Source organism: Nicotiana tabacum, chromosome 23, assembly GCF_000715075.1.
Source record: "Nicotiana tabacum cultivar K326 chromosome 23, ASM71507v2, whole genome shotgun sequence".
Lineage (NCBI taxonomy): Eukaryota > Viridiplantae > Streptophyta > Magnoliopsida > Solanales > Solanaceae > Nicotiana > Nicotiana tabacum.
Genome location: NC_134102.1, coordinates 143,599,710 through 143,743,888, shown reverse-complemented (window position 1 = coordinate 143,743,888; position 144,179 = coordinate 143,599,710). Strand labels below are relative to the sequence as shown.

The 144,179-nt window shown below is 36.4% G+C and overlaps 8 protein-coding genes across 14 annotated transcripts; 5 read left to right on the top strand and 3 right to left on the bottom strand.

The window, feature by feature from the left end:
- Nucleotides 1-5,505: 5,505 nt before the first annotated feature.
- LOC107798264 (embryogenesis-associated protein EMB8) lies at nucleotides 5,506-13,233 on the bottom strand. 2 transcript variants are annotated; one of them, XM_016621236.2, is made up of 8 exons: nucleotides 12,791-13,232; nucleotides 12,302-12,430; nucleotides 9,924-10,055; nucleotides 8,150-8,292; nucleotides 7,976-8,073; nucleotides 7,798-7,892; nucleotides 6,466-6,519; nucleotides 5,506-6,025 (listed from the first exon to the last, which is right to left on the bottom strand). In XM_016621236.2, exons 1-8 carry the CDS (start codon nucleotides 13,172-13,174, stop codon nucleotides 5,807-5,809), a joined length of 1,254 nt encoding a protein of 417 aa, XP_016476722.1. In that variant the 5' UTR covers nucleotides 13,175-13,232; the 3' UTR covers nucleotides 5,506-5,806. The 2 variants fall into 2 exon arrangements, with proteins under 2 accessions (XP_016476722.1, XP_075102206.1); XM_075246105.1 differs by lacking the exon at nucleotides 6,466-6,519 and having other exon boundaries at nucleotides 12,791-13,233.
- Nucleotides 13,234-18,667: 5,434 nt separating this feature from the next.
- On the top strand, nucleotides 18,668-28,699 carry LOC107798254 (protein HLB1). The gene is made up of 14 exons (XM_016621228.2): nucleotides 18,668-19,300; nucleotides 20,831-20,950; nucleotides 22,064-22,133; nucleotides 22,344-22,457; nucleotides 23,075-23,158; nucleotides 24,166-24,216; nucleotides 24,708-24,737; nucleotides 24,894-24,956; nucleotides 25,099-25,164; nucleotides 25,324-25,452; nucleotides 25,917-25,952; nucleotides 26,028-26,147; nucleotides 26,901-27,086; nucleotides 28,321-28,699. Exons 1-14 carry the CDS (start codon nucleotides 18,807-18,809, stop codon nucleotides 28,429-28,431), a joined length of 1,674 nt encoding a protein of 557 aa, XP_016476714.1. The 5' UTR covers nucleotides 18,668-18,806; the 3' UTR covers nucleotides 28,432-28,699.
- A 373-nt stretch (nucleotides 28,700-29,072) lies between these two features.
- On the bottom strand, nucleotides 29,073-32,646 carry LOC107798232 (metal-nicotianamine transporter YSL1). The gene is given in 9 exon segments (XM_075246177.1): nucleotides 29,073-29,688; nucleotides 29,691-30,215; nucleotides 30,314-30,428; nucleotides 30,525-30,714; nucleotides 30,963-31,097; nucleotides 31,178-31,272; nucleotides 31,360-31,532; nucleotides 31,637-32,024; nucleotides 32,575-32,646. Coding segments are annotated over 9 exon segments (2,079 nt in total). The 5' UTR covers nucleotides 32,632-32,646; the 3' UTR covers nucleotides 29,073-29,287.
- A 21,850-nt stretch (nucleotides 32,647-54,496) lies between these two features.
- LOC107820763 (uncharacterized) lies at nucleotides 54,497-55,597 on the top strand. Its single transcript, XM_016647105.2, has one exon. It carries the CDS (start codon nucleotides 54,673-54,675, stop codon nucleotides 55,450-55,452), a length of 780 nt encoding a protein of 259 aa, XP_016502591.1. The 5' UTR covers nucleotides 54,497-54,672; the 3' UTR covers nucleotides 55,453-55,597.
- Nucleotides 55,598-57,687: 2,090 nt separating this feature from the next.
- LOC107820762 (uncharacterized) lies at nucleotides 57,688-76,389 on the top strand. Of its 6 annotated transcripts, none has more exons than XR_012705869.1 (24): nucleotides 57,688-58,221; nucleotides 61,935-62,189; nucleotides 62,274-62,398; nucleotides 62,487-62,531; nucleotides 63,196-63,277; nucleotides 63,377-63,445; nucleotides 63,582-63,752; nucleotides 63,836-63,901; nucleotides 64,734-64,802; nucleotides 64,912-64,983; nucleotides 65,113-65,174; nucleotides 66,130-66,408; nucleotides 66,989-67,122; nucleotides 67,245-67,339; nucleotides 67,406-67,444; nucleotides 67,532-67,591; nucleotides 67,755-67,856; nucleotides 68,006-68,057; nucleotides 68,166-68,218; nucleotides 69,940-70,004; nucleotides 70,102-70,153; nucleotides 75,714-75,826; nucleotides 75,922-76,018; nucleotides 76,103-76,389. XR_012705869.1 is itself a non-coding variant. In XM_075246102.1 (23 exons), the coding sequence occupies exons 1-22, from the start codon at nucleotides 58,054-58,056 to the stop codon at nucleotides 75,780-75,782; spliced, it is 2,184 nt and encodes a 727-aa protein (XP_075102203.1). In that variant the 5' UTR covers nucleotides 57,688-58,053; the 3' UTR covers nucleotides 75,783-75,826; nucleotides 75,922-76,389. The 6 variants fall into 6 exon arrangements, 3 of the variants coding, with proteins under 3 accessions (XP_075102203.1, XP_075102204.1, XP_075102205.1); XR_012705870.1 differs by having other exon boundaries at nucleotides 75,904-76,018; XR_012705871.1 differs by lacking the exon at nucleotides 67,406-67,444.
- A 1,401-nt stretch (nucleotides 76,390-77,790) lies between these two features.
- LOC107820761 (uncharacterized) lies at nucleotides 77,791-82,448 on the top strand. The gene is made up of 6 exons (XM_016647103.2): nucleotides 77,791-78,084; nucleotides 78,202-78,405; nucleotides 78,741-78,820; nucleotides 81,478-81,553; nucleotides 81,633-81,743; nucleotides 81,834-82,448. The coding sequence occupies exons 1-6, from the start codon at nucleotides 77,962-77,964 to the stop codon at nucleotides 81,978-81,980; spliced, it is 741 nt and encodes a 246-aa protein (XP_016502589.1). The 5' UTR covers nucleotides 77,791-77,961; the 3' UTR covers nucleotides 81,981-82,448.
- Nucleotides 82,449-83,296: 848 nt separating this feature from the next.
- Nucleotides 83,297-90,521, top strand: LOC107820760 (uncharacterized). Its single transcript, XM_075246361.1, has 6 exons — nucleotides 83,297-83,659; nucleotides 84,426-84,726; nucleotides 85,362-85,520; nucleotides 89,066-89,361; nucleotides 89,943-90,056; nucleotides 90,197-90,521. Exons 1-6 carry the CDS (start codon nucleotides 83,453-83,455, stop codon nucleotides 90,206-90,208), a joined length of 1,089 nt encoding a protein of 362 aa, XP_075102462.1. The 5' UTR covers nucleotides 83,297-83,452; the 3' UTR covers nucleotides 90,209-90,521.
- Nucleotides 90,522-90,640: 119 nt separating this feature from the next.
- LOC107765704 (uncharacterized) lies at nucleotides 90,641-93,135 on the bottom strand. Its single transcript, XM_016584379.2, has 3 exons — nucleotides 92,611-93,135; nucleotides 91,228-91,582; nucleotides 90,641-90,940 (listed from the first exon to the last, which is right to left on the bottom strand). The coding sequence occupies exons 1-3, from the start codon at nucleotides 93,007-93,009 to the stop codon at nucleotides 90,738-90,740; spliced, it is 957 nt and encodes a 318-aa protein (XP_016439865.1). The 5' UTR covers nucleotides 93,010-93,135; the 3' UTR covers nucleotides 90,641-90,737.
- Nucleotides 93,136-144,179: the final 51,044 nt, after the last annotated feature.

Below are 144,179 nucleotides of genomic sequence, written 5' to 3'. Positions count from 1 at the left end.
GGTCGACACGAAATGACGATGGATTTATTAGCGAACGGAATGAAGTCTTTAGGTCTGAAAGCGCGTGTTACACTCTTTTATTCTCCGACCGATTTTGTCCCAAATGGGTTTTTCGGCGAGGTTTTAACGAGGCAACAATGAAACGTGCTAACTTAGAATCACGCCCAATTATGAATCAGCACCTAAGATCAATTCAACAATATCCGAGGTTCCTTTGCAATCAACCTTGAATAATGGGGGGCTACCCTCGGATATGCACTATCTTCAAACATTAACTCTAGCAAAAAAACTACTTCATAAAGGGAGGGTCTCGATAGACAGGATTTATTGTAAGGGCCAAATAGTCAAAACGAGTTGTGCCCACATAGATCGTTCGAACCCTGACGTAAAACATGTACGCATGTATGATTGTCTCGATCGAGAATAAAGAGAAGTACTTTTCTTGCAATCATCTTATGTTTTAAAAATATTTCCTCTTTACACCTCAAAGAGCTTCGTACTTCCGAAAATAACAAGCCCAAGGGCAATACATAACTGGAATGCGAATGACCACCCCCTCACTCGGGGACTGTCGTCCGACTCAAACAGCCTTAGTCATCGGACCTCGGGAGTAAAAGACCTAATAGGCAACTCCCCAATTTCTAAAAGTCACGACCACCCCACTCAGCGACTATTATCTCGGGCAAGCCCGGATAAAACCGAAAAATAACCCAATGGGTAGCTCCCGAACTAAAAGGCTATGGCCAATTTAACACGATTCGGAGATGTCCGAAATCTTTAACAAAAATAGGCTTTCGAAAAAGAGAAAATTCCTTCACAACCAGTTCTAAAGGCTACCCTCGACAGAAGTCTCAAACTTAAGATGTTTTCGGGGAAACATTTTGGTAACATCGAAATCCAATAATACCTTAACCCAAAAAGGCAGTAAAGGCAAGGTTTGTTCGAACCCTCGAACACAACCTTATTTCATACTAAAGCATTTTCAACCTTTGTAAATACAAATGACAAAGCAAAGAAAAAATATGAGAGCCGAAAGGGAAAGAAAAACCTTATATTTATATACAATAGTTTTTTACAAAGGCCAAATCGGCCTAATACAAAAATTTACAACGGCCTCCGAAAAAATGCAAAAGATAAATAAAAAATCCTAAGTGGCTTGGTCTTCATCGGAGGTTGTATCTCCATCCTCGGGATTTTCTCCATCTTCAGATTCACTTGAGCTCTCGGAGTCTTCTCAAGGAAGGCCAGCCTACTGGCCCCGGCTTACTCTGATTTGGCATTTTCGATCTCAGTCGTAATATCGAAACCCTAGGCATGAACTCCCTCGAGGGCTTCCCTTCGAGCTTGCCATTTTGCATGATCTACTATGCCCTTGGCCTTGGCCTGGATGACCTCGATGTCGATCCTAAACTGGGCCACTTTGGCATCATCTTTTGTGTTGGCCACGGTCACCTCAGATCTGGCCACGGCCACCTCAGACCTGGCCACTTCAAGTTCGTTGGCCAAACTTGCCTTATCATAAACAGCTAAATCCAACCGAGACTGAAGCTCCTTGATCTTCTCGACTTGCACTGAGGCCTTCTCTTTCTCGGTCACCAAGGATCTAAGGTAGCTAGCAATCCCCATGGGGGGAGAGAAAATCCGGGCATCCTCCGTGACACAAAGCACTATATTCCACTTGCGGCCAGGGTTAACACTCGAGGTCGGGAATCGGTTCACCAGTTTTGGGCTCGATGAAGACTTGATAGCACCCCGATGATGGTACTTTCTTCGGTACCGGTAAACCACCAAATTCGGTGACATCTTCTGAAGCAGCGGACTCGAACCTATCCAAAAAGCCATGGATATCAGTCGCCCCATGAATACCCTCATAAGAGCGACCTTCCAACATATTGGCCTCACGGATCATAGCATCCAAAATCTGAGGGGATCCGGAAATATCGACCATCCCGAGCTTGTCCCTTGAGACATCTTCTGCTGCCCGAGAAGCCTCGCCACGGTCTCTCTCGACCATCTCAGCTTGCGACGGAGTGGCCTCAACTCTTCCTGGTTCAGGAACTTCGGCCAAAGCTCCCCCATCAACCTCCTCCAGTTCAGAGGACTTTTGTATCGAAACACCAGCCTGTACACGGGCCACTAGTGTAGGATTATTTTCCTCTTCTTCTTCTTCGGACCCATCCCTTAATCGGCGGATTAAGTCCGAAGGCATAGCATTAGTGTCCCCATTGGGCTTGCCAGACTTCCATGGCGGCTTTTTCTTTTTTGAGCCCGGGGAACTCGAATCCCTTTTTCTCTTTTTTTTTCCTTGGCCTGCTTCGGAGCAGGTGGTTGGGGAAGGACTTGTTCGTTGCCAGATGGGGTCTCATTGCAACATCCTTCCCGAGACCTACAAAGGAAAAAAGATGAGTAAGTTCGAGAAAGAAACCCAAACGATAACCGTTCTAAGAGAGAAACTTACCGTGGTTGCGCGGACCTCCCATCGACCCTTTGATAACTCCATCTAAGTACGCTCGGAGTATGGTTTCTACGACACCAGGCCCTTGACCCATTGCTTGAGTTCCGGAATCGGTTCTGGCATATGGTCCACAGCTGCAACATCGAAAACATAAATGAAGAAATAAGACAGGAAGTAAAACACCAAATAAAAATATTCAAGGCGAAGTACTACTTACGATTCATATTCCATTTTTCAAGAAACGGCATGTCTTCAGCAAATAAAAGCATTCAAGGCGAAGTACTACTTCTGAAGAAGAAGTAAGAGTAGAAAGATCTTTGAGTGTAAAAAAAATTGAATGGGAAAAGCTATGGTTCTTATAGGTTGCTAGCGACGGTTCAGAACCGGTAGTGGCCGACCAGCAACTAATAAGCATTAAATGCCTTGGTAACTGGACCGATGGGACGTTTCGTCGCATACGTCATAATCTGGCTCGTCGCTGACATCATTACCCATCGAGTCGGAGTTCGAAAATTCATATCGCTTCTCGCCATCTTCTTTTCGAGAAACGAGGGGACTATCTGTATACTGTCAAAATCGAGTTTCCTCTTTGTATGACTAATCGAGACTGGAATATAATTGGACAAGGTTCGAACTCATGTAATATCGAACCATGATGCGAAGTTAGATTGTCGAGCTCGTGACCTAGAGACCGATCAAGATCGAGATCGGCCAAGATCGAGCGAAAAAGAGACCGATCGAGACCGAGATCGGCTAAGATCGAGACCAAGCAAAATAAAGATCGAGCGAGACCAAGGAAAGTTTATCAAGCCAAAAAACAGAAAGCCAGAATATCCGCAATTGGGCGAGAATCACGGCGAAAATCCCGGCGCATATCAAAGAGAGGCCAATTAATTAATCTATCATGAGATTCCTTACTGTATTTAGAATTATATTAAGAATAGGACTTTCTTACTATATAAAGGGGGTCTGATTATTTTGTAAGGAAGAGGACATTTGACACAATACAAAGCAATACACTGCCCTCTTTCAGCCTTCAATATTTTGTTACTTTGTTCATATATTAGCAGAATCTTCACTTGGTTCGAGGGTGACCTAACTCGAGGGTCGAGGCTAACTGATCTGTTTGGTTTGCATTTATTTCTTTTACAGTTAATTTCGATATTAATTTATATATTTTTTCAATTTGTGCCAAGTTATATCACGTATCCTTAGAGCCGTGTATAAATTCAATTGTTATCTGTTTTTCGAATAAACAAGTACTTTTTACCATTTTCACCTAAGAACACAAGAGTAAAGGAGTAAATGAGCTCACTCTATGTATTCGTGATCCTTCCACTGGTGTGTGTGTTGTTTTGGGGGGAGTGGGGTGGGGGGAGGGGGAAAGGGGAAATAGAAAAACTGAAAGAAAAGTGAGAAAAATAAATAAGCATGGATAAGTTCTAATGAATTAGCCGGAGGATTACAATAGGATGTGGATTTCCTTATCATGGCCAAGTCATCTACTTTATAAAAGGATACACTTCCAAATAAGAAGGAAATCTAAGAATCATGGAACACGTTATCCTTATAGCTTGGAACAAAGAAAAAAAATACAATACAAAAAAAGACAAAACGGAACAAGGAAAAAAAAAATACAACACATAAAAAGACAAAACAAATGGGGAAGTAGTACAAAGAAGATGAACTAGAGCTAGAAAAATGGGCACATGCTATTCTGAATTTTGCAAGTGCTAAGGTTTTGTCTGTATTGTGAAGTTTTCTACCCCACTTGGATAAGCATATAACAAATTGACAAATTAACACCTAAAAGAATCAACTACCTCTACAAGTGCTTCCCACTTCCCTCCATTCCTAATCAGCCATCTTTATCTCTTCATAAATGATCCCTCTAATCATCATTAATTATCCACTATCCCACCACTAAATGAGTTTTCACAGTTCTTAGATTGAGAATCTTATAGAATATACTAGCACAAATTTGAGACTAGTTAGTAGTTATAAATGACTCCACGTTGGATTTTTCTGAAATGTGGGTTGAACTTGATCATATTGTCATCTCTATATATTTGGATGATTGAAATGCTTCTAGCTAAAAATAGAATTTCTCGACTAAGGTCATTTAGTATCTTTATAGTTGGATGATTAAATTACTTAAACCTCAAAATAGAATTCCTCGCTACACTGTTAAAGTCGACAAATAACGTCATCTCAAGGGAACAACGCAGTGACCTTAAAGGCCACTATTCGAACAATAGCATCAGTAGTTGGAATACTGAAGAAATAACTATTGTCTAGTTGTACATTCTTTTACTCTCTGTTAATTATGAATATCGTTTTTCAAGAATAATAAGCTTTTTAGCATTAAAGTGGAGGAGAGTGAGTTCCATAATCTCCCGAGCTTTACCTGTATCTTTGATTATCTCTCTATATAGCAACATTGTAACAATTAGGCTTTGGAGTTATTCCATCTATTAAAGAGCAAGATAAATCGAACATTCACGCTAGAACCAGACATATATTAACGTAATTGTACAATGTGAAGGAAAAACGTACACACACACATACATCGTGTGCATGTATAACAATGTTATAGTATCAATAACAATGTTGTCAAAAGCGGAAAGCTGAGTTTTAGTATAAAAAAAATGTGAAATGAAGAAAATAAATAAATATATATGTAATTCAAGAAAAAAAAATAACAAAATCACTTATTATTACTTCTTATTGTAGTTTGGTATGCGAGACTACGTGCGCTTCCTGAGCTTTGCTGAGTTTCATGGTTTAAGCGCGCCTTAAATGAGCCTTTGAAGCTGAGAATTGAGCACAACATAGATCTTCTTTATATAGGGTAGTAAAAAGGGCAGCCCGGTGCATTAAGCTCCCGTTATGTGTGGGTCCGGGGAAGAGCCGGACCATAAGAGTCTATTGTACGCAGCCTTACCCTGCATTTCTGCAAGAGGCTGTTTCCACGGCTCGAACCCGTGACCTCCCGGACCATATAGGGTAGTATTTATATAAATTCTACTGTCTCAACTTCTGCAGAGTCGTGGAGCCAACACCATTAACATTTAAATCCACCAATTCGTAGCCGTTTAGGAAGAGAATTTTCCACACCAAACAATACTTGTGGCTTAATCAATTCTTGGATGTGTGGAGAATAATCAAAGAATTGGCTACATGTTGCATAGCAAGAATATCAAGACCTCATCAAAATTTGATGACTTATGATACACCCTTATAGCTTATTTTTGCTAACCTTCAATGTACATACGCTACTGTCTCATCAAACACCGACTGTCAGTGAACAATATCAACATGACGGAATAGTTGAATTTCGCACCTTGTTGCTTATACTTCAAGGTGTTGGAATCTGTCTGTAACGCTGCTGTTCATAGTCTCCAGATCATTAGCACATGCAGCAGAAGCAGATTTACAATGTTCTATATGCTCCAAGAAGTCCATCACATGTGGATCGGTCCATGGACATCCCCGTGGCGCTTCGGAACCTGCCACCCATCCAAGATGGCCTCCTTTTGGGGTTACAATCAACAAACAGTTTGAGTTCTCCTGAGGGAACAACAAAAAGATTAGCGGCAATCTACGCCTTCAAGCACAAAATACGCTGTGCATGCATTCATACAGTTGAGGGTTGAGCCTCCTCTACTGGTCTCAAGGCTCAAATATCACGTGATAAAGTTCTTTATGCCAACAGGATAATGGCACTAAAACATTAATTACTTGGTAAAGGAACTTCAATTTAGGGTTTTAAACCCAAAATCAACTTATATTAGGAATACAATTGTTTTAAGAGATGATTGGTACAGGACTTCTTTAACATCCTAGGATCAAATGGACAATGCTAAGACTTTCACAAACAACAGAATGAGAAACTTGCAAGAAGAACAACAAACAAAAATAGTTTGGCAGAATAGCATATGCACATCCATAAACAATGAGAAAATATCAACAAATAAAATGGGATACGAGAATGAAGAACAGTGCGCTACCTCAATATCTTTACGAGGGATTCCTCTGGATGGAGCAATTGGATCATTTGCAGCCTCCACAAATAAACAGGAGCAAGTTAACTTCACATTTTTGTCTTAGTTAACACTTGCAGAATCCTAACAAGCATATCAAAAGAACTGGAGTGCTTTCATCTCCACCTTTTCCTTCCAGTCCCCACAACTTTTTCTTTTAATCAAAAGAATAACCTAACACTTATGAGATTCTACTGAAGTTATTTGATATCTACTACCAACACCTGGTCTTTTCTATTATTAAGTTTTGATAACAATATATACCATACTGACCAGAAATGAAGATCCACAGAGAACTGTGGAGAAAACTGTAGCGAAATTTCAAATTGCAAATATATAACATCTAAACCATTCATGATTTATTCTTAAGATTATCAGTGAAGATAGAAAAGCTACCACCTGAGATTCAAAAAGGCAAAACGCATTGTATTAATGAGATGGCATCACTTGTCGTACTTTTGACAGAGGACTGAATAGGATTAGTCCTTTTTATATAGGTTGAGCAAGATGAATTATACATAGTTAATCCCTCTGATTTCCCCTCATTTCTTTCTTTTGTTTCCTCCTTTTTTGGGAGAAGAGATGGAATATTGCTCTCTTGATCACAAAGAGATTAAAGATTATGCCATTGCAACCTCTAAACCAACTTGTCTCCGTGTCCAATAAAGATCCGGAAAGTCAAATTTGTCAAAATATGATTATCTATACTATATATCTTAGGGAGAGCAATAGTAGTTAGTGCAATGCTTTTTTCCTGAAACTGGTCCAATTGAGTTGAATAAAAATCCTTCACATTTTATTAAGTGAAGTAATTCTTGATATTCAAAAGAAAAGGGTGAAATGCCCTTAGATAACTAACCAACTCGCATAAAGCTCATCCGCAATGTTGGAAAGCATCCTACAACAGATAACTACAAGGGTGTATTGTCTAAAGGAAACACAACGCATAATATTTATTCTCTCTCAAGTTTCAGCTTTTTTTGCATGGAATTTTAATATGATATGATATGATGTTCAGATTTTGCCAAAGGATGAGTGTGCTGACCATGATCCTAGACATAAAAATGGCATCTGAAGTACAATAAAAAACAAACAAAAAGGACATTGGATATGTAATATTTGGACTTTCTATATTTATTAGGAGGAGATATGTAATATGACTGGTGGAAGTGTTGCTATCTTGTTGTAACTGTTTCACTACCATCTTGGTACCAGATTAATAGAAGACTTCACTTAATCAAAAAAAAAATAACAAACAAAAAAAGGACATTGGATAATTTTTGGCTAAAACAAGCTTACCTGGATACAAAGCAGAGGTGTACGGACGTTTATAATGGAATTTGAGCTGCTTGAATTAGAATAGTAATCATCCACAGACTTGAATCCAAATGAAACTGCAAAATTCAAAAGCAATAACTTATAAGTTGAGATGCAATGATATACAACTTATTTCTTTCCTGCATACAAGTATAAACACCTCGTGTCAGTCCATCATCAAATTCTCTGACAGTTTTGGCATTGGCAGCTAATGATATATTAAATTCGCCTTCCATATCTTCAAACAGTAGAGCATGCCTATAATCAACAGATCCAGTTAAAAGAGGTATAAGGTACCGCGAGGAAAAAGGGAAAAACTGAATTACACAGCTACTTTTTGAAAATTTTGCGGAGAGAATTTGCTAGAGCTCTGTCATAAACATTGTTAAAGCCCTTATGGAAATCTTCGTCTGCTATGACCAAATTGAAAGGATTGCACAAGGAAACAGCACCGGAGAGAAGGCAAGAATGGGACTCCTGCAAAGGAACGATAAAATATGAAAGATGGGCAATATATGGAGTCATTCCTTTAATTATTAAGAGTTAAGGGACTTATCATTCAAAGGGAAGTAGACTATAAATTCTATTTTATTTGTTGGAATTGAATTTGAATAAAGAATTAATAGAAGATGAAATTGAAAGGTAAACAGAGACCAAAATAACAACTCCAGGGAATGCCCACATACGCATGACAATCAGTTGGGTGCCCCCATCTTTATTGTGTCTAATTAAATTGGCAATAGATGCATCATTAAACAAACAAATATTAGAGAACAGAATCCTTAACTAAGAGTTCAAGCACTGCATCCACTCCGACTTTATTTTCATCATTTGCCTATAGATTGAAATGAAATTGGTTTATTACAGAATAAAAGTTTATTGTCTTTGATAATACAAATAGTGCAAGTGTGCAACTGATGGGCAATATTGTTTTAGGACATACAGCAGCTGGTACTCAACTTGTTTTCCTCAAAAGTTGTTCAAATTTGATCTTCAGAACAAAAGGCACAATGTTGATCCAGGACAAACAAATGGAGACAGCAGTGCTAAATCACCTAAGGTAATGGAGACAGCAGTGCTAAATCACCTAAGGTAGCTGATTATATAACCAGCTAAAGAGATTACATCATAACATTTTATTATTTCAAAAACACGCACAAGTATGATTTATTGCCTACTTCTCTCCTGCAGATGTTGCCTGTAGGGTGACTCAGAGATAACTTTCAATATGATAATTAAAAAAAAATAGCTAATAAGGAATTAAAAAGAATTGAAAAGGAAAAACCATTCCAGTTCAATGAGTGCTCCTTTATTTGAGAGGGTAATACATGCTACCAAAACACCGCCTTCTAGTTAGTTTTCTTAAACAGCAAGATTGACTTCTTTATGTTGACTAAAATCAGGATTCAACGGAATCATCTCAATAACTTGGCGACAGAGCTGATATTTGGGCAGATCAAATATCATTTGAACTGTCGAACTACTCAAAATGCATGGAGAAGATACAAGGATTTTGGGTGTCCAGACAGACAAGAGACATGAAGAATCGTCGTGAGGAAAATAAGCCATATCGGTGAAAACATAGAACACCATTACTAAGCACCCAAGGGTGTGGCCTAGCATCAATGAAGTGGTTGAAAACCTTGGAGACCAGGGTCAAATGCTGGCATGTACCAGCGTTTGAAAAATAAAAAATAATAAGAGACCGCCATTACTAGATGGATCTGGATGGTCTTATTATCCAAAAGCTTAAAAAACCCAATTCCACTGACAAACACCCAGACATACTGAACCACCAGAAATAGTTGAGAAAAAGAAGACTGGAAAACATCTGAACATTTTTCCTAAATATGCTCTATGATGTTGTTATGCTAGCATCAACACACAGAGTCTTCACCTTTTCTCAACAAACTGTATGATGTTAGCCAGATTACTAATACTCAGCAGAAGTACAGTACTAAATTAAAATATGCCAACAAGTTCACCATATCATCATACCAGAATTAAATTCTCTAAAACAGCTCGTATGTAGATGCATGGTAGATCAGTAGAAGGCCAAAATGGAGGAGGAATACTGATAAGCGCACAAATTGAATTAACTGAGTTACCTGTCCCAAATAGCGAACTAGAATATTTGCTCCAAGAGACCAACCTATTGCATATAAATTTGCCTCTGGATAGCGATTGCTGACATGTGCCACCACTTCATATATATCACCAAGAAATGAAGCTGAATAGAACTGCATGAATTAGCTCATCAATAAAGACGAACAGAAAAATTTTAACATGTCAAAGATGATTGGATTTTGACATTACCTTAAAGATGAAGGATAATTTTTTGAAATAATATGTTGCACCCTAATTAGGTTGATTCATGACCAGTTGTATCTTTCATCTCAACAGATTGTCAAGCTAAAAAAATCTAGAATACTTTTGACCAGTACCATTTGAGAAATAAAGCAGATCATGTTTGGGAATAATGGAGTTAATTATCTGAATATTCAAAAAGTTCAATGAGGAGCTATAATGATAAGCAGACTTTAGAAAGTCTACTATACACACCAAGAACTCTGGAGTACATAACTCATTCTAATGCCTAAAATGGCAATAGATATTTTCTACTTTGCCTAGGTGTCCACTAAAATTGTTGAGCTTCAACATAAAGCTATACCTGAGACTCTAGTATAAGCCAGATTGTGAGTTTGAACATGCATAGATGGAGAAAAATGTCCAGACTGTTATCATCTCTTTGCTTCTTCCCCTCCCCTATCCCTGAAACCTACTCTAATTTCCTGAAAAAATATCTGCATTGAAATCTTAAATTTCTAAAGGAGCTTCAATGTATCCTTGAAGGTCTGATCAATCATAAGTTCTTGCCTTCTTGGACAATCACGTCCTTTTTGTTTAAATTATATAACCATCATGGCATGCATCCACTGCCTATAATTAGATTTCAACTGGGCGAAGATATCTAGAATTTAAATGGACACCAGATTGTAAAGATCTTCGCATGAAGTTCTTGGACAACTTTTGAGAACTATTATTCAGGAAACTTCATGCTCAACTTACCCATTCTTCTCAACTAATTGAAGCTTGCATTTTGTTTCCCCTGTTATACAGGTAAAGTATTGAAGTAAGAAAAGGGACAAATCCTCCTTAGTTGAACTTGTTGAGCTATAGGGTAGACTGAAACCTTTGTTTGACCATTATTCTACTTGTTTTCGTTCACTCTGCGTTAAACCGTTTTTGATATCTCTTGGTGAAAGAGACTGGATCATGTCAAGCAAGGGGAACCAACATATCTTTGAAGAAAATATTTCAAGCCCTTCTAAAGTGGAAAATCCAAGTGAAAGAGTATTAGCATAAAAAAAATATAATCAACTTAAACGAGATTAATTTGAAGATTAATTTGAAAATTAATCCAATGCACGGAGAAACTTATACTTGGGTCATAAAGATCATTCTTTTAGCAAGCATAAGAAAATCTGATCAAACAAAAGGCATCAATGCCCTGATGCCAGAAAAGGAAAAAAGAGCAAAAAGGGCAATCATATAGATAATCGTTCTACTCGTTAGCTTTCTCCAGAAACTTCTGCTTTTCTTCTTCAGTCATGAAAGCAGCGAGGGGAAAAGACTTTCCAATTCCGACAGGAGTCTTGAAGTAAACTTTATTCTGAGAAGGATCCTCAATGCTCATCTCAACTATTGGCACCCACAGAAATAGCTGCTTACTCTTAATTCCAGTCATTTTCTTCATCCTGTTTTTCTCCACGTAGGCAGTGACCTCGGTTGCATAGCTAACTAGAGTTTTTGTTGCGACGAAGTAATGCTCATATGGAGCCTTTTGTTTCATCCACACAAATCCGGTTTCACGAACATAACCACATTCTTCAAGGTCTTTAAGAGGAAGGATGCCCTTGGGAAATCCCAACTCTTTCAGGAGCTCAAGAGAATTGCTATAGCACTCTTCGGCTCCATATACAATTTCTGCTCCTGCGCGCTCATCTTGGCATGATTTTTTATCACTGGCCATTTTGAAGTGGTATAAGATCAGAAAGCTGTGTTTTGTAAGGCAGCAGTTTAGGTTATGGTATAGTGCTTAAATATACACAAAGCAGGAAGGACAGAGAAAGGAAAGAGCAAAGTTGTTGGCTGGAAATTGCTCAGAAGGGATCAAGTTGATAGTGTTGTTTGCCTAACCAGTTGACCAAAAAAATTCCAAAAGACTTGAGTCAATGGACAGCACAAAAGCAATCAACTGTCCACAACAAACACTTCAAGCTGCCAATTCCCATCAGCCACATTAACTAAACCATATCATTTTCTTTCCTTAACCAAAAAGTCTGAATAACAGATACAAACATTGGCCAAACTCCACCATAAATCACATCAAAACTAATACTATCAGCAGGGAGGAAATTAAAGACCAAATCTTTATTGATATATCAATCAACCAAAGTAATTAAAGACCAAAATGAGAGAGTACCTGGGGAGTAGTGACAGGACTATCTCCACAGCCTCTGCTATTGAACACCACGACTCTCCAACCTTTACTTCTAGCTCTCATCAGCATATGCCTCACGTATGAGTCATCGCTTCCCCCAGTCAGACCTGGCTGCAATTACCCCCATTAGTACACTTCCAATTCTATATGCACACACTTACTTTTAGCATCAAGAATCCGTAAGCAGTGGGTGCAAATGTAGTACACTTTCCTTTTTAATATGTTGTTTAAAAAAGAATGACATATTTCTATATTTAGAAACAATTTAACTAAAAAATTCGCATTTTAAGCTTAATGACATGATTTATGGATAGAGTATAATTCACAAGCTTTTAAAGTACATATATGGCACAAACAAAACTCTACTCATGTGCACCAGCGGTTTCGAATTTTGTATATATGTTTAATTTTTTGAAAATTTTTAATCGCATATATAGGTTGTGCCCAATGAGCAATAGAAAAAAGACGCACAAGCAAAATGAGCAGCGGAGAATCGGCAGGTAAACGGCGATCGTCGCCGGAGACCCAATCGAGAGCGACGGAGCCATCATCCTTAGTCCGAAGACACTCTCGTCGGAGACGAACGTCAGGAACCAACCTAAAAAAAGCTGCAAAAATAGTCTCTATATGTCGATTCGAAGCGACGATAGGATAAGAATTATACGGATTATCAAGTGATTTAAATGCAGGAAGGAACTTGTCTCGAGCTCCGCCGATGACTTCCAATGATGGATGAGGAATTTTGGCGGCTGACATTGTGGTGACGTGGAAGGGAGGAGAGGAATTAGAGATGAATTTGAGGTGGCGGAAGGAGGAGGAGGAATGGGTGGCTGAGCCTAAGGTGGCTCTAGCCATTGGTTGGTGGGAACTGTATGTCCCCACTGATCGTTGCTTTTTCAATTTTGTAGAGAAGTAACTCGTATAAATTTATACGAGGTATGTAGTAAGTGAAATCGGCTTGTTAATTTTCAAAAACCGCCTATTAATTTCTTATAGCTATCATGTACATAATTATTTACTATAGCTACTATTTATTTATTACGATAGTGTATTCATTCTATTCACGTTGCTATATTTATGAATACAACAGCAAAAAGCGCCTAAAAATCAAGGTAGTCCATCTGTACGTGCATGTATTCACACGTATTCGCGCCATGTGTTCATGAATACAGCAACAAAAAGTGCCTAAAATAAGGGCAGTCCAGCTGTACGCATTCACGCTGTTATATTCATGAATACAATAGTTAAAGCGCCTAAAATCAGGGCAGCTTAGCTGTACGCACATGTATTCACATGTATTCGCGCTATGTATTCATGAATACACCAAAAAGCGCCTAAAATCAGGGCAGTCCAGTTGTACGCGCATGTATTCACATATATTCGCGCTGCTATATTCATGAATACATCAGTGAAAAATGCCTAAAATCAAGACAGTTCAGCTGTATGCGCATGTATTCACATGTATTCGCGCCATGTATTCATGAATACAGTAACGACAATCACCTTAAAAATAGGTATGTCCAGTTGTCTAAGAGGGAGGAAAACATAAATAGCGTATTCCATGCCTTATTTTATGCATGCAATAGTAGTATATACTATAAATACTTATTTTGCTATAAAATATAAAAGGTAACTCTAGAAAATAATATTTTAAAATAATTTTGATTTATAATAAATAGGGTGTATACTTTTGCTATAGGAGTTAAAATTTCCTTCTTTTTTTTTGTATTTTTACTTTCCTATACTACATATGAAACTTTATTACCCCTAATCAAGTTTTAACTTAAATATATGGACATATACAATTTACCAATTATATACAATTAGTATTAATGAGTATCCATTTATATTAGAAATTGAACAGGGAAATATTTATTTCTCATCCTTGTTCTTTCTCCTGCTCTTTCTCTTTGTCTCTCTCTCTCTCACTCTATCCCTCATTCTATGTTCTTTCCCCAATTTTTGAATTACAAGAAAATACACGTGACTTTACACCATAACAAAAAAAATAATCCATATTTTTAAATTTTACCCGACCTAGCCCATATTGTACATAATTTGAAAGTACTAACAAATTCAAAATCTGTGTTCTTGCAACCATTGCTTCTAAAAGCTATGGAGTTAAATTTGTGTTATCATAACAATTGCTTTTACTCTCTCTTTTTCTCACATATTCTACATATGCTTCAAGGGGCCGTATATTGTCTGCTTCCCCCATGTGTCACCTGGTTGGAATGTAAGAAAATTAAAGAGTAGAAGTCCACTATTGAAGGCCGTTCAAAGCTTTGCTTTCGAATATATGATTTTTTGAGTTTGTTAGTTTGTTTGGATTGGGTGTTGTTCCAATTGATTGAAAATATCAAAAGGAGTTCAAAATTTAAATTTGAAGTGATTTGAAGTAGATTTGAGCAATATTTGAGCTAAATTTCAGAAAAGACGCAAGGAAGAAGACGAAATCAGTTTTTTTGTATAATTATGTATAATTTTGTATAATAGTCTATATGAGTGTATAAACACATCTTATACACTATTATACTATTTTATACATCTTTATACAAGCGTCTGTAGATGAAGTTTTTCCACATTTTTCAGTTTGCAATTCTTGTTCAAAACCAGTCCAAATCTCCATTAAATGACTTCAAATTTTATATACAACCTCTTATACTATTTCTAACAAGTCTAAATAACGTCCACTTCAAATTTCTCACAAAATTAAATTCGAAATTTAAACCCACATATTTAAGCCTGTTAAAAATCTAATTTTCACCACTCAAGTGGATTTAGTTTGTTGAACTAATATTTGAGTCACAGTTACTGATTCGAAAATTAACTTAAAAGCTTGAGCAATCTTTTTAAAAAATTAAATAGTAATTTCGAGAACCTATTGGAGTTGGATGTTGAATCTTAGCCTATTATTTTTGGGCTAGTTGGTTTTAAATTAAAATGTGGGCTATAAAATTAAAAAGTAGGGAGTTCAGTTGTTCTTATGTGAAATTTTTCTTTTTTTCTTCCTATGGTGTTCTCTACTTTTTATCCTTTCATGTTAAATATATTTTTAATGGAATTCATCAATGGATTTTAATCGTTTTACTGTAGAGTTTTAACTTAACAATTTTCTTTCATGTTGCACAATTGGTGTTCAAATTAAAATTGTCAATCAATAAATTTTAAAAGTGTTTGACTCTCCACCATTGACAACTATTAAAAGGCTTTGAAACTTTGAATTCGAATTTGGATTTTTAAAAACTATTATTTGTTTGGATTGGGTGTTGTTGCAAATAATTGAGAATATTATCTGGAGTTTATATCTCAATTTTGAGGGTATCTGATGAAGATTATACTTGATTTTGAATGAATTTCAGATTGAAACTCGAAAAAGAAGAAGAAGAAGAAGAAGAAGAAGAAGAAGAAGAAGAACACATGACATACAATATACTTACGAAATTATAGTAAAGTTGTATTATAATTGTATGTAAATTGTATTATGTTGTAGTTATATATATTTTTTTATTTGAATGTTGTATGAAAGTTAAAAAATAATTATATAATATATGAATCGTTGTATAAAATTTGTATTTAAGTTATCTAACCTATTTTTTTTTACATAAAGTTGTTGATATATATCAAAATTGTATTAAGAGAGAAAGTTTTGATTGAAATTTTAGAGAAGAAGAAGCACACATCACATATAAAATATATACAAATCACATACAAAATACATACAAAGGACATATTGTATAAAATTTGTATGAAAATTATAATAAAGTTGTGCGATGTTGTAATTGTATTTAACTGGATAGAAATGATGTATGAAAGTTATAAATAAGTTGTATACTATAAAATTAATTGTATAAATTTTATTTTTAGTATGTATGTTGTTGTAGATATTCAAATTTGCATTAAATTTGTACAAAATCAACAACCTCTCCATGTTGTGATGGAATCGGAAACATGTACTTCGAAGATAATGCTGGTGCAATTGTGAACTCTAAGGGCGAAATGAAAGGATCTGCAATTACAGGGCCAATTGGAAAAAAGTATGATGATATGTGGCCTAGGATTGCAAGCGCTGTTAATGCTATCATGTAGGAGAGCCTTTGAGTAGTTTGAGATTCTCGTTTTAATGGTTGATTTACGTTTTTGGATATCAGATTGCTGTCTTGTTAAGAGTTACCAAGTATTAGTTTTGGAAATTCTTTTTTAGCTAGAGATAGAAATGGAAAAGCAGTCATTTTGCTGGATAAGCAGGGTTCTGTATTTATTTATTTTTATTTTTTATTTTTGAAAAAATAAATCAGTCATAGATAGGGGATGAGAAGAAATATAACTACACCATTAAATTTTCATAGGAACACATGGCATCATTCAAGTTGTGTATTGAAACCTTGAAACCTACTAGAGCATTAAGTAATGGAGGTAATCTCAACCCAAAAATTGGAGAGGAGCCGTGTCCTTCTTATTGAAAGAGGAGGGGAGAGAAAATAGGAAAATGATATAACTAAATCCCCTAATTTAAGGCACTATTAATGGATTGTATATAATTTGTAAGTAATCATTATTTAGAACAGGTGATATATAAAATTATGACAATTTTGGTAAATAAGTTTCAAATTATTAGGCCGAAACCAGCCCAACTAGCTTTTTCTTCCTTGTTTTTCTTTGAGCTTTTTAACTTGGACGCTAAAAACTTTATTTTGCAAATGATATTAAAATTATTTTTGGCATAGTACGACAACATGCCCACATAATTAGCAGAAAAATCCCTATTTATAGATATTGGCATTAGATGGCCAATAAATGTATATCACAATAATAATATGTATATCAAAATGTATATCACAAACTTTATTTTCTTCTTTGTCTATATCAAAATATATATTAAAATTTTATTTTCCTTCTCTGTATATCTTAAAATAAAAATTATAAAAATAGTTATTTAAAATTTATTGTTGTCTCTTTATCAATGCATATCACGGTAAAAATAATTATATTTTTGTATATCCAAGTGTATAACACATCAAATAATATGTATACCAAAATATATATCACAAGTTTATTTTCTTTCTTTGTGTATATCAAAATATATATATCAGGATTTTTTCTTCTTCTTTGTATATCAAAAATGTATTTTTTTTCCTTTGTATATCCAGTGTATCACACATAAGTTCTTGTGGATATATACATATATATATGTGCTAGAAATACATTGATATATAAGATGAGAATTAGAACTATTTTTAATTAAAAAATAAAAAAGTGGACAGAAAAAAGAATGAGGATGAATTCACCCATCAACACCGAGAATTGGCCCTGTGACAAATAACACAAGAAAATTCACAAGAAAATATCTATTTTCAAATTAGTTGGAGGAACTTTATATTCGTTCAATTTGGGTTGTACTGGAGATACGAGAAATCAAATGGGTTCACATTAGGATTGTGTCTATCATGAAAGTGTCAATCGATCCCTTTACTATCCGCAAAAGCATTCGCTCTCCGCTTCTCCTCATCTCCATGAACCCATAATATTTCTGAAAAATGTATCAACCATTACAACTTTCCAAATATCATCAAAGAACACGTGCCATTCCAAAGAAGAAAATTTGTTAGATTGTAGAAGAAGAAAAAAAGAAAAGATTGGAGAAGAAATATGGGGAGAGAGAAGAAAAAATAATGGGAAAGAGAATAAATAAGAAATTGGGGTTATTTAGAATTTGGCTATATAATGCTAATTTGTTGGGGTTACCTTTGCCAAACCTAATATAGGGCTAAAATATTGCCAATTCTCTTTATGTGTTATCATGCCATGCCGTTTTTTCAAATTAATATTAGGTGAGTAATTAAATCGTACGATATGCTGAAAATAAAATTATAAATAAAATTAATCTTTTGATACTCTAATGAATAGTATCTTGCTAATATGTGAAATAAATAGGAAGATAATAAATAAATAAATAAATAAATATTATAAGAGCCAAAAACAATACTAAACTGAAATCATATCTACTCATTGTTCAAAATTTCAAGTGATATGATGCCCATGTGATACTTTGTCTAATAGAAATATTTCAAAATAATAACATTCTTATAATATAAAAAAATATAAATTATTTACTACTTTTAAAAAATTTAAAATGTTATCACATGTTTTCTATCAAATTAACTGTTTAAAAAAAAAACATTCTTGTTTTAATATCGATAGGCATTTACCAAAAAGTTATGGGTAAAATTGAATTATGCTTCAAGATTCATTTGCCAATTACTCCATATATAATTCCCCTCCCTCTAAAGTATTATAAACTAGTTTTAAACCTCAAAAGTCTCCAGTTTTGCTGATTTTTCCCAACCATTATTTGGTTTATGATTTACTAGTCCTTACAGGTTGATTCAAAAACAATTCCGTCACATGTACTTCGCCATTAGCTCGTTGCTTCACACTCAAACATTACTTTCGCCATTGCTAGCTCCTCCCTCTCTCCTTCATCACCATGTCCTCAACCGCCGATCAACCGGAATTGCAAAAAGAAGCAGAAGCTCCGGCCACCGTGACAGATCCCGGAGACACCGCGATCCGGCCGGAGGAATCACCATCAACCGGCGCGGTAGATCCGAAGCTTGATATATCCGAAGAAATTGCTAACGAATCAGGAGAGGTACAATCGAGTGTTGCAGAGGCCTCGAAATCTGACGAGAAATTGGCGAAATCTAATGAGGCGAGTGATTCAGATCCCAATGTGAGTGATGTACAATTGAACAATGCAGAGGCGTCCAAATTGGTCGAATCGAATGAGATGAGTGATTCAAATGCGAAGGTAGATGAGCTAAAGGATGATACAGTTGAATCGGAGAGCAATTCGAAGCAGCTAAAAAAAGATGAAGGTAGCCGAACATTTACAATGAGAGAGTTGTTGGATGAATTGAAGAATGGCGATGCTAATGATGATTCTGAAGCGGAAAGACGCGAAGGCGATACTCCTCACAGGTAAAAAAATCTTTACAATGACGGTTTATATAACATAAACTCTTAAAGAAAAATATATCGTTAATGTGCTAGATTGAATCAGCGATCAGGTGATTCTATATTAAAACTGCATTATTGAATGTATAGTGTAGTCTTCCAAGTTAACTATAGTTGACAGAAAAGCAATGAAGTTCATGCAGTTGAATTAAATGATCATGAATGAAGATAAATGGAACAGGAAGAAAACTTGACTAGAAACTAATTGAATAAGAGACAGTAAAAGCGGGATCTTGATTGTAAAATATACTGGTCTAAGGAAACTGTAGTTGATGCAAAAGCGACAGAATTAGGTGGTTGGATGAAATGATCATGAATAAAGATAAATGAAACAGGAAGAAAATTGACTAGAAAACTAGCTAATTGAAGAGGATGATAGCTGGTCGATAGTAAAAGTGAGTTCTTCATTGTAAAACATACTCTTCCTAGTTAACTGCAGTTGATGCAAAAGCAAAAAAGTTCAGGTCGGTGGATGAAATGATCATGAACGAAGATAAATGAAATATAAATAAAATTTGACCAAAAAAAATGAACAAGATTGAAGAAGATTATGGCTGGTCAGCAGTAAAAGTGCATTCTTGAATGTAAAATGTACTCATCTAATTAGCAAACACAAAAGCAAGAAAGCATGCACAGTTGTTGAAAATAACCACGAATGAAGGTAAATGAAGCATGAACATTAATTGACTAGAAAATGGACAAGGTTGAAGAAGATGATGGTTGGTCTATGAGTTATGACCATACCAGCATCTGAAGGTACCACACTCTGCCACCTTCTTGTCTTGACCACTGATATTGTCTCGCCCAGTTTCTTCCACAAAAGTACACATAAAGAAACACAAAAGTAATATGTTTAAAGCACAAAATGAATTTAAAGTATTTCGGCTTGCTTGATGGCATAGTTATGGGTTCAGAGCAGAAGGATTCTCCTCGTGTAATTCATGCTTCAAAGTTAGTTGAGGCTTCTGTTTTGATCCTCGAGAATAGACTCATAGATCACCCTCTTAGATTAAGAGTTAGGTATGTGTATATGTAACATCTCATATCCATTTAATATGATTTTGCACACTAGAAACATACAGTTTTTTTTTTTTTTTTTTTTTTTTTTGTTATTTCAGTAAATTAAAACAAGATGCTGTTAATATCAATCTCCCAAATCTGAATCTGAAATTAAGAGGGATAGTCGGACTATTTAAGGGATAAATGAACAAGCTGAGTTTCTCTAGTGATGTAATATTTGAATGCATTTCGTGCTTTAACTGTGTAATGACTTTATTTATCCATTATCAATTATCAAAAAAATGAGTTTTGATCTCTGCTTGTTATTTTTGAATCACTTCTACAACCATAAATTACTTCATCTTGACCTCAATACCTCAATACGTCTAACTTTCATTTTCCTATTTACTTGTGATAAATTACTTCAGCTTGACCTCAATACCTCAATACGTCTAACTTTCATTTTCCTATTTACTTGTGAATTTCATTCTCCAGTCAACAGAGCAATCAGCAGCAGACAGACAGTAATGCTGCCTTGGAGTTGATTAACAGCGTCACAGGTGCTGACGAGGAGGGTCGATCTCGCCAACGGATTCTAACATATGCTGCCCGGAGGTAAATCTAATATTAGCACCATTTTAGTTAGGGAGTGACACATCTTAATTGGGTCTAGGTTGTGACATTCCAATTTCCAATTTCATGACAAGTTTTATGGTTTGTAATCTAGAGGTTTTCAGACAATTAACTTTCTACAAGGAGTCGGAGTTCGCCTTTTAATTTATTTGATAGGTTATGATTTTATCGAGATATCTCCAGCACTAAGTGGGTGCTGGAGACGTACATTACAAACGGCAAAACTCTACAAATCCTGCAAATGAAAGTGGAAGTCTAACATGGTATCAACTTCATTTACAATCACCCTGCTAAGCCAAAATGCTAACACAAAACCATTTGTATCTAACTATTCCTTTTTTTCTTCAGAATATTAATGATTTCTTTCCCCGTAAATCACCCACCATAGAATTGCAGTAGGTTATCCAAATTTCGAACTTTACGAATAAATCCATCGTGTCCTTGGTATGGTCCATTTCACCTCAAATATGTTCAATAGCATGCTCCGGTACTGATTGATTAGTTTACAGTGAATGAAAAGATGATTTGCATATTCATATTCCTCGCACAAAACACATCTATTATAGATGTATAATCTCCTCCTCTGCAGGTTGTGCTGGGTTAGCCAAGCCTCCTTAACCACCAAGTTAAACATACCACTCTATAGGGGGTTGTTTTCCAGGATTTTCCTACATGGTGATCAGGACGTGAGATAGTACCTTTATAGAGTAGTTTGTTACTGAATTTGAAAGAGTATTCACTGTCTGCTCTGCGTAAGATGGTTTATCTCAAAAAAGAATTAATTGAATACTTTGAAATGTTCCGCTAGGACCCCTAAATGAACAGCTATTTTATGGAAGAAAAAGAAACCTTGAAGTGTGAAACAACTGTTTCAATTTCTATTCCATGTCATGATAGCTCAAAAGAAAAGAAAACTATTCATGTCATGTTGAGAATTGATTGTTTGTCAATGTGGGATTTCTCGGCGATTTTGTTTGTTTCCTCTTTTTGGTCTGGTTAGTGCATTTGTGCACAACTCTAAACTGCATAGCAATTTCTCCCATATTAAGCTTTGATATTTCATGAATGCCTATCTGAGTTCTGATCTTTGTGCAGGTATGCTAGTGCACTAGAGCGAAATCCAGAAGATTATGATGCGCTTTATAATTGGGCACTGGTTCTTCAGGTAATTTGGTTCCTCAGTTTTTTTGGACTGATTGTTTTTGTAATTTTTTTATTTTTTTGTTTGTCAATAGCATCCTCGGAATTACCTAAAGAAAAGGAAAAAGAATGTAAGAAAGAGAAACCCCATTATCTTCATATCAAAAGGATCTGAATCTCCTTTTATAGAGATTACTCGTAGTTTGACAATTCGTAGTTTTGATTTTTCATGCAGGAAAGTGCAGACAATGTAAACCCAGATTCCACTTCACCTTCAAAAGATGATTTGCTGGAAGAGGCGTGCAAGAAGTATGAGGAGGCAACCCGTCTTTGTCCTACGCTCAATGATGTATGTATTCAAAACCATATAATAGTCTCCCTTTTTTTTAACAATTCATATATTTAACTTGTGTATATGTAAAGTAGTCCGGGTTACATTGTGATATTAAACGGAGTAAGATTTAACTGCAAGATCAACAACAACAACAACAACAAACCCAAAGTAATCCCACAAGTGAGATTTAACTGCAAGATCAGAATACTTTATATGAAAGTCACTATTCAGTGGCCTATGTTATGATCTCTCACTATTGTTATATGTATTAGCTTTCCATCTGATGATTTGTTTTTCGATATATCCTTTTCATTATTCTCCAGCGGCAAACCCCACAACGTTGTACCAAATTGCAAATTCAATACTGTATTGTCCACTTCCATTGAAGTGAATCCTTTGGCATTGAGTTGCAGGAGCAATTAGTAGTGCTTGTAGAAGTTCCTATCCCTAATATCGAATACACACAACAGACACATTCACTTATATATCAATATATAGTCAAAGCATTATAACACGTTAAGGAAGAGAGGGTAGTTGGTAGAGAGGGGTTAGTCTGAACATGGGTCTGTCGTGTTTCATCCATGTCTTATTCCTATTTATCTCAGGCCATTTCTTGTTCCTATTTATCTCAGGCTTACTATAACTGGGCCATTGCAATATCTGATCGAGCGAAAATCCGGGGTCGTACAAAAGAAGCTGAAGAACTTTGGAAGCAGGTTAGCGTTAGCTCTATTATGTTATTTGCTCTCGTTGCCTCAGGAGCGAAAAGAGTGTTCTCTTTAGTCCTAAAAGATGAGAGACATCTTTCCTCTTCTTCGTTTCTATATTCTGTCAGTAGATGCACAACCTTAGCAAGAACCATGGTTGAAGATATGAGAAGTTATTCTGAATTATTGTCACACTGGAACAGTCGCTTTGGTATCATCTTGAATTTGATGTGCTTTTGGAGCTTACTTATTCTGCCTTATTATTTCTTTGTTACCTAATTGAGGAACTGTTTGGTAACTAGAAACTCTTTCCTGTTTTAAGTTTCAGAATGTTGAAAATAGAATTCAATATATGGTGTTGTAATTGTTTCTGTTTTACACACATGTTCAAGTGCACACCCAAACACAAAAAAGAAAGATAAAGTGTGTTTTTGTTTTATTTGATCCTTAACCCCCAACATTCTCTCGCACCTTTACCCCTCATCCGCAATACTACCCCTCCCACCTGCTCTCCAACCCCAACCCACTTTTCTTCTCCGCACCCCTCCATTATCCTTTCTTCATTCTTTTTCCTCTTCATCTGTTGCTGTCGCCTCTCTATCCTCCAACCCCGTTTGACACCATTCCTTCCCCCTTTCCCCCACCTCTGCACTACCTTTCACGGCTCACTACCATGTTCGTCCTTTTCTTCTTTCCAACTTTGTTCAAAAGCTGCTTTTGTTCCTGCCAAGGTTCATTTATTTGGTCCTGAAGACCTCTTATAATGAAACATGTCTTATTTACATTTTTCTAGAAACTTAATACAAACACATTATTTTTGTTTTTATCTTTAGCTGAAATAAGCACAAACGTTTCTGTTAATGAGTCCTAAGTTAATGATATCTAGTTGGCAAACTTATGATGCAAAGCTTGTGTTGTTCTCTTCTTTCTCCTTCAGCTTATAAGCTTTGCTGTTTAATTGATTTCAAGTAAGCTCAACCTTATTCGAAAAACTTTCTTGTTCTTTAAATTCTCAGGCAACAAAGAACTATGAAAAAGCTGTCCAGCTCAACTGGAACAGTCCACAGGTAATTTCTAAGCTAGCTTAACTTATGCTAATAGTGGCCATTTGTTCCCTTTTTGTTTCTTTCCAACCCCTGCCTTTTCTTTTGAATGCTAATTTTTGTGAAGTCTGTATTATCACAAAGAAAAACCTAAGGTATCCTTTTGATTTTTCCTTCTTCTGTTAGTAGCCTTATTATTTCTTTAGGTATACCAGTTACCAGTTTATCATATAACTCTATCTAAAGGATGCATTTGTACTCTGTTTTTATATCAACATACCAGCTAATTGATCTCCTATTGTTCTGAAGTGATTAGGTGGTTTTTTATGTTGAACAATTTTCTATATGTTACGCTTGCTGAATTTTCTGGTTATGCAGACTTTGCTTGTTCATTTCATATGAATTTTGCTGCTTTTCTCCTGAAATGTGTTATTTTGCTTTATAATGATATACTCTTGATCTCTTGTCCGTAAGAGTTTTTTCCCTACTCTAATTCCTTTTAACTGTCATTCCAGGCATTGAACAACTGGGGACTTGCCCTGCAGGTACCTGTACTTGAGAAAAATCCTCTTGCTGGACAAGCTTTTCCAGACTTAAGATATTGACTTAGCGTAGATTATTTCAGTATAGTTCCTGAATTTGCTCTTTATTTCAGTTTGCCAGATTGAAAGCTGACCTTATGCTTTTTGAAATGCATTCAGGAACTCAGTGCAATTGTTCCTGCCAGAGAAAAGCTGACAATTGTCAAAACGGCAATTAGTAAGGTACTGGTGTTATTTGATGACAGATCCTAAATGTGAAGAATAAGCTGCAAAATCATTTTAGGTCCAGTAGTTTGGTAGAGTCCTAAAAGGCACTGTGTATCTGATTTTTGTTCATGCTCTCACTTTTTCTTATGAATTGCAGTTTCGTGCAGCGATCCAACTGCAATTTGATTTCCATAGGGCAATCTACAACCTTGGAACTGTTCTGGTAGGTTTAACATATCTGCTCTCTGGCTTCTGTACTTGGAGAGTGATGATCATTTCCAACTACCTCCCTCCTATTCAAGTGAAAAATGAAATAAATTAAGCAATGTGAAAGGACAAAGTGGAATGATGATAACCTTCTTTTTGCATCACTCTGTTGCAGTATGGATTAGCAGAAGACATGTCAAGAACAGGGGGAGCTGTTAACGCTAAAGAGATTTCTCCTAATGAGTTGTACAGCCAGTCTGCGATTTACATTGCCGCTGCACATGCACTGAAACCAAATTACTCGGTATATCGTTTCTGTCTGAAATATATGATTTTAGTACCACAATGCTACCATTTTATCTCCATCATAATTCTGTTTGTATAACTAAGGTGTCAATTTGTTGTGATGAAAAGGAAAGGAGTGGAATGGAAACATTGGGTAAAGTTAGAAATGCATTATATTTCTAATCCTTGCCTTTTCTTCCTATTTCTTCAAACTAATCTACCCGTGACACAGTAACTGTTGGTGTTGGTGTCATTATCACTTATTGTTAACTCTACAGTCTAGTTTGACTAGCTGTATCAAAAGAGAGTAATAACTCTTTACCCTGGTGATACACATTGCAAGTGAAGGGAATTCAAGATTTTGATCATTATTATGCTCGCTTGTGAAGGAAAATTGTCATCAGGAAGCCAGTGGCTATTCTTCTGCTTTAACTTGTTAAGCAGTTCCCATTGTCCTCATTTCAGTTTGTTGCTTTTATGCAGGTTTATACAAGTGCCTTGAAGCTTGTGCGATCTATGGTATGTATTTTGCTAGAATCCTGGGTATATAAGTTATCATGCAATGAAGTTCTAAAAGCACTTATCTATTTCCAGCTACCTCTACCCTACCTAAAGGTTGGATATCTAACTGCACCACCTGCTGGTAATCCGCTTGCACCACACAGTGACTGGAAGCGTTGTCAGTTTGTTTTGAATCACGAAGGACTTCAACAGGTAATGAAAGTCCATGCCTCAGTTTGTTACCAATAAATACACAATGTTTTTATGGGAGACGAGCATTGTTGTTTTCTTTCTTCACGGACAATTTAGAAATCTAGTTCCATATGAAACCTGTCTTGCATTCAAAATTCGTGCTATGAGGTTTCAGCATAATTATAATAGCATAACTAAACTACTGTGGAAAAGTATCAGTAGATCACATGGTAGAACCTGACTATTGCTAATCATTATTTACATGATCTCTTTGAACTTCTATCCTTGCATATCACTTGTGTTAGCGTACCATGTCACAGGTTTGTGACTATTTTGGTTTTTCTATTTTTCCCTTGTTATAAAGTTCTAATTTCTCACTTGAATTGGAGAATGCTTTATTTCCCTAAAGGGCAGCCCGGTGCACTAAGCTCCTGCTATGCGCGGGGTCTGGGGAAGGGCCGGACCACGAGGGTCTATTGTACACAGCCTTACGCTGCATTTCTGCAAGAGGTTGTTTCCACGGCTCGAACCTGTGCCCTCCTGGTCACATGGCAGCAACTTTACCAGCTGCGCCAAGGTTGACCTTTATTTCCCTAGAGGTCAACCTTAAATTCATTTGATGTGCACGGAGTGGTGTTTTCTTCTTTTAGATCTGTCAAGTAGATGACAGGAAATTATTGCCTTCTAGAAGGATCTGAATGTTGTTCTTGCACGTTTGATTTGATACATAGTTGTTAGTTTCTTTACTAGTAATTCCTTTTCCTACTTGGACAGATCAGTAAAGTTGATCAACGCCACATGTCAAGAAGCCTTTCATCAAATTCAGCAGATACGAGTCCTAATAGACAAGCAATTAAAGTTGATGTGCCTGATATCGTCTCTGTATCAGCATGTTCCGATCTTACATTACCACCTGGTGCAGGCCTCTGCATTGATACGATTCATGGACCAGTTTACATGGTAATTCTTGATGCTTTCTCAGCTTATGTTTTCCCCTTCTGATGTTTCCTGGGGCTAATTCTGATAGTTAATTGAGCTCATGGATGAAATCTGCCTAAGAGAACTATACAGTTAGATTACAAAATTTTCTGTTGCTGGTAATCAGTGTCTAATCCAGTCCTCTGCGAACCAATAAATTGGAGACAGAAGTATATACGTTTCCTAATTATTTGAAGGGCAGTCATATTCTCTGACAACATGGGCCAAGACATTGAAAATTATAAGTTATCTAAGTATTAATTTAAAATTAATTTAACTATAGTTGTAATTTGTCAAGAAAAGCTAATATTTTCTCTGTAGGATGTTTTGAAGGCTTCCTTTAGCAAATGATTGTGATTTTTAAAAAGTCATTGCTCCCTTTGGGCCCATGCTTTCATAATAACTTTTGCCTATGTGTTAGGGTTTGTATGGATACTTATTAACATCAAACCCGGGCCCACTCTTTAGTCTTTACTGTCCTTGACCTGTTTGCTGTGGTGATCCACTTACTTTCTTCATCTTGTACAGCAAATTGGCTTAGATACATATACTTTTCGACAAGAGTTGGATTTTATGCAAGCAATCTACCTCCACTTTTGATCATGTCAAATCTACCTTCTCTCTTTCTCTCTCTCTCTCTCACACACACAAAAAAACACACATAGGCCTACTTTGGTAACACCTGATAAGACTGCATTTGGGTGTCTTCAGATATTACCTAATATTTGAACAGACCTGTTTATCATATCTTTATCTCACACTTTGCCCACTCAATTATCTTTCCTCTCCGAGCCTCTAGATTTAGAGATTATCAGCTATGTATACGACTTGTTCTCAGGTTCTTACAAAGATGCTACAGTAATTTGAATAACTTAAACTACCGTCACATATGGTGCTAGATGTAGCATATTTAATTAGTCCGGAAAACAAACAAAAAAGGGTTCAAGATGTGAACATGAACATTTGTGTGCAGGTTGCCATTCTTATTCATGGAAACATTTGCTCGTTAATTTTATGTTGTCCATGATTTTTCCCCTCGTAGGAATGGGTGAGGGTGGGGAAATGTAGTTTTGAATATTAAATATGTTCATTTTAAGATCAATCTTTTGACGGGAAACACTTTTTTAGTCTTACATTCTCCCGTTTTGGACTTCAGCATTTTACATTCCCTGATAAGTCTCCTTTTTATAATGTCTGACATTGTTTTATTTCTCAGATCGCAGATTCATGGGAATCTTTGGACTGGTGGCTTGATGCGATTCGTTTGGTTTACACAATAGGTGCAAGGAGCAAGAGTGATGTTTTGGCAGGCATCATCACTTCATAAGCTTTTTGCCTGTGATTATATGATCAACATCGAGGGTGGTATTCCTGCTAGAGAAGCCTGATTTATTAGCCTCTGGAGTCTGCAGCTAATGTACACTTGTATATTAATTCAATTTTTCTCATGAAATGAGGTTCATTGACGTTTTTCTTTTAAGCGGATGTACGTCATAGGATTACAAATATTTGGGCTCGTACTGATGTTTCATAGATGTGGATTAGGAAGAAACTTTGTCAAATTTATACTTAGAGGCTTCTTATAGTTTGGCTAACGGGTTCCATCGTCTATTGAGTTGATTCGCTCATTCAAATTGAAAGAGGAAATGCTGCATAGCTAAATTAGTTATGCATTTGGTAATGATTTAAGATATATTCAGACATTGTAAACGAGATTGATCAAAGCAAGTTACCATTTTTCAGGCTATTCGTGATGCTGTTTATTATAGACTGTTACTATAATTGACCTTTACTTAGTCTGATATAGAAGAAGAAAACACAGCAACAACAAAAACAACAAACCCAGTAGTTTATGACCCAACCGCACCCCACGTCTCTTTCTAGGGTCTCATTCTCCTCTCTTCTCCCTAAAGAAACGAAGGATTTGGACGATTCAAGATTGAAAAGTGATAGAAGGACAAACAAGAGTAGCAAATATTTCGCACAGGATATCGGCGAGAAATTTATTATTGTAAATGCCACCCGTTCTCATTGTAAATTTCAATCTGTGACGTACAACTTTGTCATTTCCTAGACTAAGAATGCAGAAAAACCAAATGAAACGAGCTGTAGGTGACCTCAAAATCCTCTCCTGTAAATTAAGTACACCAGTTTTTTATGGACCAGTTGTACAATCAAGTTCTTTAAGAAGCCAAAAATTTCATGCAAATGGGAGGAGTTACTCTGGCCAAAGCAAGGATAGATGCAGGAAGAATCCATAAACCTTCTCCACAGATCAAACCAGAAGCAACTGCTGGAACCATCACCTTAGCCTTCTTAGAGTTAAGTTTATGCCACACAAATACAACCAAACTTCCTATGCACATATCAATACCAAAATATCCACCAATTAGAAAGGGCACCGCCATCGCCATAGGCAGTGGCATCCATTTCCCTATCTTCTCTGGAGAAAGATCTTTCACCAAATTTATTGCAACAGCAAATGCAAAGAAGCCATAACACAGCTGCAAACAGTGGTGAGGCAAAGCCGAGACACCTTGAACACTAATAATCGCCATATTTCGATAAATCAATGCATAAGGGCCTTGAATTCACCATTGGGGTTGCCAATATCAAAGGCATTGTAGAACAAGAAGAAGCTTAGTGGCCCAATCACACAGCCTAAGGCTGTGCCAATAGCCTGGCTGAGAAACATAGTTTTTGGAGATGTCAAAGTTAAGTGCCCTGTCTTAAAATCTTGCATCAGAATGCAAGAAACGTTAGCCACTGACTTGATCAAACCACAACCAGCTAAACCAGCAATAACACCATGTTCTTTACCAGCCAATGCAGCCATCATAAAAAGTCCAACTTTTCCATAGTTATAGGCCATGTTTATATCAGTCAAACCAGAACCATACGCGTTGCAGAAAGCTAAAGATGGAGCAAAAAGATAGGCTATGATAACCCAATACCATTTGATCTCATGGAAAATTAATGGAATCATAATCACAGCAAGAGTTCCCAAGGCTAAATACCCTACACCTCCAAACCACATTGGAATGCTTTCTCTAAGAAAGGCTTCATCATATTTTACATCCCCTGAGTTCTTGTTCTGTCTTACCCCAGCTGCTGAGATATTAAGAAACTAAACCAAGTCATATACCTAATCCTCATATAACAATTGTAGTTAATCTGGACATGTGATAATTTTTCCTTTTAAAGTTTACCTGGACTTAGATTTTTGCGTTTGAACCTCTCATGAACACTGCCTAGTGTGAAGTACATTATCTTGACAAAATTGTAAAGGCCGTCGCCAAGTAGGAGGGCAATGGAGATGAAGACCTAGAACGCAAGAAATATAGTACTAGAATAAAAATCCGTATAAATTTAGATTTTAATTAAGTACAAATAGGAGAAAAAGAAAGGAAATTAATTAACCTTGTAACCGTTAAGGCTTTTCATACTGGATTCAGGTATATCAGCAGGGAACCATTCTCCTTTAAGTTTTGCAATGAGAGGCCACATTACACCCCATGAAAGAACAGCTCCAAGAAGCAATGATATGTTCACTATATGTGGACATATCATTCCAGTTCCCACATAAGTCAAGCTAAAATCAAAATAAAATCTACAAAAAAAAAAAAACAGCAGATAATATATGTTAGTCCATGATCATATGATTAAATCAAAAAACAACAACAACAATAATCCCAGTATATTCCCACAAGTGGGATCTGGGGAGGGTAATGTGTACGCATGCCTTACCCTACCTAGTGAAGGTAGACAAGCTGTTTCCAACAGACCCTCGCCTCAGAAAGTTGAGAAAAAAAAAGAGGATATTAAATCAAAAAAACAAAAACAGAAAAGAAGACCTACGTTTGTTTCCAGGCTTTCAATCCAAAAGTAGGAAACTGTTGAAATCCACAATCCTCTTTGCCAGTATAAAACCACTGAAAGAAAGCCCATGAAAAACTATAGCTAAAAAACTTGAGGAAACTCTTCACTTGCTTTCTGCAAAGGAATCAAGAACTTTATTATGGCATTATTAAGAATTAAAAATTACTAAGAAGGAAGATTTTAAGTAGTTTTACCTAGCTAGCTTATCACTCTTCCCATGAAAACCATTAATAAGAACTGCAGTAGCCATTCCAGTTGGAAATGTCAACTTATAATCCACTATCAACACCTATGTATAAGAACACCATTTAGAACAATGGCCTCAAATTTCTATAAATTCAAATTTGAAAAAAAAACTCTTAAGAATTTAAAGTACCTTTCGAAGAGGAACCAATACGAAAAGGCCAATAAAACAAACTACTAGAAGATAGCCAATCATCCAACCAATCTCAAGTTTTTTGTAACTGTTTGATGTATTTCCCATAGTACCAACACCCGCTAACTCATAAGTTTTCTTGTCCATTCCCAACAAATAAGATCCTAATCCACCTGAAAATTCCACTGTATTTAGTATCATAATCACAAAAATGATACTCCTACTAGCAAAGAATTTCAAGAAATACATAATTAAAACAATACATTGAGTACATTACCTCCAAGAGCAATGCTGTAACATGCAACAGAACATGTTTGTATCATGGTATTTTCCTGTCTAGTAAAAGGAACAGAGACAAAACCAAGCATTTTAAGAATCTTGGTCCATGTCTGAATAAAAATATAGGCAAGAAGAGCAGCTGAGACATTCAGATTAGGATTAATTCCAGTTGTGAGGTTCATTTTCATTTGTATAACACTGTAAATGCATCCAATTATCGTACTAGCAATGATTCCTCGTAACGTGATCTGTTTAGTCCAAGGTTGAATTCTCATCGTACTCTCGGATAATTGTTCCTCCTCCTCCTCCCCCTCATGTTCTTCTACAGCCAAATCGCGAACTTGCTCTAGTTCTCTATTGTTATTCATGTCTTCTGATGGAACAATCTGCATCAGTTTAGATTTTTCTAGTTAAAAAAAATGACACAATTTATTTAAACATAGTAAATTTTGCACTAATTAAGATATTTAAATAGATTGAGAAAAGACCTTGAGGAATAGCTAGCTAGCTGAAATGTTAGTTAGCTTCAATGGTGGAAGTTAGAGATAAAATAATAACTACTACGTAAAAAGTGAATAAAGTAGAGCTACTAATAATTCTTGGGAATTAATGCTTACCAAAAAAGATATCAGACTGAAAGAATGAAACTTTTTTATAGTGAAAAATTCCAACAATGTGTTCTATCTACAAGTTTACTTCCTTTTCGATCTGGTCCCAGATTTGAGAATGAGTTCTCTCAAACTCAATCTTAAATAGTATTACTATTACTCCAACATTTTCGAGATTGTGCATTAGTTTAATATTTACTCACAAAAATCTCCATACTGTGAGTTGTCTAATTTTATACATTAATTTAATTTCTCATAGTACTAAGAAAGAAAATTATAGATATTTATGTACACACACAAACACACATAAAGAAAGAAAAATAACAACCATATATGGAGGGAGAGTATCTTGCTGGCATGCACACCTTATCATTGACCTCTCCATTACAATTGAGTTTAATTTTTGTGCACCGAAGTATATAAATATTATTATCATGTTAAATTAACCTATAACAATAAGAAATTCGTTATAACAATGCTAAAATCTTTTTATACTTTCAATATATATGACTTAAATCCATAAGGATAATGCACTAGTAGAGGAGGTTCTTCCATCATAAAGTCATTCCACTTTTGGCATTTTATGTCTCTTTCTTCCTTTTTTTATAATTGGAATCTACAAATTAAATGATTCAGACCCCTTGTAATAAATAGACACCAACCTTTGTAGTTGTGGTAGCTTATTAGCGACGGGTTTAACTGAATTTAATATTTTTAATACTTAACAATTAAAGGATCTGGCTATGTCATTGTCAGAAGTGAAGCTATGTAGAGCCATAGATGTTCAATTGAATCTCTTTCGTCAAAAAATTATGCTTCGTAAATAGAGTAGCGATGGTATTTTATTACTATATATAAACAGTTGAATTTCTTTGACATAAAGGATGATTGTATTGTAGTGGTAAAGGATGTTTAAAATCTGTTATAAGTCAAATTTAAATCTCAAGTATTACGTTTAAGTATTTTTTTGAATCGCCTTACATAAATTTCTAGTTTCGGCATTGACGTGTGTCTTTAACATTGGCTCTGCCACTGGCGCGTGTGTCTTCCATATTTTTGTTTGAAAAATTCGTTTTATTAGCAAGTACTTTTCAGAAAGGCTATATTCGGATGAAGAAAATTTTATTATGATGATATTTCTTTTTCCGAATATTATGAGAGTTGGACAAGGCAGTTACACCAAAAAAAAGATGAATAAGAGACGTGGACACGGACATATGGAGAATTCCTTCATCTTTATTTGATTGGCTAAAATGGTCAAAGAGATTCTTCCTGTTGGTTGCCTTGATAACTATTTCTCGCTATTATATTCTACATAATATGTATTAAATATTTACAAATAGAAAAAAAAATTGTTTCCCGTGTTCAATTTATAATTTTAAAACGCCCTAAAATGATTGAAACTATTAAGATTCACTTAAATAAATAAACTTAAATTTGATATATTGTTTTCTCTATCAAACAAAATTTTCAAGTCGTAGTCAATAATTGAATAGTTCTACGTAAAATGAATGAAACAGTATTAATACTTTAAAAATACCATGCCACTTGGACAAATTGGAATCACATGCACAAGAAAAAAAGAAAAAAAAAAAGGTAAAGGGTTACAGACTTACAGTTAGGTTTTAGTGAGAAAATCATAACATTTTGCCACTTGAAAGTCAAAAACAAAAGAGTAAAACGTCACACAATATCTAAAACGTCACTAGACTACTAGGGAGAACCAAGTTCAGCCTAGCTAATAAGCAGAATACTAACACTAGTTTTAAAATAGCCATACTTCATTTTAATATATATACTGGTGAATGAGAAAAATAACTGCGATATAAAAAAATCTTGCCTTGTTTTGACTGATATTCAAACAATTGGGATATAAATATCTAGGTATGGCCCCAAATTGGACTTTTTGTACTTGGCAATTTGATTAATAGAACAGGATCCAAAACTTTATTTAGTGAAATAGTAACAATATTTAAACCATTATTTAGGAAACATGTAGCTGAAAATTAGGCATAAGCAAGAGAGGAAGACGTGGAGACAGACACCTAGCCACTTAATCATTCTCCTTTCTTCACTAACAATTATTGCTTTTTAATTCCAAATTAATTGGGTTCCGTACTAATCCTCTGTGTCCATTTCGTTCTGTTCAGTTTCTTTAATATTCCGACGATCCACTATAGTTTAATATAATTTTTATGCTAGCTGGTTGTCACCTTACTATAATGCCCAATGATATACACAGAATATGTGCAAGCGGCATCCTGTCTATTATCATAAATCAACTTATTTGTTAGTTTGAGTATGCGGTTGTAAATGTTCTAAGATTTTACTTCTTATCTTAAATTGATGTTTAGTCTATAAACCGTATATTAACTGAATAATACACCTTATAGAAGATGCGAGAAACGAGACTTAGATGATTTGAACATGTGAGGAGGAGGAATGCAGACACTCCGGTCAGAAGGGGTGAGAGGTTGATATTGGAGGGTCTAACGAAAGGTAGAGTAGGCCGAAAAAGGAATTGGAGAGAAGTGAATAGGTAAGACATGACGCAACTTCAGCTGACCGAGGACATTACCCTTGATAGTAAGGTTTGAAGATCGAGGATTATGGTACTAGGTTAGTTAGTTTAGTGCTCTCCTTATCATACCAGTAGTATTAGTACGTACTTTCGTATTTTGTTGGTATTAGATATCGTTTCTTTCATTTCGATCATCTTACTATCTGATTGTTATTTATGCTGCTTTCACATGGTTTCTCGTTGTTACGCTTCTTATTTTTCTCTTTATTAATGTGATGCTTATACTTTTCTGAGCCGAGAGTATATTGAAAATAACTCCTCTATCTGCACAAGGTAAGGGTAAGACTGCATATATACTATTCTTCCAAGATCTCACTACGTTGGATTATAATGGATTTTTTGTTGTTGGAGAATGGTGTCTTCTCGCTGATATATAGTAATATTTTTTAAAGTTAGGAATGACTGGTTTGCAATGCTCGCAAAGGTAGAGTTTCTTTCTTCACTTGTTCTTTCTTTACTTTTTCCATTTTAAATCTCGTTCCAAGTGTCAAGTAGCTTCCAAATGGTAGTTAAATTAAATTATGGGTTTGTTTATTTGTGCCTACCTCCACTGCCATTAGGATCAAAATCACCTTGGAACAAACAAGAATAAATAATTGAAATTTCAGAAAGATGGTACACAAACCAAGTGAAATGCAGTTAAGATTGTACTTCGAGTCAATGGTTGCTGAAGTTATGGGCATGGACATGGCGCCGTATGAGCAGCGTAGAAATATCATACCCTAAACAGTCTAACGTTACATCGCTTCGTGAAATTTTTTACTAAATATATATATATAAATAATATGAATATAAATATAAAAAATAACTGTGCTTGTATTATAATGATTTATTCATTATAAAAAATAACGGTGCTTGTCACTATGAAAAATCGTGCTGCATTGTATATGAGCAAATGTCATATGGATAATCAAGAAAACAATGTGGAACCCCACATGAAAGTTCAATAATGGATATGAACTGCTGAACATGCCTAGGAAACTCCTAGAATTTCATATATTGATGGTTCTGCTTTGCATGCTATCCGCATAAGCGGAATGAATAAGATTTAGGGTTAACAAACTTCGAATTAGCACAAAGCGCAGGACTTGGAGTCAAGCTGCTGACTATGGGGAGTTGGAGGAGTAGTGGGGACGCAAGCACTATGTGAACCATGACTTACGCAATGCATTAGGGAAGCCGCGAGAGAGGTATTAGGGGTCTCAAAGGATTACTCTGATGGTCACAAGGGAGACTGGTGGTGAAATAGATAGGTGCAAGGAAAAGTGAAAACCAAGAAAGCGGCGTATCTGAAGCTTGTGGAAAGTATAGACAAGGAGGAGAAGAGGGCAAATAGGGAGCAATATAAGTTGGCTAAGAAAGAGGCAAAGCTAGCAGTCACGGCGGCTAAGACTACATCTTTTAGTCGTTTGTATGAGGAACTCTGTCACGACCCAAAATCCAACTAGTCGTGATGGCACCTAACCCAACCCGCTAGGTAAGCCAATTAGCAACAATAATCCAATTCATTAAGATCTACTAAGAAATGAAATGATAATATAACTGAACTTCTATACAAAGAATTCCCAAGGACTGGTAGTACAAATCATGAGCTTCTAAAATTTAGAGTTTGCAAAGCTGGAATGAAATAAATACATTATCTGTTTGAAATATACATGAACACTTTAATAATTCTAAAGCTACCAAGAACAAGAGGCAGCTATGACCAGAACGCAGGTACGTCTGCTTTTATATGGCTTTTCGGTGCTGTCCTTTCTTGTCTATATTTTCATTAATATGTTGTTTATGCTTTCCTGAGTCGTGAGTCTATTAGAAACAACCTTTCTATCCTCAAAAGGTAGGGGTAAGGTCTACGTGCATACTACCCTTCTCAGACCCCAAGGTGTGAGATATTACTGGGTATGTTGTTGTAGTTGTAAACTTAGAATTAGTATTGTTTATTAAACATATATAAAAGGGCAGCCCGATGCACTAAGTTCCCACTATGCGCGGGATCCGGGGAAGGGTCGGACCACAAGGGTCTATTGTACGCAGTCTTACCCTGCATTTCTGCAAAAGATTATTTTCACGGCTCGAACGCGTGACTTCCTGATCGCATGACAACAACTTTACCAGTTACACCAAGACTCTCCTTCAACACATATATGAGTATCAAATAAACATATAGTATTCGATCTAACTGTGTCAATTTGTTAAATGAGAGAAAATTAATTGAACACATCCTTATTGCGTATAGAGGTTGAGCACAAAGTTATTCTCATAATTTCTACAATGACTTGTATGGTTAAAAGGAAAAAATATATATAGAAGAATATATAAAGGTGGAAAATAAAGAAGGAACGAAAATAAAAGATATTTATTTGGGTTTTGAACTTGCATCAGTGTCATCAATGTCTACCTTAGAAATCGAATAGAAACAAAAAAACGAATATGATATATAGTTGATTGATTGGTAAGAGATGCAAACATAGCCACTTGATGGATGCTTCCAAATCTGATAGGGACAATGTTGCTCTTTTAAGTCGATGGTTTATATCAATTTGCAAATATAGATAACATTTTCCCCCAAACAGTTCTTCACCATCGTTTACCTCCCATCATATTTCCTATATTATTTTTCTTTTTCTTTGTTTCCTTCGTTTGAGTAGGTGAAGACACTGATCAAAATATTCTTCGTTCCAATTTATACGACAATTTTTCGTTTCGTGGCGTTTCAAAATAATTGATATTATTCTTATAATGATATTACTCCTATTACAACTTTCACAATTCTATTAGATTTAGAGACTAAAATTTCCAGAAAACTTTCCTCTTCTCTGTATTGATAACGCACTGTACATCCTCTTTATACAAGTTTGTAATGTAAATTCAATAAATGAAAAAGAAAATTATATTTATACTTGTCATATTCTTATTCAATAAAATCTAACTATACTAACAAACTGTATTCTCTCCTACATGCCAAAGAATTGATCACGCGTAGGCATCTTCTAGAATTATTCTTTTCTGATTGCTGGCCAAGGAAGTATTTGGAGTGTCATGATTTAATCCATCAATGTTGTGTTTGAAGGCCACGATCTGTCCACGTGTTCCTTTGTTTGTCTAAGAAGATCAAGTTTGACCAAACCATATTTTAGAGTTAGGCTTCACTTTACTCTTTGTATTCGATATACATGAAGCCTCACATGACCCCTCTTTCTTCTTCATCTTTAATCCTCTGTTATGTGACTCCATAGCTTGATTGCTTTTATGTAATCCATTCTGAGAATCAATATCATCATGATTCTCAACACCCCCCTCAAGTTGGAGGGGAAGGAACTGATACCCAACTTGCAAAGAATAGATCTGTGGGAAGGTCCAGCTAGAGATTTGGTAAAGAGATCTGCCAGTTGCAAGGTCGATGGAACATAGGAAAGAGAAATCAGCCCTGAGAGAAACTGTTGGCGCACAAAATGGCAGTCCAACTCGACATACTTTGTGCGTTCGTGAAAAACGAGATTTCGAGCTATGTGAATGGCTGCTTGACTGTCGGAGTGCAAAGGAATCGGTAAACATGGAGAAAGAGATAGATCCTCAAGCAAGCAAGTCAACCAAGTCAACTCAGCAGTGACTTTCCTCATCAATCTATATTCATCCTCGGCGGAGGAAAGTGAGATGGATGGTTGTTTCTTTGACTTCCACGAGATAGGAGAGCCGCCTAAACTGATGTAGAAACCACTGATGGATTGTCTAGAATCTGGGCATGAGGCCCAATCCGCATCACAGTAAGCAATTAAGGAGAAATATTGTGAGCCATTCAAAAACAAACCTTGTCTCGGATCAAGGCGTAGATAGCTCAAAACTCGAAGAGCAGCAGAGAAATGTCCCACACAAGGTCTTTGCATGAACTGACTTAAAATCAGAACAACAAAAGAAAGATCAGGCCTTGTGTGGGTAAGATAGTTTAATTTTCCAACGAACCTTCGATAGATGATGGGATCAGTTAGTGGAGGACCTGAATCAGCAGATAACTTGGAATAAGGATCAAGAGGGGAGTAAGCTGAAGGCAGTTTATTGCAATCAAATTCTGCCAGCAAGTCTAAGGTAAATTTCCTTTGACTTACTATAATGCTATTGATTTCGCGCAAAATCTCCATCCCCAGAAAGTAATGTAATTCCCCTAGGTCCTTGATTCGAAATTCAGCATGTAAGAAAGCTTTTTAATTCTGATAGTTCTGTAGGATTGTTACCTGTGAGTAGGATGTCGTCCATATATACTACCACAATAGAAATAAGATCACATATCTTCTTAAAAAATAATGAGTAATCATTGAGTGAAGAAGAATAACCTTTAAAACTCAAGGCTCCAGCAAGTCCGGCATACCACTGCCTAGATGCCTTCTTTAAGCCGTATAGAGATTTTCTTAATTTGCACACAAGATTGGGACTAGAAGGTATGAGACCTGCAGGGAACTTCATATAAACTTCTTCCTGTAGATCACCATGTAGAAAGGCATTGCTAATATCTAACTGTGTAATGCTCCAGTCTCTTTTGACTGCAATAGCCAACAAACACCGGATTGTGGTCATTTTGACCACTGGTGAGAAGGTCTCATTGTAATTAATTCCTTCTCTCTGAATATCCCCTCTAATCACCAACTGGCCTTCAATCTCTCAATTGTCCCATCTGCATTATGCTTTACCTTGTATACCCATTTACAAGGCAAAGCCTTCCTCCCCTTTGGTAAAGGCACTACTTCCCATGTTTGATTTGTTTGTAAAGCCTCAATTTCTGAATCCATTGCTTTCTTTCATCCTGGATGAAGTGATGCTTGAGTAAACCTAGTGGGCTCAGTCACAATAGCAATAGACTTCAGCAATTGTTGATTCTGAAATGATAAGGCAGTAAAGGAAAAACTGGAAGGTTGTGAGAGTTGTGTGAAACAGGCAGAGGATACATCTGTGAGGTAAATATTGTTGCAAACATAGTCTTTTAGATGTTCAGGGAATTTAGTCACTCTTTCTGATTTTCTAATTGGTAAAAGAGAATTAGGAACTGGACTACTAAAAGGATGGTGAGAAGTTGAGCTAGGACTATGAGAAGGTGAGCTATGTTGAGAAAGTGGGCTGAGTTGAGCAGGGGAAGAGGTAAGCAGTGAACTAGGAGAAGATTGGTTAATGTCTTGTGGCTCATTAACAAGTGATGTTGGTAAGTGAAGAGTCTTGTCATTGGGAATAATTGTGTCAGGTAGAGTAGGAAAGATAGGCTGAGGTGTTGGTGCTTAATTGTGAAAAGGGAAATTAGTTTCATGGAACTGTACATCTCTAGACACCACAATCTTTCTGTTGTCTAGTTCCAAAAGCTTGTACCCTTTCTATCTGGGAGGGTACCCTAAAAACACACATGCCTTAGCTCTTGGTTCAAACTTGCCCCTGCTTTGTGTTAAAGTAGATACATAACATAGGCATCCAAAAGTCCTCAAATCTGTATAATCATGGAGTTCTCCAAAAATCACCTCATATGGTGTCTTTCCTTTAAGTACTCTAGAAGGAATCCTATTAATCAGATGTGTTGCTGTTAGCACACATTCTCCCCAGTAGGATGTAGGTAGCTTTGACTGAAATATTAAGGCCCTTGCTATTTCTAGCAAATGCCTGTGTTTTCTTTCAACCACCCCATTTTGTTGAAGGGTGGCAACACAGGATATTTGGTGCAGTATGCCTTGAGAGGTCAAGTATTCAGAATGTACATAATCTTTCCCTAATTCCATTGCATTATCTGACCTGATTACCTTTACCTTTACATCAAACTGTCTTTCAACCATCTTCAAAAAAATGTTGTAAGACATTGAATGCATTACTTTTTGCAGTCAACAAGTATGTCCATGTTGCCCCACTGAAGTCATCAAATATAGTCAAAAAGTATTTGTATTCATTATAAGTAGAAACTTTGTAACGTCCCCAAGTATCTATGTGGATTAGTTCAAATATTCGTTTTGTTGAAGTATGACTTATTGGAAAAGGTTTTCGAGTTTGCCTTGCCCAAGGACATACATCACAGGAATAGTTTGAATTAGGAAGAAAAGAAATAGTACTGATATTTTTTATTGCATGAAAAGGCAAATGTCCCAACTTATTGTGCCATAACATTACATCGGATACTAATTTAGCAGAAGAAACTGAAACTGAATTATGCTCTTTTGACAATAGAGAAACATTTGATTGAAAGAAATTCCTAGACTGGGTACTACATGGCCTAAGCAAATATAGTCCTTCTTTGACTTCACCAAAAGCTTAAGGTCTCTTCATTAAAGAGCCCTACAAGAGACATTCAGTATGAGTAAGAAGTACTGAACGTTTAAACTGGTATGTGAGTTTGTGAACAGATAATAGGTTGAACTTGAAACAAGGAACATGTAGCATATTTTCTAGGACAAGATCTGAAAAAATAGGTACACTACCTGAATGAGTAACTTTGACCTGATATGAATTAGGAAGATTAACAATAAGAGGCATAGGGAGTGGAGTTAAAGACTTAAAATTTTTAGGATCATAACACATATGTTCTGAAGCACCTGAATCTATGATCCAGATATTAGTATTATAAAAGGGAAAATTAGAAACTAAGTTATTGAAAGCAATACCAAATTGCAGCATTTGCACTGATATCTACTCCAATTCCTGTTGAGGTGTCCTGATGAACCTTGACCTGCTTGAGCAAATTTATAAGCTGAGAAAACTGATCCTTGGACAGGTTCTGTGTTAAATTAACTTCATCAATCTCCATTGGTTGTGGCTCCTCATCTAATGTTGTTGCATTTCCCCTTATTGGTCCCTGAAATTTCTTGTTCTTGTTGAACTTGTAATCAGAAGGATATCCCACAAGTTTGTAGTAATCTCCTATCACATGGTTTGTCATTTTGCAATAAGTGCAAAATTGCTTTGGTTTCTTTCCTTTGTAGTTAGGGTTCTCTACACTCTGTGTGTAGTTCCCTGAATTTCCTGTAAACTTCTGTGCTGATTGCACTTGGCTTCCATTTGTTATAGAGTATCCTTGGATTTCTATCATAAAAGATGAACCCCCTGAGGAAAGTTGATTGTAAACAGGGGTTTCCCTCTGATTCTCATCCTACAATAATAGTGAGTAAGCATGGTTAACAGTAGGAAGTGGCTTAATCATCAAGATGTTACTCCTAGCCTGAGCATAGGTCTCATTCAACCCCATAAGAAATTGAATGAACCTCTCGTCCTCCAAAGATTTGGCTAACTTCTTCTTTCCTCCACACACACATGCACAACTACAGTTTGTATGAGTATTAAGAGAATCAAGTTCATCCCATAACTTCTTAATTTTTGTGTAATAGCATGCAATATTATTAGTTCCCTGCACTAAATCATTTAATTCCTTTTGCAGATGGAATAACTTAGTACCATTTGACTGTCCAAATCTCTCTTTAAGATCAGTCCATAGATCTAAGGCTGTTTTGGAATAAATAACATATTCAGCTATCTCTTTTCCCAGAGAGTTCAACCATCAAGATGTCACTATGTCATTGCATCGATTCCACTGTTGGAAATCCTTAGAGGTGACTGCTGGTGCTAAGCAAGTCCCATTGATAAAACCCAATTTGTTTTTGGCTGACAAGGCTATGAGGACAGATCTACGTCAAGCCTGATATCCTTTGCCATCAAAATGGAAATTCACCAGGTTCATATCTGGTGCATCAGATGAATGCAGAAAATAAGCATGGTTGGAGTCATACTGAGCTCCAATTCCAGCTGTTGTTGCTGCAACTTCAGTGTTATCCGGCATGGTTTTGTTATAAGTATCGAAGGAAGGAAGAAGGAAGAACAAAGGAGATTCAAATTTGAAGATGAACGAGAAGCTTTCAAGGCTCTGATACCATATTAGATTTAGAGACTAAAATTTCCGAAAACTTTCTTCTTCTCTGTATTGATAACGCACTGTACATCCTCTTTATACAAGTTTGTAATGTAAATTCAATAAATAAAAAAAGAAAATTATATTTACACTTGTCTTATTCTTATTCAATAAAATCTAACTATACTAACAAACTATATTCTCTCCCACATTCCAAAGAATTGATCACGTGTAGGCATCTTCTAGAATTATTCTTTTCTGATTGCTGGCCAAGAAAGTATTTGGAGGGTCGTGATTTAATCCATCAATGTTGTGTTTGAAGGCCACGATCTGTCCACGTGTTCCTTTGTTTGTCTGAGAAGACCAAGTTTGACCAAACCATATTTTAGAGTTAGGCTTCACTTTACTCTTTGTATTCGATATACACGAAGCCTCACACGACCCCTATTTCTTCTTCATCTTCAATCCTCTGCTATGTGACTCCATAGCTTGATTGCTTTTATGTAATCCATTCTGAGAATCAATATCATCATGATTCTCAACAAATTCTTACTTAAATTTATTTAATTATTTAAAATGTAATGTATATGAGATGGGTCTCATGTTCTCGTGAGAATATAGAAATTCCTAGTAGAAAGCACTTTAGCTTTTAATGAAAGAAAACAACTAATTAGTGAGATGTCACCACCAAGGTTTATCTTGAAATGGATAGGATCCCTCCTGTTAACCAAAGATCTTTGTCTTAACTTTAGGTATAGAAAAAATTCTAGTAGGGAACGTCTTGCTTTAATGGGCCTTACCTAGCGAACATCCGAATTAATCGGGGCTCCAATGTAGGTACCAAATACTAGGTGGGAATCGTACGTAAAAAAAAATGCTAGTTTAGTGTTTTGTGGGAAACCCCAAAAACAAAAATCAGAGGTGTTAGGTTTCCTTGAGAATAGAAAAATTTCTTGTGTAACACTAGACGAATTTGAATTAATCGGACTAGTAGATTCTAAATACCACATTAACAATATGATCTACTAAACATGCACACTTAAGCATACTAGATCAGTATATACTTCGATAAATCTGTATCATGGCTTTCTTTTTTCCTATCCACTGTTAATTACTGTACAAACGCTGTATAATTTTGTCCCTAAAGAAAGATCAAACTATAATTCTAGACCTTAGAAAAGATTAATGAAAATTGATAAAAAGAATATATTAAAGAGGAAAGCAAGTAGGACTTTCGTATATCCCCTGATGATATTGTCCTAGCTAGTCATGTGACAAGTATATCTAATTAACAATTTGGTTGTGATTCCGTTTATTCCAAGTATTGGTAATTAATGTCTTTGTAACGAATAATTATCTTATCTCACACATATTCGATAGCCTAAATTGACTAAAGTAAGAATCATAGCTAGGCTTGTTTTTCTTGCCATTTAGTGACATTGCTTTTATATTTCAATCTATACCCCAAAAAATATAATTGTATTATAACATAATAGTAGGCTAGTAGCATCGAAGATATTTAAATTTCAGGAGAAATTTTCGTCATCCGAATCTTGATAAAAATATTAGAATTAATCAGCTCATCCTCGCGCGGATCAATAGAAAATCATAAATTAACATTGTGAAAATACTTTATTTTAACGTACGTCTTATCAAAATGGACATATTTAAAATTTTAAAGAGATGTCAGCCCCAATCCATCCCTCGTGAACTTTTAGGTGGAAAGCAAGTAATAGCCTAATTAAAGATACTGCAAAGCCACTGCAATCTCAAAGCGAAAAGGTAAAAAGATAATTAGAGGTGTAAGTTAGTTAACATAGGAACCTTGAACCGATGGATAATCCAGTTAAGTATTAATTAATACTCCTTCCGTTCACTTTTACTTGACACATTTTGACTTTTCACGCCTCTTAACAAATAATAAATGAAGTGCATAATTTACCATGATACCCGTATTAATTAATGCATATTTTATTGGATTTGAGAAAATGATTTGAAATGAGTGATAAATATTGTGGGTATAACAAGAAAAAAAAATTATCTTCTCTTGATATACGTAAAGTGACAAGTAAAAATAAAAAATTATTTTTAATATACCTGTCAAGTAAAAGTGAACGGAGGGAGTGCATGATAATTTCTTAATGATCCCAATAAAAGAATAACCGGAGATATTAATTAGAGCTTAATGAGTATTTTGTAGGTAGAATAAAGTTTGGTATTCTTTTGATATTCAATAGGGATGATATTAACATTTAACGGCAATATATAGAAGTCAACTTTACAGATGCCATATTGGTATTGGGAGACAAAATCCCCCCACCCCTCCAATACATCCATAAAAAGTGGCATCCCAACTTCATTTTTATATGTCCAATTTCTCGCATATAGCCAAAAGAAAATTGTAACTAAAACTTAATTTTAAAAAGTCAACAAAAATCTTACAAATCGTACCTGTAATTCATTAACAAAAATTAATTCAACTTGCATCTTGAGTCCTGGAAATCAATTATATGCACTACGAACTAAATATTTTGCAAGTTACTTCAACCACTAGCGACTCTTACTTAGGAATTCAATTTTTGGTTTAATTTTATAAGGAAACAAGAGATAAACCTTATTAGATAATTGTCAACAACACGATTGTATAATATTTTAAGATTATTTGCAAAAGAAAATTCTTTTCATTTCCTTCACATACAAGGGTAGTTCTGTGCAACAAATGAAATGTTAAGCAATATACCTCCTTGATATTTCATGTAAGCAATATCATTTTATTATCCTCTGGTCGTTCTTATATATATATGTAATAATTTAATACCGTCAGTCCACCGGTACAACAACAATAACAATAACAATAACAATATATGCATTTGTGATCCTACAAGTAGAATTTAGGAAGGATGTGGTGTACGCAGATCTTACTCCTACCTTGTGAGAGGTAAAAAGACTATTTCCTATAGATTCTCGGTTCAAAAAAAATATTTTCAAAACATGTTTGAAAAATACAAGAGTAAAATAGTTGCAAAAGGTAATTACTATGATAGAAATCCATTTTTTGTCCACATTTCTACCATTTCCAGTCAAAAGAGTCATTTTTTTCCCCAAAAATTAACCAAAAAGGTCAAGGCTTCTCTACCTTCATAATATTGAGGTAAGGTTTGCGTACACATTATTTTTCCCAAACCTCACTCGTGGATTGTTGTTGTTGTTAACCAAAAAGGTCAAGGATTAAAGGTAATTAGGAGTAAATTCTAGGACTCAATGATCCATGGAAGAAAGATGGACCAATATACACTTTGAAATAGGACCAGATGTTCTATGCCATTCACTATTACAAACAGGCCCGGAATGCTACTGTCCAATTGCCCAAATTTGCAGTTTGTCTATAAATTGGCAAATCGGACATAGAAACGTCACCAGATAGCCACTCTAAAGGGCTGCTATTTAGAAATTATTCAGTACGTCCTGAATTTTAGTTTTTCAGGACATTTTTGTCCTGAAGTTAAGAATTTTAGTTTAAAACTTCAGGACAAATTAAGTACTGGCTAATCTCTAATCACTAAATAGCATCCTTGAGAATGACTATATGTACACTTGCCCCCAAATCGGACGCAAGACGTCAAAATTGATAGAAAATCAATGAAAGCTGTAGGAACACTAGGAGCAAAGACAGAGTCTTTTTTTCTGTTCTTTTTTATTTTTTTTGTAGAAAGGAGCAAAGAAAATTACTACCATCTAACTATGTTGAATTAATTTTAACTAGAGCCGTCAAAATGGGTTTGACTCGAGAGGCCAGCCCAACCCAGCCTGCTATTTGGGTAGAGTTGGGCTAGATTTTTTTTAGTCCATTTAAAACTGAGACTTATATAAGCCCGGCCCAAGTCAGCACGCTAGCCCTTGAGACTTGACCGAGGCTAGGCCTGGGCCGGCCCGTGGGCCAACAATTAATTAACTATTAAATATTTAATATTTTAAAAAAGTAAAAACTACAAAAACTATTAATTATAATCCTCATTCCCCAATCATATATTGCTCATTTACCCTTTCATATCAACTAGAATTTAGATTTTTGACATGCATGTAATATGACAAAATTATTTTTTCTTTTGCTTAATTAATAACGAATTCGAAAAGTTTTGGGTGGCCAATAATAATCTTTTTTCAAAAAAAAATATTACTTTAAGTGGCCAATGATCAGTTTGGATTACTTTAATATATTATTAATATTTAAACTACTTCAGTATAGAAAAAAATCAATTTTAAATACAAAAAAAATAAAAAAAAATTGACCACTAGCAATTTCAGGAATTTTAAAATTCTTATGGATTATAATGATAAAATCAGCAAATTATGTTAATCCTAAATTAAAAAACCTCAGTATATAAAGTTATTTAAGCAATCTCTGAATTTGAGAAAAATGAAAGAAAAGTATTAAGAAAATATTCATGTAACTTTAAAAAAGAAGAGCTCGAGATATAGAGAATTTGCATTTCAATTACGAGATTCCTCGTCAAATATCAACCTTTTTGTACGCTCTAAACAAACAGAAGTTGTTTACATCACTAATCGACTATGTCACAAAAAAATATTTAAGGATTTAAAAAAAAAAATCTAAAAAAAATTAAAGGGCCGACCCGCCCTAGCCCGCGATCCTCTTAGGATTGGGTTGGGCTGACCATTTTAAGGCCCATTCATATGGCAGGCCGGCCCGTCCTATTCCACCAAAGTTAAAAGCCCATGAGGCTTGGGCTGGGCTGGCCCGTTTTGATAGCTCTAATTTTAACATTAGCGAAGCACTTGTAATGAGGGTCTCACAGGAACAAATTTAGGGGTTAACATTAGAACATTGAGACGTATTAAATACAACTTCTTGTTGCGATTAAGCAAAACATGTAATAAAACAATAAAGAAGAATATTGCAAAGAAAGAGAGAGAATTCTTATTGTTTTTGGGATGAATTACAATGAAATAGAACCCCTCTATTTATAGAGAAAAAGTGACTTAGCCACCAAGTAACAACCCTAAAATCTCTCTAAAATATAGACATTCACCATAAATAAAATATTATTTATAACACTCCCCCTTGAATGTCTATTCAATAAATAATGTGTCTCGTTAAAACCTTAATTAAAATAAAACCAAGTGGAAAAAAATTCTAGTGAAGGAAAAATAGTACACATATCTAACAATACGTCTTTTGGTTGCCTCGTTAAAAACTTTGCAAGGAAAACGCAGTGGGATAAAACCTTGTAAGGGAAAAAGAGTACAACGCGTATTAACTCCCTCTGATGAGATTATCAATTCACATCCTTGAGCCTCCACATTCCAATCTTGTGCACCATCTTCAAAAGATCATTGGTAGAGATTTGATTAAACAAATCAGTCATATTAACTTGAATGAATATATTGTACCTTGAAATTATCATTCTTGATAGATATATAATTACTTCATATAATGTCGCGGAGTGACTTTTTTAATATCTCCATAGTGGCAAAAAAGTTCGCTATCACATTATCATGCTTATAGTTATAGCAATATACATTTGTGCACAAATTGCACTTAGGATGTGGTACTTCAGGACCAAGAATTATATATGCTTTAAGCGATTTAAATCTTTCAGAGATTGTCATATAAGCCATATAAATAGAGTTCAGATGCATATCAAGTTTTCATGTCACGCTAGACATATAAGATAGATAAAAGTGATTGCACACTCTGTTGACTTTATACTTTCAAGTGTTTGAACTACATGTCCAAAACTATGTGTACTTTATATGAAACCAATTCTATTCGAATTGTTTCTTCAAACTTAAGATCCTCATATATATTTAACGTTATCATAGACGTAATCGACGAACATTTTATATCGGTTCTAACAATATTTTTTTTCTTCATAAAGACATGACATATAGATCTCTTCATTCATATTTTCAGGTACCTAAACCTCTCCTGAATTTTATGAAATGTTATGTCATGTGATCTTCTAGATCACTTGCCACTCTATTATGATCATTTTGATCATTTGCTCATCTTCTTTATCAAGAATTTTACTTGAAATCAATTTGTCTATACGCATTAAGCGTACCATAGTCTTTGTCCTTCTATGACTTATTCTAATAGGAGCATTTGTAGTGAGAATATAGTTACTTTCTTTGGGTCAGCAAATGCGTCTGGCATGCTTTGCAATATATTGCAGATGAATTATCTTTTTATGAACTTCAAATTCATATTATCTTATTCGAGGATCTAGATGTACAAATGATAATTCATTCCACGTAACTTTTTCTCAATCATTTATCTTGTCTCCTCCTCATGTTAGAAAAACTAACTTGCTTCCACAACTTTGGATCCACCTTTGTGCGTTATGGTGTTAATCAGAAGATACACTGCACATCAATAATAATAAGATGGAATTATTTGGTTCATGAGCCTAAACCACCTATGAGGGAAGAATGTAATATACTTTCGTATATAACGTATATCAACTAATATAAGTAATTTGTTCTCATAAGTAATAGTTTAGATATTAAATGGGGGCACTTAGTAAATTATTTTGCTAAACCAACTGTGATGTAAACCAACTTATCAAAATGAACTGTCTTGAATTGAAAATCTGGAAATTATGCTCTAAATTAAATTATTGAGCAGTTACTTCGCAAACACCATGTTGCAGGTTAATAATAATCGCACATGTAACCATCTCATACATGCATCTTGTGTGGTATACATGGTAGGTGAATGTGCCCATATTCACCTTTGATAAATTTCAAAATTCAAGGGATTCAATCCCAATTTTAGTTGGTATAATAATCGCGAGAACAAGCAAAACAAGAGAATTGATAAATAATCTTCTTCAACACTTACCCATTTTAATTCTCATTTATTTTGCGCATCTAAATCAAGATTGCTCAATAGGCCATGCTTTATAAAATTATCTGTATTAGTAAATTTCATGTTTACATCATGACAGTCATGCGCAATTATTAATTAAACTTTCAGTTTACTGCGGCATGGGTTTTATATCAATAAGCATCCAGTTTACTGTGTCATACAATTCCGTCATATTTTTTATTTGTGTAATACAAATCGGGCAATAAAGCGGGTAGTATTCATATATACATATTACCCCACTACAGTTGTAGTAATATAAAGATATTAAATCTTCATTATTTATATTCTCAATATAACCATCCGCTTTCGCGAATACTTTAGAAACTCAATAAGTTTCTTTGAGACTTACTACGACACAAAATAGTATAATTGGCACTTCTAGAGCTCTCAATTAATTTTGTACTACCACGTATTCATCAACATCTATATGGTGAATAAACTTTTAAGGAGAAAGTTATACCATTATGGTTATGGTCAAAATTATATGCAAGATTTGTTTCTTGCATTACTGTTATCTTTTAATAATCATATTGCTAAAATATTTTGGCTCTACAATAGGTACGTGACCAATGACCATTCATGCCATAATAATGAAACTATTTTCATAGTTCATCTAAAACCTCTTTATAGAGATTAGTGTGGTTTATCAACTACCACTAGCACATTAATATTCTTCCAAGAATGAATATGTATTCATAAATCAGATGTTGTCACATTCACATCATGAATGGACCATAATTATCTATATGTGCTTTACAAAATCTCATGTCAAATCGATGACAAATATTACTTTTACATAGTGAATGGTTATTTTGAGAATTCTTAATATTCTCATTATCACAATAATGACGATTATAATTTCGTCTATTGCCACGTCCACATCCATTGATATCTTTATGGTAATAATTTTATCTTCTTTAAGACTTATCACATACTGCTATCATGTTCTCTTAAGGGAATGAGAATGAAACAAATTCAATGGGACACGTTTCCACTTCTTGAGCTCATAATCATATATGATTTGATCATGGCATAGAAGTTTTACCACTTCGGATGGTTATAATTTCTTATAAATTCCAATAGAGTTATAATCAAAATTTATTGTCTTTGCTTGTATTAAAAATCAAATTATAGAATTTCAAGAATTTAAAAGAGAAAAATAAAGTAAAATACTTACCTTAAATCCATAATTTAATCTTGTTTCCAAACTTAGTGCAATTAGCATAAAAGCAACTGATCAAACATACCTCATCTGTCGAATTTGAAAAATCTTGATTTGTCAATTCGTTGCTATCATCACAGAATGCAACTCATCACGCCAAATTAATTTTCACGGGGAATGAATTTTCACGACAGGATGAGTCAAGTACATCTAAACTGTTAATTAGTCTCTCGATCCAACGGCTTAGCTTCAAAATCCAAAACCCAATGGTTCACCATTTTAGTCTTTACTCAATTGATTAGAATCTCGTGCTGATAACGTGTAATAAAACAATAAAAAAAAATATTGCAGAGAGAGAGAGAGAGAGAGAGAGAGAGAGAGAGAGAGAGAGAGAGAGAGAGAGAGAGAGATTCTTATTGCTTTTGAGATAAATTACAATGAAATAGAACCCCTCTATTTATAGGAAAAAAGTGACTTAACCACCAAGTAACAACCCTAAAATCTCTCTAAAATATAGACATTCACCATAAATAAAATACTATTTATAACAAAATATTCTTTCTCTATTCATTTACTTTTTTAAGCTAGCCAGTTAAGTAGTTCGTTAACCAAAAAGACGGTTGAGAATCAGTTAGTTGGATTGCATGCTTCTAGTTGCATGCTTCTACTTTAACATCAATACACGTTTCACCCAACCCATCTTGAATTATATCACTAAACCTTTCTAGAGTTGGAGGGTTACATAAATTTGGTTTATTTGAAATATCTATTTTTAATGTACTTACTATTCTATTAGTATTTTTAAAATTTTTCTGGTGTCTGATATCCACATTAGGATTCCAATTAATTTGATTTGAACCACATAAGAATCATTAAAAAAAGAAGGCAGAATAGCCTGATAGACATTTGTACTTATTCGCGTTTGTCATCCCGGCCCCTGTACTCAACGAAGTTTCATCGAGACACTTATAGTTATTCAAAATTAGTGTTTTAAACTACTCTCTTCTCGCGTGTTCTTCAAATCCATGACATGAATGACATATCAGTGTCCCCGTCAGATTTTTTTGACACATCATCATGAATTTATTTTTTATATTTAAAAAAAAAAATCATTCCACCATCTTCTCTACCACCCTACTCCTCCCTCACCATCTTTATTCCCCACCATTCCCTTTATCTTTACCAACACCTTTAAAACGACCCACAAGTAATAATGTTATGTGACAAATAATCAAGAGAATAAATTGATGAAATTTTCTGTATTTAGCCCCAAATCGTAAAAATTGCCTAACCACTAAAAGAACATGCCATTGGAAAATAACCACCCAAAAGACTATCATCACCAAAAACTTCACCCAAAACTTTTGAAATTTCGCTACAGATAAACTTGTCGGAAACATGTTTTATTGGCAATCTTCTTCCATTATTTTTATTTATTTTCTTTGCAAAAGCTCGTGTTAAAAAGTTGGGGAATGAGGATGTGGGAAAGAAATTTTTCCAAAAAATGCTGCCAATTTGACGGTTATTTCGGATGTCTAGGGATGTTATTGGTTGATGAAGAGGTGGTGGAGGAGGATTGTGTTGCAATGGTTTTTGGGTTAAAATGGAGGAGTGATAACATGAAAAAAAAAGGGGGGGGGGGGCAGAACGTGAAAGAGAAGAAGCACTCTTCTTTCACTTTTTAATTTAATGTTTATATTTTTTTTTTCCTTATTTTAATTATTTTTGGTTTAAATATTGATATTCACGCTCTTTACACGCGTGCAATACATTTATTTTATCAAAATCAGCCGTTAAGTTGCCACATAGACTTGGTCAACGGTCAAAAGGGTTTAAAATACTGACTTTAAACACATATAAGTGTCTGGATGAAATTTATTTAGTAGAGAGACCGAGATAACAAACGCGAACAAGTATAAATAACTACCAAGCTATTCGACCAAAAAAGAAAGTGCTCCCAATTCAAGATTTGTTTTCATTTCGACCTAGAAATTTGCATAACAAATTGCCCCAAACCACGTACCAAGTACAACGTATACAAGCGAACAACTTGCAAGGATTTGCAACTATTTAAGAACAACAAAAAAACCCTTGGCACGCGGCATATCAAACCCTGTTGGCCAAATCCGTCTTCCTAATTTGTCGTCTTATCTTTTCTCTTTATTTTAGTTTTGGCAAAATTTGTCGTCTTATCTTTTCTATACCTGTTAATCGAGAAGGGCTGACCCGTTTACAATCCGGTTCAGCTCGGTACTGTAGCATGAGGGCAAGTTGGGACGGGTTGGACAGGGAGCGGGTTTCAAATGAACAGTTTTTTGATACCGGTGCACCGGAACCCGCTAAGCCCATTAACAACCCGGTTCAGCCCGTTAACGGGTTGTTAACGGGCTATAGCCCGGTTCAGCCCGTTTATTAACGTTTTTTTTTCAATGGACCAACTGAAACTCCTGATATTGACACTTGTATTTCTTATCTACACAAATATTTAAAAATATTATATAATTATTATGCTAACATTGTTGATGCTTCTTCTGCTGTAGATGTAAATATTCTTTCAAGTTCAGTTTCAACATCTGGGACCAGTGCTTTGGATGATAATGATGGTGTTGAAGATTATTTGATTTGGTCTACAATAGGGGAGCATCAACAAACCAGTAGCAGGAATATTGATGAACTTCAATTCTACTTGCAAAAGTCAGCACAGCCCCGCACAAAGGAATTTCTACCATTGGGTTGGTGGAGGAGCAACTCAAATCAATTTCCTGTTCTTTCGGCCATGGCTCGAGACGTGCTAAATGTGCCGATTTTAACAGTCGCATCAGAGAGCGCATTTAGCCAAGTAAGACAGTAACTAGGAGATACCCGTCATTCATTGGGTAGCAACGCTTTGGAAATTCTAGTGTGTTTCAGAGATTGGATAAGATCAGAATGACGAAATCAAGGGCGTGACGAGGTAGATGAAGCGGAGGACCAAGAAATTGGAGATATAATGGTTTATGGTTCTGATTCAACCAATGCCGGAAACCAAGAACCTCATGTTGACATGGATGAACTTACAAAAATGATGCAAAGCATGTGATGTACTATTTATTTTTTTATAATTGTTGTAAACTTTTAATTTGCAAGTTCATAAATAACAAAATCAAGAAAGAACTTGCAACTTAATTTGAAGTATTATATATTATTCAATAAAAATATCAAATGAAAGTTTTCGGAGCTTGATCCTTACATATAGGTCTTATTAAATAATTTTTTGTAGCCACTTACTTTCAAATTTTAATTTTAACATTATAAAATTCAAATTTAAAATTTAAAATTTTAAACTTTAAAGTTTAATTCTAAGCTTTAAAAGTTTACAAACACTTAAGTATCAATAACATTGAATAAGAAAAATAAAATTTACTTAACAAAAAAAAAATTCACGGCCCGCTAACAAACCGCTAACAACCCGCTAAGCCCGAACCCGGACGGATAAAAAAAAACACGAAAAAATACAGCCCGCGCTAACAGCCCGCAACATTAAATAGACGGACTGATTTTTTTTTGTCCAGCCCGTCCCATGCCGCCCGTTAAACACCCATAATCTTTTCTCTTTATTTCAGTTTTGGCAAAATTTGTCGTCTTGTGATCTTGTCCAAATCCATTTTCCTCGTCCTTACCTTTTCCCTCTGCTGACAAATTATCAAATTGTCAAAACCGTGTGCTCTCCAGTCTACACGCCCCAAGATTCGTTCAAAAACAAACGTCGCCCCCTTCTTTAGCCTTTCACGCTATATCTCTACATAAAACCCCAACCTCATAATTCATGCTTCAATCCAAACTACAGCATTAATGTTTATCAAATAGTTTGATTAAGGGTTGAATTTCAGTGGATTGTGTGGCAGCAAATATTTCAAAGTAGCTAGACATCAAAAACAAAGATAGGCAAAAATGTGTAAAGGGTTTCAGCAATACGAGAGAGATCGTCTGAAAATCAAAGCTTTTTATCTCCATTTCTCATTTTCCTCACCTACCAAAAATGCCTTACCCGATTGTCTAACACTGCATTATCTTCCAAGAATAAGTGAAAGTCCATTGGAGATTAACGACTCCAAGATCCGATCCAATGCCCCGGGTTTCGTTACGCTCCACCGGGTCGTGTCAGCTGAGAAGGCGACAAAAGGGGTCATATATGGAAGCAGAGATAGAGTTAAAGCGAGTGAAGGAGTAAGGTTCGAAATATACATCGCTGATGTAAAGATTTTAAGGGGTATTTTCGGAAAAGATGGAGTTGAGGATAATTGGAGAATTGATTGCAGGTCAATGCTCGAAAATGATGATTTGCACGTAAAAGGGGCGGAAGTGTGTGTGGCGGTGGAAGGACGAGCCGCCGGTTCAGCGGCGGAGGTGATAACAGAGAAGGTGGAGATGACGGTGAAGAAGAGGAGATCACGGCGGAGGAGCTGTTTTCAGAAGCTGGAGGAGATCCCTGAACAAAGAGAAGTTGAAAATGAGCTTGAGGGGTCCACTTGTTGTTGCTCGGAGTGTGAAGGTGAAGAAGATTCCGACGGCGGAGACACGGCGGAAGCGGCGGAGGAGGAGGCTGAGACGGAGGGAGTTGGGTGGGCATTAGATGTGGGGATATGGGTGATGTGCCTTGGGGTGGGTGTTGGGTATTTGGTCTCTAGAGCTTCTTCTAAGAGATTAAGAAGAAGAAGATTCATACTATAAACTTATTTTTAGTAGTAATTAATACGATTTTTTGCTGTAAGTTCTAACAATAGGAGTCTATATTGAGAATTTGAGAGTGATCTTGATATTGTTAACCCAATTTTCCGGAGATTATTTACACCAATAAATTTCACTTTATACTTTAGCTTATTCACCCCTTCTTAATTTCTTTTACTTGTTTAATTGTTTGCAGAATAATAATGGTTAAATTCAAATAGGTTCAATCCAAACTATGCAGTTATGATTGTATCAGCTCAAAATCTCGTTAATTAATCTATCTTTATTTTGCTTCCTCTATCTCTATCAATTAAAGCTTTATATCCATTTTAAGTTTATCACCTTACCTTAATCTAGAGCCACTTCGAACTTTGATTCATCGTCCCCCGCCCTCCCAATCGATAATGTCTATTAATTAAGAATTTATGATTCCTTATTTTGGTTTCATAATTAATCTCAAGATATGTAAGGCTAAATATTTATTTCATTGAATAAATAAAAGAATAGTACTCCATCTCTGAACCTGAAGCCATAAGTATGGTTCATTTCTTCTACTTTACTTGATTTTTATTTAGAAGCAACTGCTTGTTACTAAAATTGTCGATTTTAAAACTTAGCTTAACTATTCTGTTTTTATCTCGAATTTTGCTACATTTTATTGTCTAATACTTGAAATAGAAATTAGACGAATTTGACTCTTTCATACTTCATTAGAGAAGACTCGATTATTTAGAAGAAAGTTGGGGGATAAACAACGATTTTAAGTTAAAATTCATAATGAAAAGTCACGTGAGAAATGCTTGTAAGCTTTGAAGGAATTGGTAGAGTTGAGTGGGGAGATGATGTAATTCATTTTTTGATTTGCACCAAAAAAAAAAAAGTAATTCAATTTTGATATTAGCATGCTTCCTTATCACTGTCAATGCCTTTTAATTCGAGATCCTATTTAGAAAGATGTTGGCTGAATGACTTCTATACAATGTTAAAGGGATATATTATATTAACGTTACCAGATTACTTTAAAGCTAATTATAGGTAATTATAATAATAAGTGAAATTATCTTGAGAGTAAGACAAGTAGCATTCTTTATTATTGTTATGAAACTAAATCTGAGTAGAGATATTTGTAATTATCAATTATATTCTTGTTTTAAATAAATAGTTATGAATGACTTAGACCATTTCAAGTCGAATTGATCAATTGAATTAAGTATATTTTTTACATTTGTAGGAGCGCATTTCTAATTTACAAATCTAATTTTGTTTGAACATTTTTAGTTCGAAGTATTACCCCGACTAACAACTAGCCAAAGAATTTTTTTATTTTGAATCGAGTATACAATCAATGCTTCATTTTCATGGTCAAGGCCTTTTAACTCGAGATCGTATTTAGAAAGTGTTGACTTCTATACAAGAATACTATAAAAAAATCTTATGCTATCAAATTATTTTACAGTTAATTATAGAAAATTATTTATAATGAGTGAAATTATCTATTATTGTAATGATGTAATCTAAAGAATAAGACAAGTAACATTCTTGAGTGTTGCAAAGCAAAACCAACGAGAAGATCTCTGAGATTATCCCTTATATTTATAATAATTATTATTACTTCTCTAGAAATCAAACAAGTAAAATTTACACTTTAAACAATTGACCAATAGTAAAAGAATATTTATATTTTTTAATTAGGAGAATTTACACAGACCATCGAGATATAAGAGATAAATTTGGATGTTGAACAAAAAAAGAGAGGAAATTACAAAAACAAAAACCACTAATGCACAAATAATCTCATTTTAATTTTCCTCTGCTTTCTGTTGCTAATTGCAGCACTCTACTTGGCTGAGCTCCATATGTACTAACTTATGAGTCTACCTGATAAAATGTTGCTTTGAAAAATAATTTAAACACGATTATTTTTCATGATTTAAAGGGAAAAAAATGTCATATTCGCGAAGGAAGAGTACTTATGGCTATCGAAATTTAAACTCTAATAATACTGATGAAAATCTCCAACCCTTTTGCTCTTCAAATAGAAATATTTTTGAAAAAAGGAGTAATCTTGGCTTATCATTTCACTAAAATCCCTTTAATGCCAAAAATTATTGATTAACCTGCACTAATCATAGCACGTGGCAAAGAATCCACGTGTCATCAAAGAGATGCAGGTCTCCACGTCAGCATCTCTACACCACCCAACTTTTGATCCGGACCCAGACCCGAATTCGTAGCCGTATCCATATCCAGTCACCTCCTTCCTTTCATATATTTCTCTCTTTTTTCTCTCTCATTCTCATGGTAGTCAACAGGCACGTCCAGTAAATTATCGCCTAGATTTTTAGAGGGAAAAAAAAGGAGAAAAAATATATTATTAGAAAAACAAAATAGTAAAACATAACTCAAAATCTGAAAATACCGATAATAGCCTAATAATTCAGAGATTTGTGATAGAATAGCTCTTCTGCAAGCTGCTACATTCAACTGCCAATACATCTCCGATGCTCTCTGTCAACTTTAACGGCCATTTTCCATAATCGGCGACGTTATACAATTCAGTTTTATAACACTTAAGCGATTTCTGCTTCTTCGGGCGGAGCGGCGATGGCCGGCGGTGGTCCGAGAAATTATTCGGCGAATCCAAACGATTACAAGCTTCTAGAAGAAGTCGGTTACGGAGCTAGTGCAACTGTTTATAGAGCGATCTATCTTCCTTTCAATGAAGTCATCGCAGTCAAGTGCTTGGATCTCGATCGCTGTAATAGCAATCTGGTTTGTTCTCCTTTCCTACTCTATTTCTTCTGCTTTGAGTTTTTACTGATTGAAAATTTGATTTTGACTTGATTTGACTTGCGGATTAGATGCACTTTTAGTATATCTGAGTGGTTAGAACTGCAAATTTGGCTATGGAGATCATAGAGTTGAACGGACGATGCTTCAATTGTGATTCCCTTGTTTGCTTTGACTTGAATAGGTCAAATGTTTGTATTTCTTGTAATTTGTCAACGGCTAATGTAACAAGACTCATTAATTGGTAGCTCCAAGTGATGTTGATTTAACAAACTTACTGATTTTGTACGTGTATTGGTCCCTATAATAATTTTATAATGCTGGAAACAAATCAGTATTAACGCACTAACAGAAATATGGAGCGAGATTTAATTTGTGTGTAATCAGATTACAAAATACAATCAATTAACTAGGCTTATTTCCAAAGTGGCAGCTGTATTTACTTAACTTGTAGTAAGAATAACAGCGACTTGCATCGAGTGATAGATTGATCAACAATGAAATGGACAAAGAAACTTTGCAACAGTTCTCTTCTTAAATGTTCACTTGAATTACATCATCTAAGATCGACCTTTATCATGGGATCCGTGCGACAAATACTATCAAATCCCAGCTCCCAACAAGATACCACATCATCCCTATCTCCGCTAATTCTATTTTATCAAGGGATGCTAGCTATCAAAATTCAAAAAAGTTTTCTTTTTGGTTAGCTGATTTCTCTCTTAAAGCTCTTGTTCTATTTTTCACTATTAGAACACCACAACTTTCGTCTTTTTGAAATTATTATTCTCAAATGAATTGATCCTTCAATATCTTTTCCTTATTAATAAGGTAAATATAGAACTGGTACAAGCAATTAATAGTCCCCTGACTGTAACCAGCCTGAGGAAAATATTTGAGAGGAAGTATCCCGAAAGTAACCATGACCCTCTCTGCTAGGTCAATTTTCGTGCCACCCAGCATTTCTCTTTCACTTGTGACATTAGTTCATTTTGGCAGATAGGGTTTTCTTGAACTTGTATACTAGTACCTGGTACTAACATACGCACAACCTACACCTGCTCATATGGAAAACTGCTACATGCATTCTGCATCTCCAGTTTCACAAGATTATAGCATGAAGGACTGCTCTTGTTTATGGCATATTGCTAGTGTTCTGAAGTATAAGTTCTTTCCCTTTGTACATTTTAACTCTTCTCAGTAGTCAATCATTTACAGTTGGAACTCCTCCCCATGACCACCTCAAATTGTTGCTTTTAACATCACTGTAAAAAAGAGTATAACCTTGTTTTTTTTTTAAATAACCGAGAGCGATGGCACATGCCTTTGTTATACTCGGGACAAAAGTTTAGTTATAATTTTAGCTGGTTGTGGGTTGTATTGATGTGTGCATGTGTTCACCCACCAAAATTTATTTGGTCAGTGTTATCAAAGGTGAAAAACAAAGAAAGGTACCAAGTGTTTGGTGGGGTTTTGACTTTAACCGCACAAAGCGCAAGAAAAGCGTGATTTTTAGTGTAGTAAGGCCCAGGCAAGAAAAAGTATATTACAAGATAAAGTTACAATAAAAATAAAAAGTAGTTTTATGGGCTATAGAATTGGAAACTACAATAACTTAGCATATTCGGAGTAAAAGCCATATAAACAAGTTCAATCTAGTTGTAAATGTATGATTTTGAAGCAAGTTTCTAATTCAAATTATTGACATATTCTTTTTGTACTAAAGTTCTGATTTCATATCATAGTTTCTCCCATATTTTCATCCTTAAGTTGCTAACATATCCTAGTGGTCAATGAACTAAGTGCAAACTTCGGAGATTACAATTCAATCCCAACAAAGACAAAAAGCAGTAGGTGATTCTTTCTATCTGTCTAAGCCTTGGCAGTGGCAGACTATGTACCTATACTGGTTGGAGATAGCAGTACCCGGTGGAATAATCGAATTGCATGCAAGCTGGCCCGGACACCGGAATTATAAAAAGAAAAACATATCATATTGCTTTGAAAAGGATTTTTTTTTTGGGAAAGGAAAACATATCATATTGCTAATAATTATCTTTACTTATAAAAAAATAATATATAAGTTTATAAAATATATAAATTTGTTATCTATTTCTTGTCCTCTTTAAGACAGACCATTAAGGTGCGCGCTATGCCTGCACCAAAACGCCGCAAGTGGGGCGAAGTGACTAGCTTGCACTCCATTAAGTCTTAGAATTTACGCGCGCCTCAGACGAGCATTTAACAGTATAATAGTTAGGCTAAACATTTCTGTTTTTATTTTTTGTAATTTTTGGTTGGAATGTGGGAGCATGTTTGGGATTACTGGTAAATTGGTGAAGTTGTTGGCTGCACTCGCCATTGAGGAGGGAAGGGTGACTACACTCGCCTTCTCCCGAGCCCGCTATAACGGGATCCTCCTGACATTGGTGTCCACCTTTTTAATGGCTAACAACCCATATTGGAGAATTAATTAGGAAACTCTTATTTTGATTGAACAGTACAAAGACGAACTCATTTGGCTAAAAAACATTATTCACTACTCAACTTATTTGAATGTTAAGGACTAGCCCGTCAAATTGCTACTTCCACCAATTTTAGATTAAAAGTTTTGACTAGGAATCACTTTTTGGCATCTGATGTCGCTAGATAATTTCTTTTCCATGTTATTAGGGAATAATATATTTTCCGGAGTCTGTACATCCCCCCCCCCCCCCCCAACAAAAAAAAAAAAAAAAACCCACTCCCAAACCCAAAAGAAGGATAACACCTCATATTTTCTTTAACTGAGTAAACTATATTTTTACTTTTTTGGTTCATTATATGTTTCAGGTGGCCCAATTCTCTTCCATTAACAGCATTATGAATTAAAGAGTAACATATTCGAATATTAATACAGTAGACCCTTATGGTCCGGCCCTTCCCCGGACCCTGCGCATAGCGGGAGCTTAGTGCACCGGGCTGCCCTTTCAATCAATAAATCCCAGAACTAGTTGCTCTGTGTATTGCGAATTTGTTTTGCTGGTCTAGACTGTACCCTATCAACATTGATCATCTTTTGGATTTCATTAGTTCTTTAGATCTGGCTTAGCCAATTATGTATAGGAGCCGGAATATTTTTTGTAAGCTCAAATGCCAAATCATGTACTTCTTGCATCTTCTTGATGCCATCTATTGAAATCACTTACTTTATCAAAAAAATAAAATAAAAAATCCCAGAACTAGTTGGAATCAATTAACTATATGAATCCTCTTTATTCATTCTACTCTATTCAGGCTCATTTATTTCACCGTTCAACAATTTCTTTTTTAGGACAAATCAGAGGTTCTCCGTTCTCTAAAAATAGATGTTTTCTAAGTCTCACATTTATCACTCGTACAAATCTATCCAAACTAAAAATACAAGTGTGACAGTAACAACTCAACCTTAATCGCATTGTGTGGATCTTTTGCTTAAAAGGTTCTGTTTTTAGCTAAGGTTGCATGCATTTCGAGAGATTGTAAGTCTTTTGAGAAAAGTTCTCTCGACGTGATTTGTGTTCCTTTTTGAGGAGTAGAAGTATCAAGGAAGGCTTCTTATAGTTACAAGTTGAGGTGTCACATTATAAAGACTGTTCTTGTAATTGCTTTTCTATTTGGATCTATCATGCTGCTATTTTTGCAATAGTCAGTTGAAAGAATTTACTTCTTCACAGGATGACATTCGCAGGGAAGCTCAAACGATGAGTTTGATAGACCATCCTAATGTAATAAAGTCATTCTGTTCGTTTGTTGTTGATAGCTACCTTTGGGTGGTGATGCCCTTCATGGCCGAGGGTTCTTGTCTGCATCTCATGAAGATAGCATATCCAGATGGATTCGAAGAATCCGCTATTTGTTCTATGTTGAAGGAAACTCTCAAGGCTTTGGAATATCTCCATCGACATGGGCACATCCATCGAGATGTTAAGGTTTGTTAAAACTGATGTTCCCTTGTCGCTGATCCTCAAATTTGCAATATTTGTGGTTTCTGTACCACTTTTTTCTCATTGCAGGCTGGGAATATATTGCTGGATACTAATGGGATAGTAAAGCTGGGGGACTTTGGTGTTTCAGCATGCATGTTTGACAGTGGTGATAGACAGCGGTCTAGGAATACCTTTGTAGGAACTCCGTGCTGGTGAGCATATAAGCATCCTTTTGGTCAATTTCCACTCATCAGTATTTGTTTCTATGGAACATGTCTATCAACTACTTTTATTTTGTAGGATGGCACCAGAAGTTCTGCAGCCTGGAACTGGATATGATTTCAAGTGAGTTTTCTTTGTCGTGAGTAAGGTCTTGATGGTTTCATATGATATGATGTAAATATTCATTTAGTTGTTGACTGAGAGCTATTTGACAAAGCTGAAGTCTGAATTCCGACTGAAATTGTATCATTGGGTGATTTTAGCTACTGAAATTTTCATACTGAAGGGTATTAAGTTTACGTATTTTAATCCTGTCACTGAATTCAAATCTAAAATATCCTCTTGAATATTTGTTGAAACTATAACTGGAAGTATATTAATTTTGTCACTAGATAATGCTAGCTAGAGTTTATGTACTTATTCATGTTGTAATGATGAAGGATCCATCATGCCTGAAGAAATGATGTAAGCATTTTTATTCATGAAACTTGCTTTTGGATATGTGGTTTTTCAGACTTCAGTGATAACTAGACTTTGTTTCACTTGAACATTGAAAGTATTAAGTGAATTTTTGTTTATGGTATAAAGAAGTCTAAATTATTATCACTTAAATTGGTCAGGTTAGGTGCTTAGAAGAAAAAAAAGTTATCAAACAGGCCCTAAGATGAGAATTCTGAATTGTCTACATTTTGTGCTTGTCTGGATGATGTGTTGGTTTACTTATACAGTGTTACTGGGAATATTATTATGATTGTTGCAAGAGACATTAATTTTCTTCCTTCTACAGGGCTGACATTTGGTCACTTGGAATAACTGCCCTGGAGTTGGCTCATGGTCATGCACCATTTTCAAAGTACCCTCCAATGAAGGTATATATATATACATTTCCAAGAGGGTTCAACAATAATATTTTAGCTTTGTGCTTGAGTATGCATTATTTTAAGTTACCCTCTGCTCTCTTGCCACAGGTTCTACTGATGACAATACAGAATGCCCCTCCTGGACTTGATTATGACCGAGACAAAAAATTCTCCAAGGTAATGGTATTGCTTATTGCCAATTTCATTTACATATGTTCAAAAGATATTTGAATATGTTGCTTTGCTATGTGCTTCAGTCTTTATCTTGTGGTCATGTATGGAAATGAAAAAGAGTTTTTACTTGTCGTAACAGTCATTCAAGGAAATGGTTGCAATGTGCTTGGTGAAAGATCAAAATAAAAGGCCAACCGCTGAGAAGTTGTTGAAGCATTCTTTTTTCAAAAATGCCAAGCCTCCAGAGCTTTCTGTAAAGAAACTTTTTGCTGACTTGCCACCACTTTGGCATCGAGTTAAAGCTCTGCAGGTATTTCATAAGAGGATTGTTCTAAGGGTTCATTATTTTTCCTACTTAGCATTGTTTAATGTTGCTTGATGAAATCATTGCAGCTTAAAGATGCTGCGCAGCTAGCTTTGAAGAAAATGCCTTCTTCCGAGCAGGAAGCATTGTCACAGGTTTGATGCAATTGTTCTGTCAATGGCATTGTTCATTAGTGCGCAATGGTTATACCATCTATATTTTTGTGCATTTATTTATTGCAGTAGCTACCATGCTATTTTTCTGTAAGCGAAAATGTCCAACAGAGTGATGTATATATGTGGTCCAGAATTGGTTTTCCATCTTTGATAAGAAAATTTAGTCAGCCACTCAATTATGAATTCCAGAACTTAGGATCTCCATTTTGCTCTTTTGAACTTTATGCATTCCATGAAAATCTCAGATACAAATATACAATTGGTTAGAGAATACAATTGGCTAATTTTAACTGTCAACTTCATTCTGTTGGTTCTTTTATTCTTTTAGAAAATTCTATAGTTTCTTTTCTTCTACTGTTTCGATCTTTGGACTTTGGAGAGGGATATTATGTTGATGATGTACTTCACGTTTCTAAAGAAAAAACAAAAAGGATGGTGATGATGTACTCAAATTATGTATTTACGTTCCTAGCTGAAATTGTTGCTACTTGCATTGTGTCTATGGCTAGTTTTTTTATTTTATAAAAGCAAGTAAAGTATTTTCCTTCATCTTTTTTCTCTTTTGCAGTGTCTACTTTGTGCCTGTAGGCTAATCTTATTCTTTTCAATTTTCTTTATCTGTAGCATCTGAGAGTGAACATAATCAGGAGTTCCCTTCTTTAAATTTTTTCCTTTTGTTTTGACTTTTTGGAAACAGCCTCTCTAACCTCACAAGGTAGGGGTAAGGTCTGCATACACACTACCCTCCCCTGACCCCACAGTGTGGGATAATACTGGGTATGTTGTTGTTTTAACTTTTTGTTCTTCACAGAGTGAATACCAACGGGGAGTTAGCGCCTGGAACTTTGATCTGGAGGATTTGAAGCTTCAAGCTTCACTGGTATGTATGTGAGGGAGGTCTCTTTGTGTCTGATAAAGATACCCGTTCACTTCTGCTCCATGATTTTTGCCATCCCAAATTTGAATTGGTTTGACTTTCGCTGTGGCAGGTACAGGACGATGACGAAATACAAGAAATTAAGGAAGAAGATGAAGCCATGAAAGCTTATATGAACTACAAGGTCTTTTGTAGTCTTTTGCTATAGTTTTCTAGTCTATTTTCAAGCTATTAATATCGGCTTAGATCTATATTTAGCCTTTTTTTTCTTTAGCCATATCATCCTGTACGTGAATTCTTCTCCTATTTGCAGGAAAAATCTATTGCATCACCATATGCTGGAAAACAGATCCCGAGAAAAGATCCGATTGCCAGGTATATGTGTCACTCTTTTTGTCCAGGCACAAAAAAATTGTCGTAGAAAGATATCAAATTAGTTGCTGTTAGTTTGCAAGGGGGAATCTGACTCCTTATTCTGAATTCCGAAGTGTTAAAGAGTTGAATTCCTTGGTACTTTTAGGAGTTAGAACGAGTTAAACCATCTTGAGACCAAATGTTGTACTCCTCCTCATTTTAAATAGCCGTATTTTCTGGATGGGTGTTTAAGTTGTTAATATAACTTAAAGCATATTGTATTGATGTAATAAAATATTAAAGTAATGCCTGAAAATTAGCATGCTTCAGGAAACATCATATTAAAGTTCAAAATTTGGATAATTAACCAAATATGTATTATAAATGCTGTAAAATATTTATCTTACTGAATGGTGTCAAACATTTTGGAATGTCCCAAATAACTAAGCATGTCATAGAAATAGAGGTGCAGGATGTATGTGTTTTTTCTTGTTAAATTTTGTTCTGAGATTCCATATTGATTTTTTTGAAGTTAGTTTATCCATGATGTTCTCTCTTCTGGAGAGAATATTTTTTCCTGTGGAACCAAGTACCAACCAGATGTTCTCAACGTAATAATTTGTCTTCTACAAAAGATCAAAAACATCAGCGTATTTAATGAGAACTAACTGCTCTCCCCTGGAGAGAATGTTAATAAGGGTTTTGTCATCATCACCAAAATATGATAATGCAGGTAACTATTATGCATGGGCTATGATCAGAAGATCAAAAACATCAGCATATGTTTTTAAACTGCTCTCCCCTGGAGAGCATATTAATAATGGTTTTGTCATCATCACTAAAATATGATAACGTAGGTAATAGTTATGCATGGGCTATGATTATGTGAGCCACTAATTAAAATTTTGTTTTTGGTCAAAGTAGGCCTTGGAGTATTATAATCTCAATTGAATTCTCGTTGATACATTTTTTCCAGTGAGCAAGAAAGTGTTGGTGAAGTGCCATTAGCTGAATATGAGATCAAGAATGGAAAAGATCTGGAAAGTAGTCAACTGGATTCTGATCATTGGGAGAAAAATGGACTAAAGAAGAACGCATCAAAAACAGAGTTGCCGCCCCTAACCTCTGAGAAGGATGCTTTACCGGTCAAGAATAGAACTCAAACCCCAAAAGCTCGTCAAAGTCAGAGTGGACCACTTATGGCTGGTGTTGTACTAAGTCACTCGGCATCAGAAAGAGCTCGGAACTCTGAAAGGTTTGCTACGACTCATTGCTTTCTTATTCCGCTGTATCTTACATTGCACCAAGACAACTTATCAAAAGAAAAACGTTACATCAAAACATCTTTGTGTACCATCTTGGTACATTATCAATAAATTACTTTACCTTATTAAAAAAAACATTGCACCAAAACAACTTGAAATATGAAGCTTCATTAATATTCAGGAATCAAATAGCCTTTCCCTTCAGTCCATATTCAGCTGCGGGGTGAAAAGGAATTGGTAAGAATCGAAAGCTCAAACTTGGTCTCTCTACCATCTATCTGGCAGGTGCCGGATTTTTTTCTTAGATTGTTATTACTTCGTTGGAATGAGAAGATTTCCATGAGAAGGAATTCTCACTGGCATTTTCTCTAAAATTAGTGTGTTGAATACATGTTATATAGGCTAATTTCGGCATATGAAATAATCCAAATACACCGAAATCATTCTACATTGTAATTCATTGTGCTTTCTTGGAGCATTTGCACATCGAAGTATGAGATTATTCTTTTGTCTGGACAATTGCTATCAAAATGGGAACTTTCAGTGAGGTAACATATGTTTCTTTTGCAGAAGTGAAATTGAAAACCAACAACCAGGAGATAAAGCTCATCAAGTGCGAAGAGCACCCAGCTTCAGTGGCCCCTTAATGCTTCCTAACCGAGCTTCAGGAAATAGTTTATCAGCTCCAATTAAATCATCTGGGGGTATTAATGCTCTCAAGACAAGTTCATTTTGCTATTGTGTGTATGACTATTGGTTTATAGGGAAAATCTAGGTGACATCCTAACTAAGGGTTTTGCAGTAATTATAATTTTTATCTGTTCAGGATTCAAAGATTCTTTGGATGACAAGTCAAAGCCGAACTTGGTTCAAATAAAAGGCCGTTTTTCTGTAACATCGGAAAATGTAGATCTTGTGAAGGTAAATCATATTTTTACATGCTCTTTCTTCTAGGTGACTATTGGCTAACTTAAATATGTATGTTAGGATATTCCGTTATGTACAGTGCCTCGACGATCTTCCCAAGTAAGTGGTGTAGTGTTGCCTTTTGATTCAAAAGAACACAATGTTTCATTCCTATAGTATCTTTGACCCGATTTCTGTGATTCCCAGGGATCACCACTTAGGAAGTCTGCTAGTGTTGGAGAATGGCTGGTCGAATCTAAACAGATGGTGTGTGTATTATCCCTTTCTTTACTACTGCAGTTAAATGATGGAATATGTTAAAACTTTTGAGCCCCACCTTAATGGGCTATTTTGTCTTAACCAAGTGAAAAGAGCCGTGAAAAACGAAGAACTAATTGACCTAATAATCAATTTTTTGATCAATTTTCAGCCACCCTGTCAACCACCGAAGGATCTTGGCCTTAATAATGTTCCTGCTTCAGTTCTCATGCCTCACCTACAAAATCTTTTTCAACAGACGTCAATCCAACAGGTAAGGCATCCGTGTATGGTAGGGATGCAAGATCACTCCCCCTCCGCCCAAACAAAACAAAAACAAGAAAGGAAATGGGGACGAGTCACTAATTCAATTCTATTTCTCTGGTTCTTCTAACTTCTTATTTCTACTGCTTTTGTTATCAGGATCTCATTGTAAATCTATTGAGTAGCTTGCAACTATCTGAGTCAGGAGATTGTAAGTAAACAAGAAAGAAATCTCTAATGCCCTTATGTAATGAAACATGTCTACCAATAGTAACATGGATTCAGGTTTACTTAATTGAAATTTCTTATTCTATCTCAGCTTCTCAAAATGGAAAGTTACCTCCCCTACAGCGCCCAGAGAACAACGGAACTGTAAGTACATGTCTTTGCTTTGAAAATATGTTAGCTTTAAGAATTTAGAAGCTGCAAATGTTTATGTGGAGCTCCATTAAATGTATTGTACACATTTCTTTCCAATGCATCTTACAGGACAGCAAAACTATCAGGTTGTGTTCAAGCTATGAAAATTATTGTGTAGAATATATGAAACTACTTCTCCTATTTTAAGACTGTCCTCCATTTGATATACACCATACTGATAATACCAAGCTCCTAAATTGCTTGGAAGAATTTCCTTGTACCTGCTGTGCTTCCTGCTAATTTCCATGCAATAGGTCCTTGAAACCTAAGTGGACGTGGAGAAATCATTTGCAACTTGCTCAATCTTTTTCCCCATTCTGCTTCAGTTACCCATTTGTTTCTTACCTTTCTCCCTTTCAAAATCTTTCTTTAATGATCCTTGTGCTGAATCATTCTTCCATCTGAATGCAAGATGTTTGCAATCGGACAGTGTATTTTATCAACGGTATCCTGACAGACACTGTACCTATATAGTTGATTCATAAGGATGCTGAAATGTTTGATTTTTAATCTATTTATCATATCTTGATTGACAATAGGATGCCTCAGCCATCTGGTTTTCTTCATGTTTCTTGTCAGTTTGTTTCAAGTAAACTACACACAGAAATCAAACTTCAGGAGTTCACCAACTATTATTGCTTAATTCTTGAGAAACTGGAATATGTGCTTGACGGAGTTTTCTGGATAAAGAATTTTGTACATTCAACTGTTTATATTAGAAGTGAGAAAGACAAGAAGTAAATAAACTGAGTATTGATAATAAAGAGGAAATGGTAAGAGCGCAGCGCATGATGTGTAGGTTAGGTGCACGGCAGTTGAACCCTGCCGCAAACAGAAGCCTGGTATTTAAGTGGAGAAGGGTTGAGCGCCAGGCTCATTAGTTCTGAACCACGCCTCACTAGCTCCCGGGGATATCTTGTTTTTTTAAAAAAAGAGTTAATAAGAGGAGATTTTGCTATATGTCTGCGCACATGTATACAGTCTGATGTATTATTTGGATGGTTGACTTGTCCTACTTAAGAAGATGTTTTTCATTAACCTAGAATTGTTATGTGTGTCTGGGCTAATAAAAAATATATATTTATGTTTTTTTTTAACCCCTTTAATTGCCATATCGCGTAACCAATACTCCATTTTGTTCCTGTCATCTATGATCTCATCACAAGGTGTTTCTATTATCTTTTGCCTCGTTTTCTCTAGCCTCTTACTCCACAGAGACTAGCAACAACAACAACAAAAAACCCAGTAGTTTCCCACAAGTGGGGTCTGGGGAGGGTAAGATGTACGCAGCCTTACCCCTACCCCATAGAGACTAGAAAGTAAATAAAATATATTATTGATTGCTGCTGATAATTTTATGGGAGTTCTAATGTTAACACTTTTAAAGTATTCATCTTGTGCATCTGTCATAGAGACTAGCAACAACAACAACAAACCCAGTAGTTTCCCACAAGTGGGGTCTGGGGAGGGTAAGATGTACGCAGCCTTACCCCTACCCCATAGAGACTAGAAAGTAAATAAAATATATTATTGATTGCTGCTGATAATTTCATGGGAATTCTAATGTTAACACTTTTAAAGTATTCACTTGTGCATCTGGCATCATTGGGATGCCCCCAGTACTACTTGGTACGCAACCCAAATGTTTTGATCAAGACTGTTTCGTTTTGCAGGTTGAAGCAGCTGTTTCTGAGAGGGAGAAGCTATTGCTAGTCAAAATATCTGAGCTTCAGGCTAGGTTAGCCCGCTGCACACACAAATCAACTGTGGTCATGCTTCTCTCAGTTCTATGTACAATTTTTAATTGAAGAACTGATCTTCTCTCTACTTTGCAGGATGATTAATTTGACAGATGAATTAACTGCAGAAAAATTAAAATACTGGCAGGTAAGTGCACCCTCAGTTTCTTCAATGCAAAGGTCTATCTAATTTTAATTGGATTTAAGAAAAAAAGAAAGGATAACAAGAGGTCTATTGTGGTTAAACATACACCAAACTACTTTCTGGACAATAGGAGCAGAAAAAAGTAAAAAGAGGGGAGGAGAAAAGAAAATGCACAGCTTTCTAAGGTTGTGAGTACCAATTGGGTGAGTTGAAGGAGAAGAGGAGGGCAAAACAATGCTTTATAATCTTCTTCTTTCAGTTTCCTGACCTTTCCCAAAGAAGGATCGTTGCAAAAATATGACTAGTGTCTCCAAAATTCTTAAACATTTCTTTTCCTCCCAAACATGAGAAAAAGAAATTCTGGGGAATGTTTTCATAAATAATAATAATAACTAAAAGAACACCAATGACGTGGAGATATCTCTTTTACTTGATGAAGTTCAGGTTCAAAAACTAGGCCTTAAGTAGCAACTGTGAGAAGGCACGGGAGAAAATATGTTATTGATATTGGATCAACAATACAATATAAGAGGTCCTTATTTATAGCTATACTATACAAGGACATACTACTCTTCTACCAATGTGGGACAATACTACACTATATACATGCTGTAAACTAACACTCCCCCTCAAGCAGGTGCATACAAATCATATGTACCGAGCTTGTTACATATATAACCAATACGAGGACCAGTGAGAGACTTGGTGAAAATATCTGCAAGTTGATCATTCGACCTCACAAACTTTGTAGCAATCTCTCCTGTAAGTATCTTTTCTCTGACGAAGTGACAATCAATCTCAATGTGTTTAGTTCTCTCATGGAACACCGGATTTGATGCAATATGAAGGGCAGCTTGATTATCGCACACAAGTTCCATCCGACTGATTTCACCAAATTTCAACTCCTTGAGCAATTGTTTGGTCCAGACTAGCTCACATGTTGCCATAGCCATTGCTCGATATTCTGCTTCTGCACTAGACCGACCAACTACATTCTGTTTCTTGCTCTTCCAGGACACCAAATTTCCTCCTACTAAAATACAATATCCAGACGTAGAACGTCTATCAGAAGGTGATCCTGCCCAATCAGCATCTTAGTATCCAATGATCTGCTCATGACCTCGATCCTCAAAGAGTAACCCTTTGCCTGGAGCTGATTTTATATATCGAATAATGCGGACAACTGCATCCCAATGACTATCACATGGAGAATTCATAAACTGACTTACATCACTCACAGGATAAGAAATGTCGGGTCTAGTCACTGTGAGATAATTTAATTTTCCAACCAGCCGCCTATAGCTTGCAGGATCGCTAAGCGGCTCCCCCTGTCCTGGCATAAGTTTAGAATTCGGATCCATCGGAGTGTCAACAGGTCTGCAACCTATCATCCCCGTCTCTTTAAGAATGTCTAAAGCATATTTTCTTTGAGAAATAACAATACCTGAGCTAGACTGGGCAACCTCAATACCTAAAAAGTACTTCAATCTGCCTAGATCCTTAGTTTGGAAGTGCTGGAAGAGATGCTGCTTCAGATTGGTAATACTATCCTGATCATTGCCAGTAATAACAATATCATCAACATAGACTACCAGATAAATACAGAGACTTGAAGCAGAGTGCCGATAAAACACAGAGTGATCAGTTTCACTACGAATCATGCCAAATTCCCGGATAACCGTGCTGAACTTACCAAACCAGGCTCGAGGAGACTGCTTTAGACCATAAAGTGACTGACGCAAGCGACATACAAGGCCACGAGACTCCCCCTGAGCAACAAAACCAGGTGGTTGCTCCATATAAACCTCATCCTCAAGATCACCGTGAAGAAAGGCATTTTTAATGTCCAGCTGATAGAGGGGCCAATGACGAACCGCAGCCATGGATAGAAAAAGGCGGACTGAAGCCACTTTAGCCACGGGAGAGAAGGTATCACTGTAATCGAGCCCAAATATCTGAGTATATCCTTTGGCAACAAGACGGGCCTTAAGTCGATCAATCTGTCCATCGGGACCAACTTTGACTGCATAAACCCAACGACAACCAATAGTAGATTTACTTGAGGGAAGAGGAACAAGCTCCCAAGTACCACTTGTATGTAAAGCAGACATCTCGTCACTCATAGCCTGTCGCCATCCTGGATGAGACAACGCTTCACCTGTAGACTTAGGGATGGAAACCAAGGACAAAGAAGATATAAAAGCATAATGGGGAGATGACAAACGATGATAGCTCAAACTGACATAATGAGGATTAGGGTTAAGTGTGGTCCGTATATCTTTCCGAAGTGCAATCGGTGTATTAGGAGCAGGGTCCGCAGCAGGAGCAGGGTCAGGTGCAGGACGAGAACCAGTTGGGCGTGATGGAAGACGCAAACGACGATGATAAGTCAAGAGTGGTGTTCCTGTGGCTGGGGAACTAGGGGGAACAACACTAGACTCCTCAACGGTTGGTATGGATGAAACCTCTGTGGTCGAAGGTGGAGGAGGAGCTATAGTAAACTCCTCAAAGGTCGGTATAGGTAAGACCTCAGATATATCATGGTGGTCAGCAGAGGTAAAGAAAGGTTTAGACTCAAAAAATGTGACGTCAGCTGACATAAGGTACCTACGAAGATCTGGAGAATAACAACGATATCCTTTCTGAACACGAGAATAACCAAGGAAGACACACTTGAGAGCACGAGGAGCTAACTTATTTTTCCCAGGGACTAAGTTATGAACAAAACACGTGCTCCCAAAAACACGAGGTGGAAGAGAGTATAAGGGTGACTGGGGAAACAATACTGAATGCGGAATCTGATTCTTGATGGGAGATGAAGGCATCCGATTAATCAAATAACAAGCTGTGAGAACTGCATCGCCCCAAAAACGCAACGGAACATGAGATTCAATTAGAAGTGTGCGAGCAGTCTCAATAAGGTGCCTATTCTTTCTCTCAGCAACCCCATTTTGCTGAGGGGTATAAGGACAAGATGTCTGATGAATAATTCCCTGAGAAGTCATAAACTGCTGAAATTGAGAAGATAAATATTCTAAGGCATTATCACTGCGAAAAATGCGAATAGAAACACCAAATTGGTTTTTGATTTCAGCACAGAAACTCTGGAATATAGAAAATAACTCAGAACGATCTTTCATTAAGAAAAACCAAGTACATCTTGAATAATCATCAATGAAACTGACAAAATAACGAAATCCCAAGGATGAACTGACTCTACTAGGACCCCATATATCAGAATGAACTAAGGAGAAGACAGACTCTGCATGACTCTCAACACTACGCGAAAAGGAGGCTCGGGTATGTTTCCCAAGTTGACACGACTCACAATCTAATGTAGACAAACTAGATAAACTAGGCACCATCTTCTGAAGTTTGGATAAACTCGGATGTCCTAAACGTCTGTGGATTAGATCTGGAGGATCTGTAACTAGACATGTTTTGGAAGGACTGAGTGAGTTAAGGTAGTAAAGGCCTTCTGATTCACATTCTGTACCAATTGTCTGTCCCGTACTGTGGTCCTGCATAATAAAAGAATCGTCAATAAAATATATACCACAATAGAGGGCACGAGTCAAACGACTAACAGATGCAAGACTAAAAGGACAGTCAGGGACATAAAGAACGGAATCTAGGGTGATAGAAGACAAGGGGGATTAGCTTGTCCAACTCCTTTTGCCTTAGTTTGACATCCATTGGCTAAAGTAATAGTGGGAAGAGACTGTGAATATGCAATATTTGACAAAAGTGATATATTACCAGAGATGTGATCAGAAGCGCCGGAGTCCATGACCCATGGGCCAAGAGTGCTAGACTTGGAAACACAAGCAAAAGAATTACCAGAAACAGAAGTATCAGTCTGAGCAACTGAGGCTACTTGTGGAGATGTCTGCTTACTTGCTCGATACTGAAGGAGCTCATTATATTCTTCTTTAGATAAAGAAAATCCTTGGTTACCTGGAGTCTCTGTCTGAGCAATGTAAGCATTTTTGGGTGGACGACCATGTAAGGAATAACACATTTCACGAGTGTGTCCAAATTTGTGACAATAAGAACACTTGGGTCTAGATCTTCCAAAACGACCTCCTCCTCGTCTATGCTCCATAGTTTGAGATGCCCGAACATCCATTGTCTGGGATGCAAGAACAGAGGAATCAAGTATCTGTGATGAGATCACTGGTGGACTTGGTGCTGCAGCTAGGCGGAGTAATCGAGAGAATAATTCATCAACTGTCGGGACAGACGGACTAGCCAAAATCTGGTCGCGTACTGAATCAAGATCATTAGGAAGTCCAGCGAGGGTAAGAACGAGAAACATCTTTTGTCGCTGCTCTTGTTGTTTTTCCACACTAGCAGAAACTGGCATCAACTTCTCAAATTCCTCCATGACTGCCTGTACTTGACCCAAGTAAGTAGACATATCCAATTCCTGCTTCTTTAAGTTTGTCATCCGTGATATCACATCATAGAAGCGAGATATGTCATTAGTGTATAAGGTGCGTGCCTTTGCCCAAACCAAATAACATGTCTGGAATGGACGAAACAAGGGCATCAACTTGGAATCAATAGATCGCCACAAGATGCTACATAACTGAGCATCGATTTTTGCCCAAAGTGCTATTGCCTTTTCATCTCCATCGCTAGACTGTTTGATTAGATGATCTTGAACACCTTGACCTCTACACCATAACTCGACAGATGAAGCCCAAGCTAAGTAGTTTGAACCTCCCATTAAAGGTTTCGAGGTAATAATAGCACTAGAGCTTCCAGAACTCATGTTTCTAGACCCAAAAGCATCAAATCCCAAAGACATTGTTGCAAATTATTACCAAATAGGAGAAAGAATCAACTGTAATCCAATAAAACAGTGTACGGAAACACAAAAACAGAATACTGAAAAACTGTAGCTGCCGGAATCTACTGTAGCTGTCGGAATAGTACTGTAGCTGCCGGAAAAAACTCAAAGTTGTCGGAATGAAATGAAAACAGTAGGGGTAGGATCGGAATTACCAGGCGACCCAACTGTTCTGAAGGAAGATTTTCAAAAAATGGCCGGAAGTGGTCGTACGCGCCGGCGCGTGAGCTCACGCGCGTGAGCTTCTGGTGGCGAGTGGAGGCGCGTGAGGAGGCTGCTGCCGGAGTTTTTCACTGGGGTTTGGTCGCCGAACAGTGACGACTCTTGTGGTAGTGTTGGATTTTGTACAACACTGACAGAAATGAAGCAGATAGAAAACAGCCTTAAAAAATACTGATTTCTCTTTCCCGGAATCGCTGGAATTTATGCACAGCGATAAGTCTCTCACAATTGCTCTGATACCATGTGAGAAGGCACGGGAGAAAATATGTTATTGATATTGGATTATGTTATTGATATTGGATTAACAATACAATACAAGAGGTCCTTATTTATAGCTATACTAGGACAATACTACACTATATACATGCTGTAAACTAACAACAACAATTGAAAGAAAGTAGGGAGGGACGGACGAACGGAAGAGGTTTATTAACAGTATCTCAGTGTTTGCTCATTTATTAACAATGATTTTTAATCTGCTACCAGTTGCAACAGCGGTTAAATGCCATGTCAAATTGCGGAGACGATGGGGACAGAAGAGAATTGGAATCGTGATGCCAAATGATACTTTTCAAGTGTAAAACACCGTGTATATTCAGGTGTCTATTTGATGTTGCTATAGCAGACAGTTTTGAAATCTTCTCTCGCAGGTAAATGCCTTGATGGATTTTATCAGTGTCATTCGCTTTTGCAGGTTGAGGTATAGGAAGAGGCAGGCTGTACTATTCTTATGTCGCTGAATCATGCGCTTGTCCTAGTTGAATAGCTCATGTGGAAGAATCCATCTCCAAGTGACAATAAGCAAAATAATCAGTGGATAGATAATTTCTTCATTTGTTTGATGAGTACGAGCTGAAAACAAGCTTTTTGTGCAGATTCACGTCTTCCAATCAAAGGGATTATTTATTTAGATATAGAAGATCGCGGAGAAGGCTCGGCGGGGAGAGGAAGGCAGAGGGTGGGGGTTGGGGATTGAGTTCTGTCCATTTTAATTGTAGATCCTTAGTTTATGTTGTAATCTGAATTGCAAAATTAAGTTGTAATTTTGTAACATATATCAATCAATGTGACCATGAATGTATTCAATAATGCTTATAGCTTCTCAAGCATCCCTCAAGCTGGTCGATGCCTGACATAATTTCATTTCTCTCCTTTCTTATTACGTCACTTGTGACATAATTTTGTATCTATTATCCTTTTGAAACTTTACTTTTTCGTGGCGTCGGACCAGTTAAACTTCTGAAGGTGTTCATTAGTTTTTCTTTTCTTCTTATCGTCTTATATTTAGGGAAGTGTAATATGTACCAGCTAGCTGTATTTTTTTAAAATCAAAATAGTTAGCATTTATTTCCTTGACAAGAGTGGATTGCTCTAGTGGTGAGCATACTCCACTTTCAACCAAGAGGTTGTGAGTTCGAGTCACTCCAAGAGCGGCAAGGTGGGGAGTTCTTGGAGGGAGGGAGCCGAGGGTCTATCGGAAACAGCCTCTCTACCTCAGGGTAGGGGTAAGGTTTGCGTACAAATTATCCACCCCACTATTGAGATTATACTGGGTTGTTGTTATTTCCTTGAATGGTGATGTTATGTTAAGCTGCACAAAACTAAATGCTATTAAACAAAGATTAGAAATAATTTGGAAACTTACTGATAGTTTGTTGATTAGATACACAATTTAGTTTTTCTTTGGTTGGTAAAACAAACATCTACAGTGAATAATTACGCTTTTGGACATCATTTTAGGTTTACGTCCTTTCCTTGTTACTACTTTAGCCATCGTATGTTTGTTCAAAAGTTGCACTATTTGGAATTTTCCCCCAAAACATGCATTTTTGGCTCAGTTTCAATGGTGTGTTAATATGCAAAAAGCAATTGTAGGGTACAAGATAAGGATAAAGACGAAGCCCTCAATAACACAGGTGATAAGTTGCCTGCCACTTATAAGTCGCATTTGTTGGCGGGAGGCTGGAGCTTATTACTCGCATTTGTTGAATGAGATTTATGGATGTCGAGTGCGATTTATGTCGCTAATACAAACATTCCTCGAAATTTTCCCCATTTTAATTCCTATTTGGACTTCCTAATTAGTTTCATCCACATTTTTCTTTTCAAAATTTACTCTTCATTTATAATTTTTCGATAGAGAATGATTTATCCCACAAAAAAATATTCCTACACAGTGTAACGAATTATTTTTCAATGAAGCATGTCACATATTTACTAAGGTCTAAAATGATTCAAAATCACTATTTAGTAGACATATGCATCAACCAAAAAAAAGGAGGTTTTGAAGTTGAAGTTAAAAAAGAGAGTTTGGAAGTATAAGAAATTGACAATCATTAATTATACATGGGTTATTATCAAAGGAATTTAAGTCACAATTGTCTATATTTTTTTTATCTAGACGAATTAAATTTTGAAATTAAAATCTATATATAACTAATAAAACTGATTAGTGACCATAATCACATTTGACATAGGCCGGTTAGATAGTAGGAAATGTGACTTATAACAAAAAATTGTATGCGACTTATAAGTTGCAATTAATGAATGCAATTTATAAATAGCATTAGTTTACGCGAAGCTAGCTTAGCGACTTCCTTACTTTGGGCACTGTTCTCAAAAAGTGCAGGATTCATGAACCTTTTCCTAACTCCATAACCTTAACCTACGCCGATCACCTAACCCCTCGCCGGCACACGTTAGATGCCACCGCCGCCGTCCACCATCTCCGACGATGATTCCTCTTACTTCCACGTCAGCAGTACTTCTTCCAACTTCACCAAAATCCTTACGATCTTCTCTTTTACCAGCTCTTCTACCTCTATATCGAGCTCGCCTCCGCAAAAAACTTAATCTGGTAATTTAACTTAAGTACTATTTCCATTTCTCTAATCTCAGCTTAACTTAATATACCAGCTTGTTTAAGTTAACTTAATGATGATGTCATTTTATTGTGTTATTTGATTTTTTGTAGAGAAGGTTGAGAAATGGAACTTGTAGGGCAGAGTTTGCAAACGACGCGCCAATCGCCGTCGCTATCGGTGCTTGCATTTTCAGCTCGTTGGTTTTTCCGACTACTTACACGGAGGATGATGACGGGGACTCCGTGATTGATTCTGCTGATGCGAGGTTTGCTGTTATGGGAATTATCAGCTTCATTCCGTATTTTAATTGGATGGTGAGATTTTTCGTCGCGTATTCATTCATTTGTTCTCGATTCACGTTTAGGGTTTAGAGTTGAGGTTTTAGCTGGTTTGACAATAACGTAAAAGCAGGGGCAGAAGCCTGTATATGTGTTAAGAAATCTACTAAATATGTGCAAAAATTAAATTCGGAATTCAGTTACTACCACTTGAGGTCCCTATCCTAAAATACAAAAATTCATTAAGTTTAAATCTTGGATCTGCCTCTGTGTAAAAGTAATTAATCTATTTAGAGGATGCATATAACTGATCCTAACTAATTTGAGATTGAGGTGTGGTTAATTGATTGATTTCATTTTTTACTTTGTAGAGTTGGGTTTTCGCGTGGTTGGATACTGGGAAGCAGCGTTACGCTGTTTATGCTCTTGTGTATTTGGCTCCATATTTAAGGTATGGAGCTCTCAAAACTTTAGTTTTCTAGCTGATGTTTTAGTATTCAGTATGTCTCTGCACCAGCCTCAATGAGTACATAATGATTTGGCTTCCTATCTAGGATGCTAAGGACCTATCTGCAGTTAACTGTATGAGCTACGATGATTGTGTTATAGAGGATATCAATTAAGTTGATAAGCATTTTTCTCAACTAATAATCTAAATAGCTAGACTACTTATTTGAACAAGTTTAAAAATTTGCTTATTCTAAAACACCTTTTGTCCTCTGGTTTCAGATTTGCTATTTTGAAATAGTTGCTTGTATATCTGGGATGTTTCTGTTGTTCAAATTAGTGTAATTCTAATTATCTTGTGAGCATTCTCTTTCTCCTTGTTAGATATATGATTTGTAGAATATCTTGAAGTTCTGCAGTTGCTTGAAGATTTAGGTTAGACTTAGTTAAACCTCGTTCTTATGGAGCTTGAACTCAAGATTTGAAGAAAGTATATTATATAATCCATCAACAAACGAATCATTAAACAATTGACTCAGTTTTCCTAATGCCTTCCTCTCCAACAACATATTAAAAAGGCCTTCCCGTCAGATAGTTGATGTAACAAACATGCTAAGAAACTGCTACTTGAGTACAAGACGTGCATGTACCTGAAGATCTCCAAATGTTTATACAATTTTCAGACTGAAATACTATAAATTAAAGTGAAGTGGTAAAGTAATCTTGACTATAACAAGCTATGTTACATGGATTTGTTTGTGGATATGTATCTAGTGCAGGGTGTCCGAAAGTATCCGGGAAGGGTATGCCAACCTTTTTGCTAATTTTAGGTGTATTTTGAAAAATCCGCATGAAATAGCCGCACCTTATCACAATTGTCATACACAGGTCATGGAAAATGAAGGATCCATGTAATATAGATGACAAGATAGGGCTCCTTTGTGCTCTCTTTCTATCAGCTTGCGCAAATACATTTATAGCATTGTACTCTCTGTTCCAGGAGTGGCTGCATATCCTTCTTGATTTCCATGATAAGCTACCAGTGTTAATGCGATTGTAAGATTTAGAGCCCGTTTGGACATAAAGTTTTTTCCTTTTTTCCAATAAAAAATTCACATTTTTTTCAAAATCAGCGTTTGTTCATAAAATTTCCAATTTTCACTTGAAGATACATTTTGGAAATTTTCGAAAATTTGAAAAACTCCAAAAAGCTGTTTTTCAAAATTTTCACTCAAATCACTCACAAAACTTCAAAAACAAACCCAAACTGAAATTTATGTCCAAGCACAACTCTAAATTTCAAATACCATTTTCACTTGAAATTTTTTTTCACCATTTTTTGGAATTTTACAATTCTTATGTCCAAACGCCTACTTAAAGTTTATTGCTTGGAAGACAATTTATCCTAACCGTTGGACTATAAACGCTTGTGAAAATTTGAAGTTTATTGTTAGTCTCAGAGGTGGCCCTAGGATTTTCACCAAGAAGCTTCAAAAAAAGGAAACAAAATGGTGCTAATGAAGCTCGAACACGGGACCTTTTATTTTTATTTTTATTTTTGATCAGGTAAGAAATTGTTTCATTAATCAAAGCATCCAGAGGATGCAGCATCTTACAAAAGAGAAAGCATAATCTAACAGTCCACTTAATTGTTCATGGAGCTAATAAAATCTAAAAGTAAATTCGAGCTATTAGCGTCATAATGATTACACCAAGCAAAAAGATTAAGAAGACATCTAGATTTTAAAATATATGTAGGAGTTGAAGTTCCTTCGAAACATCTTTGGTTCCTTTCTTTCCAAATAGTCCAAATACTGTAATGAGGGACCATCTTCCATATACTTCTGATGGGTTTCCCAACTCTCATGTTGTTCCAGCTTACAAAAACTTCCTTCAAAGATCCTGGCATAACCCAACTAATACCAAAAAGTGTACTGAACATGTCCCATATACCTTTGGCCACTACACAATGTAAAAAGAGATGGTCTATATCTTCACGGTCATTTTTACAAGTGTAGCATCTGTTGCACAGTATAAACTTGCATCTTCCCTTCTATAAATCTTGAATCTTCCTAATCATTGCTCTAATATATTCCTTAAGTCAAGGGGGATTCAGTAGCGTGAGCGCACGCACATAGATATACACATTATTTTACCTATAAAACAGTGAAGCTTTCTGACGAAGGAGGTTCAGTTGAACCCCCTTGAATCAAGACAAGTCTGCTTCTGATTAATCTGTAGACATGCTAAGCTACTTTATGCTGAAGGCAGTAAAGCATAAGCCTGATTTTAATGCCACTCTTAATGCAAAAGATTATTCTAGTGGTCGCCCTTGTATATTGTTGAATAAATCTTTTAACACCCTCTGAATGGCAAAAGTAGATGATGTTTCTTTATGTCAAACCTCTAAACGCTGCTATACGATTGAAAAGATGGTCAATAGCTTTTCCCAAAATTTTCCTTCAAATAGTGAAAGCTCTCACTTGCTCTTTTGTTTCATTGTGGATAACATCGGATTCTAAGGAAAGTGGTATTCTCTGCTGCAGTAGCTTTAGCCAAAGCAACTACTTCAGTTTTTTTAAATGTTTAATTGAGTCGTTTTGCCTTTATATTGGTAACCAGGCATTTCATTCTCATACTGATGTTCTTTTATGCATGCAGAACCAATCTGTCTCTTTCTCCTGAAGACAGCTGGCTACCAATTGCTAGCATCCTCTTGTGCATCTTCCACATTCAAGTAATATATCTACAGTCTATCTCAAACTCAATAAATCAATTATACTGAGGTCCTAATTAGAAATATTCTCTGGTTCCAGCTAGAAGTAAGTATCAAAAATGGAGATTTTCAGGCATTGAACAAATTTACTGGGACTGGAGAGGAACTATCATCAGTTTCTAGGAAGAAAGATGATAGCATCTCTGAAGAGGTATCAATCACTTGAAATGCTTATTACAAAAACTAAATGATTTAGAAGTTTAATATTCGTATCTAATATTTTTTTCAAAATGGATTGAAGGAGGAAACAAACGATCATAAGAACTTGCCTTCAGCACAAGAAGAATCAAGAGATGAGATAAGGAGGTGGGAAATTTCTAGAAGGCCTTCCGGAAATCCTGAGGACTTGAATGAAGATGAAGAAGATCTTAGTGGAAGGAAACACTAAATTTGCCTGCTTAAGCTCAGTTTTGAGGAGCTCAAAGCCAATCCTTTGATGGAGCACAATATATGCTGGAGTATAACTATGTAGGTAGTTCAGCGACGGAAAAAATTAAGCACTTCTGTGTCCGCGAAAGTAGATTGATCTTAATGTGCTATGATTCAACTCTGCACCAGATATCTAAATGGTCTGTTATCAAGATTGGATCAGCGCAGACTATTTTTTCACAGCTGTAGTATGACTGACTTATCTGTTTTTGATTGTATTTTAGTGGGGTTTTCCCCTCGTGTTGTTTCTCTATCTGAGCTCTATTTGGATCACCCCTAATGGGTGATAGTGTTGGGAGTCGATGAAAGCTTGTAATTTTAGTTTTTTGACACTGAACATCCTTGAGTTTCTTGCTATGTTGGCAGGTCTCAGCTCAGAAATTGTGTAATTTCATCAGGAAGAATTTTAGTATCTTAAATTCTTAAATTCCAGTATTTGCAGTGCATCAAATTATTGCATAGAAACCTTGCCTATTCAACAGTAAAAAATAGTGGTCATAGACCCTAAAGTCCAACGATATCAACAGCAAATTATATCTTAATCCCCAAGCAAAATAATTTGTAGTGTTGGAAAGAAATAAATTAACACTAAATCACTTGTCGATAAGAGAAGGGAGATTAGAAAATATCAATAAAAATTTTAATATAGCAAAGGAAAAGTATAGACATCAAAATATTCCTGCCCCGTCTGTCATAATTTACTTTTTCCAATTTTGAAGCCGACTAAAATCGTTTAATTGCCACCTTTGCTTTTACTTATTTATTATGCATTTTTAAAGTAATATTTTCTACTTAAGAAATAGTCTACTTTATTTATTAAAAAAAATCACTCTTAGGGGTGGTCTGATAGGAGGTATTAGAAAAAATAATGCAAGCATTAGCTCTATGCTTTACTAATACCTTGTTTGGTATATTTTTTTTTAACCTGTGTATAACTAATACTCATACTTGGTATTATCTTATGTATAAATAATGCATAGAAAACATGACATTAGTAATACCAAGGCTACTAATGCATGCATTAGGTTGGTTAAAGATAAAATTATCCTTAAAGTCCCTTAAAACTTGAGAATATGAACGGTATTTTTGTAAACAACTATTTTTCTTAAAAATTATACAATGCATTATAATTTTAATACACCACAACAAACAATATATAAAAAATATTATCTGCATAACTAATACTTGTATTACTAACCTATACATTAAATCCATGCATTACTAATACATTCCGCACTATGTTATGCACCGTAGCAAAAGACTCCTTGGTTGTTACACTTCACGTTTCCTTTCCCTAGACGCAGCTCGCGCCTGGCATTTGCGCTTAGAAGCTTTGTTAGTTATATTAGTTAAAATCCATTCTAATATTCCTTTCTCATTCCAGAAGAAGAACAGAATCCCTAAAAAGCTGAGCTTAGTCTCTCTAAATCAATGGCGGAATCAGGCACTGATGCAAAGACAAAGCTGATAGTAGAGCTTGTACTCTCCGCTGCTACGGCAGCTTTAGGGATGGTTTTCATATTCGCTGGGCTTCGTCATCTCGATCCCAATCGCGAAGCTTCTAAGAGAGCTCTCGAATCCCGCAAACAGCTCTCTAAACGCTTAGGTCGTCCTCTTATCCACACCACTCCTTATGAGGTAAACTCAGAAAATACGAAATGGTCAATATATCTAAATTTTTTTTTTATCTCTATTCATGCACCATTTTCGCTATATTTTGGATTTTGTTTTAGAAACTAGTAGTTTATAAAAGTACTACATATCACGGTTGATGGAAATTTTAGTTTATTTTACTTTTTACGATGGTGGTGCTCGGGTCAGCTTGAGCACACCTTGATTATTTCCACCGCGTACTTGCTACACAAGCACATGTACTGACTAACTCTGCCACAAACGCTTAGGCCGAGAAATCACCTAGTCATTTTTGTCTCTGTTGGGATTTAAACCTGAGACCTCATAGTTTTTCTCACTTCATTGACCACTGGCTATAGCCTTGGATGTTATCGTGGTTGATAGAAAATTCTTTTAAAATAATTTTGTAAAAACCATAGTAAGAAAATGTTTGACTCTCAAGTGTTAATAGTTTATAATGTCGTACAATGATGTAAAACGGGACAGAGTGGAGTAAGGCTTAATTATGATGCTTACTTACATCCCGCTTAGCAGTATGGAAAGTTAGAGAACCTCTAATGTTAGGGAACTCACAAATTATTGACTGTCAGAGTGAAATGTGGCCAAATAGAGTGAAATGGCAGTGTGAATTCATATGCCGACCCCAACTAGCTTGCGGTTGAGGCGTAGTTGTTGTTGTTGGTGACAATTTTACAGGATATGATTGCTGGGATTGTTGTGGTTTGATCTTCTTGGAAAATTTGGTCTCCATTTATTGAGTAACTCTTTGCAGGATATGATTGCTGGGGATGTTGTGAATCCAGACCACATAGATGTGGAGTTTGATTCGATTGGGGGGCTGGATGGGATTAAGGATACTTTGTTTCAGCTGGCCATTTTACCTCTACGAAGGCCTGAATTGTTTTGTCATGGGAAATTGCTTGGTCCAATGAAAGGGGTTCTGTTGTATGGACCACCTGGGACAGGGAAGACAATGCTTGCTAAAGCCATTGCTAAAGAGTCTGGTGCTGTGTTCATTAATGTGAAGGTTTCTACTCTCATGAGCAAGTGGTTTGGTGATGCGCAAAAGCTTGGTGAGTATTTTGAATTTCCTTTGCGTAGCTAAGTATGTTTTACATTAGAGGTCTAACTAAATTTTTGTTCTGTCTTTTGATTGAAAACTCCATATTAAGTGCAATGATCTGTTTGGTGGGGTAGATAAGAAATTGGAGGGGTTGATTTAGCATGCTAAGAATTTGATATATGAAAACTTTTTACTTTCCTTTCATGCTTAGGAGTCAGGAGGGAATGTATTTCTTAAATGATGCTCAATTTGTTTGCTAGTGTCCTGAATGTTTTATGAAGGAGCTACTCCAATCTGTCTTTACAGTAATGTGGTGTCGCTGATAAGAAGAAAGTGGAAAGGTTTAGGAGCTATGGAGGGGTTAGGTTTTAGGAAGTGGAGTCATGGGATGCAGATTCAGCACGCTATCTTCCTTCATGAGTGAATTTTGTAGCAAGGGATTGACTTTCTATTGCTAACAAATGCAGTTACTGGAAAGTGGGAAGGAAAGAAGACGAAACTGGATAAGGCTAGACTGCATATTCATCTGCATGCTATATCAGCATTAACTAGCTATATGTTCATAATAAGCACATGATCTTTTGTTTTTCTCTTTAACCTTTCTTTCCTCTCCTTATCTGTTTTTGGTTTGGTTTTTTGTTGCAGTTGCTGCTATTTTTGGTTTGGCCTATAAGCTCCAGCCTGCTATAATATTTATTGATGAAGTTGACAGCTTTTTGGGCCAGCGTCGTGCAAGTGAGACTGAAATGCTGACTAGCATGAAAACTGAGTTCATGGCCTTATGGGATGGTTTTACTACTGATCGTGAGTAACTATCTGCGAATAGCTGGTTCTTTTTTGGCTTCACTTCATATTCAAATTCACATATAAATTTTGCTTTTAGTCATGGAAATTTATAGCACTCTTGTACTTTCACGTTTGGGTCTTCTTTGTTTGAAATATTTATGTAGCATCTACTTAACGGTGTTTTGGAAGAATGCTATATAATTCAGTAAACTGTGCTTGGATTGATATACTATTTTATAATAGTTTACTTTCTATCTTAATGCTGTAGGATACAGATATTTATAAGTTACATCAGCACTAGCTGACTAGTTATGTTAAAGAATTGATACATTAGCTTGTATTTTAAGGAGTGTTTGTATAACCATTAGGCATAGTATGTCCAAGGAATGCATCCTAGCAAGTACAATTGACTTGCTTTAGAAAGGAGGGGGTGGGGGCTAGATACCTCCTAGTGTTACGTCAATGAGGATTAGAGGCTCTTAGCATTGTTACCTTTTCCCTTATTATAGGTATCTTTATAGTGTGGTTGGGTCGGCTATGTATCCAGGGTCTTAGCATTATTTTTTACTCCAAATTATTGAGTATTAGAGTGAAACAGCTCCATGTGGAGTGAAATGGATTTTGAGGATTCATAGCTGACCTCAACTAGCTTGAGATTGATTTTTGCTTATACAACAATAACTATGCCTCAATTCAGCTATTTCTCAACTTTGATGGAATTAAGTGGTCAATGCCTGGGATCTCACAGGATTTTTAAGTTGGTGGTATAGGCAAGGGTTGGGCAAAGTGAGAAAGAGCTGGTGGCATACAACTCCAACTTGTATCTGGTGGGTGATTTGGAGAGACTCAAGATCTTTTGAAGGCAAACAAAAATCATCCACAAGAATAAATTATGTTGTATATTGTTATTTCACTTTCGTGTAAAAAGGAATATGCAAATGAGGCAGAAACTTTAATTCCTAGAATCCCTCTAAGATTAGAAGAGGGCTACACTTTTGTTTGTTTTCTCACTTGTACAGAAAATTCCAGCACTACCTTTGTGCTGTTATGAGTACCACTATTACCATTTCAAGAAAAAAACTTACTATGCCTCTATCACAAACAAATTAGGGTCGGGTATATGATTTCTCACTTCTCCATTTAAGCTCAGCTCATGTTATCATCATACCAAATAAAAATAAGGCAGAATAGCCTAGTAGACCCCTAAACTTGTTCCGGTTTGACATTCCGGTCCTTCTACATTGTTTTTATCCAAACTCTTTTACTTAATCAAAACATATATTTTAAACCCCCCTGACCGTTGACCGATCATATGTGGCAACATTATGGCTGAGTTGGACAACAAGCGTGTAATTCACGCATACAATGAGCGTGAACATAAATAATTGGCCTAAGAAATGATTGAACTAAGAAGAAAATAATAATAAAAATGAAAAAAACAGTAAAATTTAAAGGAAAAAAACTAATCCCCCTTCCCGTTCTTCCCCAAAAACCATCTCCCATTTCTATTTCTTTTTCTCTTTCTTCCCCTTCCCGCCTTTGTGCTGTTATGAGTACCACTATTACCATTTCAAGAAAAAAACTTACTATGCCTCTATCACAAACAAATTAGGGTCGGGTATATGATTTCTCACTTCTCCATTTAAGCTCAGCTCATGTTATCATCATACCAAATAAAAATAAGGCAGAATAGCCTAGTAGACCCCTAAACTTGTTCCGGTTTGACATTCCGGTCCTTCTACATTGTTTTTATCCAAACTCTTTTACTTAATCAAAACATATATTTTAAACCCCCCTGACCGTTGACCGATCATATGTGGCAACATTATGGCTGAGTTGGACAACAAGCGTGTAATTCACGCATACAACGAGCGTGAACATAAATAATTGGCCTAAGAAATGATTGAACTAAGAAGAAAATAATAATAAAAATGAAAAAAACAGTAAAATTTAAAGGAAAAAAACTAACCCCCCTTCCCGTTCTTCCCCAAAAACCATCTCCCATTTCTATTTCTTTTTCTCTTTCTTCCCCTTCCCGCCTTTGTGCTGTTATGAGTACCACTCCCCCAACCTGCACCCCCTTCCCGTTCTCCCTCCCAATTTTCACCCAAAAACCATTTTAATCATTGTAATTTCTAGATTTCTAAAGAGCAAAGGATGGGTTGTTCGATTTTAACGGAGAAGTGAATTTGCTTTTTTGAAAAAAAAAATCTGTTCAGTTTATCTAGAAATGAAGTGTGTTGTTTGTCAATAATAAGAAACCAATGGAGAATGAAGATTGATCTCTAGATAATGGAGATGGTTGGGAAGTGAATTTATCTTTTTGGTTGTATCAGTGAAGGAATAAAGATGGAGGAGTGCGGAAGTGTTCTCCGGTGGCCGGAGGAATTTTCCAGCAATGGCAGCGGTGGAGTTGTTGGCGGTAAGGATAAGAGATGGTGGAGTAGGAAAACAAAATGAAGATAAAGTCAAAAAATAAAAGCAAAAGTCAAAAAGGGTTAGTTTTTATTTTTTGTAAAATAAAAAATGACATGGAATATTTTATCCCATGTGGATTATGATATTGCGCGATTGTGAGATACACATCGTCACAAGGTTTCAAAACATAGATTTTGATCAAGTAGAAGGGGTTGGATGAAAGAAAGTGAAATAGAAGGACCGGGATGTCAAACCGAAACAAGTACAAGTGTTTACTAGGCTATTCTGCCTAAATATAAGTGAGAAATAATTTAACTATATAAAAATAATAGTAACAATAATTTTAATAATAATAATTATTATTATATTAGAAGTTCTCTAACAAGACTAAATTGTACTCCCGCTAGTAGATATCACCTATATGACTTTTTTCTTCCATTGTGTCTTATCTTTAGCGAAGTCTGCATTGATCCCAAGAAATACTAGGCTTTACGAGACAACTTCGTTCCCATGAGATTTTAGGTCTACCTTGTCCGCGACCCCAACTTGTTTGAAAAGTGAGCTTAAATTGATGTTTACATATTTCCATAAAAAAAGGAACTAGCTTCAGATTGCTGTTTAGTTGTTTCAGTTCTTGTTCTATAAGTAATTGTATACATAAATAGTTTTTCATCTTAAATATATATACATAAGAAGAACAGCTGTGTTGTTTAAAAGAAGAAGACAGGACGGAGGTGGAACACGTGACCAGAGTTTTATTCTGAACCTTCTCTACCAGTGTGCCGGGATTGGTGTTTAGCCAATCTAAAAACTGTATCAATCAATCAACTAATATTAGTTGGAGAATCAGTTTAAAAATTTATACTCATCTTTTCAATTAAATAGGATCATATAGATACATGTATGGTAAATTATTAGGCGAAGCAGTCTTGCCACACTGTTCACTGCAATTTTGTTCCGCCCCTGCCTTGGTAGCTTTATTGCTTTAGTTTGTTAGGGAATTATATCTTATTTTGACATGCTTCCCATTGTTACTTGGTGCTTTTTGTATGAATTTCTTGCAGAAAATGTGGCCTTATACAACATGTTTCATGAATGCTATGCTATATGTAAGTGATAAAGGAATGAATTTTCCTTCTCTGCAGAGAATGCTAGAGTTATGGTCCTGGCAGCAACCAATCGCCCAACTGACCTTGATGAGGCAATACTTAGGCGCTTTTCTCAGTCATTTGAGATTGGGAAACCTTCCCTTAGTGATAGAACAAAGATATTTAAGGTAGTATTGAAGGGTGAGAGAATTGAAGATAACGTTGACTTTGATCGACTTGCTGGCTTGTGTGAGGGATACACTGGTTCAGACATTCTCGAGGCCTGCAAGCTAGCTGCCTTTATTCCTCTTAGGGAGTATTTGCAAGATGAGAAGAAAGGAAAGCAATCACAGGTGGCTATATACTTCCGCAAGTTGTTATTGTAATTGATTGTTATTATCTGCTTTTCCCGCAACAGCATACGTGGGGTTATGCATGCGCGTCATAGATCAAATATTTGTGCAATTGACTATGACTTCTAAATACACATGGTAACTGTGCATTTTAATGATTTGCTCCCCGATCTGGAAGTACAGGTGTACTGTGGCAACGGCCTCCTTGAGTGTGCCTGTCAAACTGACTTTTAATAATGTTATTTTGGCAGAAGATATGATATAATTCGGAGGTCGGAAAAGTTGTATTTCATCTTTTGGTTTACTTTACATTCTGATCATTGGAACTGCCAGAGAAGTGGAAAACTCTTCTCATATAGGCAATGCAGATGTCTGGAATCATACTGCCCAGTCATGTTTTATCTTAATGTGGTTGATATTAAATGGAGCCTATTCTTACATGTTAATCACTTTAGATATGGTGTTGCTTCAATGATGATTAGTTGTGACTAAGAATCTTCTGGCAAGTCTACAATTTCACAGTTTCACTATATATTACAATCCTCATCTAAGCAAAGATTGATCTGTTGTTTATGTTACAGGCTCCAAGGCCATTGTCACAGTCTGATCTAGAGACAGCTTTGGCTCAATCAAAGAAGACCAAGATTACTGCTAGGAAACCTGCTGTAGTGAGCTTTCGGTTGGATGATTATGAGGTCTCACTTCCGATTTTGGATTATATCAAAATGTTCATTCGTCGAGTGTTGCGCGATAGATGCTGCAATGAGGCAGATTATTGTGGTTTATATACTTTTACGTTTTCGTTTAGTGACAAGATATTCTTTCATACTTGCAGGATTTAGACTGAAGCTGGCTCCAGCAGGAGGTAGTATGGTGTTCAAGTGATGACTATAGGCATCTATTGATGAGATCATTCCATAGGCCTTTTCCATTCGGAGAATCTCAATGCTCTAACCTGCTTAGGAATTTGGAAGATAGATAGGTCATTTAACTTCATTGCTTCAATGTTGTAAATACCATGAAAAAATAGAGGAATTACATTAGTACAAGCTCATTTAACTTCATTGTCTTTGGAAGGATCCAAATGATAGCTATTCCTGATAATTTGAATGATGGAAAAGAACTCAAGTGCAATTTTATTCCTTCTGATTTTATGACTCTTCATTTTGTTTTTTGGGTGTTGTGGGGGGAGGGGGGTCCATTCACTGTCCTTGACATGGTACGCTGGGTTGATCAATTTCTTTCGGTCGACACAATTTCACTGTCCTTGAGATGGTGCTTACGGACACAATCGCAAGTATTATTCTATTTAAGGACTATAAGTTCAGTTTACTGCATATACAACTTTTAAAAATAATAAATAAGCAACAAGGCGTTTAAATTTTATCTGCTTCTGAAATTGATCTATCAATAGGAAAGGGGCTCAAAATCCTCAACTTAAAGCATAAATCCAGGCCAACACCAGCAAAAAGAAAGATCAAAAGATTCTCAGAGACATAGACCGCGCCATCAAGAGCATGAGACGAGAAGCTGCCAGCATCCAACTCTAATGGTGGTCCACCTCCAAGTGTAGCTAGGCCTACATCGAATGTTTAGTTTATAAATACCAAAATTATTGCGGAAACTTTCTTTGGCAAGACCAGGATAATACAGCAAATTGAATGGACTAGAATATGTGTGCATCAGCATACTAGTTGCAGCCAAGAAACAATAACCTTGAGAACATCCTTTGTCAGCTGATTGAACTCTTAATGTAATCAATCAGTCAATCAAGCATCCCTCGAATCTAAACAAGTTGAGAATTACCAAAGACAATGGAAGGAGAAAAGTGACACAGTACAGTGACTTAGTATGAGGATATAATACCTTTCACAAAACCAAATGCTGCGGATGTCCCTGACTTGAGCTGAAAATTGTCCAAGTCTCTTCTTACAGCATAGCGAAAGGTTACACCAAACAAAGCACAGCTAATAAAGGTTATTGAAAGAGGGAGTATTAGCTCCGAATAGCTGGTGATTCGACTTAAGGAAATGGGAAGCGCTGCAAGCGTGCCAACAACTGCAGAAATTGAAGCTGCTTTTATGGATTCTACTCTCTCCTCATCTCTATTTATTGTATCTCCGTCTGTTCCCCTGGAAGCATCATCACTAACGCTGAGGGAGCGCTCAGCTTCTTCAATCATTGCTCTTGCTTCTGAAATATCTTTCTGGCATTCTGCAATCTTCAATTGCATCAACCAATCAGTATCTTAACTATAGCATGTAGCAACAATTGTTCTCGAAAAGCTTTAATGACTTCTTAGAGCATCTGCAAGACTATGAACTATGCTAACATTATTCTTAAGACGTTCGGAAACTTGAAACACACTCCCTACTTAAGGTGCTAAAACATGTCAATCAATCATTCAACTATGTGTCAATTTCAAAGTAGTTGTGGTCAGCTATATAATTCCTTTCTAGCTCTCAATCTTATCCCATATGGGCATACAAGGTGCTAAAACAAGATTTCCGTAAATTGGACTGAGGTCGCTTGAGAGTCCCCTTTACCCAGTTTAACTTGGTAAGCAGTTTGTTTGCAGTCCCTTATGATGATGCATTAGTTATTTCGCCCACATAATCAAGTAAATCCATTGTGATCTCGAAAAACATAGAATTTATATCTACAGTCTATTCTAAAGCTTCCGAGTTGAAGTGCCAACTAATATTGTCAAATGCTCATTTGAGGCGCGCTTAAACCCTGAAGCTCAAAAGCTCAGTGCATGCGCTTCGCTCCTGTGCCTAAAAGCAATGATGCACTTGTTCCTTTGTACATAGAGTTAGCTAGTCAATTGCACACATGTTATTCAATCAAATTATTATGCAAGAATAGCTAGACCTAGTAAAGCATAAATTTAAGAGTGAGGAATAAGGGAGAAAAAGGATTTTAACATATGATACACTGACAATGAAGAGATTTATGCAAGCACCAATGTATTGAAATTTATGGGTTCTGAATTTGCCGCCGAACTGAAGAAGTATCAGACAGGTTGGAGTTCTTACCCTCTTGGGACTCCATGGACCAAGATCTGCTTTTATTATATGGTCAATACCGATCTACTTTAGTAGATCATATGGATGTAGAAAAAGCTTCTAATTTGTATAAAATTAATTAACGGATTTCCTAGTACAAATACAAGGTCTAAGAAAACTCCGTCTTCTATAGTAGTATTAGAATACAAAAGTTAAATTGAAAAGAAAAAAAAAAACTGACCTCAGAAGTTGTAGTTTCAAGCTGAGTTATATAATCCTTCAACAATTTAACTTCCAATTCTTGTCTTTCAATATCGGCAAGTTCTTTCTTAGCCATTTCTACTCTTTGAGTTGCTTTCTCCAACCCATCAAGCAAAACCCGGTTTTCTTCTCTGTTCAGAAGTTCCTCTACTCTTTCGTCCACAATACCAGTCAGTGCATCCTTCAAACTCCCCGTTTCACCATTTCCTGAGCTATTATTATTAATATTATTACTATTGCTGCAATTTATAGTTAGAAATTTTACCCGTGAAAATGAAGCTGTGTCTGAGAATTTCAATGGAATAAATACTCTTTTGCTAAAGAGGATTTTTGGGTGTGGAAGTAATGAAGAAATTGAGGTGGCTACGGTGGTCTTCATAATGTATTCTCCGGCGGAAGTGGCCGTCGATAAAGAGCGTGGCACAGCTTTTTTTCCTTATCGTCTTGAAAACGATTGTTTGGTCTTTTCGCTAATGCATTGTTTGGATGGTTGTTAACTATTGTTTCACAATCATATTGTATTGTATCGTTTGATAAATATAATATTTGGATAGATTGTGTTATTTGCCGTCATTTTATAATATCATACACCGCAATATGAAGAATAAACTTATAATATTATAAAAAAAATTATGATACGGTATATAAAAAGGTAGGGTAAATGATAAAATAAAATTATTTAATAATAATGAAGGGTGAGATTGAGAGAAAAATACAAGGTAACGACGCGATCACACCAAATCAGCCGTTACATAAAGTGACATATTTCGTCCTTACGTAACGATAGATTTAACGATACGACACAATTAAATTTAAGTAACAATCAAACAAACATCGTATTTAAAATAACAATACGATACAATACAATAGATAACAACCATCCAAACAAGCTGTAACGCAAATATACTAATTTTTGGGGGAATTAGTTAAATGATAAATATAATTCTATATATCTAATTGGATTTAAAAACTTTAGTTAGTGATCTTATGGGTCCCATTAACTTATAAAGAAGAAGCACATATTGAAATTAATAATAAAAAACTAGAAAAGTAATTTTGTAATATCCAAAGTAAAATTTTTCAACTGGATATTGAAGTGTACCTTATTGAAATTAATAATAAAAAAATAGAAACGTAATTTTGTAATATCCAAAGTAAAATTTTTCCTTTGGCTATTGCATGTTTATTTTCTATTATAAAACTAATGGAGAAGAGTAAAAAAAAAATTGTCTAATGACAACTAATAAAGAACTGAACAAGCAATAATTTTATAACTTGATTTTAACCAAGGCCAAAAAGGGCATCACAAGTAATGATTTCATACATAATTAGCCATTATATGTTAGTTGCTTCTTCTTTTCCATTTTCACTTTGCGGCCATCTTTTAGCATATTTCTAAAAGAATCTTTTTTAGTGATCTTTACTCTCTTGAGTTTGATTGTTAAGTTCAACAATTTGATTGTAGTGATTTCAGTTCCCTAACATCTTTTAGTGTGCAGAAGCAAGTGTGTGAACCAATTCTCCATATTGTTCCAGCAAGTGTCAAGCAAAATCTTCAAAACTTGCTAAATATAAATATATATACTTGCATATTCATACTTGAAACTTAAGAGTGATTCATAATTGACAATTTGAGTGAATGTACATTTGATTTATATATTTTATTTTTTGGTTTCAATAGGTAAAATAGGAAAGATGAAAATACTTCTGACTTTTTGAAATCTGATATAATGGATCACCTAAGTGATCTCCAGTTAATTGCTTATTTCTTATTATCATGATCATTTTTATAAAGTGTGAGATTCCGGTGGAATTATCACTCGTCTATGTATTATCTAGAAATCACTCATGTATTATTTATGACCGTCTAAGTGATATGCGGTTGATCTCTTATTAGTTATTACCAAGATCAATTTTTTATGAAGTGGAAAAACCTGGTGAAATCATAGATCGCATATGTATTATCTATAAATCACTTATATATATATTCTTTGTGACTACCTCCGGGTTGATTGCTTTTTAGTTACTACCATAATCATTTTTTATAAAGGTGGAGATGCTGGTGAAATCATAAATTGCATATGGTGTTACTTAGAAATTGCTCATGTATAATTTATGATCGCCTAAGTAATCTCGAGTTGATTGATTATTAGTTATTAGTAAAATTATTTTTTCATGAAACGAGAGATATTGGTGAAACCATAGATCGCCTATGTGTTATCTAAAAATCGCCCATGTTTTACTAATGATTGTCTAAGTTATCTCTCGTTGATCGTGTATTAGTTATTACCAAGATTGATTTTATAAAGTGGGATATCTTGGTGAAATCATAGATTGCCTATGGTTTTACCTAAAAATCGCCTATGTAATATTTATGATCACCTAATTGATCTCCGATTGATTGATTATTAGTTATTATAAGAATCATATTTTTATAAAGTAGGAGATATTGGTGAAATCGTAGATCGTCTATGTGTTATCTAGAAATCACACATGTATTATTTACTATCGCCTCAGAGATCTCCGGTTGATCGCGTGTTAGTTTTACAATGACCATTTTTTATAAAATAGGAGATCTTGGTAAAATTATAAATCGCCTATGTGTTATCTTTAAATTGTTCTATGAACTATTTATGATCGCCTAAATGTTCTCCAATTGATCACTTATTAGTTGTTATAGGATTATTTTTTATAAAGTGTGAGATCCTCATGAAATCATGATCCCATGAATCATGAAATGTCGCCACTGAAAGTCAAATAGTCGCCACTAAAGCTCAGCATAGTCTCCAATTGACCAAGCATGCGGACCTTTTGGAAGCGACTATTTGACTTTCAGTGGCGACGTTAGTCGCCACAAATAGAATTTGTCCTTTTAAAAGGCAACTCTCTTCGTCACAATAGCCTTAACTTTATGCGTACTTTAATTGCCATAAATACTATCCTTTTTGAGATAAATTACCTTATTTTATTTTAGTACAAGTCATATTTTATTTGCTTTAGTTTTTCATTACATCAAAATCCAAATTTAATCAAAATTTATCTTTGAGTTCCTCGAAAAGATTATTCTTGCGCGCCCATATATTTAATATAAGATGTTTGTTTAGTATATTTTTTTGCTCCTAAAAGTGTACAGTGGATTGTCGTATCTGGATCTGCGAATGAATAACTAATTTGAAAACTAAACTAATCGAACTTTTCGTTTTGTGAGCATGCATGCCATTTTGTGAGGACTCGTTACTTTTGGTGCATTGTTAGTTTATTTGAAGTATTGGGTGTGATTCAAAAATTTAAATAACTTTCTCGACGTTTGCTTTCAAGTTAATATTAGCTTCCTCTTCAATAAACTATTGAGGTAATATCGGTCATGTTAAAAATAAGGTTCAATTGATAATGTTAATAGATATAGATGATATAAATGAGTGAGAAATAATGGGTAAAGGTTGGTGCGTCGATATTCAGCCAACCATGCGGATTTTTGGTGTCGACTCGTTACTTTTCGAGGCGATGTCAGTCGCCACCAAAAGTCTTTATCCTTTTTAAAAACAGCAATTGCCTTAGCATATTTCGAGATTATTTTTGCGCGCCGATCTATTTAATATAAGATGTTTGTTTCAAGTTAGTGTAAGCTTCCTCTTTAAAATAGATTATTGAGCTTATATCGGTCATGCTATAAAAAAAAGTTCAATTTCTAATGTTAATGGATATAGATCATGATATAAATGAGTGAGAAATAATGGATAAAGGTTAAGTGTGCTAATATTCTGCCGAAATTCAATTGCATCATTATGGGTAGGCCTAAGACTAAATCCAAATCATAGTCGTCGAATTGATCAAGAAAACAGGTTAGTGACGTAGCTAGGCTATCTATTGTGTAGATTAAGTATAATTGGCATGTCATTAGGCACGTGCCTACGGCCAAACGTTTAAAATATTTTGAAGTGCGTAAATAAATAAATGATATTTTGTTTGCATAAGCACGTGGGAATGAGCTAGTGTGAGTATTACAACATAATTATGAACTACATGACTATTGATTGGATCAAATGATGTTTATATTTATTATTTACCATCACGTGAAAACAAATTTTATGTAGGTGGCCAAATGAATAATGACTTCACTGGCGACCGATTCAACTTTTAGTGGCGATATCGTCAATATTTTGTGGCGACTAAAAGTTGCTAGAAAATACAAACAATTACGTGTAAAAAAATAGATTTTAGGTAGATCGTCAAACAATAATTACATAAATAGCGGCCTGCTCGACTTTTGTGGCGACTATAGTTGCTATAAAATTTATGCGACTAAAGTCGACATGAAGTTAAGGCTATTGTGGTGGAGAGAGTTGCTTTTTAAAAAGATAAATTCTTTTTGGAGCAACAAAAGTCGCCCCTGAAAGTCACTAAGTCGTCCCTAAAGGCCAGTATGGTGGATCGCCAACAGAAGGGGCGACCAACCATGCAGACTTTTGGTGGCAATTTTATAGCCTTTAGTGGCGATGTTAGTTGCTACCAAAACTCTTGGGCCGCAATTGCATTAACTTTATGGCGACTTTAATTGCCATAAATGCCATTATTGTCAGTGACATAGCTAGGCTATCTATTACTCCCTCCGTTCCAATTTATGTGAACCTGTTTGACTAAGCACAGAGTTTAAGAAAAAATGAAGACTTTTGGAATTTGTGGTCCTAAACAATTCAAAAAGGGGCCCAGAGTATTTGCGTGGTTATAAAAGCTTCTCATTAAGGGTAGAATTGTAAGTTTAAGCAAAATTGTTTTCAAATTTAGAAAGGGGTCATTCTTTTTGGAAAGGACCAAAAAGGAAATAGGTTCGCATAAACTAGAACGGAGGTAATATATAGTTTAAGTGTAATTGGGATGTCATTATGTCACACCCCGAACTCGAGGAGCGCGACCGGCGCTCAACCGAGTGAACTCGGCCGAGCAAGCCTATTAGATTTCTTTCTACCCAAACTCATCCATGAATAAAGAGGAGATATACTCCATTAATCAAACACTAAAAAGAATTCAATAACAATTCCCATTTCATTTCCATTAGCAGTTTCGTTCATAATTTACAAAATATTACAAGTTTATAGATATAATGAAAAATATATTTGCCAAATACCAATATTTCTAGTTCAATTCCCCATATCAAATTCCACCCATAACCTATCTACGGAGTCTCTAAGTACAATAGAAGAGTAATATGGAAATGCCGGCAACAAGGCCCCGGCTATACCTCAAAACACAAAGTACAATATCAAATGATATCATGCCCGGAATAGAGTAGGGCTCACCAAAACCTGCTAAATAGGGAGTAACTGCTAACGAGGACCAAAGTTGACCGCTGATGAACCACCTGCATCCATTGAAGATGCAGCGCTCCCGACAAAAGGGACGTTAGTACATATGAAATAGTACTAGTATGTAAAGCTAATTGTCCTCTTTCAAAATAGAATGCAGATATAAGAAAGAGAAAACCATAGAAACAACAAGTCACAATCAACAAATATCCAAATGTCCAGTTAAAACATAACAATTTTCAAAATATTAAATTAATATATATTATTGGTTGGGAGATCATTAGCACCGATATATCACCGTGTTTGTAGCACAGAGTCCGATCACGCCCGATCGGCTAGGCCATCTCCCCACGAACAATGTGGTTTGACATGTGATGCGAAAGAAAAGTGTTACCAAGAGTAGTACCACCATGTGCGCAACATGGCATCCGATCTCCACCCGATCATCTAGGCCGCCTTCTCACATATGCCGTGTGGGTTGATTTTTTCAATTCACAATTATTACCAGTTTCATCCCAATTAAGGGGAATAATATCAACCCATCAATCTCATCCCAAATTAGGGGAATAATCAAAAACTACTCCTATACCGGCACGTGTAGTTTTAGGTGTGAGTTGTTACAACCCACCCTTCCTCGGTTTGCTAATGATACTTCCCAAAAATATTATTTTTATTTTTGCACCCAAAGGTAATACAGGTACAAATATATTTACCTCATCATCTTTCACATTGTATGAATCTCCACTAGTATTTTCAACCAATAACAACAACAATATTACCTTGGCTCTTTTGGCCATTCACAAGATTTTTTATTCAAGGCACGGTGGCCGTATTTGATATTCCACACTTTCATTTCTTCCCTATCATGTATCATCATCATAAATATCAACATATATAATATTCCGGAAATCACAACTTTAAGTTCATTAGAAATGAACAATTTAAGTACAATAAATTTCTTTCCGAGAAATAGAGTAAAATAATTGGCAATTGATGCGCAAGTTAAAATCATCAACAAGTAACACACCATTTATTCTTGAAATACTTTTTCCCAAAAGGGCAATACACAATTTTCACTCACGAATATGTAAGAACGCAAAACACATTGAAAATACTCACAAAGCATAGCATTTGTTAAAACAGCCACATATGGGCATGACTTGAGTACATAAACTTTTAGGCAATTCTATTTTTGAAATAATTTTGGAACAGTTGAGTCAAAGCTCATTTCATAATCTTTCCCACATCATCCTATTTCATTGGCACCATTAGCCACAAGTATAACTTTCACTCTTGGCACGTTGGCCACACTTTATACCCCAAATTCACTTATTTCACTTCCAACCATCTTTATAAATTATCAACAATAAGACATTTCCAATCAAGACTTTAGGTACACATATGAGCAATTAAGAGTCTTAAGCATATTGAAATTTTCTCTCACAATTTGGCATCATAGCCTTCATTTGAAACATGACTCAAAGACATAGCATTTTAATACATATATCATTCTTGAACACATCCCCAAAGGATAATATAATGTGGTATGAATATTCGTAACACGTTTTGAATACATAATTCTCGACACTTTGCTTATTCATGGGAACATCTCGGAACAAAGAATAAGGAACTTGAGACAACCATATTTGAAACTTACGGGGACATCATGAAATTTATTTCTAAGAGAGTAGTTTAGCTAGCATACCTCGCTTTGAGCTTTCCTTTAATTACTACAACATTCCGGAAATTATAGCAATCCCAATCTATTTTGAGATATAACAAAATTGAATACAAATTAGGAAGATATTCATGGTTTCAGCTCATTTGAGCATTTTATCAAACACTAGGTGTGCAAATTTGGCTACAAGGTTCTTCTACAAGATTTCCTTCACTCCAAAATCCAATCCTTACTTATTTGAGCTCAACAATCTTTTCACAAACCTTATTAGTACAAGAATATATACATAATACTCTTACACCTAAGAATCATACTCCCAATCACCCATCTTTTATCCCAAACTCGAAATTGAAGACAAGAGATTTGAATCTTACCTCTTGAGTGAAGATCTTGTGAGATTTCCTTGTTGGATTTCAAGATTTGAACAAGATCTTGATGAACAAAACACTTCATCTACTTTCTCTCTCTAGAACACTCTCACTTCTCTCTAAAATCATCAGATAATTTTCCCAAAATAAACCTCAAAGCCTATTTATCAAAATGGGGTATGGTTATGAAAATAGGAAAATGGACCTTCCGAACTAAGGTCTGCGATCGAACAATGGACCGCACAATAGGTATGCGGGTCGCACAATGGGCCGCAAAACTGATGCCCAGAACTGGGCTGCACTGGTCAGGTCTGCGACCATTTTGCGGTCCGCAGACCACTTTTGTGATCGCATAATGATTCTGCGGTCGCACATCTGACCGTAGAATCACAATCTTCTAGGCTTTGGTAATTTGATCATAACTTCTTGTAGGAGTGTCCAAATAACGAATGGTTTGAAGAGTTAGAAACTAGACCCGAAGATCTTTCATTTTATAGGTTGTTCATCACATAACTCTTTATATATATATATATATAGATATGCGCGTCCAAAGTTTGTTCTTGTGCTTACTCATGTGGAATTTTAGTCTATCATGTAATTTTCAACTTGACTTAGACTTAGGGTTCTCCTTAGACCCCACACCACTTATAATATGCCTTGTACACTTATTATCATATTCAATTGATATTCATAATATTAATAGTACTCGTTTGTACAAAAAATAATATAATTAGCGCACATCAACTTTTTTAATAGCGCTTAAGTACTTCGAAATTTTCCGGGGTGTTACATTCTCCCCCACTTAAGAACATTCGTCCTCGAATGTTTTTCAAGTCACTTCTAAGAATAGAGTTACCATCCTTTTACCTCCAACCATTATACATAGGCACTTTTGACTACCTCGGTCTCATACTTCCTTTCCAAAATTTAAACTTACTTATGGCCCTTAAAATTTGGCTATCTTTATAAATTCTTAAAAATTTCAACAGAGTTTTCCCTGTAACTGGGCCTATCCACCTGCCAGAGAATCACCAAAAATAGGATATCAACACATCCATAACTCGACAAAGCATCACAATGTATATCAACAACACTAATCTCAACATTACAGGCACTATATTATCAAGAGTGATATCTGGACATGAGCTGCACATATTTAAATCATAACACATAGAAAGTACCTTTCAAATCACAACCACTTGCTATACAACCAAGCGAAAATATTATTTTTTCACAACACTTTCGGCCATGAAGGTGACCTTCTCGACTTACAGACTTCGCCATAACACATCAACGTAGGCAATCCCAACTTCCGGACTTATCTAAGAAGGATGACAATTAGGTACCTCTCATAAGCTAACTATCCATTAACTTCACCTTCAATAATCTCCACCGGAACGATATACAAGGTATTTCTAACTACCTTCGTAGACATAGACACATGAAACACCGAGTACACAGAGGACAATAATAGGAAAACATCATACTAATAGTTTGGCCTATTTCCTTCAATATTCCATAAGGCCTAATGTTAGTACACAAACTTTACCTTCCTTAACAATTCACCCAATATATTCATAGAGAAAATCTTAAGAATAACCCGTTCACTTTCTTCAACTCTAAATCTCTATTGCGTACACCCAAACTAAACCTTTGGCGACCTTCATCAATTATTCTAAGATGCGCTAACATGAATATGACCATAAAAGTTCCTACCCAATATGTTTGATCATGGGATGATGCTTCTTCTTTGACATATTTGAACGTTCAACCCTCATAGGTTACTATAAATAGGAACAACGAGGTCCGAGATTTGGCTGGAATTATTCAAGAATCCATCAACATGCCGAGAAGGGTAATTTAGGAAGTTATATCATAAGAGACATGAAGGATACTACTAATAGTGCTGGAATGATTAATCATTATGATGGCATCATTGATTTGACAAATGAGGCATAGAGTTTCCTAGTAGACATTGATAATGTAGGAAAAATCAATTTAACTCGAAATGAGAATATTCTGTCACCCTAAATGTGATATGGGTTTCAAAACACATATAGTGACATTACACTCTTAACATTAACTAATACAAGGAATAGATATGCCACAAGCCCATGAGGATTAAAAAAAAGAAGTTGAACACTTGTGAGATTATTATAATTTCTTCAGCTTAACCTTTGCCAATAGTTGATCCTATGTGAGAGAAATAGAGATACGACAAACTTGTCTTTCAAATCAATATGCTCTCATGTTACTAGAAGGTGAAAAGGATTCATGATAATATACACAAAGGAATAAAGTGATTGTTCAAACCATAGGAGCCGCATACACCAGAGAGAAAAAGAGCGGTTCAAGAAGGATCTCAACACTAGGCTGCTTTACATTATATTTGATACCACATAGGTAAATATTATGGTGGTGCGTGCATAGGCACACGTGGGCAGATGTTATCCATTTGAATCAAAAGGTTATATAAAAATTTCATCAAGTATAGTCACTTGTTGAGAATTTAGAAAAGCAAATGGGAAGTATTAATCCTAGAGTTATAACTCAATTCAAGGACATAATTATAGAACTCAATTTCTCAAGAGTTTATAAATAAGAGAATTTGTGATAGAGTGGCTTCACGAATAATGCATCTCGTTTAGAAAGTAAGTACATGCAATGTTTTGTGATTCAACGTTTTGGTTAAGACCATATTTATCTAGGCCCCTTCAATATGGATATACATGTACAGCAAGAAAAATAATGCGGTGTTCATAATGATGTACTAAGGAGTGACTTACTTGATGACTTTAGATTGACATGGCAGTACCTTAATTGATGCCCCTCTACTCCACATTCAAAACATACATTAGTACCATAGTGACATACCCCCGAATGACATCTCATACACTTCACACAACGAGGATGGGGTCCGCTAAACTGGCTCGCCCCAGTTACATGATATTTACCCTTTTTGCATATATCATAAGCATTTCCCTTAGTCTTCCTCCAAGCCCTTATGGTGGGAGTAACAATTTATGCAACAACTTGTTGTATGGACTTTTGGAATTGCGCAAATCTACCACTCCTAATACGCTTTTGAGCATACTCACAACATGATGCAAAATATTTCCGCCCACATATCAGGAAGACCGGGATATGTGTATCCAACCTAAGGGCATTTGTTCTTCTTGTGCCCCCTCTTTTCACAACTATAATATATTTCAAGATTCATTCAACATAAACCCGGGTGGCTAAACCCGAGTGACTCTTCTTTCATATCAAACATTCCGGCTTATTGATGCCAATAATCCTCTTTCATTTCTTAGGTGCTCTCACCACATAATACTCTTACACCCAAGAATCATACTCTCAATCACCCATATTTTACCCCAAACTTAAAATTGAAGACTAGAGGTTTGAATCTTACCTCTTGAGTGAAGATCTTGTGAGATTTCCTTGTTGGATTTCAAGGCTCGAACAAGATCTTGATGAACAAAATACTTCATCTACTTCCTCTCCCTATAACACTCTCACTTATCTCTAAAATCATGAGATAATTGTCCCAAAATAAGCCCTAAAGCCTATTTATCAAAATGGGGTCGGGTTATGAAAATAGAAAAATGGACCCTCCGAACTCAGGTCTGCGGTCGCATAATAGACCGCACAATGGGTATGCGGGTCGCACAATAGACCGCAAAAATAATGCCCAGCACTAGGCTGAACTGGTCAGGTCTACGACCATTTTGCAGTCCGCAGATCACTTTTGCGATCGCATAATAATTCTACGGTCGCACATCAGACCGCAGAATCACATTCTTCCAGCCTTTGATAATTTGGTCATAACGTCTTGTAGGAGTGTCCAAATGACAAACGGTTTGAAGAGTTAAAAACTAGACTCGAAGATCTTTCATTTGATAGGTTGCTCATCATATAACTCCTTATATATATATATATATATGCTCGTCCAAAATTTAGTCTTGTGTGTACTCATTTAGAACTTTAGTCTATCATGTAATTTCCAATTTGACTTAGACTTAGGGCTCTCCTTAGACCCCACCCCACTTATAGATATGCCTCGTACACTTATTATCATATCCAATTGATATTCATCATATTAATAGTCTTCGTCTGCACACAAAATAATATAATTAGCGCACATTAATTTTCTTAATAACGCTTAAGTACTTCAAAATTTTTCGTGGTGTTACACATTAGGCACGTGCCTACAACAACACGCTTTATATATTTTCAAGTGCATAAATAATTAAATGATGAGAATGAACTTGTGTGAGAGTGTTAGAACATAATTGTGAATACTATTGATTTGATCAAATGATGTTTATGATGTTTCTATGTATTATTTACCGTCACGTGAAAATATAGTTTATGTAGGTGACCCAATGAATCATGAATTTACTGGCAACCTATTTGACTTTTAGTGGCGGCATAGTCAATATTGAGTGGCTGCTAAAGTTGCTAAACAACACAAATAATTATGCATAAAATTTTAGGTAGATCGCCAAAGAATAATTACATTAATAGTGACCTATTCGACTTTTGTAGCGAGTACAGTTGCTATAAAATATGAGGACTTATGTGATTAAAGTCAATATAAAGTTAAGGCTAGTGTGGCAAAGAGAGTAGTTTTTTTTAAAGGATAAATTCTTCTTTTTGTACTGAAAGTCAAAGGGTCACCACTAAAAACCAACATAGCGGGTCGCCGCCGGAAGGGGCGGCCAACCATGCAGACTTGTGGTTGCCACAAATACTATTCTTTTTTAGATAAATTACGTGATTTTATTTTAATTCAAGTCATATCTATTTGCTTTAGACTTTCATTACATCAAAAATCAAACTCAATGAATATTTATTTTTGAGTTCCTTGAAAAGATTAGTCTTGCGTGTCCATCTATATAATATAAGATATTTTCTTAATATTGTTTTGCTCCTAAAAGTGTATAGTATATTGTCCTTTCCGAATCTAAGAGTAAATCCTAAAAGTGTATAGTATATTGCCCTTTCCGAATCTACGAGTAAATCACTGATTGGAGAACTGAACTAAATGATGATTTCGTTGTGAGTATGCATGCTATTTTGTGAGGAACTTTGGTGCATTACTAATTGATTTGAAGTATCGGGTGTGATTCATAAATTGAAGAACTTGCTAGATTTATTTATGTTTTTTTAATGCCCGTTTACCTTTTGTTGCAGTGGAAGTCTCACTTATATGAGCTTGAGTAGGATTTGAAGATCCATCCAACAATTAAATATGTTATATTTCGGGCAATTTTCATCCTTCTTTTCTGTTTCCTGAATTGAAAAGTATTTAACTATCATAGATCGTCTATGTGTTATCTTGAAGTTGCTCATATATTTATTTTTATCGCCTAAGTGATTTTCAGTTGATCACTTATAAGTTATTACCAAGATCGTTTTTTATAAAGTGAGATATCCTGATGAAATTATAGATCGCTTCTGTATTATATAGAAATCGTCTTATGCATTATTTATGATCGCTTAAGTTGTGATGACCCGATAGGTCATCTTTAAATTTAATAATTATTTCTGTATTTTAAAACCTCAAATAGCATCATTCAGCTTTTCTCGACTTGCGTGCGCAGTCCGTAAATTTTTTCGAAAAGTTTTTATGTGAAAAATTGATAAAAATGAGAAATAGTGCTTTAAAGCTCACTTAAGTTGACTTCGGTCAACATTTTTAACAAACAAATCCGGATCAATATTTTGACGGTCCCGGTGGGTCTGTATCATAATTTGGGACTTGGGCGTATGTCCAGAATTAATTTGGAAGTCTCTAGCTTGAGTTATCGCCATTCGACGGAAACTAGAAATTTAAAGGTTTTAAAAAATTCCTAAATTTGGCCATAATTGAAGTTTTATTGATACCGGGTCCTGATTTGAATTCCGAGAGTTCGATCAGCTTCGTAACAATATTTATGACTTGTGTACAAAATTTGAAGTTATTCCGAGGTGTGTAGACACATTTTCCGTTAGTTTTTGAAAAACAAAAATAAAATAAAAGGTTTGATTTTATAAAGCTTGAATATCTAAAATTTGACCGGAGATTTGACTTTTGAGCAAACGACTCCGGAATAAAATTTTGATGATTCCAATAGTTTAGTATGGTGATTTCGGACTTAGGCGGATGTCTGTAGGACAATTCGGCGCATTTTGGCGAAAGTTGAAAAATAGAAGATTTTTGAAAAGTTTGACCGGGGTTTGACTTTATTGATATCGGGGTCGGAATTCGATTTTGAAAATTAGAATAGCTCTTTTATGTCATTTATGACTTGTGTGCCAAATTTGAAGTCGTTCCGGATTCATTTATTACGTTTCGGCATGAGTTTTGTAAATTAAAAAGTTTGAAACTCTATGTCCGAATCGAGGTGCGAATTGTAATTTCGACGTTGTGTGACGTGATTTGAAACCCCGAGTAAGTCCGTATTATGTTTTGGAACTTGTTAGAATATTCGGACCAGGTCCCAAGGGGTTCGGGTGAGTTTCAGACCATTTTTAGGCCATTTTTAACTGCTGGTTTTTGGCTACAGCAGTGTGCGAATTTCTGATGCACAGAGCTGACTTTGGAAGCTTATATCTCGCAATATATAAGGACTCTGGAGAATACCAAAGCATAAAAGTTGTAGTCCTTTGCTTCTAGGTTTCGGAAAGGTAAACCATTCATCATTAGGACATTTATACAGAAAGTTATGGTCAATTTACTAAAGGCTGGTACTACATTTTTGGCTACAACAGTATGCGAAACTTCTAATGCACAGAGCTGACTTTGGAAGCTTATATCTTGCAATCTATAAGGAATATGGAGATTTTCAAGGGAAGTTGTATCTCTTTGATTCTAGTTTCCAGAAAGATAAACCATTCATCATTTGGATATTTGTACAGAAAGTTATGATCGATTTACTGAAGGCTGGTAGCAGTTTTTATTTGCCTGGAAATATGAGACAAAGTCGCATTTCACACATGCGACTTGCCTAGGCAGAATGCTTAAAATCGAAAGTTTTCCATTTTTACTCATTTTTGAGTTTTGAGTCTCGGATTTGGGCGATTCCAAAGGGGGTTTTCATGAATTCGACTTGGGTAAGTGTTCTATATCTGCAAGTGATTGTATTTCATAAATCCATGTCTATATTTATCGTTTATTTCGGATTTAGATAGATGAAATTGAAGTTTTTGTAAAACTTTCCAAAAACGAAAATTTAGGATTTGTAAGACAATCCGATGTCGGAATTTGATAATTTTAGTATGGTTGAACTAGTATCAGAACGGTGTCCGGATTTCGTGATTTTTCGTCGGATTCCGAAAAGTGGACCCCACATTGTCTTTTGGTTGACTTGTCCGAAAAAGACTCAAATTAAGTCTCTTTCGAATTATGAATAATTTCTAAAGCTCCAACTGAATTGTTGGCCAATAATTTGATAGGTTTGGTTGGTTTGGAGACTAATTCAAAAGGAAAAGCTGTGGTCGAGTGATCACTTAAAATTGTAAAACGAGGTAAGTGTCGTGGTTAACCTTGACGTGAGGGAATGGAACCCTTGAATTATTTGTTACGTGAATTTCATGCGTAACGACGTATAGGCGAGGTGGCGAGTGCCTATACGTCGTCAAGAATTGATTGTTTGCATATTTATCTGAAAATCATAAATTATTTTAAATCATGAATTAAGTATTATATTAATTATTTTCTCATATTCCTTGCCCAATATAATGTTTTGAATTCATGCTATAATTTGCTACGTGCTTACTTGATTTATGTGCCTTAATTGCTACTTGATATTTAGCATATTAAATATTAAATTGCCTATTTTCTCTCTGATTTCCACAATTAATTGCTACTTGTCATTACTTGTTTTCTAAATAAATCATAATTATTGTATGCTTTGTTGCATAATAATTTCTTATTGAATGTGGTATTTATTGGAGTATTTTTACATGAAGTGTTGTTAAATTATATTGTTGGAGCGGGTTGCACGTCGCAATAGATTTTATTTTAAATTTATTTTGTTGGAGCGGGTTGCACGCCGTAATGAAATTTAATTGAAAGATTATATTGTTGGATCGGGTTGCACGCCGCAACGAATTTTATTCTAAGTTTATATTGTTGGAGCGGGTTGCACGCCGCAACGATAATTAATTAAAGGATTATATTGTTAGAACGGATTGCACGCCGCAACGGAATAGTAAAAGAAATGATTGGCTATGACTGTTGAATTGACTTTATTTATTGATATGACTTAACTGTCTTACATCTATTCCTATTATTATTATTATTATTGCGTACAGGTTACTGTAAGCGACCTGCCTTAGCCTCGTCACTACTTCGTCGAGGTTAGGTTCAGCATTTACTGAGTACATGGGGTTAGTTATACTCATACTACACTATGCACTTCTTGTGCAGATACCAGAGTTGGTCCTAGCGGCGCACAGTAGACTTGCTCGGATTCAGCTATTCAGAGGAGACTTGAGATATATCTACACGACATTTGCAGCTCTGAAGTCTCCTTCTACTTTATCTTAGATGTGTATCTCTTTCAGACAACTTTATTTTTATTCAGACCTTTGTTTGTATTATTCTAATAGCCTGTGCACTTGTGACACCAGTTCTGGGTTAATTTTTAGACATTGTTAACATTATGGTTATTTACTTTATTTCAGATTTTATTCCAGTTATTAGTTTCTTTATTATTAATTAAATTAATTGTTAAAAAAATGGTTAAAATCATTCCAATGTTGGCTTGCCTAGCTAGTGAAATGTTAGGCGCCATCACGGTCCCGATGGTGGAAATTTCGGGTCGTGACAAGTTGGTATCAGAGCACTAGGTTACTTAGGTCTCACGAGTCATGAGCAAGCCTAGTAGAGTCTTAAGGATCGGTACGGAGACGTCTGTACTTATCTCTCAGAGGCTATGAAGTTTAGGAACAATATCACTTCTTTCTTATTCTGTCATGCGATTTTTATTCTATCATCGATGGTTGAACCATTCTATTCTTGTTCTCTCGCAGATGGCGAGAACACGTAGTACATCTACCACCGGACAGGAGCCAGAGCCCTAGGTGGCAACTATGATCAGGGGTAGAGGCCAAGGTCGCGCTAGAGGCTGAGGTAGAGGCAGAGGTAGAGCTTAGTCTACAGCTAGAGCAACAATACTGTTGTAGAAGCTCAGGTGGATTTAGAAGCAGAGGTTCCAGCTCAGACAGTACCTGTTGGACCAGTCCAGGTCCCGGAAGGATTCATAGCTACTCCAGTACTTCAGGACGCACTAGTCCGTTTGGTGAGCCTAATGGAGGGTGTTGCCCATAATGATACATTTCCAGTGGCACTAACCGTCTCACAGGCTGGAGGAGGAGCACAAACTCCCACTACTCCCGCTCAGGAGCAGATGGCTCCCCAGAATCAGGCTCCACCCGTCCCACCAGTTAGGGTAATTCAGCCGATGGTTGCGGCACAGGCCGGTGATAGGCTCGCCATGTCTTATGAGGCCTTATTGAGACTGAAAAAGTTTACTAAGCTCTTTCTAGTTCACTTTAGTGGTACACCATCTGAGGACCCATAGGATTATCTTGACCGCTGCCATGAGGTGTTGCGGAATATGGGAATAATTGAAAGCAACGTGGTCGATTTTGCTGTATTTCAGATGACGGGTTCTGCCAAGAGATGGTAGAGAGATTATATGTTGACCAGACTAGCTGGGTCACCTGCACTTACTTGGGACCAGTTCTCACAGCTATTTCTGGAGAAGTTTATTCCTATTACACTCAGAGAGGAATACCGCAGGTGGTTTGAGCATCTCCAGCAGGGTAGTATGACTGTTACCCAGTATGAGACCCGATTTGTGGACTTAGCACGTCATGCTATCGTCTTTCTTCCTACTGAAAAGAAGAGAGTGAGGATATTCATTGATGGACTTACTTATACTATCAAGCTTCAGATGGCCAAGGAGGCATGGAGTGATATTTCCTTCCAGACAGCCGTGAACATTGCTAGGCGGATCGAGTTAGTTCGTGCTCAGGAGAGAGGGCTAGTGTCAGATAAGAGGCCCCGTCATTTCGGTAATTTCAGAGGTGTCTCATCTGGAGGTAGGGGTAATTATGTTAGGGGTCATCCTCCTAGGACATTTTATTCATCACTTCAGGCATCTCATGGTGCTTTAGGGAGTCATGGTCATATTATGCTTTACTATGGGCAGCTATCATTTAGTGCACATGCAGCTCCTATCAGTGCACCACCGCTCCGGAGTCACTACAACGGTTATCCGGTCCGTTCGGGTCAGCTTCAGCTTCAGCAGCCACAACAACATGATGGGCGTTATGAGTGTGGAAACATTGGTCATATCAGGAGATATTGCCCTAGGTTGTCAAGCAACAGATCTCAGCAGGATTCTCGTGCCATCACACCGGCACTAGTTGCTCTACTGCCCGCCCAGCCAGCTAAGTGCAGGGGTCAGACATCTAGAGGTGGAGGTCAGGTTGTAAGAAGTGGAGGCCAGCTAGTTAGAGGCCGTCCCAGGGATGCGATTTAGAGTGGTGGGGCCCAACCTCGATTTTATGCTTTTCCAGCTAGGCCTGAGGCCGAGTCATCTGATGCCGTGATCACAGGTATTGTTCCAGTTTGCCATAGAGGTGCTTCAGTTCTATTTGATCCGGGATCTACTTATTCCTATGTGTCCTCCTATTTTGCTTCATATCTGGTTGTGCCTCGTAATTCTCTGAGTGCTTCTGTGTGTGTGTCGACACCGATGAGAGATTCTATTGTGGTAGATCATGTCTATCGTTCGTGTGTGGTTACTATTGGGAGTCTTGAGACCAGCATGGATCTTCTACTTCTTGATATGGTAGATTTTGATGTCATCTTGGGTATGGATTGGCTGTCACCTTATCATGCTATATTGGATTGTCACGCCAAAACAGTGACCTTAGCCATGTCGGGGTTGCCTCAAATAGAGTGGAAATAAACTCTTGGCCATTCCACCAGCAGAGTTGTTTCTTATGTGAAGACTCAACGTATGGTCGAGAAGGGCTGTCTAGCTTATTTGGATTATATTCGCGATCCTAGTGCGGATGTTTCTTCTATAGATTCAGTCCCAGTTGTCCGTGAGCTTCCAGATATATTTCCTGCAGATTTGCCGGGGATGCCACCCGACAGAGATATTGATTTCTGTATTGATTTGGCTCCAAGAACCCAGCCCATTTCTATTCCACCATACCGTATGGCCCCGCCGGAGCTAAAGGAATTAAAGGAACATTTACAAGACTTGCTTGACCATGGATTCATTAGACCTAGCGTCTCGCCTTGGGGTGCACTAGTATTATTTGTAAAGATGAAAGATGGTTCAATGCGGATGTGTATAGATTATCGGTAGTTGAATAAGGCTACAATCAAGAACAAGTATCCGTTGCCAAGAATTGATGACTTATTCGATCAACTTCAGGGTGCCAATGTGTTTTCAAAGATCGATTTGAGGTCTGGTTACCATCAGTTGAAGATTAGGGCATATGATATCCCTAAGACAGCTTTTCGGACTCGATATGGGCATTACGAATTCCTAGTGATGTCAATTGGGCTGACAAATACCCCAACAACATTTATGGATTTGATGAACCAGGTATTCAAGCCCTATTTGGATCCGTTTGTGGTAGTGTTCATTGATGATATCTTGATTTACTCTAGCATTTAAGAGGAGCATGAGTAGCATCTTCAGATTGTGCTTCAGACTTTGAAGAATAATCAGTTATATGCCAAATTTTCAAAATGTGAATTTTGGTTAGACTCAGTTGCCTTTTTGGGGCATGTCGTATCGGCATAAGAAATAAAAGTGGATCCTACGAAGATTGAAGTAGTTCAGAATTGGCCTAGACCTACTTCAGCTACAGAGATCCGGAGTTTCCTGGGTTTGGCAAGTTATTATCCCCGGTTTGTGGAGGGGTTTTCATCCATAGCATCCCCACTGACCAAATTGACCCAGAAGGGTGCCCCATTCAGATGGTCAAACGAGTGTGAGTTAAGCTTTCAGAAGCTCAAGGCTGCTTTGACTACAACGCTAGTGTTGGTATTGCTCATAGGTTCAGAATCTTATATGATGTATTGTGATTCTTCTCGCATTAGGCTTGGTGCAATATTAATGCAAGATGGCAGAGATATTGCATATGCGTCGCGGCAGTTGAAAGTTCATGAGAAAAATTACCCTGTTCATGACTTAGAATTGGCAGTCATTGTTCATGCGATGAAGATTTGGATACATTACCTTTACGGTATCTTGTGTGAGGTATTCACTAATCATCATTGTCTACAATATCTATTCAAACAAAAAGATCTCAATTTGAGGCAGAGAAGATGGTTGGAGCTGTTGAAAGACTATAATATCACCATTTTGTATCACTCCGGAAAGGCCAATGTGGTGGCCGATGCTTTGAGTAGAAAGGCTGTGAGTCTGGGCAGACTTGCATATATTCTGCTTGGTGAGAGACCGTTAGCTGCAGATATTCAGACTTTGTCCAATCAGTTTGTGAGTTTAGGTGTTTTAGAGTTTAGTCGGATTCTAGCTTGCACAGTCGCTCATTCTTCCTTGTATGAGTCTATCAGGGAGCGATAGTATGATGATCCTCATTTGCTTGTCCTTAAGGACAGTGCAACACGGTGGTGCCAAACAGGTTTCTGTAGGGGAAGATGGAGTTCTGCGGATGTAGGGTCGTATTTGTGTGCCTAATGTGGACGGGCTTCGTGAATTAATTCTTGAGGAGGCCCACAGTTCCCGGTATTCTATTCATCTGGGTGCCGCCAAAATGTATCAAGATTTGCGGAAACATTACTGGTGGAAGAGAATGAAGAAGGATATAGTTACATATGTAGCTCGGTGTTTAAATTGTCAGCAAGTCAAGTACGAGCATTAGAGACCTGGTGGTTTACTTCAGAAGTTAGAAATTCCTGAGTGGAAGTAGGAGCGTATCACTATGGATTTTGTTGTTGGACTCTCACAGACTCAGAGAAAGTTCAACGCGGTATGGGTCATTGTGGACAGGTTGACCAAGTCAGCACATTTCATTCCAATAGCAGTTACCTATTCTTCAGAGCAGTTAACGAAGATTTACATCCGCGAGATTGTCCGCCTTCACGGTGTGCCCGTGTCTATAATTTCTGATCGAGGTACACAGTACACCTTGCACTTCTAGAGGGCTGTACAGTGTGAGTTGGGCACGCGGGTTGAGTTGAGCACAACATTTCATCCTCAGACGGACGGACAGTCCGAGCGCACTATTCAGATATTGGAAGATATGCTTCGCGCTTGTGTTATAGACTTTGGAGGTTCTTGGGATCATTTCTTGCCACTTGCGGAGTTTGCCTATAATAACAGCTACCAGTCGAGCATTCAGATGGCGCCATATGAAGCATTATACGGGAGGCGATGTCGTTCTCTAGTTGGCTGGTTTGAACCAGGAGAGGCTCGGTTGTTGGGTACCGATTTGGTACAGGATGCCTTTGATAAGGTCAAGATTATTCAGGATCGATTTCGCACAGATCAGTCTAGGGAAAAGAGTTATGCTGGCCGTAAAGTTCGTGATATTGCATTCATGGTTGGAGAAAAAGTATTGCTCCGGATTTCACCTATGAAAGGCGTAATGAGATTCAGAAAGAAGGAAAAATTGAGCCCTAGGTATATTGGACCCTTTGAAATTCTTGAAAGGGTGGGTGAAGTAGCCTACATGCTTGCACTACCGCCTAGTTGATCAGTAGTTCATCCGGTGTTCTATGTGTCTATGCTCTGAAAATATCATGATGATGCGTCCCATGTGTTAGATTTCAGCTCAGTTCAATTGGACAAGTATTTGACTTATGAGGAGGAGCCGGTAGCTATTCTAGCCCGACAGGTCCGACAGTTGAGGTCTAAGACTTATCCTTTAGTTCAGGTGTAATGGAGAGGTCATCCGGTTAAAGCATCTACCTGGGAGTTAGAGTCGGACATGCAGAGTAGATATCCACACCTTTTCACCAGCTCAGGTAATTATCAAATTTAGTTCGAGGACATACGTTTGTTTTAGAGGTGGAGAATGTGATGACCCGATAGATCATCTTTAAATTTAATAATTATTTCTGTATTCTAAAACCTCAAATAGCACCATTCAGCTTTTCTCAACTTGCGTGCGCAGTCCGTAATTTTTTCTGGAAAGTTTTTATGTGAAAAATTAATAAAATTGAGAAATAGTGCTTTAAAACTCACTTAAGTTGACTCGAGTCAACATTTTTAACAAACGGACCCGGATCTATGTTTTAACGATCCCGTTGGTCCGTATCATAATTTGGGACTTGGGCGTATGTTCGGAATTTTATTTGGAAGTCCCTGCTTGAGTTATCGCCATTCGACGGAAACTAAAAATTTAAAGGTTTAAAGAATTCCTAAATTTGGCCATAATTGGGGTTTTATTGATACCGGATCCTGATTTAGATTCCGAGAGTTCGATCAGCTTTGTAACAATATTTATGACTTGTGTACAAAATTTGAAGTTATTCCGAGGTGTGTAGGCACGTTTTCCGTTAGTTATTGAAAAACAAAAACAAAATAAAAGGTTTGATTTTATAAAGCTTGAATTTCTAAAGTTTGACCGGAGATTTGACTTTTGAGAAAACGACTCTGGAATGAAATTTTGATTATTTCAATAGCTTTGTATGGTGATTTCGGACTTAGGCGGATGTCCGTAGGACAATTCGATGCATTTTGGCGAAAGTTGGAAAACAGAAGATTTTTAAAAAGTTTGACCGGGGGTTGACTTTATTGATATCGGGGTCGAAATTCGATTTTAAAAATTAGAATAGCTCTTGTATGTCATTTATGACTTGTGTGCCAAATTTGAAGTCGTTCCGGATTCATTTAATACGTTTCGGCATGAGTTTTGTAAATTAAAAAGTTTGAAACTTCTATGTCCGAATCGAGGTGTGAATTGTAATTTCGACGTTATTTGACGTGATTTGAAACCCCGAGTAAGTCCGTATTATATTTTGAAACTTTTTAGAATATTCGGACGAGGTCCCGAGGGGCTCGGGTGAGTTTCAGACCATTTTTAGGCCATTTTTAACTGCTGGTTTTTGGCTACAGCAGTGTGCGAATTTCTGATGCATAGAGCTGACTTTGGAAGCTTATATCTCGTAATATATAAGGACTCTGGAGAATATCAAAGCGTGAAAGTTGTAGTCCTTTGCTTCTTGTTTCCAGAAAGGTAAACCATTCATCATTAGGACATTTGTACAGAAAGTTATAGTCGATTTATTGAAGGCTGGTACTACAGTTTTTGGCTACAGCAGTATGCGAAACTTCTGATGCACAGAGCTAATGTTGGAAGCTTATATCTCGCAATCTATAAGGAATCTGGAGATTTTCAAAGCATGGAAGTTGTATCCCTCGGATTCTAGTTTACAGAAAGATAAATCATTCATCATTTGGTCATTTGTACAGAAAGTTATGATCGATTTACTGAAGGCTGGTGGCAGTTTTTAGTTGCCTCGAAATATGAGACAAAGTCGCATTTCACACATGCGACTTGCCTAGGCAGAATGCTTAAAATCGAAAGTTTGCCATTTTTACTCATTTTTGAGTTTTGAGTCTCGGATTTGGGAGATTCCAAAAGGGTTTTTCACGAATTCGACTTGGGTAAGTGTTCTATATCCGCAAGTGATTGTATTTCATAAATCCATGTCTATATTCATCGTTTATTTCGGATTTAGATAGATGAAAAATAAAAATTTAGGATTTGAAAGACAACCCGATGTCGGAATTCGATAATTTTAGTATGGTTAACTCATATCGGAACGGGTGTCCGGATTTCGTAATTTTTCGTTGGGTTCCGAAAAGTGGGCCCCACGTTAACTTTTGGTTGACTTTTCCAAAAATGACTTAAATTAGGTCTCTTTCGAATTATGAATAATTTTTAATGCTCCAATTGAATTGTTGCCCAATAATTTGATAGGTTTGGTTGGTTTGGAGACTAATTCAAAAGGAAAAGCTGTGGTCGAGTGATCACTTGTAATTGTGAAACGAGGTAAGTATCGTGGTTAACCTTGACTTGAGGGAATATAACCCTTGAATTATTTGTTACGTGAATTTCATGTGTAACGACGTACATGCGAGGTGAGGAGTGCCTATACGTCATCAAGAATTGATTGTTTGCATATTTATCTGAAAATCATAAATTATTTTAAATCATGAATTAAGTATTATATTAATTATTTTTCTCATATTCCTTGCCCAATATCATGTCTTGAATTCATGCTATAATTTGCTTCGTGCTTACTTGATTTATGTGCCTTAATTGCTACTTGACATTTAGCATATTAAATATTAAATTGCCTATTTTCTCCCTGATTTTCACAATTAATTGCTACTTATCATTACTTGTTTCCTAGATAAATCATAATTATTGTATGATTTGTTACCTAATAATTTCTTATTGAATGTGGTATTTATTTGAGTAAGTCCGTATTATATTTTGAAACTTTTTAGAATATTCGGACGAGGTCCCGAGGGGCTCGGGTGAGTTTCAGACCATTTTTAGGCCATTTTTAACTGCTGGTTTTTGGCTACAGCAGTGTGCGAATTTCTGATGCATAGAGCTGACTTTGGAAGCTTATATCTCGTAATATATAAGGACTCTGGAGAATATCAAAGCGTGAAAGTTGTAGTCCTTTGCTTCTTGTTTCCAGAAAGGTAAACCATTCATCATTAGGACATTTGTACAGAAAGTTATAGTCGATTTATTGAAGGCTGGTACTACAGTTTTTGGCTACAGCAGTATGCGAAACTTCTGATGCACAGAGCTAATGTTGGAAGCTTATATCTCGCAATCTATAAGGAATCTGGAGATTTTCAAAGCATGGAAGTTGTATCCCTCGGATTCTAGTTTACAGAAAGATAAATCATTCATCATTTGGTCATTTGTACAGAAAGTTATGATCGATTTACTGAAGGCTGGTGGCAGTTTTTAGTTGCCTCGAAATATGAGACAAAGTCGCATTTCACACATGCGACTTGCCTAGGCAGAATGCTTAAAATCGAAAGTTTGCCATTTTTACTCATTTTTGAGTTTTGAGTCTCGGATTTGGGAGATTCCAAAAGGGTTTTTCACGAATTCGACTTGGGTAAGTGTTCTATATCCGCAAGTGATTGTATTTCATAAATCCATGTCTATATTCATCGTTTATTTCGGATTTAGATAGATGAAAAATAAAAATTTAGGATTTGAAAGACAACCCGATGTCGGAATTCGATAATTTTAGTATGGTTAACTCATATCGGAACGGGTGTCCGGATTTCGTAATTTTTCGTTGGGTTCCGAAAAGTGGGCCCCACGTTAACTTTTGGTTGACTTTTCCAAAAATGACTTAAATTAGGTCTCTTTCGAATTATGAATAATTTTTAATGCTCCAATTGAATTGTTGCCCAATAATTTGATAGGTTTGGTTGGTTTGGAGACTAATTCAAAAGGAAAAGCTGTGGTCGAGTGATCACTTGTAATTGTGAAACGAGGTAAGTATCGTGGTTAACCTTGACTTGAGGGAATATAACCCTTGAATTATTTGTTACGTGAATTTCATGTGTAACGACGTACATGCGAGGTGAGGAGTGCCTATACGTCATCAAGAATTGATTGTTTGCATATTTATCTGAAAATCATAAATTATTTTAAATCATGAATTAAGTATTATATTAATTATTTTTCTCATATTCCTTGCCCAATATCATGTCTTGAATTCATGCTATAATTTGCTTCGTGCTTACTTGATTTATGTGCCTTAATTGCTACTTGACATTTAGCATATTAAATATTAAATTGCCTATTTTCTCCCTGATTTTCACAATTAATTGCTACTTATCATTACTTGTTTCCTAGATAAATCATAATTATTGTATGATTTGTTACCTAATAATTTCTTATTGAATGTGGTATTTATTTGAGTATTTTTACATTAAGTGTTGTTAAATTATATTGTTGGAGCGGGTTGCACGCCGCAACAGATTTTATTTTAAGTTTATTTTATTGGAGCGGGTTGTACGCCACAACGGAATTTAATTGAAAGATTATATTGTGGGATCGAGTTGCACGCCACAATGGATTTTATTCTAAGTTTATATTGTTGGAGGAAGTTGCACTCCGCAACGAAAATTAATTAAAGGATTATATTGTTGAAACGGGTTGCACGCCGTAACGGAATAGTAAATGAAATGATTGGCTATGACTATTGAATTGACTTTAGTTATTGATATGACTTAACTGTCTTACCTCTATTCCTGTTATTATTATTATTTTTGCGTACAGGTTACTGTAAGCGACCTGCCATAGTTTCGTCACTACTTCGTCGAGGTTAGGTTCGACACTTACTGAGTACATGGAGTTGGTTGTACTAATACTACACTCTGCACTTTTTGTGCAGATACCGGAGTTGGTACTAGCAGTGCACAATAGACTTGCTCGGATTTATCTATTCAGAGGAGACTTGAGGTATAACTGCATGACGTTTGCAGCTCTGAAGTTCCTTTCTACTTTATCTTAACTGTGTATCTCTTTCAGACAGTTTTATTTTTATTCACACTTTTGTTTGTATTATTCTAGTAGCTCGTGCACTTGTGACACCAGTTCTGGGATAGTTTTTAGATATCGCTAACATTATGGTTATTTACTTTCAGATTTTATTCTAGTTATTAGTTTCTTTATCATTAATTAAATTAAATTGTTTAAAAAAATGGTTAAAATCATTCGAACGTTGGCTTGCCTAGCAAGTGAAATATTATGCGCCAACACGGTCCCGAAGATGAAAATTTCGGGTCGTGATATAAGTGATTTCCGATTGATTGCCTTTTAGTTATTATCAGGATTATTTTCTTATAAAGTGGGAAATTCTTATAAAGTTATAAATCGCATATGTGTTACTTAGAAATCGCTCGTGTATTGTTTAAGATCGCTTAAGTGACCTCCGATTGATCGCTTTATTAGTTGTTATCATGATTTTTTTTTCATATAGTGGGAGATATTAATGAAATCATAGATCGCCTATGTCTTATCTAAAAATCGCCCATGTTATTTTTATACTTCCCTAAGGGTCTCCAATTTATTGTTAATTAGTTATTACTTGTATAAATTTATTATAAAGTGTTAGATACTGGTAAAATCATAGATCGCCTATGTGTTATCTAGAAATAGCCCTCGTGTTATTTGTGATCGCCTAAGTGATATCTCCGGTTGATCTCTTATTAGTTATTACTAGGATCATTTCTTATAAACTAGGAGATCCTAATAAAATTATAAATCACCTAGTAATAAAATTATTACTAGGTCATGAATTATCTATAATTGACCTATGTATTATTTGTTATTGCCTAACAAGGGTTGATGCGTACGACACTTGGGGTGCTTGTTGTCCTAACGAGCTTGCTTTGCTCCTTGTAACTGGTCCAAAACTTTCAAAAGTAACATCGAGGATGCTTTCCACATCAACATAGAACCTGAAATTAGCAGCCTTGGTGGAGGTTGAACTAGAGTTGATTTTCTTTGATACCATTTCAATATTCTTGAACTTTTGGTGATTGAAAAGTTGAGATGAGAGGTAGAAATTGTCCCACTGGGCATGCCAGAATTTGTAGACAATAAATTGCGACGAGAAAATAAAATCAGGCCGAAAAATATTGCAACAATCGTAATTGAGTGTTACAATCTCTATGAATCCTCTCATTCTTCTTTTCAACAGTAAATAAAAGAGTCTTTGAGCTTAATCTTGAATTTTATTTTATTTTAATCCAAGTGCTTGAGGCCTAATCTTGATCTTGACGTATTTGTAATCCAAGGACTTGCAACTTGTTCTTGAATCTTCATCTTGATCTTTTAATCCTTAGAACACTTGAATGCTTGTAGCTTTTAGAGAAATCTGCAGCGTTTGATCCACAAGCTCCCTCTTGCTTCTTGTTATAACTTCTGTTCTTTTCTGAGTTATGAAGACCCCTATTTATAGTTGTGGGAGGGAAGAGTTATGATACGAACAAACTCTTTCCGACCAATCAAATTGAAGTGTGACAAGGCCGCATTTGATTGGCTAGAACATGTCATTTGCACACGTGGCGCGATTTCATTGGCCCTTTAATTTGACTTGGCATGCCTTGTCATTTTGACGCGTGGCACTCCTATTGGCTCTTCCGTTTGACTTGGCACGCCACGTCATTTGACACGCGGTACCAAATTGGGCCTCTAGGAAGATGACATCTTGGGCTTAATGAAGTGGGCTCATCATTTTAGCCCAATTAAATGGGCTAGCCCAATGGATTAAGACTTATTTATTTAATCCATATATGTTGGACTTATATAACTAATCCAATTATATTAGCCCAATAAATTTATTTGGACTAATATATTTAAAACATAGTCAGCATTATTTTATCGATTTAAATTCGATAAAATTTAAATGCTTACAAATGCCCCTACTTCAAGGCTTGTCGGATATATTTGTCAAATATCGGAAGACAAAGATTGAAGTATTTCGACTAACACCCCTTTGCTTTCTTTTTCCAAGGAGAATCATATTTTTGTTTTCCATCTCAATATGCAGCTTTCAAGATTAAGTAAACAATTCTTGAATCCAAGTTCCAGATGGATTCCCTTAGGCAAACTTTACGTAAACATGGGTTTTGACTGGCATGAACTTTAGTTCAAGACCAAGTCACGTCGGTCTTGAATTGTTTCTCAACAATAGTGCAATTTAAGGCACGTGACTCCATTTAGAATCCAATTTCTTTCAAATGCTTAATTAGATTCCTATTTGAATTATGGAATACGTGTATTACTATCCGAGGAGTTGTCAAATTACTACATCTCAGTTCACGTTGGAAACTACTTCTTGGAGCCGCCTAAATAGGTGATCCCACATTGCCCAACAAATATTTAACGCCACATCTCGATAGCTATATAAACCCGTATGCCTTCCCTTTACGAACATCAATTGCAGTGTTTGCTAGCTACTTCAGAGTCTGTTTTTGACGACTCGAAAATATTGACGCGAACGTAATTTTTTTCTTCTTCTCTTGTGTTTTTTTTAATACTTTGTTGTCTCTTTTTTTTTTTTAGACAGTGTAAGTAACTTCATCAAACAACGAAGTACTTTAGGAGTTCGAGACGAATACCTTTAAAATTTATGGCGGATGTCCTTAAAAGTTCGCACAAAGATCCTTAAAAGCTCGTGGCCCAGATCATTAAAAGTTTACAATAAAAGTTTTTAAAAGTTCACGGTAAAGACCTGAAAGTCCTTTAAAAGTTGTGGCGAAGACCCTTAAAAGTTCGCGCAAAGATCTTTAAAAGCTCGTGGTAAAGATCTCTAAAAGTTCACGGTGAAGACCTTGTTGAGGTTTTTGTTATTTAAGATGAAATAGTCTTAAAATGAGGGTGAATGGGAAATGGAGGAAAAAATAAAATTTTTGAGTAAAATTTTAGGTTTCCCCCTCTTGACAATGAGACATTGTCCCATATTGGAAGAGGAAAAGATTTTTGGTGGGTATATATATAATTGCTCTTCTTGTGGCTCTTAAAGAGTTAAGAAGAAAGCAAGCCTCGCGCCGTCGTCGCTCGCTCGGCTCGGCTTCGGCTTCGGCTTTGGAGGGTGGAGGGTCGTTTATCTTCAAAGCTGACTTGAGTTTCTACTCCTTTGTTCTGCATTGTTTTAACTTCAAACAAAGCAACTGTAAGTGTGATTTGCTACTGAACTTTGTGTTCGCTGAAACACTGGAGTTTGAAGTACCGCTACACCAGTGTATGATTCGTTCTATCCTGGGAGGAAATAATCCATAACCTTGGGTACTAGGAGGGGATTAAATTCCTTAAGGAAATACTGTGAATTCAGTGGGCTCGAATAATTACTGTTTCATTACGATAACTTATATTTTTCAGAATTATTATTTACAAATACAACAATATTGGCGGGACTAACAATCTTAAGGAATTTAATATTTATTTCTGTATTTGTGTTATTCTTATTATTCTGCAAACTATTTTGTGTACTCCCGTTTTGGAGAGTAAAGCCTTCGTGGCGTTTTGTTGGAGATTAAAATCTACGTGATTTTTACTCCAGTTTGAAAACGTTTATTAAACGTTTGTTTGTGTCATTCTTTTACAGAAAAAATGACGACTGAAAGCGAAAACCAACCTGTTCCGACGGTGACTGCCAATGCATCGACAAGCCGAACACCGGCGTTGGCACCGGCAGAAAAACCTGGAAAATTTTTCGGGATTGATTTCAAGCGCTGGCAGCAGAAGATGTTCTTCTACTTAACTATGTTATGTCTACAGAAGTTCATCAAGAAAGATGTTCCTGATCTGCCAGATAAAACTCCAGAGAATGAACGCTTTGTCGTGATTGAAGCGTGGAAGCATTCTGATTTTTTATGCAAGAATTATATTTTTAGCGGATTGGATGATAATCTGTATAATATATACAGTGGCGTGGAGACGTCAAAAGAATTGTGGAATGCGCTTGAAAAGAAATATAAAACTGAAGATGTTGGGATGAAGAAATTCGTTGCCGCAAAATTTTTGGACTACAAAATGGTAGATAGCAAGTCTGTTATTATCCAAGTCTAGGAATTGCAAGTGATTATTCATGAACTACTTGCTGAAGGTCTTGTCATCAATGAAGCATTCCAAGTAGCAGCAATGATTGAGAAGTTGCCTCCGTTGTGAAAGAACTTCAAAAATTATTTGAAACACAAACGAAAGGAAATGTCCCTTGAAGATCTCATTGTTCGGTTGAGAATCGAAGAGGACAATAAAGCTGCAAAAAGGAGAGGCCGTGGAAATTCAACAATAATGAGAGCAAATATTATTGAAGATAACAAAAAGAGGAAGAAGACTTTTTTTCCGAAATACAACCCAAGCAAGAAGCGGTTCAGTGGAAACTGCTACAACTGTAAAAAAATCAGACACAAATCTACGGAGTGTCGTGCTCCGAAGAAAGACAAGAAAAGGGGTCAAGCAAACATGGTAGTAAAGCATAATGATGTTGATAACTTGTGTGTCATGCTTTCTGAATGTAACTTGGTGGGAAATCCTAAACAGTGGTGGTTTGATTCTGGAGCCACTCGCCATGTTTGTGCAGTTAGAGAAGCTTTTGCTACTTATGCTTCTGCTGGACCCGGAGAGACAGTTTATATGGGAAATGCTTCAACAGCAAAAGTTGAAGGATATAGGAAGATATTTCTGAAAATGACTTCTGGCAAGGTCATGACTTTGAACAATGTCCTTCATGTTTCCGAAATGAGAAAGAATTTAGTCTCTACTGGACTTCTTGTTAAGCACGGTTTTAAGTGCGGTTTTGTGTCCGACAAGGTTGTCATAAGTAAGAATAAAATATTTGTAGGAAAAGGTTACCTCACCGAGGGCCTTTTCAATCTAAATGTAATGGTTGTGAAAAACAATAATAATATTTCAGCTTCTTCTTACTTACTTGAGTCAAATGATTTATGGCATGTACGTTTGGGTCATGTCAATTATAAAACCTTGCAGAAAATGATTAACTTGGAAGTACTGCCTAAGTTTGAATGCGAAAAATTAAAATGTCAAACATGTGTGGAATCTAAGTATGTTAAACATCCTTATAAGTCAGTTGAAAGGAATTCAAATCCTTTAGACTTAATTCACACAGATATTTGTGACATGAAGTCAATACCATCTCGCGGTGGAAAGAAGTATTTCATAACTTTTATTGACGATGGTACTCGATATTGCTATGTTTACTTACTGAATAGTAAAGATGAAGCAATAGACGCATTCAGGCAATACAAAAATGAATTTGAAACGCAACTTAACAAGAAAGTAAAAATGATAAGAAGTGATAGGGGTGGTGAATATGAATCTCCTTTTGAAGAAATATGTTTAGAATATGGAATTATTCATCAAACAACAACCCCTTACACGTCCCAATCTAATGGGATTGCGGAAAGAAAGAATCACACATTAAAGGAGATGATGAACGCGTTGTTGATAAGTTCTGGTTTGCCACAGAACTTGTGGGGGGAAGCCATTCTTACGGCTAATCGAATATTAAATCGAGTGCCCCATAGCAAAACACAATCCATTCCATATAAAAAATGGAAAGGAAGGAAGCCCAACTTGAATTATTTTAAAGTGTGGGGGTGTTTAGCAAAAGTGCAAGTTCCTAAACCCAAAAGGGTAAAGATAGGATCGAAAACCGTTGATTGTGTTTTCATAGGATATGCGACAAATAGTAAAGCATATCGATTTCTGGTTCATAAATCAGAAAATCCCGACATTCATAATAATACGGTTATAGAATCAGATAATGCTGAGTTCTTTGAAAATATATATCCGTATAAAAAGGAATGTGAGTCGTTTGGTGAAGGATCTAAATGACCTCGGGAAGAAACAAAAGAAAGTATATGTAATCAGGAGGATCCAAGACGTAGTAAACGTCAAAGAACGTCTACTTCATTTGGACCAGATTTTGTGACTTTCTTATTGGAGAATGAGCCTCAAGTATTTAAAGAAGCTATGACTTCTTCCGAATCATTGTTTTGGAAAGAGGCAGTCAATAATGAAATAGAATCCTTATTGAACAACCATACATGGGAATTGGTTGATCTTCCTCCTGGAAATAAACCTTTGGGTTCTAAATGGATTTTTAAGAGAAAAATCAAAGATGATGTCACTATTGATAAATTCAAGGCAAGACTCGTAGTCAAAGGGTATAGACAACGAGAAGGTCTAGACTACTTTGATACATACTCTCTAGTTACAAGAATTACGTCCATACGGATGTTAGTAGCATTAGCTGCAGTGTATGGTCTTGAAATTCATCAAATGGATGTTAAGACGACCTTCTTAAATGGAGAGTTGGAGGAAGAAATTTACATAGAATAACCTGAAGGATTTGTGGTTCCAGGTAAAGAAAAGAAGGTATGTAGACTTGTTAAGTCTCTTTACGGACTAAAACAAGCACCCAAACAATGTCATGCGAAATTTGACCAAACAATGTTGTCAAATGATTTTAAGATAAATGAATGTGATAAATGTGTGTACATTAAAAATATTCCAAATCACATAGTCATTGTTTGCCTATATGTGGATGATATGTTGATAATGAGTAATGACATTGCCAACATAAATGCTACTAAGCGTATGCTCAATAGCAAGTTTGATATGAAAGACTTGGGAGTTGCTGATTTAATTCTAGGAATTAAGATCCATAAGACTCCTCAAGGTCTGGCATTGTCACAATCTCATTATATTAAGACAGTACTTGAAAAATTCAAGCACTTGAGCTTTAAAGTTGCAAAGACTCCAATTGACGTGAATCTTGCATTAGCAAAGAATAAAGGCCAAAGCATATCACAATTGGATTATGCTCGTGTGTTGGGATGCTTAATGTATATCATGAATTGTACACGACCAGATATAGCTTGTGCTATAAGTAAACTGAGTCGATATACGAGCAATCCAGGCCAATCTCATTGGATGGCAATGAAACGAGTTTTGGGATATTTAGAACATACCCAGAACTTTGACTTGCACTACAGTAAATTTCCTGCGGTGATTGAGGGATACTGTGATGCAAATTGGATCACCGGTTCAACTGATTCTAAGTCCACGAGTGGATATGTATTCACTATTGGTGGAGGAGCGGTATCTTGGAAGTCGTCCAAACAAACATGTATTGCCCGCTCTACAATGGAGGCTGAATTCATAGCCTTAGATAAAGCCGGTGAAGAAGCTGAATGGCTCCGGAATTTCTTAGAAGACATTCCATTTTGGCCCAAACTGTTGGCACCAATATGCATACATTGTGATAGTCAAGCGGCAATTGGAAGGGCTGGGAGCGTTATGTATAACGGTAAATCTCGTCATATACGACGAAGACATAAAACCGTTAGGCAATTACTCTCTAGAGGAATTATTACGATTGACTATGTAAAGTCAAGTGATAATGTGTCGGATCTACTTACAAAAGGCCTAACTAGAGAGGTAGTTGAGAAATCATCAAGGGGAATGGGGCTATGGCCAAGAACAAGTCATTGTGGCGGTAACTCTACCTAGAAGACTGGAGATCCCAAGATCTAGGTTCAAGGAGATCAAACAAAGTCATTAATGATGGTTCAACATTGTCAAATAAAATTTTAGTCCGTTCTCGTGATGAGACAATGTTCAGTACCAAGGATAAAGCATTAAGGCTTTTTAATGATTTCTAAATTTGATACGGGGTATATCAAATAGTGTATCTACAGGATGACACGTTTAGGAATCACCTATGTAAGTGTGAAGTGTTAGCCGCTTCAAGGAGAACTTTGTAAGGCCAGTTCTCTACGCACTTATGAAATCAGGCGGTGTTCATGGCTGAAACGAACACAACAATGAGAACCAAAGACGGTTAAGGGTTGATTGTGTGACTTATGGTTGTCTAGGTATACACCAAAGATCGACGGTTCAAAGATATCAAATCTACCGATTGACCGAGTATATCCGACATAAGTTCACTACGAAAAGTTCAAAGGGAAACCTACTTATCCAGATGCGATTAATCATTGCTTGCAAATCACACAGTTTTTCCATGCATACTTCCGTGATATAGCCATTCCCCATTCATGTGGGGGATTGTTGAGGTTTTTGTTATTTAAGATGAAATAGCCTTAAAATAAGGGTGAATGGGAAATGGAGGGAAAAATGAAATTTTTGAGTAAAATTTTAAGTTTTCCCCTCTTGACAATGAGACATTGTCCCATATTGGAAGAGGAAAAGATTTTTGGTGGGTATATATATAATTTCTCTTCTTGTAGCTCTTAAAGAGTTAAGAAGAAAGCAAGCCTCGCGCCGTCGTCGCTCGCTCGCTCGGCTCGGCTCGGCTTCGGCTTCGGCTTTGGATTCGGATTCGGATTTGGATTTGGATTTGAATTTGGTCAAACGATTGATTGATTAATTTTTTGGACCAAATTTATTTGTTAATAGTAAATATTAACGCCGCATTTGTAATGGATATGTTCCAATCCGTGTATTGACCACCAGCTGCAATAGCAGCCGCCCAATGCTCTTCCCACCATGGCCAAGTACTTGCTCCACAAACAAGCTAGTGCATGCTCCACCATGGAGGGTGGAGGGTCGTTCATCTTCAAAGCTGACTGCTATAAATATGTGCAGCAGTTGTTGAAGAAAGATACACCAAAAACTGAAAACTCACTCTCAACTTTGGCTATACATTGCACTCCTTCCTCTCAGCATTTCCATAAGATTTTCTAAGTTTCTACTCCTTTGTTCTGCATTGTTTTAACTTCAAACAAAGCAACTGTAAGTGTGATTTGCTACCGAACTTTGTGTTCGCTGAAACACTGGGATTTGAAGTACCGCTACACCAGTGTATGATTTGTTCTATCCTGGGAGGAAATAATCCATAACCTTGGGTACTAGGAGGGGATTAAATTCCTTAAGGAAACACTGTGAATTCAGTGGGCTCGAATAATTACTGTTTCATTACGATAACTTATATTTCCCAGAATTATTATTTACAAATACAGCAATATTGGCGGGACTAACAGACCTTTAAAAGTTCGCGGTGAAAACCTTTAAAATTCGTGGCGAAGATCCATAAAAGTTCGCGTAAAGATCCTTAAAAGCTCGTGGTCAAGATCTCTAAAAGTTGACGGTGAAGACCTTTAAAAGTTCGCGGTGAATACCTTTAAAATTTGTGGCGAAGATCCATAAAAGTTCGTGGTAGAAATCTTTAAAAGTCGGCAGTGGGGACTCTTTAAAGTTCGCCAGAAGCACCTTCAAAAGTTCAAGACAAGCACCTTTAAAAGTTCGAAACATACGCCTTTTAAAAGTTCGGAACGAAAACCTTAAAAATCCGAATGCCTTTAAAAGTTCGAGACGAACACCTTTAAAAGTTCGCAACGAAAACCTTTAAAACTTCGAATGCCTTTAAAAGTTCTAGACGAACACCTTTAAAAGCTCACGACGAAAACCTTTAAAAATTCGAATGCCTTTAAAAGTTCGAGACGAACACCTTTAAAAGTTTGCAACGAAAACCTTTAAAAAAAAGTCTGACACAAACACCCCCCCCCCCCTCTTTGTTTTTACGTCTGAGGCAATATTTTTACTTATCCATGCTCTCTTTCAAGATCACGATTGTCACTCTTCCCTTTTTTAGGGCAGTGAGCGGATATGAAAGTCAATAAACTTGAAGGTTATGCGAACATAAAGATATAGCGAATCCCCAAAATTCAATGCAAATACTTTGTAGCCTCCTAAAAAACTGTCATCGTTTCATTGAAGACATCAATTTACCATAGCAGCTTGCCCCCTTTAAATCAAATGGGATCCAAAGTTTAACAGAAGAATGGTATCTCAACTCGATTTTCATGTGGTGGTTGAATGGATTACATTCCATCGTACTTCATTCGAACAACGATTGGGACACTATGTATCTTTTAAACTCATGCGACTGAACTCAGAATGAAACTCTAAGCTGCCTACATATCTCGGTGAAGAGGATCAAGTCATATCGTAGTTCAGAATGGGTGATTTCTTTTTTTCTCATTTTTTGTTAAATTTTTTTATGTCCTAACTTTTGCCTAGGCCGCCCTTTTCGAGGTTTTCAACCTAGCGGTTTTTTTTTTTTTTTTTTACGTCCTAACTTTTGCCTAGGCCGCCTCTTTCGAGGTTTTCAACCTAGCGGACTCTTTTTTTTTATTGTCCTAACTTTTGCCTAGGCCGCCTCTTTTGAGGTTTTCAACCTAGCAGACCCTTTTTTTGTGGTGGGCCGTATACAGTTTAGACTTATGCGGGCCAGGAGTGTAGGAACACGCAGTTTAGGCTCATGTGTCAAGGAGCATAGGAACATGCAGTTTAGGCTCATGCGTCAAGGAGCATTACAACTTCAAGGATAATACTTCTTCAAAAACTTGCCATTGATAGGGCCGATTCTCATGCCTTCTGCATTAACCAGCTTGTAAGCCCCACTTGAATAAGCTTCTTGCACGACATATGGCCCATCCCATTTTGAAGTAAACTTCCCTACAAGTTTATGGGAAGTAATAATGGGTCTTCTTATGGCAAGGACTTGATCTCCTACTTGAAAGGATCTTGGGCGAACTCTTTTATTGAAGGCGCAAGACAATCGAGCTTGATAACATTCAAGACTCTGTTGAGCTTCCAACCTTTTCTCATCAAGAGCCTCCAACTCTACTAATCGAAGTCGAGCATTTTCTTCATCAGTGATGCCTTCTTGAATAGCTAATCGTAATGAAGGTATTTGACGCTCGAGTGGCAGGACAACTTCAACTCCATAAACGAGTGCATAAGGGGTCGCTTGTGTTGGCGTGCAGTGAGTTGTCCTATATTCCCACAGAGCTTCCTCCATACGGTCATGCCAATCCCGTTTGGATTTGGAGACGACTTTCTTTAACAAGTTGCATAGAGTCTTGTTGAATGCCTCGGCTAGACCATTGGCGGCAGCATTGTACATAGACGAGTTTCGTTGCTTGAAGCCAAAGAGTTCACAAATCTTGTTCATCAACCTATTGTTGAAAGGCTTGACATTATCTATTATTATGTAACGAGGAATGCCAAAGCGATAGATAATGTTTACTCGGATGAAACTTGCAACATTTTCCTTCTTTACTTCCTTAAGAGCAACAGTTTCAGCCCATTTTGAGAAGTAGTCAGTTGCAGCCAAGATGTATAGGTGCCCACCAGAGGACTTTGGCAGTGGTACAACAACATCCAATCCCCAAGCGTCAAACGGCCAGGATACAACAGTCGGGTGCAACACTTCAGGAGGCTAATGAATAAAATTCGCATGGAATTGACAAGCCTTACATCTTCGAGCGTAGTCCAAGCAATCTTTTACTATCGTTGGCCAATAATATCCCATCCTTTTTTATATGAAAGTGAAGCTTTGGTCCAGACTAGAGTGACCTATATACCCCAAAATGTGCCTCTTGCAAAGCTTGGAGTGCTTCTTTTTCCCCTAAGCATCACAAGAGTACTCCCTCGAATGACCTTCTGTATAAAGTATCTTTGTAGTAAAGAAAGCGAGGTGAGCGACGACGGATTTCAGTCCTTCTCCTCGAATTTTCTGAAAGTATCCCATAGCATAAGTAGTTGATAATGGGTTGTCGCCATACATTTTCTTCACCTTCAGCCTCATTTGGCGGCGGTACTACCCATTTTTGGCAGACAGTAACTTGCGCTTGATCAGGCAGGGTTAACGATGAAGCTAGGGCAGCTAAAGCATCAACCTTTTTATTTTCTTTCCTTGGCACATGCTGAATAGTCACATCACCGAGCCACCCCATTAATTTTTTATCGTAATCATGATATGGGCGTAGTTCAGGCTTCTTGACCTCGTAACTTCCTAAAAGCTGATTGACCACTAACTGGGAGTCATCAAAGACTTGCAATTGCAATTGCTTCATATCAACGACCATTTCAAGACCAAGTATTAATGCTTGATACTCAACAACATTGTTGGAACAAAGTTGTGTCAAGGTAAAGGAGTAGGGAAAGACTACACCTTGGGAAGTGACAAATACTACACCAACACCAGCTCCTCCACGATGTGCAACACCATCAAAGTACATCTTCCATGGAGGTTGAACTTCAACGACCATTGCGTCCTCATCAGGTAGTTCGTCAGTTAGCTCCCAGTCACCTGGTATCGGATGATCTGCCAAGAAGTCTGCCAATGCATGTCCTTTTACAGCCTTTTGAGGGATGTACAAAATCTCGAATTGTTGAAATTGGAGGTACCATCTCGCTAGTCGGTCACTAAAAATAGGTTTTGACATCACGAACTTGATGGGATTTGCCTTAGAAACAAGACGGACAATATGAGCTTGAAAGTAGTGCTTCAACTTTTGAATTGAGAAGACTAGCGCCAAACATAACTTTTCAATTGGCGAATAATTCAACTCGTTTGGTGTCATCATCCTACTCAAGTAGTAAAGAGAGTTTTCTTTCCCCTCACTATTTTCTTGGGCCAACAACGCTCCGATAAAACTTTCTTGTGCTGAAATATATAGCATCAACGGCTTTCCAAGTATAGGGGCTGCTAAAACCGGAGGCTTTATCAAGTAGGATTTAATTCTCTCAAAGGCATTGCTACACGCTTGGTCCCATTTGAAAGGGACACCTTTCTTCATAAGGCAACTGAATCGTTGGCACCTCCCAGCTAGGTTTGAGATGAATCTCCTAAGGTACGCTGACTTTCCTTGTAGACTTTTCAATTCGTGAATATCCTGAGGCTCAGGCATTTTCAAGATTGCATCTATTTTGGCTTGATCAATTTAATCCCTCGATGACGAACAATGAAACCAAGAAACTTTCCTGAAGTAACTCCAAAGGTGCATTTCAATGGATTCATTCTAAGTTGGTACCTCCGGAGCAACTCAAACACTATTCTCAAGTCTTTCGAGTGGTCGCCTCTCTTTCTTGATTTTACCACCAAGTCGTCCACATAGCATTCGACGTTTTTGTGTAGAAGGTCATCAAAAATATTCTGCATAGCCCTTTGATAAGTAGCACCAGCGTTCTTCAAGCCAAAAGACATTACCCTATAGCAATAAATACCCTTGGGGGTGCGGAATACAGTAAGCTCTTCATCGTTTGGTGCCATGCGAATTTGATTATAGCCTGACGAACCATCCATAAACGACATTGCCTCATACCCAGTAGTAGCATCGATCATCAGCTCTAGAATAGGAAGCGGGAATTCATCTTTGGGACACACATTGTTGAGATCCCTGAAGTCGAGGCACACTCGAATCTGGCCATTCTTCTTCCTTACAGGGACAATACTTAAAACCCATGTTGGGTATTTAACTTCACGAATAAAGCCAGCTTCGATGAGTTTGTTAACTTCGGTTTCAATCAAGGGAACCACTAAAGCGCCTTTGGGCTTGTTTAACAGGGCGAGCACCACTAAAGCGCCTTTGGGCTTGATGGCAAGGTGATGGACTGCTACTTTTGGGTCCAAGCCAGGCATCTCTTTGTAGCTCCAAGCAAAGACATCCTTGAACTCCTTAAGTAACTTAATATAAGTGCTTTCTTCATCCACTTCTAGTAAAGCACTTAGGTAGTTGGGTCTTGGTTCTTCATCGGTGCCGAGGTTAACTTCTTTTAAGACATCAACTGTAGTCTTCACTCCTTCTTCAAGTTCAGGTGGAGTATCTTTCGCATCTTCATCTTCTTGAGGGTCCCCATCATTGAAGGATATGTGATAACACGGTGAAACATCGTCCAATTTTTCGTCATCCTCCATTAGAGATAAAACACCATGCTCGCCTTGTGCAGTAACATGATACGAAGAACCCACACTTTCTTCGTCTTCATCACGTTCTTTAGTGTAGACCACAATGTATGGCTTCACCTTCAGTACCTCATCACATAAAACCACAACATTTGTTTGTCGCTTCATTCTAGAAGGAACCAAACTTTGAAAATCTTTAGAGATCTTCTGAATTTTGGGCAAAGCGGCTGTTTTTGTATTTCGATAATTTCTCTGGAACTTATTCCCCTTATTTAATGGACCCAATCTCTCAAATACAAAAGTTCTCACAGTTGATTTTCTAAGTCGATCAAATACAGAAGGCCTGTTAGAAACGATAGATTCGTTTTCTATAGTGATATAGTTACTGCTCGCCCTTCTTATGGAGATGCGCACTGGTGACAGTTGCTTGTATCCCAAACCTTCACGTGGTTGTCTCGTCGCATCTTCTGATGGGAGCTTCCCTAACTTTGACGGCTCATTGGGATTGTATCCAACTTTTGCAAATAGCCTGTAAGCATTAGGATCAAAACCTTCATCTGTTCGCTTTGTAGGGAGTGCCATATTCTGCAAACGATTTTGGGATAAAAACCCTGCAAGTGGTATTGAGGACGACTTTACTGCCTCAATTCATTTGACCGGAAGAGTTAACCCCTTTAGCATGTTAGTTTAGAGATTAGATGATTCACCTTAATCTTTCTTCTTTTTAGGGACGTATTGGAGCGGAGGAGTTACTTTCTTGTCGTGAGACACAATGTTCCCTTTATGAGACTTATTTGGGTTGGGGTGCACCTTCTCAGCAACCGCTTTGGTTTTGTCGGCAACCACCTCAGCTCTCTTAGCTGTGGACTCGCCATCCTTGTCATTCATGACATCATCAACTTTTAGCTCCTTTACAATGCGGTTCTTCAAGTAGAACTTTGCATCTGTGAAGTGTGACTCAGCCTCGGTGAATGGCTCGTCATCAGCAATTATCTTCTTTTCGACTTCACCTTGGTAGTATTTCAAACATTGATGGTAGGTAGATGGAACCACTTTATTCTCATGTATCCAAGGCCTTCCAAGCAAGACGTTGTATGAAGTCTTTGCATCGATCACATGTAGCCATGCACTTGATTGCATATCTTCAATGGTGATTCCCAACCTGATCGCGCCTATGGCCCTTTGCCCCCCTTGGTTGAATCCTTGGATCATCACATGACTTTTCGAAAGTTCGTTCATGGGAATACCAAGTTCTTTCACAGTGCGAATTGGCAAGATATTCACTGAGGATCCTCCATCAACCAAGATTCGATTTACCCTTTCATCACGCATATAGCCAACCAGGTACAATGGGCGGTTATGAAGATATTCACCTAGTAGAAGGTCGTCATTTGTGAACGTAACTTTTTCCTCGCACGCGTTAACTTCTTAAGAGATAGACTCGATAAGCTTTTTTGGAGATGGTGCCAATGGTAGGTCATCACTCTTTTCTTCCTCTTTATCAGCATTGCAACAAGAGGCCTCAATCCCATCACGGGAAATCTTCATGCGGAACCAACATGACAAGAAATCCCCCAAGGTCATTGGATGTCATGGATTTTGAGGGTGGTGTACCTCCACTTTTGCTTTCTTAAAACGCCTAACTGGATTCCGTTTCCTTGGTGCTTTTACCATCATTTTCCTTGTTAGTTGTTCTATTGATTCTTTTCATGGGCTCTTTTTGTGGCGCCTACGACGAGTCACCAACGTCCAACCTTCATCATCATCAGGTTGATCGACTTCAACTTTATTGTTCTCCAGTAATTCTCCATCTTTACTTTATTTAGAACCACATAATTCATCCGGACTGAATGGGCCAAAGGTGATAGAGACTTGGTTTGCACTTGCTTTCTCATCTTCAAGCACAATCTTCTTTTCACGAGCCAAGTCCATAACTTTGTCCTTGAAGACAAAGCACTTCTCCAGAGGGGGGCTCACAAGTCGATGATATTTGCAGTAATTTGGGGCATCAGTTTTCCCTAGCTTCATTTGGTCGCTTCATCTCCGGAAGCTCAATGAGATTTAACTTGATGAGTTCTTCAAAAATTGCTGGCACATCAGAATCCAGAAATGGGTACTCTTTCTCTTGCATTTCTTTTAGAGTCAACTTTCCACTTGGTTTATCTTGAAAAGAAGTGGATTTCATACTCTGCTTCTTGCTCACCTTCATTGTGAACTTCACAGGTGATGTGTTGACATTCGTAGCTTCTTTGTTTTTAGACTTGGGTGCAAACTTTCTCATTTCCTGACTTCTTGCTTATCGTTCCCTTTGCGAGGCTCATATATAGGCATCCTTTCGTTTCCAGCGGAGGCCATACTTAACTCCATGCCATGGACACGAGTCGCAAGTTCTTCAAATGTACTAGGCTTGATACCTTGCAAGATGTAGATGAATCCCCAATGCATGCCTTGGATGCACATCTCAATGCTAGAAGCTTCACTAAACCTGTCTTTGCAGTTGAGGCTTGCATTCCTCCAACGATTGATAAAGTCGATAACTTGTTCACCCTTTCATTGACGAGTATTTGTAAGTTCCACCATGCTTACAGTGCGCCTTGTGTTATAAAAGCGATTGAGGAACTCTTGCTCTAGTTGATCCTAGCTATCAATAGATTCGGCCTCGAGTTCTGTATACCAGTCAAAAGCATTTCTTTTTAGTAAGCGGACGAACTGCTTGACGAGGTAATCTCCATAAGTCCCAGTGTTGTTGTATGTCTCAACGAAGTGTGCCACATGTTGCTTTGGGTTGCCTTTTCCATCAAACTGTTGAAACTTTGGAGGTTGATAGCCAGCATGCATCTTCAACATATCGATCCTTGCAATATATTGCTTTGCGTATGTGAGAGAGGACTTGGTGACAACTTCGTACTTGCTTTTAATAGTTCCTTCAATGAACTCCATCAGTTGATCGATTGGAATCATCCCTTCAGATGAGACATGGATAGCCTTAGCGGATGCAACTTGTCTCGGGGGAGAATTACTCTTTGGAACCTCTGGGAGCTTGCCAGGTGCATGGGTGGATTCTTCTTCCATCAAGATTCCCACCATGTCTGTTAGCTTGTCAATTCTAGCATCTTGATTTTGCATGCACTTGGTCAAGCCAGCGATTGCTTCCGTCAAGTTTTCCAACTGCTCCTCCACAAATGAAGTGTTTGTCACCATGGCTTGCATGATTATCGTGGACTATGGAGAGTAGCATGGATTGTCACACAGATTGATCCTCGAATGGCTCACGCTATCTGGTGTAAGCGGGGAGGATCCATCACTTGAAGCATCATCATCTTCCTTCACAATAGAGTTCTTGGATCCGGAGAGGTCAAGCAGAGCAAGAGTTTTCTTGATCTTTTCAGCAACATCACTTCCTCCTTCGGGTGCGTTTGTGAAAGATCTTGCTCCTTTTGAGGTTGAAGATCCAAAAACAGGGGTTGATGCGGCCGACACTTGGGGTGCTTGTTGTCCTAACAATCTTACTTTGCTCCTTGTAACTGGTCCAAAGCTTCCAAAAGTAACATCGAGGATGCTTTCCACATCAGCATAGAACCTGGAATTAGCAGCCTTGGTAGAAGTTGAACTGGAGTTGATTTTCTTTGAAACCATTTCAATGTTGTTGAACTTTGGTGATTGAAAAGTTGAGATGAGAGGTAGATATTGTCCCACTGGGCGTGCCAGAATTTGTAGACAATAAATTGCGTCGAGAAAATAAAATCAGGCCGAAAAATATTACAACAATCATAGTATTTTATTTTAAATAATTGAGTGTTACAATCTCTATGAATCCTCTCATTCTTCTTTTTAACAGTAAATAAAAGAGCCTTTGAGCTTAATCTTGAATTTTATTTTATTTTAATTCAAGTGCTTGAGGCCTAATCTTGATCTTGACGTATTTTTAATCCAAGAACTTGCAGCTTGTTCTTGAATCTTCGTCTTGATCTTTTAATCCTTAGAACACTTGAATGCTTGTAGCTTTTAGAGAAATCTGCAGCGTTTGATCCACGAGCTCCCTCTTGCTTCTTGTTATAACTTCTGGTGTCTTTTCTGAGTTATGAAGACCCCTATTTATAGTTGTGGGAGGGAAGAATTATGATAAGAACAAACTCTTTCCGACCAATCAAATTGAAGTATGACAAGGCCGCATTTGATTGGCTAGAACATGTCACTTGCACACGTGGCGCGATTTCATTGGCCCTTTAATTTGACTTGGCATGCCTTGTCATTTTGACACGTGGCACAATCCTATTGGCTCTTCCATTTGACTTGGCGCGCTACGTCATTTGACACGTGGCACCAAATTGGACCTCTAGGAAGATGACATCTTGGGCTTAATGAAGTGGGCTCATCACTTTTGTCACGCCCCAAAACCCAGGAGCGCGACCGGTGCTCAACCGAGTGAACTCGACCGAGCAAGCCTATTAGATTTTCTTCTACCCAAACTCATTCATGAATAAAGAGAATATATATGTTTTCTTTGATCAACCAATAAAGTGATCATGTATGCAATACTAATTTCTTACCATCAGTTACTTTATTTTAAAATCTCAATTCCAAACATATTTTTCATAATCTGAAGTGGAAATAGTAATTCAAGCACAACACACGAGTTTGACTTCCCCAGTACTATTATACAACCCACACTATGTCTATGGAGCCTCTATAGATAAAGATGAGTACAATGATAATGCCGGCAATAAGACCCCGGCTATACCTCAAACATAATACACAAAAAACAAAAGATACATAACTCCGGGATGAAGTGGGGCTCACCAAGTCAACTGGGAAGAAGGTGTACTGCTATCACTGATCAATATCTCCTGGTGTGGAACCACCTGTATCCATTTAAAGATGCATCGCTCCCGGCAGAAGGGACGTTAGTACCGTCGAATAGTACTAGTATGAAAACTAAACACCAATTTAAGAATTCAGAAATACAAGATGAATATGATGAACCAATGCGGCAATAGAATAATATAGATAACCGTTTAAACCAGAGCAAGCTTATTAAGAGCTATCAATAATTTTTATAGGATTTAAGATGAGATCCTCTGTAACCATCTTCACACAAAGCGGCCCCGCCGACTCACCCCGATGTATGCAGGTGGAGGTGTAAGTACAATACCACAACTCTACTCAAGCGGCCCTGCCGCTTCACCTCATTGTATGCGGGTGGATGTATAACCACAGTACCAAGAACCTACACAAGCGGCTATGCCGCCTCACCTCAATGTTTGCGGGTGAAAATGCATCAACGATACCGATACCAACACAAAGCGGCTATGTCGCCTCACCCCAATGTATGCGGGTGGAAATGCATCAACGATACCAATACCAACACAAAGCAGCTATGCCGCCTCACCCCAATATATACGGGTGAAAATTCATCAACGATACCAATACCAACACAAAGTGGCTATGCCGCCTCACCCCAATATATATATATATATATATATATATATATATATATATATGTGGGTGGTGGTGCCACAACAATACCAAACTACACACAAAGCGGTCGTACCGCCTCACCCCAACGTATACGGGTGGAGGTGCAGCCCCACAATACCATAATCCCCATACAAAGCGGTCATGCCGCCTCACCCCAATATATGCGGGTGGAGGTGTATCACAATTACAATCTCTACACAACTTGCCATAATAACTTTCACGTAAATCACGACTTGAAATTATAACATGTGGATATACAATCCATAGTTTAGAACACATCCCCAGTTTATAATGCAATATGATAAGAGCATTTGAAATACAAATTGAACATATATCTTTATCACAAGACTTATCGGAATACTCGATTTGTAATCAACATCTTGGAACTTATAAGGATAATGGGAATTCCAATTCTTAAAGAAGGGTTTAGCCAACATACCTCACTTGAGCTTCCTTACACTCTAAATATTCCAGAATTCTTAGCAACTTCAATCTATTTTAGAAATATAATAAATTGAACCAAAATTAGGAAGATGATCATGGTTCTAGCTCATTTGAGCATTTTATCAAACATTAGGTGTGCACAAGGTTTCAAGGTCCTTTTATGGAGGATTCCATCATCCCACAACCCAATCTTTACCATGCTTAGTTCAACAATCTTCCTACACCCCTTGATATCACATGCATGCAAAATAAACAACTCTCATGCCCAAATATTATCTTGCTAATTACCAATTTTCAGAATATTTCGAAATTATGGGTTAGGGTGTAGAATCTTACCTCTAGGATGAAGACCTAGTGAGTTTTCTTTCTTAATCTTCCAAAACTTGAGCAAGAATTGAAGAATCAATTATTGAGAAACACCTTCTCACTCTAGGGCACTCTCTCTCACTCTAAAATATCATATTATAGCTTAAAAATGATCCAAAGTATGTATTTAACGAAGTAGGGCCAGGTTTTAAAAACCCAAAAATGAAGCTCCGGAACAGGTTCTGCGGTCGCCTATGCGACCGCATAATGATTATACGGACCGCATATCAGTCGCATAATTGGTGTCCAAAATGACCAAAAAAAATTTGCCTATGTCTGCGGTCACTATGCGGTACACATAACTGTTATGCGATCGCATAGTGCACCGCATAACAGTTATGCGGTCGCATAGTCGACCACATAATTGCTTCCAACTGGCCCAATTAACTGCCTCACTCTGCGGCCATTATGCGGTCCGCAGAGTAATTCTGCGGTCGCATAATTGGACAGCAGAAACGCATTTCATTGCCAAACATTTTTCTTTATTTTTCTGTGCATTGTTCAACCCAAAAAGTCCGAGCCGCGGCGAGCAAGCTCGCCTCGACGAATTTATAAAATCCTCAAACACGTAAGCCCAATTCGGCACCACGAAATATTATTTTTTTTTTGTAAATTTTACTGGGCTTTACACTTAAGTACTTCGAAAATTTTCGGAATATTACAACTTTAGCCCAATTAAATGGGCTAGCCCAATAGATTAAGACTTATTTATTTAATCCATATATGTTAGACTTATATAACTAATCCAATTATATTATCCCAATAAATTTATTTGGACTAATATATTTAAAACATAGTTCACATTATTTTATCGATTTAAATTCGATAAAATTTAAAATGCTTACAGTATTATTTGTGATCGCCTAATTTATTTTTGATTTATCACTTATTAGTATTATGGGGATCATTTTCTTATAAAGTGGAAAATTCTTGTGAAATTATAGATCGCCTATGTATTACCTAAATATCAATCACGTATGATTTATGATCGCTTAAGTAATCTCCTGTTGGCCGCTTATTAGGTAATATTAGGATTATTTTTTTTATAACGTGAGAGATTTTAGTGAAATCATAGATTGTCTATGTGTTATCAAGAAATCGCCTATGTATTATTTATGATTACCTACGTGATCTCTGGTTGATCGATTATTAGTTATTATAAGGTTATATTTTTTTATAACTAAAGTGGGAGATCCTGGTGAAATCATATATGGCCTATGTATTACCTAGAAATCAGTAATGTATTATTTACAAATAACCACTTTCTCAACTTTTATAATTGAAAAGTAACCACCGTTGTAGAGTTTCAAGAGTTTCACATGTGAAATTTGAAGAGACTTGATACTTTATTATGGCTGTGGTTATTTTTCAATTACATGACTGAAAAGTGGGTAGCACACGCTATTACTATAATGTTTAGAGTATATATTACTATATTTTTAAATTCGAGCCCTGAGAATAAAGTTATCTTTGGTAAGGAGCATTTGATCAATATAGCGTGAATTCAGATTGGCCAAGCTCCAAAAAGCATACTAAACACCTGATGGGAAGCAAAAAAAAAATAATGCTACTTTTTGGAAAACCAGAAAAGACATATTTTCACGAAATTTGCCCAAATATTCATAATTTTTTACCAAAAGTAGGAGTAGTTCAAACATACAATTGTTTTCCAAAATTATTATTTTTTAAATCCAAACTAAAATCACCTTTTTTCTGTCTCTCACCGCAATGTTTCTTTGACAAAATAGGTGAAAACAATTATCAACTAACGGAAATGTTAGTTTAGAGTATCTTTCCATGAAGAACTTAAGGAATTATGATAATTCTTACACGTGGTGCCTTTATGCTGAAATACGATTTAAAAACGTGATTAATTAGCAAAGAATAAAGCAAATCGTGTGAAATAAATAAATACATAAAATATGTTCGCAATGTGACCAGATCAGCTAGTTTGGGGGCTCCATTCTAATTCAAAAGGAACTACGTGTCCTTTCTTTGCTATTTATTTCGATAATAAAATATATATTAGCTAAAAGAAGATTACACACTAATTAACCTTTTGCTTTTGTGTTTAGCAACAAAATCTTACCTATCAATTCTGCTAATATTTTTAATACTTGGTCCTTCAACTTATCAAAAAGCGAAAATAGTACCAACAATTCACTCCATTATAAGTACTAGTATCCATTAGTTGTGTCACATCACAGTTATTAAATTTAATTTTACTATTTAAATAGTAGCCATAACAAGGCAAAATTTGTTCTTAAAAAATGGCCACTACCGTCGTCTCTCCTCCATTAGGAATTAAACGAGTTGGCACTCACAACGGTACCTTTCATTGTGACGAAGCTCTAGGTTGCTTCATGATTCTCAGGTCCAAATTTTACGATGAACAAGTTGTTCGCACCCGTGATCCTCAGGTACATATCTTTTTGTTATCAACTCTACTTATGTGCAAAACAGAGTCAAAATTGATGTTGATCTTCCAATGTCATTCTTTTGCTACAACATACTATAGTAACTTTGAAAATCAATAATGTTAATAAAAATGGAGTAACTTTGAAAAGTCTATTATGTCCATGACGTTATAAATCATCTCATTTATGTAACACCTTCTAAATACTATATACTATAATAATATATTTTTACTTAGGTATTTTACTTATAATTAAAATAACTTTAAATTATTTTATTTATTATTTTTATAATATATCCATACATTTAATTTTTTCATGGCACTCAATATGTTTAATCATATTCAAACATGAACTATATAAAAACAATAAAAATACTTATTTAATATTTATTTAAAATAACAAAAATAGATTCGTTTAACAAATAATAGCTTTTTATAGTTAATAAGAATTTTAGAAAAAGTTTCAAAAATATTTGTGTTTAATTAAGTTTTTTAAAGCTTTATCTATTAGTATTATTTATTTGAAAGTATTAATCCAATGTGTCATTGTGTTAAATGCAAGTATTTTATTTATTGGATTAATGGGTATGGCTTGGCTGATAAATCAATGAGCTTTGATTTTATAATTTTTATTTAAAATATTTCATTAAGCATGGTTAAGAATGTGGACCTGAAATTTGTTCACGGTAATGTTACCGACATATTTAATAATGCTACTTATATATGTTGAAAATTAATGTTAAGAAAAAAATTAAATGTACGAATATATTATAAATAAAATAATATTAAGTTATTTAGGTTATAAATATTGGGTAAAAATATATTATATAGCATATAATATATGAGGTGTTGCATAAATGAGAGGATTTATAATTTCAAGGGCATAATAGACTTTTCAAGTGAAAGGTTTGTAAAATCTGGTTAAAGTGACTATTATGATAACTGGAGCATAGTAAAATGATTTAGTGTAACAAAAGAAGAAAAAATGACTTTTGGATAATGAACACAAAATTGAATGACTCTTACGCAACAAAAGAAAGAAAAGTGACTTTTGGGTAATAAACACAAAGTTAAATGACCACCTATGAAAATTTTGTGCTTGATGCTGTGTTTGATGTTGGTGGAGTTTATGATCCAAGTCGAGATCGATATGATCATCATCAGAAGGGATTTGAGGAAGTTATTGGATTTGGCTTCACTACTAAGCTTAGCAGTGCTGGTTTAATTTACAAGGTAAAGAATAAAATCTTAGTTACACCTATAATTAATTACAAACCTCTTATGTTGATTACTTTTAGCAAAATGCAGGGTAAGACTGCGTACAATAGATCCTTGTGGTCCGGTTCTTTTCCGGACCCCGCGCATAGCAATAGCTTAGTGTATCGGGCTGCCCTTTTACGTTGATTACCTTTAAATTTTTCTTTTTCATGTATATCCTATATTGCCCTTCTAGCATTTTGGAAAGGAAATCATTGCAAAAGAAGCTCAACTTGACAAAGAACATCCAGATGTGCAGAGGTTGTACTTAGCAGTTTACAAAAACTTCATAGAGCTATCAATTAGTATTTCATGCTTAACATTTTATAACCCAATATTTTGTAGTACTCATTCCAAATTTATTTTTCTCCGGTTCTTACATTGTTGATATCATTTTCCTGTTGTTGTTATTTACTTGTTCCTATTCTTGCTCTCGAGCTGAGGGTCTTTCGAAAATAACCTCTCTGCCCTCAAAGGGTAGGGGTAAGGTCTGTATACACATTACTCAGACCTTACCCCACTTGTGGGATCCCACTGGACAGTGGCGGATGCACATGGGCACTTGTGGGTGCTTAAGCACCCATTAACTCTGACCATATTTAGTAAATTACAGAGGCAATGAAACATGTTTTGCTAATTAGGTTCTGGTTTATATTTTTTTTGGTTTAATAACTAGAGTATTCATTACCACGCAAAATCATGGTTACCAGCAAGGTCAATTGTCAAGGAAGCTCTTCTAAAAGAAAGGATGTCTACCCAAGTGGAGAAATAGTGGTTTTATCAATAACTTGTCCTCTTAGTTCCATTTCACACTATTTCATTTCCTTTACCAAAAATTCTACTCCAAGTTTTATAAGTACTTCTCTAGCAACGCCCGTTTACCTTGTGTTGCAGTGGAAGTCTCACTTGTATGAGCTTGAGGAGTTGAAGATTGATACAACAATTAAATATGTTCTGTTTCAGGCAATTCTCATCTTATTCTTTTTTTCCCCTGAATGGCAAAGTGTTTTACTGTTAGTAATAATATTTTGATTTTACCGTCCACTATACTTTTTAGTTATTTATACCCTTGCCGCTAGAAAATGGTTTTGTATTTGCCTTGAAGCTAGCGAAGCTCCGTCTTGAAGTATAACATAGGATAACTTTAAACAATAGTAAAAAGTAAAGGCGTATATTTGAAACTTTTCTGAAATATTTTGACACGTGGGAATTCGGTCAATCTATGATAGAATTCCTTTAGAGTTTAGAGTCAGTGGCAAATAGGAGACTATTTGCTAACGATAAGAATATGAAAAGCTCCATAGCGTAACAGAGGGTAATAAAAAATTTTATGTAGTAAACGGTAAATTGGACTATTTTTATTTTTTGATTATTTCCCATACTATACATTAGGGGTGTATAAATGAAAACTGACAAATCGCACCGGCCAACCCGATAATCCGAGTCAAACCGAAAAAAAAATCAGACTATGGTTTGGTGTTGGAACAAAAAAACCCGATCATATTTGGTTTGGTTTTATTTTAATAAAAAAAATCAAACCGAAACCAAACCAACCCGACATTATATATATAGAAGTTTTAAATATATTTAGTACATAAAAATATTTATGGTAGTGTAGTTTATAAATATTTCTTAAGTTTTTTTATATTTTTATCTTTTAACGTATTATTTCAAGCTTGGGCTTATAATTTTTGGATGCTCCAATAAGTTTTATAGTCCATAAATGTTAGTAACTCAAATAAATCCTAAACCAAAATCAAATCAATACTAATACTAATAAAAGACATTCAATTCAATTGTACTATGAATAAAAATTTTGCACACCAGTCATAATCAACATCACAGACCTACTCTAACTTCCGGAATCGGAATCCGACCCCGAGATCAAAATTTCCATTACCGGTCCAAAATTTCAAAAATTCAACTTTCGCAAATTCAAGCCTAAATAA

Coding starts and splice junctions, on each gene's coding strand:
- LOC107820762 (XM_075246102.1), top strand. CDS start 58,054: ATGGCCGGCGGTGGTCCGAGAAATTATTCGGCGAATCCAAACGATTAC. Junction 63,902..64,733: donor AGCAGGAAGCATTGTCACAG/GTTTGATGCAAT, acceptor TGTTCTTCACAG/AGTGAATACCAACGGGGAGT. Junction 67,340..67,405: donor AAAATGTAGATCTTGTGAAG/GTAAATCATATT, acceptor TATGTATGTTAG/GATATTCCGTTATGTACAGT.
- LOC107798254 (XM_016621228.2), top strand. CDS start 18,807: ATGTCCTCAACCGCCGATCAACCGGAATTGCAAAAAGAAGCAGAAGCT. Junction 20,951..22,063: donor CTAACATATGCTGCCCGGAG/GTAAATCTAATA, acceptor ATCTTTGTGCAG/GTATGCTAGTGCACTAGAGC. Junction 23,159..24,165: donor CTGAAGAACTTTGGAAGCAG/GTTAGCGTTAGC, acceptor TTAAATTCTCAG/GCAACAAAGAACTATGAAAA.
- LOC107820763 (XM_016647105.2), top strand. CDS start 54,673: ATGTGTAAAGGGTTTCAGCAATACGAGAGAGATCGTCTGAAAATCAAA.
- LOC107798264 (XM_016621236.2), bottom strand. CDS start 13,174: ATGGCTAGAGCCACCTTAGGCTCAGCCACCCATTCCTCCTCCTCCTTC. Junction 8,074..8,149: donor CTCCGCAAAATTTTCAAAAA/GTAGCTGTGTAA, acceptor TGTTGATTATAG/GCATGCTCTACTGTTTGAAG. Junction 7,893..7,975: donor TGATGATGGACTGACACGAG/GTGTTTATACTT, acceptor TGAATTTTGCAG/TTTCATTTGGATTCAAGTCT.
- LOC107820761 (XM_016647103.2), top strand. CDS start 77,962: ATGATTCCTCTTACTTCCACGTCAGCAGTACTTCTTCCAACTTCACCA. Junction 78,821..81,477: donor TATTTGGCTCCATATTTAAG/GTATGGAGCTCT, acceptor TTATGCATGCAG/AACCAATCTGTCTCTTTCTC. Junction 81,554..81,632: donor TGTGCATCTTCCACATTCAA/GTAATATATCTA, acceptor CTCTGGTTCCAG/CTAGAAGTAAGTATCAAAAA.
- LOC107765704 (XM_016584379.2), bottom strand. CDS start 93,009: ATGAAGACCACCGTAGCCACCTCAATTTCTTCATTACTTCCACACCCA. Junction 91,583..92,610: donor TTGAAACTACAACTTCTGAG/GTCAGTTTTTTT, acceptor ATGCAATTGAAG/ATTGCAGAATGCCAGAAAGA. Junction 90,941..91,227: donor AGCATTTGGTTTTGTGAAAG/GTATTATATCCT, acceptor CATTCGATGTAG/GCCTAGCTACACTTGGAGGT.
- LOC107820760 (XM_075246361.1), top strand. CDS start 83,453: ATGGCGGAATCAGGCACTGATGCAAAGACAAAGCTGATAGTAGAGCTT. Junction 83,660..84,425: donor TCCACACCACTCCTTATGAG/GTAAACTCAGAA, acceptor AACTCTTTGCAG/GATATGATTGCTGGGGATGT. Junction 84,727..85,361: donor TGGTGATGCGCAAAAGCTTG/GTGAGTATTTTG, acceptor TTTTTGTTGCAG/TTGCTGCTATTTTTGGTTTG.